At 38.1% G+C, this 118,988-nt stretch overlaps 3 protein-coding genes across 3 annotated transcripts; all 3 read right to left on the bottom strand.

Moving 5' to 3' along the window:
* Positions 1–18,824: 18,824 nt before the first annotated feature.
* Positions 18,825–31,818, bottom strand: LOC139722075 (uncharacterized). The gene is made up of 10 exons (XM_071633397.1): positions 31,683–31,818; positions 29,863–30,724; positions 29,205–29,296; positions 27,085–27,294; positions 25,422–25,750; positions 24,550–24,863; positions 23,820–23,938; positions 22,939–23,058; positions 21,606–21,714; positions 18,825–19,323 (listed from the first exon to the last, which is right to left on the bottom strand). Exons 2-10 carry the CDS (start codon positions 30,686–30,688, stop codon positions 19,100–19,102), a joined length of 2,343 nt encoding a protein of 780 aa, XP_071489498.1. The 5' UTR covers positions 30,689–30,724; positions 31,683–31,818; the 3' UTR covers positions 18,825–19,099.
* Positions 31,819–38,256: 6,438 nt separating this feature from the next.
* Positions 38,257–76,440, bottom strand: LOC139722074 (equilibrative nucleobase transporter 1-like). Its single transcript, XM_071633396.1, has 10 exons — positions 76,258–76,440; positions 58,810–58,997; positions 51,762–51,885; positions 50,749–50,841; positions 48,743–49,163; positions 47,648–47,899; positions 43,152–43,265; positions 41,967–42,162; positions 40,699–40,822; positions 38,257–38,367 (listed from the first exon to the last, which is right to left on the bottom strand). Exons 1-10 carry the CDS (start codon positions 76,438–76,440, stop codon positions 38,257–38,259), a joined length of 1,806 nt encoding a protein of 601 aa, XP_071489497.1.
* Positions 76,441–98,171: 21,731 nt separating this feature from the next.
* On the bottom strand, positions 98,172–113,792 carry LOC139722073 (equilibrative nucleobase transporter 1-like). Its single transcript, XM_071633395.1, has 10 exons — positions 113,610–113,792; positions 108,973–109,160; positions 106,443–106,566; positions 103,972–104,064; positions 102,385–102,808; positions 101,653–101,907; positions 100,743–100,856; positions 99,495–99,690; positions 99,134–99,257; positions 98,172–98,282 (listed from the first exon to the last, which is right to left on the bottom strand). The coding sequence occupies exons 1-10, from the start codon at positions 113,790–113,792 to the stop codon at positions 98,172–98,174; spliced, it is 1,812 nt and encodes a 603-aa protein (XP_071489496.1).
* Between the last annotated feature and the right edge of the window lie 5,196 nt (positions 113,793–118,988).

Below are 118,988 nucleotides of genomic sequence, written 5' to 3'. Positions count from 1 at the left end.
TCAACTGTGAATTGTTTTCGTTTTCAGTGAAATGATAAAAAGAAAACACTATAAGGGCACTATTTTACCCGATATGTGGGACAATGCTTATATAGATCTACCCACTTTTGATTTAGTAAATTTAGTTTCTATTGATGCTCAAATCTTGCGATAGCGCCGTTCTAGCTCTCAGCTGACGATATTAAAGCTGTTGTTGGTTATGATGATACTGTCTCAACATTCATTATGGATTATTCACTGCAACCCACTTTAGCTACTCACTTACTACTCACTTCAAGAAAATCAAATTTTCATACTATAAGTGCTTCGTTTGTAAATACTGCATCCTATAAAGGATAGCCACCTGTCATTCATAATCATCTCATTTTGCCGGCGAAAGTTCCCAATGTAAATGGGGCTGGTGTGTGAGAGAAAAGCAGGAAGTTGTTGCTTGTTCACTAGCGAAAAAGAAATACACATAATAATTATAATATCGTAAAATGGCAAACATTGTAAATGCTGTGTATCATGACTGTCGTACCCAGCGCAATCATGCTAGGAGGTAGCCTACAGGCAAAGTTAGTGCCACTTATAAACGATAATAAAAGATCTGAGCATAAGGAAATGAAGCCGTGATGGTCACTCAAAGGGAAAAGACGAAAAATACGAAATGTCAGATGTGATGAGTGAGTAAGGATTAATAAAAAATGATTCCAGTACTTTTTGGGGACTGTTTTTATTCAAAAAGGGCATGGTGCAAAACCTCGACGTAGTTTACATAATCAGGTAGAACGATATTTTTGTTTTCAATTTCAATTCTAAATCATTTTTTTCAACTTCTACAATACAAAATTATTAAGGAAAATACAGCAAAAACAAGAAAATCAGGTTAAACAATCCATAAGATTCAATCATTTTTATCTAATCTTGACATTTCAAGAATTAAGTTTTACATTATTTCAGCAAAGTCAATTCATTTTGCTGTGATAGTGTGCACCTCATTACAGCGAAACAACCACAGGGAAATTTGTTGAATTTTACTTGTAAAATTATTATTTTTCAATTCAAGATTCAGTTAAGATTATACACATTCATAAAATGTTCATAAAATTTGATTCTTTAAGATAAGAAGAACTCAAATTTACTTAATTAATCTATAGTTGTATTTCCGTTAGAACATTGTATTCTTAAAAGAAAATGTTGCAGAAATGAACTAAAAAAAACAGGAAATTGTATGATGAAGATTTTAATTGAGAATAGTTTGTAAGCAAGTTAATCCGCTTTATGTTGGGCGATATTTTTATTCACTTAGTGTAGTATACGCTGTAAGTTGTGCCTTATGATAAGTAACTCAACACACTCACATTTGACAAACAAACACACACAGAGAGACACAAACAAACATAATTTACACTAAGAAGTGTTCAGACATACACAGAGACTAAACTATGGTCGTCGTTTTTTTACTTACGCTTTCTTGACAATGTCATCTAGCTCGTCATTGACTCCAAAGAGGACACAAGTTGAATGAAATAAAATTACTTTTCAACTCACAGAAATTAGCGCAAGCCAGAATAAATAACGGAAAGAGACTTCGGGAATACACGATACTTGTAACACACAGAGGACTGGCAAAATAAAGACCTAAAACGTATTCAACGAGGGAGACAATAGAATGTTCTCCTCTCTGTAAATGTAAGCTATTTCGAACCTGAATAATGTGCCGCCAGTATATAGCCAACTCATCGTAGTGACATTGTGTTACGTTATCAGCCTGGCGACGTGGCGCAGTTATAGCCTATCAGGAGGACAACAGGATTTCATCTGGCGTCCCGATCGTATTTGCTGAAGCGACCGCTGCAGCAAGAATATTTCATAACCTATACGGCTAATGGATGCAGCTCCTGGTAGTCACTGTGGTAAGGACCTAATGGCGGATAAAAGCCATGCGCGCTGCAGTGATGGACAGCGAATACGTTCCAGGGGGAATTAGTGATGACAATATCTTTGCTGTGATTTTTTTTTTCTCATAAAATTTATGAAGTGAAGGAAGAAAATGCTGTTCTTTCAATAGCATATACACGCACGCGCGCACACACGCATGCAAAAACCCAAGGATGGGAGTCACTTTATCAGCTTTAGGGATTACAAGTTGGCGGATTAACTCTTTTATTACCACGAGAAACTTTACTCCTGAGGAGTTCAGTTGTATTTGTAACCATTGGCGGAACCAGGCGGGGGGGGGGGGGGGGGGGGGGGGGGGGGAGGGGGCACCTTTTTTTCATCTTTTCTTTGTTTGTTTGTTTGTTTGTTTGTTTGTTTGTTTGTTTTTGCTTGTCGAGAAAAACGAGAAAATTTGAACTTAAGCATTTTTTTTTGTCAGCCGATTAAACTTAGAAGTGGTACGAAATTCCGATTAAGCACCCCCCCCCCCTGCTTTGCGCCCCATCCCCCCCCCCCCCCCCCCCCCCTTACGGAATTCCTGGATCCGTCCCTGATGGTAGCGATGCAGTCTTTAGAGAGTCAGGAAAGCATTTGCGCGCTCTCCGCCTCTTTCACCCCTCTGGTTTTCTCAACGCCCATCGAATTTTAGACTATCTGTGATGAGTGCATACTGCTTGATCGCATTATGCTGATGTTCTGTTGAAAACTTGCGTAGGAAGATGTTTCTTGTATCATGAAAAGTCGATCTAGATGTCATACAAATCTCCTTTGATGAGGAAAAACTCTACTCCATTCCTAAACTGAATAGTGAAAGTTTCTATGAAAAAAAAATTATCATTCAAGCAATTAAAAGTGTTATGCAGTTCTTAGAATTTCTGATGATTTCTCAAAACAGCGATTCATCAATCATAATATTGGCATAGTTTTATTCACATATTAAATTGCATTGTGATAGGCCTCTATGCTAATAAGATTGGGCGATGATGTGCATTGTGTCCTTAAAAGCAAACCTTTTTATCAATGATGCATAAACTGTTATACCGTTCCCTTTACCTTATTGCTGAATTAAAAAGAATGTATTTTTACGAAATTCCATAACGTGTAGCTGTGTTAGTCGAGCATAATAGCAATCTCCCTCTTTTATGATTTCAAATTTTCTGTTTGTTTGTTTGTTTGTTTTTTGGGTTGGCCTTTTTGTTTCGTGTAATTCAATGCGATCAACTCGAACATGGAGTAAAATTTGATTTCAGCCTCGATGTTCTTTGAGTGCTGATTGACACAGAAAGCTCCATAGCATTGTACACTGATGTCCAAAGTCCCTGACACGGAAAAGGTCAAGTGATTATAGCTCAGATTCCTTCATTTCATGCATCTATACCAGCCATCAACTTGATTACAAATCACAAATCCCCCACTTTACCATTCAGCCTTTGAAATGCCACTTTCTACAGGACAGGGCATCTCATTTATAGGATTTGATTGTTTGCTGATCGCTCTGTGATAGCTAATCGATTTTGTCTTTTAATCGCTCTCAGGATATGATTTTTTTTCTCGATCACAACCAATTATACCGAGAGAGAACTGGAGCACAGCGATGAAATATCGACTGTAAAATATTATCTTACATTATTCATACAATCTCCCTGAACAGAAAAGGCCATGGTAATAATGGTTTCAGGATTTTTGTCCGCAAAATACTGGAGTGCTGCTTATTCTTTATTCAGTCTTTTAAAATGGCTTTCGTTGAAATAGTCAAGCTCTTTTCAGATTTTTTTTTTTATTCGTCCATTTTATTTATTTATAATACTACATCATTTAGATTTCTGGTGTTTTTTTTTCATTTAGACCGTGCAATAATACCAGGTATACAAATCATCGATTAAATTCAAATTGAAAGCAAACGCATATAAGCTACAGACTAATCAAATAGAAATCAACGATCGTATGAATTGAAAGTGTAATGAGTGGTAATAAATGACGTTCTTTCTTGTTTGCAAATACACTGTACCTTTTTTTTTTTCTTAAAAAGCAGAAATACCTTTGAAATTGTGCAAATGTACTCGACATCTGAGAAGCCTGTAGTAAACATTCTCGGGCACTGATAAAAGGCATAGTCATTGCACGTCATAACAATAATACATAACACAAAATAGATCATATCACTGCAATCGTCCACTTAAAAACATACGATAAAGAAAATTTCTTCTTAAGTTTTAGGGGTTCACAAGCAATGGCAAGGATAAAGCTGTTATCTTTGAAATTGGCACAGCCTTTACTGTCATTACTTGTAGTAGGTTATATTGCTTATTTCATACACTTATTTAATTGGATTTTATGTTTTGTTTGTTTTAATCGGTTCCCTCAGTTGTAGTTGGTCTTTAAAAAAAAAAAAAATCTGCATTTTAAACTTCCCCTAATCTGATTTACCACGGGACCTGCGGCTGTACAAGCTAATGCTTTCACGCAGGCCCCGTCATATTTTTCGCATCATGACCACAGTTCAATTCGCATGTATACAGACCTTGTGTTTATACCAAATCAAACTTTCATTCATTCCGATGAAGTCTCACCTAAATTATGTTTTGTATAATTTTCCTATTTATATACTTTATTGTGATATATGTGAGAAATATGAAAATAAATTGAAATTGAAATTGAAAATTGAAATTAATTGGGGAACTTTAGTTTGATATAAAATGAATAATGGTTTATAGAGATGATTGCCTTGCTCTGACTGCAGAAGCTTAACTATTTCACTTCACGTAGCATTTAACAAGTTTCAGGATTTATAGCAAAATGCACGTAAATGATATTGATAATAATTATAATTTCATCCAATGTCTTAATGATTGTAGTCTTTCTTTAGAGTCTGTATACTGCCATAATTACACACAGGAGAACGGAACAGAAATCCAAATTGCGCTAGGTATAGGCAAATAGAATGTACCATATATATTACAATACACATTTACAATAAATTTGTTTCCTTCCATCAACTAGCTACTTTAATGAACAGCTGATGAAAGAAACCCGTGAATGGCATGAATGATTATCATGATTATTGCAACGTCACAATGGCATTATAGGATTGTTGTATGGCTTATAAATATTGATTATAATTCATATATAACAATTATCATTATGATGAAGTGTTATAGTTCTCGAACATAAAATAGTCATTGCTGATTTTGTTGTAAATGTAAATGCATTCCTCGGTCAACTCTATAATTATACGCCTACAACACCGTCTTCTTGAATTAGATTGGATTAAAAGTTGAACTGGCTTTCTTTTCAAATTGTAGAGATTTTGTCAGTGGGATAGTTTTTATGGCTTTCTTTCAGTTTACACAAATTTGTCCTCCCTTATCCTTTCATCAATAGTTTCTATTTTTCATCATCGAATGGAGAAGCTGAGCAATAAAATTAATGAATATACCTTAACAGACCAGGAAAGAGAGAGAGAGAGAGAGAGAGAGAGAGAACAGAACAATTAAGTCTGAAATGAAACAGAGCTATCATTCAAGAACACTAATTTAGTATAGTGCGGCCCATAGTCTTGTTTCTACAATTTCATTTGAAAAAGAAAATTAAAGATCTCGGGAGATTTAAAACATGGCAACGTCGGATCAGGTGAAAATTTAATTCATTATACCGCTGTCAGTCGCAAAATTACTAGTAGAGTGTAAGCAAACAACAAGTATTGATGCATTATCGAGAATAGTTCGAGTGAGTAAGCCCATATCGGTGGTTAGAATTAATGCATTGGCATTAAGTTTTAGATCACATCTTTGCTCGAATAAGCATAATGATGTTTCCCCGTGGAAATTGTCATTGTACTGAGCAATCTAGTATATGAAATTTTTGTAGATCTTATGAAATCATAAAAACAAAGCATAACGCACACACACGCTGTCCCCTGGGATACATCGAATCGTTTCAAAAGGATGTCATTGTCAGGATATTGATTAAGGTAGGATAGTTCCCAAGAACTTTGAAAGTGCAGAGCCTCTTGTTTTTGCCTTTTCGCTGTACCGATATGAATGTAAGATAGAAATTAATCACTTGTATATAGTATGCAAAATTTAAGTTACACCTTTTCCCCTGAGTAAGAAAAGTCTGTGGTCTAGTTTCCGCAAATTTCAAAGTCCTCTAAACATGGTTACGTGCGTGCTTTACATACATATGACCTTATCAACCTATCTTCATCTGGACGATAAATGCAATCGTGTGAATGCAACATGGCAATTATTAATAGTTTCATGTCATTCCGTTTATTCCAGTATTACAGAATGACGGCACTAGTGTTTGGAGTTTGACCTACGTGCATACATTTTGCAATGACATTCAAATCCATAAGCCTATAGAAATAATTCACTTCAAACGCTCAGTTAAATAAAATAACAACAACAATTAGATATCACTTCATATTTTCAATGTATTATAATAATATGCGACAAACCTGAGTAATAAGAAGCATTTCAATCATGTTAATACATTTAAGTGTTTCAACAAAACCCTTGAAATTAAGAAACGTCAATCATATTGAAAGCGTTGCTCTATAATAACTTGTATACGGAATCTTTAAATAAATCCAAGGACATGAGTCGGAAGACAAGAAAGCGAAATCAGAGAAGGAAACGTTGATGAAGGCGAGTACAGCAGAGAGAGGGAGAGCATATTACGAAGATATAGCAATAAGTTTGGGAGAGATGGAAAATCAGAATGAAAATGAAATGCGGCGGGTGAAATGATTAATGTTCATCTCGCTGCTACCGGTGCCTACCGGTGCATCTAGTTGGAGAAAACCTGCAATTCTATGAAACGCTCATTATGTCAAAATGACATGAATATAAAATAATACACCATGATTATGACAATGGAACTATTGGCTTGACATAGATTTCCATGATCAGCAAAATGTAATTTCGCAATCCATACATCATTACGGCATTTTACAGGTTTTAGGAGGTTTTTTCCCCCTTTTGAAATAGGGTATACCTGTCTGTTAATACTTCGCACAGCAAATAAACGTGAGGTTGGAGTAGAGGTAAAAAATAATGTTTGCTGTCGAATTTTAAGTGCAATTTGTTAACACGCATCTTTCTGCCTTGACAATCCTCCGAACTGAAGGACGATGCAGTTTTTGTTTTTATTACAATTTTGCTTATGGACCTATCTTGTTTGCCTAGACAGGGGCATGAAAAAGGAAAAGGAAATACATGAAAGACAGGTAACATACTGACTAATGCGAAGTGATTCAATTGTACAACGAACCATTCACATTGTCCTTCGCATTAATATTTCAAAGTTTCCGCCAGAAATAGAATGCAAACCTCTCGTCGCCAACAGTGTCGTCTTGTTCAACATACATAAAGAAAAGAACAAAACAAAACCGACGGCACAAACATTGCAATATATATATATATATATATATATATATATATATATATATAACATATATATGTATATATGGGAGAAAAGTTATAACTTTGATTTTAGTTAATCATAAAACGAGAGTTTTTAGAGGACATGGATACCTTACCAACTTCATAACCCGATAAGTTTTTTCACAGCCATCTCACTATTCCAACATGGTTAGTCTTTTTCTTCACATTGAAATCCAGAACGATTCCCTTTCATAATCAATACATGCAGTCATTACATAAATGCAAGTTTGCGCGGTGAAATGGCGGTAAAATCGCGCCACTGATTATGCCAACGTGAGCGGGCGTGGTCCCTCAGAGTTCAAGCAAACAACCAACAGCCATGACAGCTAGATGACCATGACGATAACGTCATACTCCCGACTTATGCCGATTTATGCCGAATCCAGCCAGCACTCACGGGGATCAGAAATCAGTTCATGAAAGAGGCTGCATAATACTTACATTTTGTTGCATAATGCCCAAAGCAATAAGGGTACACATGTCATCAATCATTTTTCTTTTGTTCTGTTGTTGTTGTTATTGTTGTTTTCATGTTACCATGCATTTCGTTCAAACAGACAACTGCCAAAACTTGCACCGCTCAAGAGCAGGCAGACGGATCGAAGCTTTCCGATACCAATCATGTTAAAATTCCTTCATCGCACTACCGCCCATCGAGGAAACTGACTCAGATGAAAAAAAAAAAAAGTCAATTACATGAAATGAAAATCACCTTGGTTTTTGCGACGTGTCGTTGGTCGACAAAAGGTGGGTGAAATGTATTTTTGATTATGGAGTTTTCCTTTAGGTGATCTGAGTAAATTTTTAATTCCTTCCCTTTGTAAGTTATGGTGAATCTTGTCATTAATTCTGAGTCAGATCAAATTAGCATCAGAGTTGAATGGAAGGTGGGACAACTATGGACAAACTGAGAAGTGAATGAAATATGAATTACTATAGGCTTTATTGTTGCAGGTATAAACCTTTTGTTCTCATATTGTGCATGTAGGCGTAATATGAACACATCTTGGAAGTGCATTGTATGGGACAAACTAGAACTGTCACTATGGCGACTGGTATGCCTCCTCCATAATGCATGGTTCTCCAATACGTCTAGAAGTACTTCCTGACAATATTGTGAGACGACGGTTTCACATGTTTGACAAAGAATTAAAATGGCATGTTTGTCAATATCTAAATGTGTTGAGTGTTTTTCTTCATTTTCATGACAATACTTTTAGCTATAAATTTTCAAAATGTGGGAAAATTTGTAACATTTGAACATTTTCCTTGACCTGTGATCCCATGGCTAAAATTCTTCCCTACAGAATCATTGTGCAGTAATGCATGTATATCTACCCAGATTGATCAAGCTTATGCTTAAAGAAATCTCTTAGGTATGGAGAAAAAGTGTAAGCATTACATTACAGAACTTTAGCTTTCAACCTGACTTACGACCTTTGACCCAAAAATTCCGAAGAAAATTATTGTCAGGCAGTACATGCATTTATAGCTATATGTACTTAAGCTTATGATGATTATACCTTGAGCCATTTCTGAGATATAGAGAAAAAGAAATGAAGTTTTAGCAGTTTCACTTGACGTTTGACGTTTGACCCCATGACCCCAAACTTTCCCTATAGACTCTTTATCCTGTAAAACATGTATACACTAAGTTTCAAGAAAATACTCCCAAGCATTGCATAGGTATGGGGGAAATAGTGAAACCTTGAGAATTTGAGCTTTTTCTTTGACTTTTACCTCCACCCAAAACTCATAAATACATAATATGCCAAGTTTCGTTAAGATACGCTGTCATACGCTGTCCACAAAATTGATTACGGACGTAAGGAAGGCGGACAACCCGTAAACATAATGTCTCCGGCAACATTTCGTTGTGGAGGCATTAGAAATAATCAGTACAATGTGTTATGAACCATTAGCTTCGAAATATTACCTCTCCTTTACAAAAGTGTCGTTGAAATGATAATTCTTTAAAAAAAAAAACACACATCTTTGCAATGACAATGTTGTTTAGTGAAGCAAATTTGATATAGGTTTTCCACTACAACTTCGCACTTTAGTGTACGCAAAGGTATAGATAGGTCATTGAATATTGCACGTAGTAAGAACTAAAATACAGGCCCTTCATTATCGTACAGGGCAGCCAAAATCGCCAATCGTCATTCAAATTCATCATAGGGCAACTGTAAACTCGTCAAGTGAATCTGCACCACACAAATCACAGGATGTATACAATATCATGATTTTCTGGTTATAGGCCCTGTGTATTTTTACACACACACATCATTATAGCCAAGAAAACAGAAAAACAAAATAGCTATTTTAAGAAGGTCCAACGTTCATAGAGAAAGGTTTCAAGCAGTAACATACTACTACATTCATGTGCATAATAGTCAATTGTGTCCTGCAATAAATGCACTTATGGCGAATGTAAATGACGTTTTTGCACAAACTCTTTGCTTTTTCACGCAGTGCTCTATGGTGAATTATACGAATGCCCATTGTGTATGATATTGGCTGCCCAACAGCGATTATGAATTACTATTTTGTAATTTTGGCTGCGTATCCTAAAATTGATTGATCTATTTTAAATCTTGCATATAGGCCTAATTGGAAAACCGACACTCGTGTGTGTATGTGTGTTCTTATTTCCTGATTTGTGGTTTACCAGCGATAGGAGAATACGCTCTCGAAATCCTTTTTTTTTATTCGTCGTGCACGCGGTACTAAATTTGAGCCCTGTCCTCCGCTGGTACAATAACGCCTCTTTACCACATTCATTTCATACACCTTCTCTTTTCAGAGGGTGTCAACATAATTACAATAATTACATCCCGTATAAAAGGAGATATTGAAGGGCGTGTATACAAAGTACCTTTATAACGTCGCTGCTGTTGAGTCAAGCAAAATATCGAGGCGAAAACGTGGAAGCAAATAATACAAAACAAGACAATGAAAATAACAATAGCTAGCTTGAATAGTCCTTCATGCTGCAAAGGCCTCTTATGAAGGCCCTAAGGACTGACATCAATTGGCCTCATATGTTGTTGAAACCTAGCAACATTAGGCGCACGCATGATTATACATACATGACATATAGGCCTATATATTTTTATATCATATATATATATATACATATAACACATAGGTATTGATACAAAGACAGGGAAAACTGACCAGAAACAAATGATAAATAGTGAAAACTTTGCTTTTCACTATATATAAACCCTTCAAAAAAGTTTGGAAATCTGACTTCAGTTGTAAATTCCTCCAGTTTGTAAGCACTATACAATATATGCTTGATATCAATGGAAAGAGTATTCAATTCTCTTTAAAATGATACCCTACTCATTATGATTATGCTATCAAGTAAAGAACTGTACTCAAAAGTGTCTGATAAGGTCTGCATTGAAAAGTTGCAAATCGAACAAGAACTGTCCTTATGAATGAGAATGGTCGTGAAGAGTACATAAAGAACATGTTCTTTTGTGTTATGTCTTTTGTTCTCAACTGGTCAGCCACTAAGGCAAATTTCAATAGACATCTTAACTTCACATTCAAGTTTTCAGTGGTGGCATGCCAGGCAATTTTGATAGCTCATAAAGTTGTATGGTTGTACATCATACCACTTATAAGCAATGTTCAAAAACCCCGCGCGATAGGGCAAATTTAAGCTGAAATGCTTCAAAAAGATGACAACACAAAACCACATAGAGCGAGACATGTGGGCAACTTTCTCGAGAGAGAGAGAGAGGGCATCATCAGAAATGGACTGGCCCGCATGCAGCCCCGACCTCAACCCCTTAGAACATTTTTGGGATCAACTTGGTCGAGCTGTGGGGAAGAGGGTCACAAATGCAACGACAGTAGGCAGGACTCCGTCAGATACTGGGTGACGCCAATCAACAGCATGAGGATACGGTGCCAGGCGGTGGTGCAAGCACTTGGCTCGTCCACCAGATGCTAAGACCCGATCCTGTTCATTGACAATTTAAAGGCAAAGTAAACATAAAGTAAACTCAAAATAACGACAAAATGAAGACAAAAAAGATGAAATTCCGATAAAATCAAGACCATGCCATTTCACCTTTTTATGTCTTTGTCGTGGCGAGGTTCTGTGAGATGAAAATTAATGGTTTGAGTCATGTGTTTGTGTGTGTGTGTATGTGTGTGTAATGCTGTGTATGTGTGTGTGTGTGTGTGTGTGTGTGTGTGTGTTTACCTGTTTCGTTGAACGCATACATGTTTCACTCCATAAAAATGCTGATGTTACAGTAAATGAACAATGAAGAAACAATGGGGAACTCACTCATCACTAGGAAACTGCATTACGGACGTCAAAAATTGGGCCATTTTGCAACTTTTCAATTCTGACTTTACCTAATATTTGTAAGCACTGCACCTCCATGTAAACGATAATCATAACAAGTCCATGGTATCATTTTAAACAGAATTAAACAATCTTTCTGTGGTACCTAGCACAAATGAATCATTTCTAAGGAAAGATGGGAAATGATTGATCAAATTCAGATTTCCAAACTTTTTTTGAAGGGTTTATATACAAGTGTATGAGTAAGGGCATAAGGTCATGTCATTTTCAGAAAATCGACCTCCCTCGAATTTCGGATCCTTTTGTTTTAGCAGGTCAAAAATACACACGTGTGTGTGTGTGTGTGTGTGTGTGTGTGTGTGTGTGTGTGTGTGTGTGTACAATACATTTCATGTAGGTCGGAATAGACGAAATCAGTCGACTTTCATGCATTTGATACACGTCCATACATTCAGCGCCATAGCATCTTCAGTAATCTTCAGACGCACACAATAATTATGAATTATATAGGAACGCCAGTTCAGCAACCATACGGTAAATATTCACAGGCTGAATATTATTTTATGACTACAGTGTAGCCATGCTAGGTGCCTGTATCCTCGCTTAATATCTTGATCACACCAACTGCGTCTCCGTTTTAACGTGAAAACCGGAGAAACTGAGAAGACATTATTCGGGGAACGTAATATGTATGATCCAAGTACAAGTGTAATATGAACTGGATCGGAAATGACATCCTCGGTATATCGTGCGCTGCGCACTGTCCCGTGCGTTCCCGGAAAACAGATTGAAGAGGCAAAGAAAGTCCCCAGGAAATGATGGAACGTCCAAAATTTTGAGATTCTTACTACGCTTCCACTTCTTTACTTGGCGTTTAACCTTCATCGATTAAATAATTGATTACCGGAAGATAAGTTGATTTGGCAACCAGGGTTATCATATCGAGACGGCCTTGCTATACATGTACTGTATTGGATGCATTGTGTATTCAAGAGACACCGAAATCGACACACATGTATACGGCATTCCAAGAAAAGCACTGTCGGGTAGAAACGTAAAGAAAACGCATACCCTTCATTTCATATCGAGAAAGGAACCGACAGAAAAATGAAGTTTTGGCGCGACTCGGGTATAACATTTCGAATAACTTCTAACATAAAATCTCTTCTGGTCATTAATCACTGAAATCGTAACTGATCATCATCATCGTCGTCATCACCGCTGCTAATACAATAGAGACGAAGTCAGCCAACAGCTGAGGATGCGGGGCATGTCAAAACACACACACACACATACACACACACACACACACACACACACACACACACACACACACACACACACACTTTTTAGAATGATATTTTCAATGGAATTCCGTTTGATGTCGCCATAGTTTTCACAATGAAACGAAAACACACTCACGCATTTGACACGACAAAGGGCACATGCGGTCAACACCGCAAAAAATTGATCATTTCAGTAGTGGTTTTATTCCAATCATGGTTGAACAGAGGGGAATTTTGGTGACACGCATCACCAGACAGATCATATATCTACACATTAATTTCTCGCATTGTTTAACACGTTTTTATGTACTGCATTACCCGAAATCTGCGTATGTTGCTGTTGCTACATGCGTTTCCTTGTGGACAAACACATACATAAATCACTTTCAGGTCCTTGCAAATAAAATGTGATGACCAAATTACCATCTTGAAACACAAAGCAAATAGAATTCAAAAGTACATGTATTCCTTGGCCATTACAAAATTTGCTCATAGTACATTGTATCGGGTATTTTTCTACCCCTCATCCAAAAATAAAGAAACTAACGGTTACAGGTGTATTTTTACAAGTGGTACCAAAAGAAAGTTTTTTTTTTTTTTTTTTTTTTTTGTTTGATTAATATCAAATACAAATATCATGTTCCTGCACTACACCAAAAGACTTCCATGTACAAATATCTGGTAATCGTATGCATTATGCATATAACCGTTGAATCGAAGCTTGCTTTAGTGTAAATTGTAAGTCAAATATGTTGATGCTTGATGAAACAATAATTTGCCAGAACAGTATAGCCTTAACTTAATATAAAAACAATAATAATGACAATAATAATAATAATAATAATAATAATAATAATAATAATACAAGAAAAAAGATATCCCTGATACAAGGAAGGACCTCATGGATGATATGATTTGGATGCATCAAGGTAATAAATGGGTCTTGGGTCACAAGACTAACCGTTGATTTTTTTTCTTTAAACACGTCTACCTTCTACATTGATTCATGGTGTAATCCTATTCCTGTCTAATTAAGTGAAAAGCCATTTCCTATACAGCGTCAAATCCACTAGCAACACAATTCATGTGATCTATACAATATAAAATGCATGTTATTTGCTCATGTATCACATGCAGTCTGACAATACATAAGAGTAGGAATTGTAAACATGGCATTTTGTGATACAGTATGACAAATAAAACCTTTTAATTTCAGTGAACTACTTTTACCAATGCAGTAAGTATGCACAGCTCAGGCAGACGAAACAAGAAAACTGAATTTATTTCCTTTTTTAACCTAAATCAAATTCATTGCAAAAGAAAAAATGGCCAAAAAAAGGAGAAGTATGAAATGGAAATTTACAAAGAACAAATCATATTTATTTATGAATTTCTGAGCCTCAATGATTGACAATGGGTAAACCAAATATGCAGTGAAGTCTTAGAAGGTAAAGAGGTTGAGTGCAAACATAGATAAATGCCATGTTCAGATTTTTTTTTTTTTTAAAGTAAAGGTCATCATAAAATAAGAAAAAAAATAATCTTTTTGATATTACACTCTCTTTGCATACAAAATGTTTAATGAATTGATTAAAATCATCCAACATTTCATATTCTTCGTTTTTCATCAGCTTCAATGTCAAATATCTTAAGCTGATGAAACTGGATACAGTATATCCATTGTGCATTTAGAGGGAAAGTAAAGTTTTGGTTAAGATCTGGCTTCAGATTTCTATTGGGTTTTTTTTTTGGGGGGGGGGGGTTTTGAGATATCAAAAGAAAAAAGAAGCAATCATTTCTCCATTAATAAGTTATATTCTTTCTGGTCAGTTTATTCTGTCTTCATTTTTTTTTTTTTTAATGACATAATGCAAAACCTCTCATGAAATACCAAAGAGCATGTGATTCCAAGAGCTATTCAATGTTTGTTTGATGAAAATTGGTTGTGAAATGGCTGAGATATCAAAAAAGAAGAAAAAAAGAAGCAATCCTTGTAAAGGTGGAGGTAATTATTGGGATATCTTTGTTTTATTTTGTTTTAGATATCTCAGCCATTTCAAAACTAATTTTCATCAAATACACTTCCTCTCAGTATGGTATGCTCTATAACATTTCATGAACAGTTTTCTTATTATCTCAACAAAAAAAAAAGTGGAAAGCTCAATCCTTATCTCCATCAATACTATACCATTTCTTTAAACTCTTAATACAATTATTATCAGAGTTTTTTCCATCTTCATACACAGGAGGAAATATGCTTGTTTTTGTCAGTGTATGAGCTTAATCACGAGGGATTGTACATCCTAATTGAGCTGATTGAATGGCTGCTCACCTTGCATTGGTAGACAGCTCCTACAGTTTCTCATACATTTTCCAGAGCCCAACCATTGTCACGGACTTAACTAATTAATGATACCCAGGCAATCACAGGGCTGGCAATAGAATCATGTAAGGCAATGACTCCTGCGCACCAAGGACAAATGAGCCGCACGTAGCACTGCACATAAACAGATTAAATATTACATGAATTTGCTGGATAACTCAAAACCGCAGTCATCAAATCAATGCTGTTTCGGCTACATGTGATGGCACGGCAGTTTTTTTTTTTTTTTTTTTTAATTCTAAGTTACAACTAAAAGGAAGCTGTTATTGACTGAAGAATGGCACAGTAATGAAATGAAGTATACCGTAAATAATTGATCTCCCCTGCAGACTTTGTATGAGCTACGTACATGAAATAACATGATAAATCGATAAACTTCGCACAGAATTGAAGTCCATGTGACATTATAAGTGAAGGATCACATAATAATGTGGGATGGTGTAAAGGTACAGTATGTTAAAGTTTTATCCATGTACACTGTACGCTAGAGTTTTATCCATGCTGCCATGCTATCATGTACTACGAATAAATCAGAAATGTTGCGAATTTCGCAAGAGCCAAGATTCACAAAATTAAAATGCACATGTCTATGCTATAATGAATTGGAAGCCAATGGTAATTCGCGAAATTTTCATGTCGCAAAAAAAAGGCAGATGGCTCCAATTTGCAAATATTTCATGCCGCGAATACTTCTTGCTTTACAGTAGTTTGCATGAATGTTATGAAGAAAGAGATTTAATCAATGACTCGTGCAAATTTGACTGAAGCCCAGTCAAGTGGGATGACTCTCCCTTCTCACACAACATAGTATTCCACCACAGAGAGCTATTACGAGATAGATGAAACATATTAACCTTCGGATCACAGACCTTGAAAATTTAAAATTTATCATGTATTCTTTATGCAAAATGGGCTAATTAGCTCTTTTTGCCTAAAGAATACATTAATACTACATGTAATTTACATGTAATTTACTGTACCCAATATGCCACATTTTCATTTCAAATGGAAGTTTATAGCTCAAGTTACATTATGTATGACTGCACAAGCTGAGCTGAAATTATGACTAAAAGATTACATCAAAAGAGTACAGTAATCTTTTATCCCTGTACCAATCACCACATTGAAGTTGACGCAAGTAAAGTGTCTACGTATTGAGTTTTATTCTATTCACAGATCTGTCAACCTCTTCAGATCTCTACAATCATATCGGTCCAGAGTAGACTAAATATCCTGTAGGCAAACATCACATCTTGATTAAAAATGGAAAAGTTGCAAGAACAAATGTCAAGCATTTCAAAAGAAAATCTAGAACAAAGAAACACAAAATTCATACCAGTACATAAAAATATTTCATTTTACATACGAAAATGAAATGTATTCAAAATGGCCAAAAAGGTGAGAAGGCAGGTTCGCATTCATCCTCTTCTTTGCATCTATGCATTGCCCAATTCCCTTCTTATCCAACCTACTCAAAACAAACAAACAAACAAACAACAACAACAACACACACACATCACACACAAACACAATTATTATAGGAAAGGACTACTCATGTGTTTTGACAAGGGAACACCTACAAAGTATGTACATAGCAATAAACTTAAAATAGCTTGAACTGACCAAGAACAGGTCACAATAAAACTGGTATCAATTACACTTTCAATGCTTAATGCTTGCAATACAGTCAGTCTAATTTGTATCTTGCTTTAAAAAAATCAAAAAACAGAAGAAGAAAATGCTGAATATTTTGTCATAACTTATACAAGATATTACAGTGTAGGCCTCTCCTACACCTTCACCGCAGAGTAGGTTATGACATGATATGAATAAATGATGCTCTCGTTTCTCGTGCATCATGATATGAATAAAACTGATGCACTTGTTTCTCATGCACCAGATTATTGTGCGTGGTTCCCCCCCCCCCCCCATTTCATATATTTCAGTACACCAAATGTTTACATTTGGGGGAACACCGCATCTCTGGCCCTACACATTTTGTATAATCGTAATGTACCTTAAATACCGCTTATCTGAGTAATTCAGTAATAGGGATGGCACCATCTCTGCCCCTTCATGAGATTATCATTATCACATATCTTCTAATAGCTACTGCTAAATACAATAATTCATCCTCTAACTCAAGCAAGTAGAGAACTCACAAAAACTCAAGTACTTTGGAATCTAGTGTATATACAGTTTAGGACTATGCATGAGACCATGAATCACCTTAAAAATTTTAGTCATCTTTTCTCCATATTCTAGTTTGGACCTTCTCTCTTCAAAGCTCAACTTTCTCTCAACTCACTGGGGATGCAACAATGCATTGTTCATCACATTTCACCAAGACCTACATTGTACTACAATGTAGGTTTCTCATTAGCACTGTCACTGGCAACGCAAATTTTGTGACAGTTTATAAAGTTCTAGCCCAGCACCCACATCAAATTGCGGCTGGAAGCATTTGCTCCCGGAAGCATGTGCTCATCCTATACCCTCACAGTGTCTCATGTCCATCTAATTTCATCCCAAATGGCTTGAAACACGACTGCCGTGGCTGACAGAAAAACAATGTAAACACGCATTAGCAAAACTAAGTTGGCATCATATCTTTTGGTAAGTACAAAACCTCAAATAAATTGACACATAAGGAACAAGAGAATATCTGTCAATTCATGCGAAAGTCGACTTACATGGAAGTTAACAGCATCATAAAAAGAAAGAATGAAAAAAAAAATTAACATTCTCATTGTGCTGATTAACAAAATTTGTTGACTTATGAGAGGTCAACCGATTCTGACTTTATAGTACTCGGCAAACAAAAAGGGAGACATGTTCTATTATAGTGAATTGGAGATTGCTTCTATGCTATTTTCTAGAGTCAGTGACAAATTAAGTAAAGTCACATGACAAAATCAATTTACTTCTTAAAATTTGCTCACATTTCAGTTACATTCTCAGCTATGAAGACTGCTTTTACAAAAAACAAAACACAAACACAAACACAAAAAAACAAGCCAGACCTCAAGTATATGATTGATACACAGATGGAAGAATCTGCTGTAAGACTTTTACATTAATACCAGAAAACATAGTTCATCACACAACATAGAAACTTTTCACAACTTTTGGTTTGTTTTTTTTTTAACTTGAAAAAATGAAAGATAAACATGAATGTGCAACACAAAAGCTTCACAAGAGAATGCTTTGCTGAAAAAAAATACATGAAATGTCAATGCAAGATGTTGTAAAGCATGTGAGATTTTCATTGGTCTGTAGTTTCCAGAGGATATTACACATCTGTCCTGCCACAAAAACGAACACGTCCCAGACGATAATTCATCCATGAAGTATGAAGAAAACACTATGAAGCAGGTAATATACACAGCTTGTCATTGCAGGTGCTTCTTGGTGTATCAATGGAACTGATATCTCTTTATCTGTAAATTTTGAACCACGGTTTAATTGAAGCCACGGGTAATGTTGGTAACACAGAATCACACTGAAATACTCGCTACCCCTTTGCAACTTTACAATCAATAAAGACTGGATATTGTCGACTATGTGGTTTTAATACCACTCTCAATTCACTGAAAGATTCATGTCAAGGCATACCTTAAATATACATTTTACAAATGTAAACTAATGCTTTCACGGCAATCATTGGGGAGACAGAGAGAGTACAATAAATGAAGCGGAAAGAGAGGTACTGGCCCCATTGCAGTCATCATTCCGTTTTGGCTGGAGTTTGAGTTGGGGCGTTGGGCTTGGTTGGCGACGTCACAGCGGGGGCAGGGGCCGTGGCGGTGGCAGCAGCCATTGCGTAGGAAGAGCCAAAGCCCAGTCCAAAGCTGCGCTGGGTGTGGGTCTTGATGCGGGCCGTCTGGTAGTCCTGGTCGAGCTGCTGGATGAACTTTTCCTGAGTGGCCTTCTGCTCCTCATTCTCTTCGGCTGTGAGATTCGAGACAGATTCATGTCAGACAAGTCAAAATAAAAATGGCTTAAAAATATTTTAAGTTCATTGTTGTGTCTCTCTTTCACCATTTTTGTTACAATTTATTGCTGTTCTTGTTGCTTGTTATATGTAATATTATTTTACATCTTTGATTTCATGGAAGGTCTATTGTAGGAGTATAACTGGTATGTTATTTTTTTCATCATGTTTACTAGTCCTGCAGCATGTGCGAACTTGCTGCTGCAACAGAGACCAGTTACCCTTTACAATAGTATGTGCTGGAAAAGCCCTAGCTACTGTGAGCTATTTGAAATGCTAGTTGAACTGTCATTGACATGACCATCCACAAAATTCTAAACATGCAAATTGCAAAAAGTAATTGTGCAAAATGTCCACTTTTACAGAGTACAGCACCTCTCTTTCAAGCATGTTGAGAAACATTTCTTAAATTGAAGCCAGATCAAAACAACTTTGAAAGAACAGATGAATCTTTCGCACTAGTAATGTTGCTGTTTTGAGAAAAAGAGAGTACAGGGGAAACTCGGTATAACAAACACTGCTATAACGAGATATCGGTTATTACGAGGAAATTTTCCCGGTCCCAAATTTCCTTCCACACAAGTCTATGTAAAATGTTACTCTTATAGCGAGATCGGCTATAACGAAATAACTGCTGTAACGAGATAAATTTTGTGATTTCCAAACAAAGAAAAACATAGCCAATCAAACCTGTTATAGCGAGGTAAAGCAAAATGTCTTCGGGTAAAGCTTTACTTCGCCTGTGCTATCACGTTCCGAGATAGCCCCGGAGACCCGCCGCTCTGTGGCGGGGTCCTGGCGGCTACCTCGCAGTTTCGTTCAAGTGAGAATCACGAACAACTCCCTATTGCCACATATACGGCAACTTCACAAATAAACCATGGCTAAATTTCTATCATAAACACAGTGACAATAAAAAATGAAATATACACTACCCCATTGCCTTGTTTCTTCTCGCCAATTAATCTGGAAACTGCAAAATTTTCCACATTTTTTAGGAGTAAGCGGCCTGCCCTAGTGGAGAGCTTTGCTGCTATTTTGAACGTGTATATCCATTTGTACGCATCTACGCATGCGTGAACAATGACGTCAACGTTACGGATGCTCAAGGATATGAATAATGCATCATCGCACGGTGCATATAAGGTGAAATGAATATGCATCATGTAGCGAGCGATACAGCTGTCAATGGACCGACTGAATGCATGCTGTGCGCATGTGCAAGTGATTGTGAGTTTTAGTGAGCATCGGTGAGCTGAAGATATTTGCCTTGTAAGACAGCATTTTCTGCATCATAAGCAATGAAATGCATCAAACAGTCGCCGATGTGAATCATTTAGGTTTAATCGACCCATGTAAGTATTCCTAGTAGTTTTTGTTGAAAAATAAAGGAAATACAGCACCGGAACGGCACCCGTTTGGTACAACATTAAAATCTCAATGCCAAAACGGCGTAGCCCCAACACTGTACGTTGTACGTTGGGGCTGCTGGTCGCAGTTAGTTCCGAGATTGTAAAGCTCGATGCGCCAAAAACTGTCTTGTACACACATATTTTCTTCAGTTCACTCTACAGCTAGCACTGCATGTTGTACGTGTATGTGTGTGTGTGCGCGCACTGATACATGCAGAAAATGTGGTGGGACGGCCGTATACATTACATCTTCATGACGTTTAGCAAGTGTGAGGCAATCTGATGCTGTGATTGGTTTTCTACGTAGGGAATTCCCCATCTTCACATACACACGCAGTCATAACGTACATCATGCAGAATGTGTCACACACACACACACAGCATTGTGCAGACCATATTCAAGCTTTCCACACACAACACACACCCATACCATAACCACATACCAATCCACAGACGATCTTCACACAATCGCAAGCTATATAGATTTACAAATTCAAACATCTACAATTAATAAGAAAAACAATCTTGATATCGGATTTCATTGGCGAAAAAACATCTTCTTACCCATAAAGGTGAGTAATTACCTCACACACATTACTAAGTTATCAGTATTGATTGAAAGATGATGGGTAGTCCCACGTGTGCAAATGAATGTCTGTATGTTATGCTTTCTTTTATGCCTACTGATATAACGAGATATCGGCTATAACGAGGAAAACGACTCGGTCCCAACCATCTCGTTATATCGAGTTTCCACTGTACTCTTGATAGTTTGGAAGCAGATAACTGTTTAAAAACAAAGCAGGAGTGCCTTGAGGTCCTCTTACCTCCTGCAGATTCCCCTTTGATTCCCATCAGTCGGCGGAACTTCTCCCTCGTGGCGCTGTCACCGAATGCGGTCTTCTCCCAATTATTGCTGGAGGGCTTGGCACTTTGCTGGAAGAGAAATTTAGAGATTTCAGGTTTTATGTGAGACGCTGGTTGGAGATACAACTGTATCCAATGGAAGCTGCAAGCACCATATTTTGGGTTTGCTCACATCTGAAACCCAACAGACTTGGTCCTAAATGTATAGTTTTAAATACGCAGCGTGGGAAAGATGGGTGACCCGACTGAACAGATCCTCGTACGCTGTCCACTGGGGTACATTCTAAAACTACAACAAGCGCAAGTTTACTACCACAGAATTGCCAGCGAATATGTGCATGACAGCATTCATTCATTGGCAACTGTTCTACTGCAGTTGAGATTCTTCAGCTGAGTGTGTAATCAGATAGAGATCAGTGATAAAAATGTACAAAATTCAATAGTGTGATTCTCAAATATATCTAAGTTGGCCAGCCTTCCTACTACATGGTATCCCCATGCTACCGGGACTTGCTGAAAGCAATCCTCGGATGTCCTTGAGTCACTGACAACTATTGAATGACACAATGATTTTGCCTCTCTTTTGTAAAGAATTATTTATAACTCTGCATAATGAAGTGCCATTCAATCTATTCTGATGCAAGAAGCAGTCTTCAGATGAAGTCTTGTCAAAATATAGAGGTACTGGAGAAAATGACATTAGCCCTTACTACTGTAACATTGCCTTGTAATACAGGGAAGGTTATAAAATAAGGAGAAAGGGCACATACCCAGTGTCTGTGCCTAAGGTGGAATAAAAGTATGCCTCTATGCATATTGGTGTCCATGCGTGTGTGCGTTTGTAAAACATGCACCCTTGAGATATAATTTAAAAAAATATATATATGTATAAACATATATATATATATATATATATATAAATATTTTTTTTTTTTTTTTGTAAATAATAATTATTATTATTGTTATTTTTATTTATTTATTATTTTTTTTTTTTTGGGGGGGGGGGGATACCTCTCTACTAATCGGGATGTACATCAGGGGCGGATCCAGGAATTCCGTAAAGGGGTGGCACAAACAATATTTCTGGTGCTACTTCTCAGTTTCATCTCACATTTAATAACAAATATAGAGCACCGGGCGCACCGGGCACATGCCCCCCTCTGGATCTGCCACTGTACATGTAACAAGCATCTCTTTCGTCTCTTTCTCTCCTCTCCTCTCACTCTCATCTCCCTTTCTCTCAAGGCAGGGAGGAAGAGAGAATCAAAGGCGAAGATAGACACACAGACATACATCGTCAGTCTTCTTTGACCACAGTTGTTTCCTCTTCATCTCCTGCTCGGCGTAGTGGACGGGGTTGACGGCCATGGGGTTGTAGTAGCTGGGAACCACCACGCCCGTCTGCGCCAGCACCTGTCACAGAAAGAAGCATTCCAGATCATCTTGATAAGGAAAGATGGCTTTCCAAAACTCGTCACATCTCAGAAAATGCACTTCTATAACCTGATGTTCAATTTTGTGATTACAACTTTCTTCATCCACTGCTGGTTTTTATAAAGTAGAGTAGAAATTCTTCTTTCATTTGAACCCTATTTTGATTACATACCATCGTTTCTATACTCAGTCGCAGAATTATCTGAAGTGTAGTATAAAATGGTAAATTTGTATCTGATCCTTAAATTGGCCACAAATGAGCAAACACTGCAAAACTACTACTTCTGCCTAAAATTACTGATTTTTTTTTTTTGGTCTGCTTTTTTTTTTTTCTTACTTAGTGTAGATTTAATGAAATGCAGCATTTTGCCTCTTACGAAGTTTCTGTTAGGACTGAAAGTTCAGGGACCTTTTAACTCCAGATTGAATGAATATTACTTCCTTTCAATCTTAAAAAAAAAGAGGAAAAATTATATGCTGTCAAATTCTGAGGTGCCTTTTCAACGTTGACAAGGAGACTTCCACAGTAAGACTCTTGCAGAACTGAGTCGATAATGATGCAAAATTAAACAAACGGAATGAAAAGGTCATCATAATTATTGGACCCAAGATTAGAAAGTGACAAAATTTATCAAATACATTTCACAAATTCATAAAACTACGATCATATCAGAGCAAACTGCAAGACATGACTCCATATTTGCAGTAAAGAATGTGATTCTTCAAGACCTCTACATTACCTGAGCCTGAATAGCAGCTGCTGCCGCTTGAAGGGCTACTTGGGGGTTGACGGTGGATGCTGTGGCTAGGGCCACTGGGTTGGCCGCTGCATTCAAGGCAGCTGCAATCGCTGCGGCTTCTGCGAGACAACAAACAGAAGACGAACACCGACGTTCAAATCTAGGCAGTTGTTTCAACTTATCATAGTAGAAGGAGCAATGTAAGCGGTAATAAAATCATGAATTAGACAATCTTGAAAAAGACGAGATCTTGGAAGAAAAGAGTTACACAATAGACGAACAGAAGAAAATTTAATGAAGAGCTACTGATGAAATACACAACAGGTGATTTAACATGATGCAATACCCCATACGTGTACAAGATAACTTTCTTTTTTTAATTTATTCCTTTCAAAGGGCACTGAGAAAAAAAAAGTAGTCCAGACTAACACCTAGTCATGCACATGTGTCAGGAAGCAGAAGGAAAAGAACATTACAAAATTGTATAAACTGCAGAGTTTCAGAAAATGACACTTGAGGAAGATTTACCACAAGTAGGGGGGGGGGGGACAGATGTGATGGAAGCAACAAGTATAGACTCCAAAGAATTCTTAGGCTAGGGATCATTTGGATACAGTATGGACAACTTGAGGACTAAAATTGAGCCTTAGGAGCTGTTGAAGCCATAATATGTGCGAGCCTTACTTGTACCATCTGTATAGTAGAAATCCTCTATGCAAGGTGTACCCACCTTTCTGTGCTGCTGCTTTCTTTTCCTCTTCCTTCTTCTCGTCTTCATCGATCTTCTTCTTCATCGCCTCCATCTCCTTCTTCTCACGCTCATCTTGCAGCTTCTTGGCGCGCTCCAGACGCCTGGCAAGTTGCTCCTGGGCATTCATCGCAGAGTCGCTGTCCTCTGACGAGTACGACTTCGCACGGGGGTGGCGGGGTGGTGTGAGGGAGTGCGATCGCGACCTCTTTCGGTTGCTCTTCCCCGACCGCTTGTGCCGTGGTGACCGTGATCGGGAGCGACTCCTACGATGACGGCGTGGTGGCGTCCGAGACCTATAGTCCAAGGAAGTATGTGATCTTTATATTCAAATGATGAAGTTTCTGTCCACTCACGACAGGATTTGCTTCATTTGATCAGTCTCTGGTATCTCATGTCAATCATTAATATAACATGATTTCTTCACACGACTTCACAATTTTTACTTGAACATGTCTACATAGTGACACTATGTTGAGAAACATCCTACTAGATTTACCAAGAGGTACCTTATCTATGCTATGGTATTTCTTTTTCTTGTACTGAATTATGCTACAAATGAAATAATCAACTGATTTCTTGAAGTTCACCTTCAAAATGGTATTTGACCTCATCTCCAAAATAACATTTAACTAATATACAACTGTAGTCTCATTACGCAGTGGATCAAACTCAAATTCCAAATTTAAATTCCCAAAAATTATCAGTAACTGACTCTGACTGCAACATAGTTATATTCTTCCAATCACATATGTGTAATAAGTCTTTACAACTGCATCACGGCAAGCTATAAGCCTGCTTCCACAACTGTATTCCTCTGACACTAGCAGTAAAAATATTTCGTAGTAGAGTACCTTGATCTACGTCGTGACCGGGGTGATCTCCTTCTGGTGCGGGAACGAGAGCGCGAGCTTCTTGACCTGTGGGGAGAAAGCCCACGAGACCATTTCCTCACCCTGGACCTTGACCTGCTGCGTCTCCTGCGCTTGTCTCTGGACCGCGAGCGCGACCTCGACTGCGATCTGGAGCGCGACCTGGAACGGGACCTTTTGCGGAACTTCCTCTTCGACCTGTCACTTGACCGCTTGCTGTCCTTGGCGGGTGGTGCCGACCCCCTTTCATCTCTGTTGCTTCCCTCTTCGTCGGATGATGAGCTGGAGCTGGCAGATGCAGGCGATCGGTCCTGTTAGGGAAAGAGGGCGCTTTTTCAGGGGATAAGCCAACAAAGAGTGTTAGCATTGTGGAAAGTGAGGAGTGTCACTCTGTATGATACAGCTACAAACTGATCACAGTTGACCTTCTCGAAGAGGAAACATATACATACTGAGTATACATTTGATAAGAGCAGCTACAGAGGAAGATGAATGATAAAAGCACTTTTTTGTATCTCATAAGAAAATAACACCTCTTCAGAAACTCAGTTACCAACTTTTATTAGGAATTATGTTACTTTGGACCCTCAAGATACTTACTTTGATCCTTTCAAACAATTTGAAATTAAAGCTATTCAAGAATATTAAAATGAATTTGCCAAGTGATTCTGTGTAGCTGCTTTCACAAACTAAACATTATGTTCACTTGTGCAATTTTATGAAAGTTATATTTATGCATCAAGGTAACTGCCATTTAGAATCTCCAACCAATGTCATCTTTATAGAAGGTTTTCACAAATTGTACTTGCAATGAAACTGCATTTTAAGATTTTACAAGCAATTTACTAGGATGGACAGTACGGTACTGCATGTCAAATGTAAAATTTGATGTTGATTCACCTGTTGTCTGTTTAAATTGGTTTGATTTTAGTCCACAGTATGTACAACAGTGTGCAGTATGCCCTTAAAAATACACATAAAACACACATTCACACATGCACACACCAATAAACCAGCCTCCTACACAGTTGTATGCATACATGGAATTTTTGGTAATACAATTTTGTAAATGGCCAAAAAAAACAAACAATATCAACATCTCGGGCACTTTATGCTTTTGTAACATTGTATAGATGCAAAAAAACAACAACAATACTCTGGGATGTGTCTGCACACATCTGATTAGTTGCTCCGTCCTGAACAATGTTCATAATTCAAAGTATCACACAAACTTTGCACAAAGAAAACTGACTGCTTTTCCAGTGTATCATCATTTTCCCTTCCCACTGGACCAATGTTCACACTTAGTCTGAAGAAGTAATACACCGAAATTTCTTACACTCTTTAAAGAAGAGGTATGTAAATACAATCAATTACACCACCAGCACATCACCTCTTACCCGGGCTTCAATAATCAGTCAGGTTTTATAGTTTTGAATGCATACATAGCATATGAATCAGATGGTCATACACGGGTATATCACAGGCAATGCGTTAACATTTCTCATATCATACATATCAATACATGGATAAATCTAATCAGATTGAGGAATAGACAGAGACAAAATATGTCATACCAGACACTGAATTGTACAATGCACTGAAACTCACTCTGTCCTACATCCAGAGTTTAGCAATAATCAACCAGTGGGTTACAGAGACCACACCACAGTTTCCGAAAGGTCATGATATTCACCTTTTGCGCACCAACCTCAAGTTTGACAGAACCGACAGACGGTTCTGCCTCTGTAGTTGTTGGAAGAGGAGGAGTTGTGGATGGTTCGACTTTGCCGTCCGTTTCGCTAGGGGCCAAGGTGATCAGCTCGGCGGCAATGCTCCGACGCTTTTGATCAGGCTGAATGCATAATTGGTTTTGGGTACGGCAAAGCAGGTTACTCACCACTTTCTTGTACTTGCGATTTACACTACAGTTATGTTCTGTTTGGTTGACCCTGAAGTTGTGCTCCTAGGGCTTTTGCAAGCTCATTCTAATAGCTATTAAAGCTGTGGCCTATACAACATGCACATAAACTTAATTTGTCCACCAAAAGTACTTCTCTTGACTGGGCAAGTGGGACAAGAAGATTGTTGCAAATTTTCAAAGATGGAGGCAAAGTATCAACATTATTTGCAACCTCACACTGTCATTTGATATTTTGATGGCCGAATATGTGTTGCTTTTCTTTTTCTTTTTCTTCTTCTTTTTTTTTTTTTGGGGGGGGGGGGGGCAATGATTAAAGTGCAATTCCATACCATGTACATGTTGAGTCAAGTGAATAAGATTAAAATCACAGAAATTCAAAGTTTGTATGTGTATAATGTAAACCTAAAGTGTACTATCAATAGCTGAAAAAGAATAATTGAGCTAAGGTGTCACACATAATATAACAAAAAAAATCAAAATTTAAATGTTTAATCAAATACAAGAAAATTTGGAGGAGCAATGAGGTCATTATCGAAGATCTCTCCCACTGTTTGTACACATTAAAAAAAAAATGTAATTATCATGATCTGGCAAATAATTCAGTAACTACAATGTATGTGTACAATGTCATTGCCCATAAAAGTTATTGTTTGTGTGCTATTACACGACTGCAATAATTCTACTACAAGGATACAACTGTATTTCATTTTATCAATGTGTTTGGTTGATTTTACTGTATTTATTGAGGCCAACTCAAACATGGCATGAAGTTGCACTTAAAATCATCTTGGTGCATGCAATGTACAGCACAGCTTGGAGACTGTATGCAGCTCTGCTGTTGGGAATATCTCGCAATGCATGAAAATGTTTGCAGTCATACTGTGATCTGCATTTTCAAACGTTCATTCTCTCTCCATCGAAAAAGAGTTTAAAAAACTGTAGCTGAGAATGGTCAAAGGGGAGCTTTAACTGTATTAACTTCTGCCCCAGAACAATACATCATGACTTGATTCTGCCCTACTCTGTTCCAGTCAGGAACACCAGCATCTACATCTAAAGTATTATGAAGCATTCCACGTGCGACCTTCCATGTTTTATTATGTAATAAACATAATACCTAAAGTCTGGTACAGTGTGCTTCTTAATGTTGTCAATTTCATGCTTCTGTTTGTTTTTCAGTACCACACTGTTCCAAGTGTTCCGAAAAGTATGCACCCAGGCCAGAATTCACAAAGGCAGTTAAATTACTTTGATCCATGGATTGATGCAAGGTTTGATTGCATAAATATGACACACCATGAACATGCACGCAAACATCAAAGAAAAAAATGAGCATGAGCATGCATACAATGTATGTGAAAATTGTACTTTTCTGCATGCTTTTTGTTTCAGTTTTAATACAATAAAATGTCAGTTAAGCCCGATATTTAAACCATGAAATTTATTTTTTCCCCCTAAAACTGCCTTGTGAATTCAGTCCAAAGTAAATGTGCATGTTCTACCATTCCTACCGAGTCGTCACCTGGAGCAAGCCCCTGCAACATACACTGTACATGGTCACTTACAACAGAAAAACTAAAAACAAGTTATAAACAATGCTGAAAACTCAGTAATGGGTTCATCTACAAGCAGTCAAGAAGCCTCAACCAATACTCTTGATCTCACTGAAATGCCCACACATTCTGTAGACACTGCAATACCTCACATTCCGCAAAGATCTCTTCATCTCCGTTTCTCCGAATCATCCTCTCAATTTCTCTCTACATCGTTGTCACTGGAGACAACAGTGGCAGTGTGTGATAACAAAGCAATGGCCCTGTACCTACTCTGGCTAGCCATACCTGAGAGGGGCTCCTGCTGCGGCTGCTGGAATGGCTTCTGCTTCGCCTCTGTCGCTTCTCGCGGCTCCTCTTCCTCCTGTGCCGCGACCGATCTACACATATATTGTACAATATTGTAAACAATAGGAGGATAAGAACATGAAGTACTGTACTGCAGGAAATGAGATAAGATTCTTTAATAGCTGGCAACCCTCTACATATTCATTGCTGGGATCAATTATTTGGAGAGTATGCACTGTCAATGACCATTAGTTCAATGGTACTTCACAGGATACAACATGGTGTGGTAAAGACTGGACTTTATTGTACAGAGAAAAGAAATACACATAAACACACAGAATGCAGCTTCGACCCATCAAGTGCAAGAGGAATTTGCCGCACAACTTGTTATTGAATTTAAGTCTGCATTCTCTGTATTGTATCATTCATAGGGAAAAGATTGCGAAAAAGCAGACAAAATCATTAATTCCCCATAAAACCGTGAAAGATTTTTATTATAGATTGTGCTAATTAGATACAGACTGGGGAGTTTTAAATCTTCCGGCTGTCTCAAGATGAAATTGTACTTACAGCACCTAATTACAGAAATGTGGTCTGAGGGTCTGGAGGATTTTAGATAAAAGGAGTTCCTAGATCGGATTTTCAGTCATCATCGTACCCTTGCTTTTGCTCCTGGCCTTCCTCCTTTCTTCTCTGGACCTAGACCTGGACCGGGAGGGAGAGTGCTTCCTTTTAGGAGAACGAGATCGTTTCCTCCTCCTCCTTGCTGGCGAAGAACTGCGTGATCTCCTCCTTACAGGGGAGTGGGATTTCCTCCGTGACTTTGTCGGGCTGCGAGACCTGGACCGCCTCTTCTTTCGTGGTGACCTAGATCGTGACCTCTGCTTCCTCCTTGAATGGGGAGACCTGGAACGTGAGCGACGCCGAGGAGACCTGGACCGCGAACGGCGCTTAGGCGATCTCGATCTTGATCTCCGCTTGGGGGACCGTGATGACTTCCGTTTTGGCGACCGCGATTTTGACCTCCGCCTTGGCGACCGCGATCGAGAATGTCTCCCTCGCTTTGGTGAAGGGGAACGAGTACGTTTCCTCTGTTTTGGCGAACGAGACCTTGACTTCTTCCTCTTAGATGGTGAGGGTGTTCGTGATCTGCTGCGTGAATCACGGCTCTTGCTTTTTCTCTCAGTGCAAGCGACCGATCTTCGCCTTTCCTTCTTATTTGGTGAGGGAGATGGTGAGCGAGACTCACTTCTTGATGACGCATGCGGCGATCTTGACGGAGATCGTGATTGCGCATGAGAGTCACTGTGATGCAAGCCATCATGGTCCACATCTGCGTTGTGTCCATTGGGGGAATGAGAGATCGACATGCATTGCTCTTGCTGTTTGACTTTGATTTCCTCATCAGATTCCTGGGCCATCTTGTTTTCTTTCTGGCTTACTGGCAAAGATGCCTCATCAGCAAGCTCTCCTCCATCCATCATACATGTAGATGATGCACAGTAGTTTTCTGCACAACCCTGTGAAAGCAAAGTGCAATATGATAGCATACACTAAAAGTTTAAAATGTACCATATTCACACATGTGGATACAATGCACAAAGGTATAGATTCTCCATAACCCTTATTAGAACGTTCAACTACTAGGTCTATTGACCTGTATCGTAATGTTAGGATCGCCTCTCCGACTACCTACGTTGTAGCGTTGTAGTATACGAGAGTGAATGCCATTCAAATAACACGCAGATGAGGAGTGAAGCAATAAGGACGTTTACAGACCTGATTTCAGCCACAGATTTCGGTGAGTTTTTGACGTAATTAAACAAAAAATCGCATACCGATTATTGAATGATTATCATAGATTATGATAATTCCTTGTATTTTAGTTTTCCACGATTAATAAAGATATTCATGAAGGAGTCGCACAACCACACTGAAAAATGACAACGTCTGCGAAGGAATGGAGGTGCAGCCGCTGTCCCTACAGCGGCTGCGTGTAGCTAGGATCAAGTTTACTGAGACGGAGTGCATGATTAAAAAAGAAAAAAGTGTTATCTCACAACTGACATACAAGGTTCAAGCCACTAAGCACTTGCTAAGGGAAGCCAGTGGCAGTGCAGAAAATTGCTAAACCGCATGCAGCAGCAAAAAAAAAAAACATAAAGTACAAATTTACCTCAAATTTTAGTAATAATTGCTACAATTTTGATGCTCGTTATTCTGCACTAAAAAACATTGACTGAAAATACAATGCATAAATTTCCCCATAGAGATCAGAGGGCGCACGTTCGTTAAAACAATACAATTTGCGTCGGTATCTGTACAGAAGGCGTCTGGTCAAGCTACACTGTGCCTGGCTGTTTATAATATCATGACTAACATGTTAGTGATTTGTAACATGCAACTTGCAAGACAGCAAAGAACAGTTACATTGCATACTAAAACTAAACGAAAATTGAAAGTATCAGAATTCCTTACCGACAGATTTCAAAGGTTTCACACAGTCAGTGAGCTAATCTTCAAGCGGATGATCAGTTTTACGCGGGGTCGGCTAACTAAATATAATAATTACACTTCAAAGATGACCCTTACGCCATTATTGGCACTGCACTACTGTACGCCATCTTTAGAGATCAGGGTATAAGGCGCGCGCACGCGCTACACAGGCTAGCTAGGTACTAGTACGCTCTTTGGATGCGAACGTATTACGGACGATAGCGACACACAGCTACTACTCTATCACTGCACATGTACGCGACGTACGCAGGCACGCACATGTCGTCATGCCTGTATGAAACGCCATTATGGGAAACAATACAAAATTCATTTCACTGTTAACAATACATTTCACTCACCAACATTCATTTTACTTTTTACAAAAATACATTTCACTTTTAAATACAAATTCATTTAACTTTTCACAAAAATGGGGGAAAAAACCTATGATGAGATCGTATTTACGTGTGGAAAAGGCGAGAACCTCTTTGGGAAGAGGTGAAAACCCAGTGCTGCACTACACATGTTATTATTCAGACTGTCTCACCTGTAACTGGCTGTAATTATTCAAAAAGTTATCAGATTTCTATTGATGTACAAAATAATTTCACATGTGCATTTGTGCCGTTGATGATCGATGTTCGACGCCGCCGTCTTGCTTAGTGCTCAATCTGAAGATTCATTTTGAACGTTGACATAGGCCTAATGTTGGCCATATTTTGCTTATTTCATTTAATGAGATGAATTTTCACTTATAATGATAAAGCATGCAAAACAAAAGTCAATCCCGGCCAAGAAATTAGGGAAAAAGTGTACATCAGACCTGTATCATGTGAAAATGTTTAAAACTGTACCATCCTGGAAAGCCGGTTTTATCACTTTTCCACTTAATTTCCACGAATAAAACTAATATGGAATAATTTTAATCTTCAAGTATAATGCTTTATTGATAGATAGATATAAGATTAGTGCCCGCATGCCCAGTCGAGTAATTTTCATCTTTATTTCAGCATTTTTTTGCGCAATTTCTGTTCTCGCATCCTCGTGTCTTGACCACCTACCTTTTATAAGAAGGGATAGGAAAAAGTCTGGTGATTATGCAATGAGATGCAAGTCAGTTGTCTTCCTATCTGCGTGGCAGATCCTGTTTGGCACATGCTTCAATTACTTTTGAGCGGCGGTATCGAACATCTATAGCGCCTATATACGACGGTTGTGACTCGATCCAAGGCTTGAAACTCCTCGGTCTCACTATAATAGGAAACAGGGGCAGGAAGAGAAATCCTAACAGAACCGCTGACGGGTAAACACATACTTCTATTATGTATACGCTATACATTTCGCGAGTCTAAATTTTCGCGAATCGGGAATTCCCGACGATTTCGCGAGTGGTTAAATTCACGATCGTGGTAGCGGTATAGGCCTACACTTGTACATGTATGATGTACCTCGTGTAGATGGAAACTGTTATTACTCGAGCACCTGTCGATTTCTTGTCAAATATCATTCATCCATTCAATCATGCACGTACTTCATTTTTTTTTTTTATAGTCGGCCAGTAATTTTCCTTTCTTGCACAAATCGTCATCATAGACCGATTATTATTTTGCACTATTACAGTTTGTATCATTTGGATACGTACAAATTGAAGGCACTGTTTACCATTGGCAGCTTTGATTTAAGAAATGTTAGAGTTTTCACATTTTGATGCATATGCCTATGTGTAGGTGAGTTGTATCAAACACCCTGCCATTTATATATTTCAAAAAATCCGATGAAGCAATTTTTCTCAATAAACCATGTATACACATGCAGTTAATTCTGGAAACAATTTTGATATACAAGCCTAACTATTCTTCACATTTTGTATAAATTATTAACAATACTTTAACTTTACATGGGTTGTTTCTATCCCTAACTCACATTTTAAAACTATTTCGAAGCAATAATTCTGTGTTGTTTCATCTACAAAATGGTAGATAAAGCCTTTAAATGAACTGAACATGAAATAAAGTGTTTTTGGACATAAATCTGGACCTAAATGCAGAAAGAATGCATACAATTCTGCAATTGCAACGTTTACGGACTGATTAAATCTTGTTCAGGCCTATTACTATAAAGGATATATATATATATATATATATATATATATATATATATATATTAACAAGAAAGGGCAAAACTGACCAGAAACAAATAATAAATAGTGAAAACTTTGAGCAAAGAAAATGGGGTTTCATCGTGATTCGAACCCGAGACCTCCGGCCTACTAGACCGGTGCTCTACCGACTGAGCTATTGAGAATATATCGGTGCTCGTCCCAAACCCTTTGGGTTTATGTCAGGTCAAGGAGGTTAAAGAGATAATATTGTATAAAACCTCCTTGGTCAGGTTAATGTGTGTGTGTGTGTGTGTGTGGTACACATACACACACTATACATTATACTCTATACACTATACACGACCAAGGGGAGTGAAGGGTTTGGGCTTTCAGTAGCTCAGTCGGTATGAGAGCACCGGTCTAGTAATTCGGAGGTCTCGGGTTAGAATCCCGGTGAAAACCCATTTTTTTTTTTTTTTTTTTGCTCAAAGTTTTCAATATATATATAATATATACATATAATGTGAGAGATAGTTCCCTGGGTCCCGAACGTGCGCGGTGCCGCATTGTTGGTGGAAAAACTCGGCCATGACCAGACAGGACAAAATACAGCCCAACATACAGAAGATGAGCACACGGTGCTGGGATGCACGATAACGATACGAGTCCCACGCAGGTCCTGACGAAGGCCCAATGACGGGCCGAAAGCTTGACAAATAAAAGGGAGACTAAGATCGAGAGCAACGTCCCGCCTCAGTCCAATTTCTTTTAATATATATATATATATATATATATATATATATATATATATATGTATATATATATATATATATATATGTATATTCACAACAGTAGGTCAATATAAACTCCGTTAGAGACGTAAATTCGACGAATTTTCGCCCATAGGGCTTTGTCAAGTCAATCAAAATCTCTGCAGAATCTCTTTGCGATATCATTAACAAATCCCTGCCTACGGAAATTGTTCCACGTGAATTGAAAAAGGCTCGGAGATATATATTATATATATATATATATATATATATATATATATATATCATATAACGTATGTAAGATCCCAGATGAATTAGATGCTAAATGCAATAATACACGTAGGCCTACTTTTTGGCATGATTCAGTATAAGACTAACAACTAAAATGAAAAAAAAAAGGAAAGAAAGATAACGCGAAAACAATATATATTATAAAACACATACACAGACACAGTCGTGCACATCGAACCTCTGTTGTATGTAGTGGTAAGTTTAACAGTAAAAAAATAAAAAGGAGAGACTGTAAGAGGACTGCCAGAAAAAGGGGTGAGTGAAGGGTTAAAATAAAATGTCAGTATGCCAACACATGCTGGGCACAAGATGCCGCTTGCGATGCTCTCACCATTGGGAGGAGATTATGTTTCAATTGAGACGAAAACAATTTTGATGAGAAGAAAGAAAGGATTTAAAATTAAGGTTTACAATAATAAGTATTTATAACTGTTCCTCTAAATGATATTTTTTTTAAAGAGAATTGTTTAGTTTGAACTTTAAAATTGTAAGGTTCTTTCATACATTGATGAAGAGAATTCTAAACTTTGGGACCATGTAGAAGAATAGATTCGGAAAAAAAATCAAATGGTCGTAGTAATTCAATGCATGTATGGCAAATGGAATTCATTGGATTGCCGGGTAGCGGGATTCATTAGGACTAATAAATGAATACTTGTTTTTCACAACATGGAGTTGAACACATTATAGGCCCGCGGCGGAGAGAATGGTTGGTAATTTTGTATACATAGATTGTCCTAAGTGTGTAAAATGAACAAATCATTGATCTTCCACATTATATTGTCATAACATAAATCATCAGTATTATGCATGGATATGAGTGTTTCTCCAGATGATCGTGCCATTCAGTTTTTGTAAGGCTGTATGAAGTTGATGAATATAGGATACATTAAAAGAGTGTTTAAATTAAGATGTCATTTGGGTTGACTGACTCAAACATTAATTGTAATGTTTCTCTTGCCTGAGGTGAGAGGGGCATCTTTTTTAAAACCTAAAACTGTCTAACTTATAGCGGCTTAAAAAACAAAACTTAAACCGAGAATTCGACAGTTTTTCTGTATGTATACCATGCTTTGGGGGAGCTGGAGATGTTAATACGCTTCATTTTTTCACCCTTTTTCTGTGAAATCTACTCATAAAAATACCTCTCTTTTACAATTATCAACCACTTATTTGATTGGGTCGAAATGGTAATTTCAACAAATTTATATTAGATATGAATTTAAAGCTTCTAATAGAGCTTTAAATTACACTTTTAAACTATAAAGTGGAAATTCGTTTTCGATACCCTACTTTTGTTGGTTTTGAACTGGGCGGCAACATTGCTTAACGGGAATTCTTCTATGCCCAGTGGCGCATCGTGCGCGCGCTCCCTCTGTATCTTTTGTTAAAACAAAAGAAATATAAAGAAACAACGGGCGCGTCCTCCCTCTTTATTTTTTTTTTTAAACAAAGGAAATATAAAGAACAAATGGGGGCGTCCGCCCCCTTTAATTTTGTAAATGCGCCTCCCCTTTACGGAATTCCTGGATCCGCCCCTGTTCTATACGCCTCATCGTCCAGGAAAATTTTCTTGGGTATACATTTTCCAGGGAGTTACTAAAAAGATAATTATTTGCTTTTCGAAGATTTATTGAAATTTATTAGGTCTTATCCAGTGAAATGATTTGTTAATTCAGAATTCCATACTGGAAAGATCACAGTGTCTCATTATAGTGTGTATAATAGACAATGTGTTAAATCATTTAGTCGGATATAGTGTGTGAAACATGTGAAAACAAATTTGATAATGTGAATATGATTTCACACTGGGGTGTGTGTGTGTGTGTGTGTGCGTGCGCGCGCGTGTGTGTGTGTGTTTACAGTGTTCACATAGTAATATTCTATTTGACATCGTGCATTGGTGATCCACAATGTGTTCACAATTTTAAAACGCTCGAACCTATAAATTTTAACAAATTGTACGAGATTACACTGTGTTCACAACGTTGCGGTCCATCAGAAGTTCACCCAGGGGACCAACAAATACGACCATAAATAATGAAAGTTGCACAATCTTGAAGATATCTTGAAGAGTGATATACACCTCAGACCGTTTAACAATTATTTTTCACAGTTTCTGCATAATTTGCGAAATTCAAATAAACGTAAACAAACATGAAAACGTACTGATAAAAGAAGCCAATCATTACAAAACAATGAATGTTTTACACTGTGATTGTGCTAAATATCATAAGAATTGAATACAGTGCTGATAAGTTCGATGCTGATAAAGTGTACGAAATCTTCAAGCACAAACTTCAGTTTTATTATGATAAAAATGTGTCTCTCGTAAAATTATAACAGTTAGGAAATACTTTCATAAAATGCAGCAATGGATCTCCGAACAAGGAATTTTGCGATCTACATGCATCCGAGATAGATTATTCAAGCAAACAATCAAAGCTCAATGTCACAACAAAATAGCTAAATACAAGAAACTTGACCAACTTACAACCATTATTAGCTTATCTCACAAATCATATTCCATTTATTACCCAACAGTACAAAAGCACACACATCAGTCTGTTCTGGATAACTATATAGAATGCTCTCCTATCCGAAAGTGCAGAATAGACAGCACTAAGACGATACGGATAAATGAATCAATAACCAGAATGAAATAGTTTATATTCTTCGTGATTATATCATAAATGTATCTTCAATATAACTAGAAACTAATACTGATCCAAATTCCACACACTTTACAGAATTTACATTAACACCTAGTGAAAAGTTAGCATTTCTCAACCCAACTAATAACTTCTGTCAAGTCCATCCACTGGCTACGAAAATATCAGTGTATATAATGGTAAAGACAAGGGGATGCGCGAATAGAAATTGCGCAAGAATGATAAAATGAAAATGAAAATTATTCGACTGACCATGCCCGGACATTAATCTGATATATCTATTTATAAAGAATTATACTTGAAGATTATTCCATATCAGTTTTTATGTGTCGTAATTAAGTGGAAAAGCGATAAAACCAGCTTTCCAGGAGGGTACATTTTTAAACACCTTTACATGATACAGCTCTGATTTACACTTTTGCATATATTTCTGTTTTTGTTTAATTTGTTTAATGTGCTTTACCATTAAGTGAGATTTCGTTTCATTCTATAGATAAACAAGCAAAATATAGCCAACATTAAGTTAACGTTCAAAATGAATCTTCAGATTGCTCAGCAAGACGGCAGCATCAAACCCCGTCATCAAAGGCACAGATGCACCTGTGGAATATATGTACATCAATAAAAAAAGTGACAACTGTTTGAATAATTATAGCCAGTTGGTAATCCATCTCTTAAACCTCCTTGATGATAATTGACAATGATTAACAGCTTGCACCCGACTAGGTCGTTGCCATACTTCTGGCTTGCGCGCGTCTTCTGCGTGCGATGATGTAGAGTGTTATTGGTAGAACCAGGGTCACGGCGTCCGCTGCGATGAATCCGATAGTTATCTGAGAACAAGATTGTAATAGTACGGATTAGTAACAAATATAGTAACAATTCAATTCAATTCATTCAATTTATTTTCATTCTTCTTTTTCCATACAACAAAACATAACACAGAATAAATCAGGAATTACATAGGCATAAACATTCGACTTTGCAAAAGATAAATGATACAGATAAACATAATAATGCATACCGGTAAAAAATACAAAGTTATGCTTCAGTTTGGGAAAAAAAATCAGAGGTCCACTAAAAAGCAAGCTTGCATATTGTGAACGACTAAAAAAAAACAAAACTTATGAACTACTTATTTACAAATACTTATCACAAATATAATTTTCGACAGGACGGAACAAAACAGGAGAATACAAAGATGGGAACTTTTATTTCACAGCATAATTGAATTCCAAAATCTAGGACGGTGTATGTAAATGTATTCTTAGTCAATAAAGTTCTCAGGAGGGGTAAATGAAACTCATTGGATTGCCTAGTGGGATAAGTATGAAAAAAAAAAATGATTCCGTGGGAACATTGAATTGATAATACTGGGAAATGCATTTGCGTTGTAATTAAACATAACTGACCAAGCTGAAAAAAGTACAAATTTTTGATTTTCAAAATCTTATATTTAGTAAATGATGACTCTGCACGGGAACAGGGCGGGACACCACAGATAATACGAAGTGCCCTTTTTTTTGAGTAACAATAGTTTATCTAGTAAAGTTTGATGGGCACTACCCCATGCTAGGACTCCGTAATTCAGATAAGGTTAAATTAGAGAAAAATGGAATACGAAACTTGAGTCTATTAATGATACCAATACTACGTGAAATTACTGTACAACCCATTGTCAATAATATGCGGCCTCCACGAAAGTTTATCGTCCACTGAGATACCGAGGAATTTTATGTGAGATACGCGTTCTAGCAGAGTGTCATCAAAAATGATATCTCTGCGTAAAGCTTCTATAGAATTGCTAAACAGCATGTACTTAGTTTTCTGGAGGTTATTTGATAATTTATTAGCTCTTATCCACTGAGTTACTTTTTTCAATTCGGAATTAACGGTGCATAAGAGAGTATCTGGATTTGGATGAGAAAAGAAAACATTTGAATCATCAGCAAAAAGTATAAATGAGTGTGTATCAGATGATCTGCAAAAGTCATTAACATACATAATAAAAAGTAAAGGTCCTAATAAGCTACCCTGTGATGGAACGCCTCATTAAATGAATTCTAGACTTGAGTTGTTCTCGTTCAGAGATACGTATTGTCTTCGATTTTGTATAGGTAACTCCTGAACCATTCCAAGGCCTTCCCCCGCATTCCATAATGAGACAATTTGTAAGTAAAATTGCATGATTAATTGTATCGAAGGCCTTGGAGAAGTCAAGGAAGATACTAATAAGATGAGAATGAATATCAATATTATGCGCGGCGTTGTCAAGAAACTTCAAAATAACAATGGAAAATTATATTCATTACCATCATCATCATCATCATCATTACTATAATAGTCACCATGTCAAAGGGTATGCATGGACCATAAAAGGTTAGAGGATTCCATAAACACAATCCTGCAGTCGTGCGGGCTGGCCTGTTTATTTGACCACGTTCATTGACAGATCTCATCCATTTCAGTAAGACGTTGAATGTTCCTTCATAAAAAACATTCAAACTTGGAGAAAAGTGCAACTTGCCATTGTTGTCTTTAAAGTTAATGTGCTCAGTCATGCACGACATTTATCAACATAATTAGGTACCAGTGGAAAGAAGAAGAGTACTCCTTTCCTTACAGTCAATATTGCTCTCTCCATAGTTGACAATAATGATTATGAAAAAAAACCCTCTATTGGATTATTTTTATACACACTGTATACCTCTCCTCGTATATTTCCACATTGCTACTCTGCTGGAAAGAGTACAGTGTCCTACAGTGTGTTCACAGTGTGTTTACATACTAGTAGTCGACTATGTGAAAAGGTTATGTGAAGATGATTTCACACTGTGGTGTGGTTTTTAGAGAATGTTCACATAGTAACGTTTTGTTTCACACTGTGAATTAATGACTCACATTGTGTTCACATTGTTAAAACGCTCGAATTCAACAGTGTGAAGAGATTTCACACTGTGTTCACTCTGTGGTCACACTGTGGGACACTGTGTTCTTTCCAGCAGGGTTCCCTCATCTCTCCCCCTCATTCCTTCTCTCATTCTCTCGGTAACTTTCTAATCTACGTATAATTCAATAATTAATTATATAATTTTGATACCTATATCTGATTGACAGTCGATTTCAGGAACACTAAAAACAGCATTATTCTACTAATAACTCACGTAAAAGGGGTTATCGTCCAGGAATCTTTGTTGAATGATAAAGATTGGGTACTGGAGTAAGGAAAAAAGGCCGCCAAGAGTTCTGATGGCGCCATAAACACTGACGAAATGTTCCGCCGGGAAGCTGTGGGATAACAAAGCATGGTTTTTAAAGCTGAATATGGTTATATTCATGATCGTATACACTGTTACCGTATCCATGAGGGTCAGACTTGTAGATAGAAAATATGCATATACGCTATAGCCATTCGTCGGGTGGATAGAGTTCTATATGGCTTCGGTTCACTTGAAACCAGGCACGAAAACCACGATTGATCCTTGCGCTATTTAATAATCATTAAGCATAATCATACGTCTTTGCATGAACAATTCAATTCAATTCATTTATTTTTCTTCTTCTCTTTTTTTCAAACAGAACATAACACAGTATAAATTAGGAATCATATCACAAACGTATACACACAACTTGCAAATGATGTAATACAATAATAAAGTTACATGTAAAATATATGCATGTATACTTGCAAAAATAATACAAGGTTATGTTTCAGTTGAGAAAAAAAAAGAAGAATTGAGAGGTCCACTAAAAAGCAAGCTTGTAGATTGTGAACCACTCAAAGAAAAATCTAATGAAATACTTATTTGCAATATGCTTAGCACAAGAATAATTTAAGACGAGACGGAACAAAACAGGAGACACACAGCAACATGACACGACTAGACATAATAGATGTAAAATGGAAGGAAGGAAGGAAGGAAGGAAGGATGGAAAAAAGAGAATGCCTACACGCTGATCAAGGAAACGAAAGAGGGAATTGAAGAGGGAATTGAAGAGGTGCTTCAAACAGCTGGTGGCTGCACACAGCCGTGCAGAGATTATGATGGCTATTTCATTATAACGAATTCAGAGATTAATTGATTGATGGTTGGATGATGAACCCTGTGATTGGTGGGACTTGGCTAATGAAAACGAGACATCAGAGAGGGTTTAACAGAAAGGATTTCAACTTTCGCTTAAAAGAATACAAAGATGGAAAAAAAAAATATTTCGCAACTTAATGAATTCCAGAATCTTGGGCCAGTGTATATAAATGAATTCTAAGCCAATAAAGTTCTCAGAAGGGGTAAATGAAACTCATTAGATTGCCTAGTGCGATAATTATGGAAAAACTGATTCCGTGTAAACATTGAATTGAATTGAATTGAATTGAATTGAATTGAATTGAATTGAATTGAATTGAACTGAATTGAATCCCCTCAGTACGTACATTATTGCAACCACGGCTGACCCGACACCGAAGAGAAGCGAACGCATGATCAGGAAGAAGACGAATGTGAGATACTGAAGTTCGAGGCTCGGGATGAGGAGACAAATCGAGTAGCCGAGTGAAGCCAGGCTGGTCAGGGCCAGGGGCAGGCAGCTGTCTTGGAGGTCAGCAAAAGTTTTTCTCTCGGGTGATCCATCTGTGTGAGCAGGGGTTGTGTCAGCATTTTTTATTGAATTGTATTTCCATCTTATCATTATTTTCTGCGAATATTGTAATAGAATACTCAGGTTCCTATAAAATGATATTTACTCACCTATTTATCATGCTTATTGTAAGCTGAGATATCTTGTATATCGAGTAACGAAACAACTACAACATTCATGCGGGAACGGTTATCATAACGAGGCACTTTCAGTAGAATGGTATAGTAACGAAAGGAGCGAAAAAAAAAAAAACATTTCTATGAGCCCATATTAAAGGTGGGTGTTTTATATTGTATAATTATTCTTTGCAAATTGACTGCAGAAAGCTCATAAAAAGGCATTATAACGGCACAGCAGTGGCACCAAAATCCTGTTCAACAGGAGTTACAAAAAGCTCCGACAGTCATACTATTATTGAACATGACCACAAAAGAAGGCACAACACTGCATGATTTCATTGGGACATCAAACATATGCGTACAGTTAATACGAATAATAATCATAATATGATCATATACCCATGCTATGCTAAAATGAGATGAGATGAATCTTAATAGGGAACTTCGTGAGTGATTGTACATTTGCATGAAGTAACTTTGCTAAAGAATTTGGGGAAAAGCGCATACTGATAAACAATCACCGACAGACCTGTCTGTCTGAGGGTCTTGAAATGGTTCAGACGAGGAGAGAGTATTTTAACAATAGTGAGATAATAAACTTGGTGCAGAATTACGAACGCACATGCCCATTTACGTCATTGCCTTATAGCGTTCTATAGACTGTCAACAACACAAATAATGCATTCAAATATGTATATTATCCGGATTAAGAGTTGAATCTAATTCAGAACAACTATTCTCTCCATTTGCTATTATCATTTCCAAATGTTGTCAGTTCCAACGGATTTCCGTGACAATGACTACTTTGTCCTCCTGGTCAATATACAGTGAGGAAGGGTGATTTATAATGATATGGGACTCACCCTTGTTGTAACAGGGTCGCCAGAATTTGTTGCGGTCCATCAGAAGTCCACCCAGGGGACCAACGATTAGGACCATGAACTGGATGATGGAGAACACGTTGAGGTACCAGCTCACTGTCAATGCCGTGGCGACAAGAAAGGAAGGAAAAAGCAGAAATGGAATACTTATCTTAACGGTAGAGGATGCAGGCAAAGGTATCTAGTATTCCTCTATCAAAATCACAAAGAAAATAAGCGACAAAAGACTGCGTTAGGTAGAAGTGCTGGTTGTTGTTGTTGTTTTTGTTGTTGTTCTAAAGAAAGAAAGAAGAGAGAAAAATGGAGCCCTATACAAATAAATTGCCCCAGACAGCACTTAACATAAAACATGTATTATAAATCTTAGAGATATTATACAAGAATATTAAATATACCAAGTCTCCATGCACGAGGGAGCTCTATATTGTCTCCACAAAGGAGCTCATCAAGTCTCCACGAGAGATCTCATTATGATATTGATGAATACATAATTATATTCTTCAAGCAAACTCAAATAACTATACAATACACGCGCGCGTGTACCGCACACTAACTCACCCACGTGCACACACTCAAACACATACACATCTCCAACCACGCACACACATACTAACATCAGGGGTCAACTCAATGTAATAATCCGTATACAGTATTTAAATAAAGCACACTCACAATGATATGATTTACAGAATAGAGAACATTACAGGGGCGTCACCAGCTTTTTTTCAAGGGGGGTGCGTTTTGACACTAAATGTTTACGAGATTTTTTGGACAGACATTTGGAATATAGGAAGCTCTCAATTCCTAGACTTTCACTGTTTTTTTAGGGAAACCAAGCGGGGAAAGGGCACCGGCGCGGCGGTAGGTAGGATTTCATCTTTTTTTTTTTCTTCTTTTTTTTTTTTTTTTTTTTTGGGGGGGGGGGGGGGGGGTTAGTATGCGAGGGAGCGAGCAAGGGTGGGGGGGGGGGGGGAGGGTGTGGAAGCGCCGGAGAGGGTTGTACCCATTATAAATGGCTTATGGAATGACGGTGTGAAACGACAAATTACTGGCAGCGATATCAGGGGAATGGCATCACGACTATATGCGAGCGAGCGGAGCGAGCGAGCTTGAAAATTTTGACATTTTACAGTCCAAAAACTGCCGTTTGTAGCCATATTTTTTTGCTTTGTAAATTAAGGGGGCGCACCGGGCGCAACTACTGGCAATTACTGGCAGCAACATCGGGTGAATGGCATAATAATTAAATGCGAGCGAGCAAAGAGAGCGAGCTTGGAAATTTTGACATTTCACAGTCCAAAAACTGCCATTTGGAGCCATCATTTTTCGCTTTGGAGATAAAGGAGGGGTGGGGGCGCAACGGCCGGAACTGCCGGTAATTACTGGCAGCAACATCAGAAGAATTGCATAACAATTAAATGCGAGCGAGCGAGCGAGCGAACTTGAAAATTTTGACATTTTACAGTCCAAAAACTGCCGTTTGTAGCCATATTTTTTTGCTTTGGAAATTAGGGGGAGGGGGCGCACCGGGCGCAACTGCTGGCAATTACTGGCAGCAACATCAGGTGAATGGCATAACAATTAAATGCGAGCGAGCGAAGAGAGCGAGCTTGAAAACTTTGACATTTTACAGTCCAAAAACTGCCTTTTGTAGCCGTATTTTTTTGCTTTGGAAATTAAGGGGGGCGCACCGGGCGCATCTTACTGCTGGCAATTACTGGCAGCAACATCAGGTGAATGGCATAACAATTAAATGCGAGCGAGCGAAGAGAGTGAGCTTGAAAATTTTGACATTTTACAGTCCCAAAACTGCCATTTGGAGCCATATTTTTTCGCTTTGGAAATAAAGGAGGTGGGGGGGGGGGCGCACCGGGCGCAACTGCCGGCAATTACAGGTAGCAACATCAGGAGAATTGCGTATAACAATTAAATGCGAGCGAGCTTGAAAATTTTGACATTTTACAGTAAAAAACAAACAAACTGCCGTTTGTAGCTATATTTCTTCGCTTTAGAATTTAAGGGGGCGCATCGGGCGCAACTGCTGGCAAATACTGGCAGCAATATCAGGAGAGCATAATGATTACATTCGAGCGAGCGGAACGAGCGAGCTTGAAAATATTACATTTTACAGTCCAAAAACTGCCGTTCTTTTCTTAGCCATATTTTTTCGCTTTGGAAATTAAGGGAAGAGGGGCACCGGGCGGATCTGCTGGCAATTACTGGCAGCAACATCAGGTGAATTGCGTAACGATTAAATGCGAGCGAGCGAAGAGAGCGAGCTTGGAAATTTTACATTGTACAGTCCAAAAACTGCCGTTCGTAGCCATATTTTTTCGCTTTGGAAATTAAGGGGGGGGGGCACCGGGCCCAACTGCAGGCAATTACTGGTAGCAACATCAGAAGATTGGCATAAAAATTAAATGCGAGCGAATGGAGCGAGCGAGCTTGAAAATTTTGACATTTTACAGTCCCCAAATTGCCGTTTATAGCTATATTTTTTGCTTTGGAAATTAAGGGGAGGCGCACCAGGCGCAACTGCCGGCAATCACTGGCAGCAGCTTCAGGAGAATGGCATATACGACTAAATGCGAGCGAGATGAGCGAGCGAGCTTGAAAATTTTGACATTTTACTGTCCAAAAACTGCCGTTTGAAGCTATATTATTTTTTTTTTTCGCTTTGGAAATTCAAGGGGGAGGGGGGAGGGGGAGGGGGGGGGGGACGCACGGTGCGCCCGGTGCGCCCGGTGCGCCCCTCTCCCTGGATCCGCCACTGGTAGTCAAGGGTGTGGGTTTATGTTCATGACTGGGGGAGGTATGACCAGCGAGGTGGCGTCGAAGTGACCAAGCGGGGAAAGGATGTCCAAAATCTGCACTTTAGAGCATCCCCTAAACTAATTGTGCGTGTCTGTTTTTGTGTGTGTCTTATGTACATGGAAAAGTTAGGAATTAGCCCAGGTAAAGTCTTTTTATTGGCAATGCAAGACATTTTTACATAGACTAGTATGTAGAGCAACACTGCAAAATCAATGATCTAGCTTTGATATAACGAAGCGTATAAGGTACAAAGGTGTACATTCTACATCACATTGCGCAACATTGTAGCGACTCTTCGTTCGGATGTACTGAGTACACTGCGCACATCCTGCTTATATGCAGAATGCCAACCAGGAATCACGCTGAATCACAATCTTTTGTCGGGTCCGGTCTTTTTGAACAATGTTTCACACTATATACCTATCTAATTATGGTTAAAAGAAATCATAGAAAAATATCTTATTTCTTGATCACCCTTTCATTCAAAAGCAGTTTACTAACACTTGAATTACTGCTTTTGGGTGAAATAATTGGACAGATTTCTTGAATTCTAACAAAAAAGCAAGAAAATCTTTTCATCGCGGGAATTATGATTATGTGGGATGGGGCTAACGTGTATAAGTGCTCCGTTTCGTACGGATGTACAGTACGGTCGATAAATAGTAAACACTGTAGAATACTAATAGATATGTACAAAATCAGTGCTGCCAGAACCAGGGGTGCGAATAAATTTGTGTGTGTGTGTGTGTGTGTGTGTGTGTGTCCCTGGTGCAGAATATTTTAAAAAAAATAGAAAAGAGTAATTATTTAGCGTCCGGCGTTGAGATCGCTCGCAGACTGCTTTTTTTTTTTTTTTTTTTTTTTTTTTTTAAGGATCTGAAGGGGGGTGCGTTCGCACCCAACGCACCCCCCCTGGTGACGCCCATGCATTACTATAGCTGTACCATTGTTTCTACAGAAAGAAGAGCAAAAGAAGTGCTGGTTAAAAGAGTTTTATCATATAGTTATATTCATGGGAGACTATGATTGTAGTATCAGGTTAGTCATTAATTTTCACCAACGTTGCCACCAACGCCATTACTTTTTATCCTAATGCATGCTTATCCTTGTCCTTTTCTTCGTCAACAGTTGACGTCAACAAAAACCTCGTACTTACACCTGTCACCGTTAACTTTTAATGTCAGAAGACTACAGCATAAGAGCAACCCTCACTCCAACAAAGCTCCTAATCATCTTCATCTAAATCATTCTATATAATCGTTATATCTTTAAACCGTGAGCATGTTCATAAACCAACAAGTGATATAATGATTCAATGCGTTTCAGCTTTATATTTGGGAGTCTATTATGTATGTATTTTCTGTATGTTTGTGTGTCTCGTCTGTGTGTGTGTGTGTGTTTATCAGTGCCAAACTGGAAGTACCTTGACGGGCGCAACTTTGTCCGTTCAGACCAGAAAGGTGCAAAGTTGCACCTTTAAAGGTGCTCCTAATTTTGAAACTGATCTGAAAGGTGCAAATTTGCACCCACAAAGGTGCTCTCAGTGTGACACTGGTAAAGGTGCAAATTTGAACCTATTCTCATACAGTGAGGGACGATACGATAGACCCTCGGAGCTCCTTTACTAATCAACATTGATTATATAAAGCCTCAATTAAACATACCCGCGTCATCATCGCCTTCGGCCAGTTCTTCTATGACGTAGTTGATTGTGCCGAACGTGTAGAACATGTCGAGCTGAAGAACCATTTGCCAGCAGAGAACCAGCCAGAACGGCATGGAGAAGACGCACGACAAAAAGGAACCATATCCCAGGTCTTCCTTCTCCTCTCTTTCATGTCTCTCTTCACCATTAGGCTGTGGTTCACTGTCCATTTTCTGTACCAGAATTGCATTGTGGTTGACTTCTTCAGTTTCTGTAATGAAAATTACAGTGTTGGACATGACACGGTTGAATTTGCTTTCATTCTAGCCAAATAAAAAAAAAGTATGAATTTACAGCTGTTGGGCCATAATGCAAATACTGAAATTGTAATACCCATTGTCGCTTACCATCTTTGAAAGTTGGAGTTGGCTAGTTTTATTATGTCAACGTAACTGCTGAAATGTATGGCGATTGATGTTATTTTCAAGCTTACCGTGGACATGATACGACATTGCAACAGGTAGATCCTTCAATTGAGATAATATGGGTAGAATTTAAATACATTTGTTTCTTTCGTCTTTGTTGACGTATACTGTATAGTGCTACACAAATGTGCATGTGTAGGCCTATGTGTGTGAGTGCGCGTGTGTATGTGCGTTTACGTATGTAAGGTTGTAGGAATAGGAGAAGAGAAGGGTTGCGAGGCTAAATCCACCACGGAAACTTTTAATTCCTGATAAACTGTATCAAGTATAATGAGGAGTGTATTAAGCCCACGCCCCAACACCCTCCTCCTTCCCTGCTCTACGCTACGCTCTCCTGTTTATTTTGCATGATTAGTCTATCATGTGATATGCAAAATGAACCAACTGAAAGACAAAAAGGAAAAAAGGAATAAACAAGCAAACAACCATCCTTTGTGCAATGTAGGCCTATGAGCGAAGTTCGCATATGTCGTATATGGAAATCTGGAACATTTACATTAATGCATTGGCGATGTAAGTTTATTATGGATATGACAATAATCCAAATGACAAAGGGATACGACGTATTGGCACAAATCAGGATTGGGAGAAAACACTGAGAACGGGTAGGACCAGTGCTGAAAACGTACTGTTTTTCGCTGGCATCGTTGCCCCATCTTGATCAGTTGCTTCCACCGTTTTCATGTCATTAATGTCGCCATTTTCTCCAGAGCCTGTCTCTTGAATGCTGATTTCATCTTTGCTCGTTTGGCCAGTGTTTGCTGCTTCCTTTTCTCCAAGCTCTTTAGCGTCTTCATTCCCTCCCTCGTCATCTTCGTAGGCCTCGTTAATAAATACGTTCTTCTCTTCCGCAGTCACCGCGTCTGCCTGTTGATCGCCCGACGAATGCTCTCTCAGCCCCCTGCATCCAGGAAGACGGTAGTTGCTTGGCAACGGCCGAGGGATGAACGTGCGCGGGAGACAGAGCGCGGTGTTAATGCCCATGAGAACGACGGATGCCGCCATAAGGAAAAAGAATACGACGAAAGGAAAACCAACCTCATATGCGGTCTGAAAACAACAATAACAACAACAATCCAATCCAAACAAATATGAAGCAGATGTGTAGGTCTAATGTCTAAAAACAAGAAAACAATAATAAATCATTTTCCCCTAATATCATAGGTTTTCCCATCCATTTTCGCATTTTTGTCATTCAATTTCAAAGATTTATTATTCAATTTCGTCCCGAGAAGCACGTGGAACGCAAATCCTAACTTCAATTTCGCCAGTTGTTGTTGTAATTCGTTTTTCGTCAAACATTTTCGAAGACATAGCATTCAAAATCGTCAATTGTCATTCAAATTCATCCCTCCCGCTGACGGATCGCAGAATGTGAAGATCAAATTCGTTTTTGTTCACACAATTTCATGAATTTTTCATTCAAATTAGCCAGATGTTGTATGCGAGACGGTACGTCTGTTTGTATCAGTGTGTACTTGGATTGCTTGTGTCTGTGTCTGTATCTGTGGTTCTGTGTGTGTGTGGGGGGGGGGACACTTGTGTGTATGTTAACTCCTGAATGTAAAATGTGAACGGTTACTGAAAAAAAATACATGAATGACTAGGAAATCACACCGGATAGAGATATGAGACGAATATGAATGAAAATTTAACGAAAATGATTGACAAAAGACGAAATCGATCCTGCTATTTTGAGTGCTGCGAGTGAGACTAACGAATTTGAACTGTAAATGACGAAAATGTATGCCAAATGACTAAATTGAATAGACTTTATTTGAAAATATACGACGAAAGACGAATTTGAAAGTAAGCGCCTATTCCCCACATCCCGCGACGAAATAGAAGTAAAAATTTGTGAAATTGAATGAAAAAAGTTTGAAACTGAATGGGAAAACCTATATTACTGAATGCCCCGAATTTACGCAAGGACTCAAAGTAGCTTTTAACTAGTTAATCTTAATTTGTGTGTGTGTGTGTGTGTTTGTGTGTGTGTGTTATAAATCTGAAAGATCAATATGCTTTAACTATATTATTCTGCAGCTTCGGATCGTAAAACGACAGGACATTGTCTTTTTTGCATTTTTTTCTTGGACACTTTTTTTTCAGAAGAGTGTTATTAGATAGATCTTAGATATTCTTTTTAATTAAAACAAAAAAACTTTACACAGTCTTCACTTTCAACTCTAAATTTTTGAAAGGGTACATACTACTGCTCTGAAAGTTGGTAGAAGTCACAGGTACAACGTGCTAATATGGCACGCGCAATTTCAGCTTAATCTCATGAAAATTCATTGTAGTTGGCACTGGTTGGTACGAAACTTTACATCCTGTTTTTATGTTCCATTCCTTACACAGAGCGCAGCTTGGCAAGTTTAAGCACTTGAATAGACCGTAAACTTCACAGTCTCTTTTCTCAGTAAACACTTTTCCAAAGTGGATGTTTTCTTTCCATTAATTAGATTAATCAGAAAAGTCCCTTATTATATGTATTGAGAATAAAAAGTCCATGTATGGCGACTCTTTGGTTGTTTTGTGATGTAGGGGCGTATATATATATATATATATATATATAATATATCGTTATCTCTCTCTCTCTCTCTAAACAAAGAAATTGATAAATCATAATTCTTACCCTTTGGATGAGAAAAATGATCACAGACCCGCTATACATTCCGTTCATGACGGAGATTACTGTAGAGCGCTGAGATGGAAACAAATTGCCAACCTGAAAGACAATAAAGTAGACAACAAAATTCTTGGATGATGGCATCATGTCATGCGAATGTGTGAGTGTGTGTGTGTGTGCGCGCGCGCGCGTGTGTGCGTTTGCGTGAATTTCTATTCTTGAAATGACATCTTATTCAAAGAATTGCATGAATTTGACATGTATGTGTTATTATATTGCATGCAGATAGTGAAAGATTTTCTTTTTGTTTTATTTTTTTCTGGCTTATATGACTCTACATGGAAAAGAGGAATTCACGAGAAAAGAATATCTTGTAAAATTTGTGAATTACTCTAGAAGGTGAGGGCATCTCAAGATCCGTCGAGGACTTCATGTATGAAATTTTGATATCCTTGATATCCTTTGATATCAGGCAAAATAATCAGAAAAAAAAAAACTATGGCAAGGACAAGAACAAAAGCAGGGACGGAACAAACAGAAAATAAAAGTAAAGATAGGCATGACAAAGACAGGGAGTGAAACAAAACAAGACAATGTCTATATTCAGTTAACCCTGGAAAGGTCACCAAGGCATGAGGAAGAACTTAAAGTTTGTGTTTTTCTCATGTTTTTCTCATATCATGCTTGAATAAATCAAGTTGATTTGTATAATATTTCCTTTTTTGTATTCGAAGAACATTTGTAAGAATATTCTTATAATTCTTCATATTTCAATCTATGTTGCTCAGTAAGGTTGTGCTTACACCTATAAAAAAAAATGATGCACAGGCCTATTTCGTGGATCAGTGAGATTTGGACACTCTCGTTTAACATCTGAACAGTCTAAAACCCATTCGCTGCGCTCGTGGGTCAACAGTTCAAAATTTAAACTCGCGCATCCAATTCATTATTCTCACCGATCCACTCTGTCCTGTGCATCATTTGTATATCAATATCTTGCAAATCGGCGTGCACCTTACCTGCAAACTGGATAGAAGCAAAAGGGCGCCACCAGCTGTGAATAGGATGGTTGCGGGAAATAGGAGAGCGGAGTATTCAGCCGAACTAAACGCCATCAACAGGTACCCACTCACAATGAGCAGACTGCAAGATAGGGAAAAGGTTTATAATCATCACTTGAATATGCTCAGTTAACTTGAAATATCGGCCGATTCTTGAGTTTGCTTGATAAAACCATGCTATTATTGGGGTAAAGTCCAATGAAGATTGTAATCCTTATATGTCAATAGATGGTGATATCATAATTCTCCTACTTTCAGATTAACTGTCAGATATGTAGTTCAAGTTGAACCTTCCATAAGGTTTGCAAAACAGCCTGATAAAAGCTTGCAGCACAATTGTTCTATATATTTTGCATATCGTAAAGGACATGCTTTCAGATCTTTCAAATCTTTCAAATCTCATATGTTTTTGTTTTGTTTTGTTTTGTTTTTTTGGAGAGGTGTGCACCACCTCCTGGTTGCCCTCTCTTTCTGCTCTTCATTTTGTTTTCGCTCTTGCTGTATTTCATCTTGCCTGTCTTCATTTGACTCTGCCACTATCAGTATACATGTCATAGATCCTGCTGTACAATTTTTGGAATAAGAATTCACTTCCAACCTTCAGATTTTGTGGAAAAATGTTGTGCCCTTGCTACACTGCAAGGCATTGGCACTGTACTCCATGTTTTCTCAGCATTAGAGCCTGCTCACTCAACCTTCCCTGGGATACAAAAGGCCTTGGTCAATAACATTCCTGTCAACAATGGATCTAGTCAAGTTCACTCTCTTTGTCTTCTTTGTACTGCAGTGCAAAGTGACTTGCCTGAAAGAGCACCACAGCAAGTGCACTGGCTATACCAGGTCAGCCTATATATGTGAAGAAATGCTATGGAACACGTGTTGTATAGTATGCTAACTCACCAGCTACCTTTGAGCTCTTACTTCTTAAATCTGGAGATGTCAGCACCAACCCTGGTCCATCAGACCCTCGTGATGGATCTGATGATAGTGTTTATCCCCTTGCTCCCGAGCAGAACCAGCGTATTATTTTATATGCTGGTGCCACTCTACATGATTGACAGCCTCTTCGACGTGTGCTCTGCACCAGACTGCCTGATGAACTGTTCAGCAGAATCAAAGCCTTGGGTATCCTACGCAGAAGGAAGACTCATCGTGGGAGCAAAGGCTTCAGAAGGAGAAGAAGACAGCAGCAGCATGTACATCAACAATTCAAAGAGAGATCTATTAATCTCTCTAAAGAAACCTCTTCTGTGGAAGCAAGGCACGATAAGCTGAATTTTTGTGTGCTTAATGCTCGCTCACTCAGGAATAAATCTTCAGAATTTCAAGATTTTGTCACAGATAAGCACCTTGACATTGTATGCGTCTGTGAGACTTGGCTTACTCCATGCGATGATGCGGTGATCGCTGTTTTCTGTCCATATGGCTTTATCTTTATGCACCGACCCAGAGCTGGTAGACTCGGTGGAGGCATTGGATTCCTTTACTGCAATGAACTGAATGTGAGTGTTAAACCACCCTCTGTCTAGGACAGCTTTAAAGTGATGTCAGGAACTGTTACATCAAACTGCATCAGCACCGATACTGTCGTTATCTACAGGCTACTGGGACATGGTCTTCTTTCATTAAGTTCTTAGATGAGTTCTCATCCATGCTCGATGATAGCATTTTTCGTCCGACGCCTCTCTTGATATGTGGTGACTTGAATGTTCATCTGGACAATTTGGCTTCTTCGAACACTAAGAAATTCAATGAATTGCTCTCTAGCCATGGTCTCATCCAGGCTATTGATGTCCCGACCCATGAGAAGGGACATATTCTCGATGTATTACTATTTCGCTCGTCCGAGTGTGAATTTCATTCCCAATGTTCAAGTCATACCTAACATATCTGACCATTCTGCCATTACTTGCAACCTCCATCTTTATTAACCTCGCCAGATTAGGAGATACAAGGTTGTTCGAAATATCAGATCGATAGACAAGATTGCATTTGCTGCTAATGTTTGCAACGCCTTTAAGTTGTCTTCATCCGACTTGGATGTGTGCAGTGCTGTCGACAATATTATAACTCACATCTAGGCACCATTCTCGACACTGTCGCACCTGCTAAAATGTGCATCAGGAGGGATCAGTTAACAAGTCCATGATATAATTGTGAGATCATCCTAGCTAAGCGTAGCTGTCAAAAAGCTGAATGGAAATGGCGTACCAAAGGCAAACTGGAGATAGATCGGCAGCTGTACTCCCATCAGAGACAGGTTGTTCATTCCCTTGTTCGCAAGGCCAAGCGTACCTACTATGTTAGTCTCATTGAAGACTGCGGATCGGATTCAAACGTCTATTCAGTGTGGCTATTCGTCTCCTGAATCGTTTACAAGAAGTCATCATCCCTTCCAGCCCATGTGAATGCCCAATCCTTGGCACAGCTCTTCATCCAGTTCTTCAAGTCAAAGATTAGTAATATATGTAGTAATTTTCATATAAATGTCACCCCTCAACCACCCTTGCAAACCAGTGCATCCTTGTTATCATTTGAATCTACTACTCCAGCTCAGATTGAGAAACGTCTTCGCAACATATCACCAAAGTCCTGCGAGTTAGATCCGATTCCTACCATCTTTCGAAAAGTAAAAGAGGGTGCTACAGTTTTTGCACCAATACTAGCCAGCATTGTTAATTTGAGTCTTCAGCAGGCATCAGTCCCAGTCTCATTGAAGTTAGCTTACATTTACCCTTTGTTAAAGAAGCCATCCTTTGATCCTGAGGCTCTGCAGAATTACCAGCCTGTATCGAACCTTCCATTTTTGTCGAAGATATCCTTGAGCGTGTTGTTTTTCTCACATATTATTATCAGACTATCTGATAGAGAATAAACTCTTAGATAACCGTCAATCAGCATATCGGCCGCATCATGGTGTCGAGACCTTACTATGTAGTTAATTATCCAATGATATTTTGAGAGATATGGAGGATGGAAAGATTACTATTCTGTTACTGCTTGATTTATCATCAGCATTTGATACTGTTACGATTCTGGTGAATACTTCGAAGTCAATAGGTGTTGATGGTAAAGCTCTTGAGTGGTTCGAGTCATACTTATCTGACAGGTTTCAGGTTGTTTGTGTTAATAATGCAAAATCTGATCCTGCTCCATTAGACTGTGGTGTCCCACAAGGATCTGTCGGGGGCCCAACCCTTTTCTCGATTTATCTGACTGGTTTGAAAGAGATTTTACATTGTCACTCTTTTAACTATCATTGTTATGCTGATGATATCCAGATATATACATCATTTATACCTACCCAAACCGATGTGGTTGACATCATTCAGAAACTTGAGGCTTGTATCCATGATGTCAAAAAGTGGATGAGCTCTCATTCATTGAAGTTAAAAATCAGGAAAAGTAAGAGTTGTTATTTAGTGGCTCCAAAGTTCTACTTGACAAGGTCAGTCTTCCTTCTTTAACGATTGAAAATGATGTGGTTATTGCTCCATCTAAATCGTGTAGAAATCTTGGAGTATTATTTGATTCTACAATGTCCATGTCTGTTCAGATCTCTGCTGTCTGTAAATCCATGAGGTATCGGTTACGCAATTTGGGCATTATTCGCAAGTATTTAACTCGTTCAGCCACAGAAAAAAAATAGTCCATGCTCTTATATCGTCCCGACTTGACTTTGGTAATGCACTCCTATTTCAGCTATCTCAATCTCAACTTTTACGGTTACAAAAATTGCAAAATTCACCAGCTCGTATTGTTACCCTTACCAAACGAAATACTCACATTACCCCTGTTTTGTCCTCATTGCATTGGTTACCCGTTGAATCTCGCATTGTATTTGAATTATTACTGTTTGTTTTTCATTGCATACACGGATCTGCCCTAAAGTACAATGTTAATTTGCTGACCTTTTATAATCCTCCCAAATGTTTAAGGTCATCCGATTGTAGATTGCTTGTTGTTCAAAAAAAAAAAAAAAAACATGGGGGGATCGGTCATTTGCACATGCTGGACCTTACCTGTGGAATCAGTTGCCTCAAGCTATCCGTTACATTTCGAATGTTGACTCCTTTAAAGTTGCTCTCAAGACTCATTTGTTTGTAACCGTTTTCCAGTAGAATTGTATATTATGATTTTTTTTTTCATCATCATTATTGTGCTATTCATTTTCATGTGCATGTTTGTGTAATGATATTTGTACTTCATAACCCACTTTTTCTACTTCGCCCTGAGCACGTAAGTTATGTGGATTTGGCGCATTTAAGTACCCTGAATTATTATCTTATTGAGAAATGTCTCTTATGTACATACACATGTAATTCGCTGAAACACTTTCTAGTCATGTTCCCCTGTCTGATATTTTTTTTTCTTCATCTTGCTTGTTTTTTCTTCATTTGTTTTGTTGAGAATACATATTAAGTACATCAATGTAAAGTGAAGTATGAAAATATAATGTGCAGGAACTGTCTACTGAGTCACAAATTTAAGACCGATGAAGTTTCATCAATTTAAAACCAAAATTTCTTTCGGTTACAAACAACAACAGCAACAAAACAAAACAAAACAAAAAGCGAAATTGGTTATGCGTCAGAGGGTATGCATTTCAAAAGATATCTAAAAACAGGGCCCCGTCTTATAAAGCCTTAAAATCAATCACAAGTCCCCAAATCAATCGCAACTTGCATTGAAGCTCACATGAAACTTGTGATTGATTTCTATCACAAGTCTTTATAAGACAGGCCCCAGGAGCCTCCTTTCTATTCCGGCGCAAGAGAGTTTATTTAGTATGTAGAGAAGCTGCGCCACAGAAATGTACCTTATTATTATTACTACTATCGTAGTACCCTATCAAAAAGCACTCTAGTTGTTATTGTCTCTAAACGCATGTCTGAATGTCGTATAACTAGAATGATTAAAGAGCTCGGAATTCAAGTCCAGTTGCAAGTTGGTCTGATAATAAAGAGTAAAATGTCATGAGTGTAACAGTGAAAATTTGATCAAAATCGTATAAAATTGAGGGGAGTTTTAAAATTGTAAAGTTTCGCTACTTTCTGCAGAATAGTACTCTTACAGGTGATATGAACATTTAAATAACCTCAGATTTATTCATTGATCGATTATAAAAAAATGATGAAAATTCAGTGTTTGTGTATTTCAGTTGTTTAATATGGTGTTATTCCTGGTCAAATCACTTCAGAATATCAATCAGTTGTATATTTGAGACTGGACGTAATTGCGTTAAAATTATAATCTGGAAATGTCAGAATTTTATGTACAAACTGTATGGCAAGCTGTGAGGAAATGTTATATTCACTTCATTATTTGCATATTCATACTGACTGTTCAAGAACCGTATTCTGAAAAACTTCAAACCGTCATGCTGGATAACTTCATTACTTTTCGTCCGATTGTGATGAAATATGCATTAACACTGAGAAAATTGTACTCCTTCTAGACTTAAACTGGACTGGGGTACACGTGTATCCTCGCCATCACCCTTATAGATGCAGATATCTGACAGACAGATGGCAACTATCTTGGCCTTGATTCTGATTTTAGCACTATTTGGGTCATTTATTCATTCTCTTGTCAAAGTCAACGAGGAAGTCCATGCAAATATTGCTGATGTGGCAAGGTTATCGGCATGCCTGTGTCTGAATGTGTGAAAAAAAATGTGTGTATGCGTGCGTGCGTGCGTTCGTGCGTGTGTGTGTTTAGATTCCATGACATTGTGCTCCTACGACAGTTCAGACAGGGAGGTGTTCAGAGTTGCTCCCGAGGAATATCTCCACGTTAAGGCAAAATATAAGTTGTACCCACAGACATAACCCTCTAACCCTAACCCTAATAATTCCCACATCAAACTAAACATATAACTCTATCACAACCCTAACCCTAATCCTATAAGTCCATAGAGAAAATAAGGCAGGAGCAATTATTGTCGCAGGAGCAAAATGGAATTCTTTGCCCACTATGCACACAGCACACGCACACGCACGCACACACACACACACACACACACAAATATTCTATACAGGGTGGCCCAAAAATAACGGAACACCTAAGATCTTTGATTACTGCAATATCATTGCAAATATGTCATTACTTTGCATACTATTAGAAAGGCCATTCTTTTTCCAATAGAATGACACCAAATTCTCTAATTTTGGTTACTGCGTTATGATTTTAGGACCATTTTTGTGAACCCTTGCAATTTTTAAAATGTGATCATTTTGCACTCTCAGAGATACCAAAATCAGCTATAATTCGGCTTGCCATACATCCAGCAGCGTTCACAATGTGTAGAATGTTAGAATGTGGTTGTCATTGTCCGTTACCATTGTGAATGAGACGACCTGACGACAATAACACCGTCCGCCTAACATTCCGCACATTGTGAACGCTACTGGTAGTATGACAAGCCGAATTCTCGCTGGTTTCGGTGTCTCTGAGAGTGCAAAATCATCACATTTTGAAAATTGCAAGGGTTGACAAAAATGGTTCTAAGATCATAACGCACTAACCAAAATTAAAGAACTTGGTGCCATTATATGGGAAAAGGTATGGCCTTTCCAATAGTATGCAAAATAGTGACATATTAGCAACAATATAGCTAAAATTAAAGATCTTAGGCGTTCCGTTCTTTTTGGGCCATCCTGTATAAGAAAACCGGTCACTCCGGTTTGCGATATTTCTTAGGCTCAATCATGCAAGGGTGTTTCTAGGCAATTTTCATCCGAACCTCTCGAAGTTATCGACGTAGATCTTCAAAACGCGCTGTTATTTCGCGAAGTTTATAGAAAAAAAAAAACAACAACCCAACAAGTTTCTTCGTCAGGGGAGTAAATGGGCCTATAGTTTATAAAAGTGTGAAATGCTTTGTTTGATGCTACGTACTTTCTTGGTGTTTTTGATTATGTTTTGTTTTTTGTCTTGTCTTTATACAAAGCTTGCAGAACATTCGATGCGATAGTCAAATGAATATTAGCTATCACACTCTCACCTCACGACCAAACGGGAAAGAAGAGTTCCAAACCGGTCAAAGAAGAATCCTAGGGGAAACATACAGACAGTTTGCGCAGCTGTTGCCAGAGAGTATACCAACTGAAGCCGAGCGTCTTGCTCAGGGCACGAGGCTGTTAAGGTTTCTCCCGTCTGGATGTTTGTTGCCATGGTGATCGCATCCCTAACCTGAATATAGAAAAAGATAGTAAAAAAATGGAGAAGGAAGAGTCTGCTGTTAACTAAACAATACACTGTAAAAAATCGGTGTTAGATTTAACACCACGGGTGTTAAATCTTACACCGATCAAACTTCAATAAAGGACCACACCCACAGGTGTTAAAAATGCACTGTGATGGTGTTGAAAAGTGTTCACCTGACACTTCATGGTGTTAATTTGACACTGTACCTGGTGTTATTTTGACACTGTACTGGTGTTAATTCAAAAATGACACCACATGGTGTTGATTTGATATTTGCTGGTGTTAATATCAATGGTTTAACACCCGTACAGCTTCAATAAGGGACCACACCAGCTGGTGTTACTTTGGTGTAAATTTATTTTCACATTTTTTCAAAAATCTAGTATTTTAAAGTAAAATTCTTGATCGTCTTGTTTAAATTAAAAATCAACAAGAAGTGCAGTTACTAAGAAACTCTTCAAAAAAACAGTTTAAAATTTGGAAATGACACCCGTAGGTGTTAATTTAACACCATAAATGAGCACCGAAAATTTAACACCAGCTCGGTGTTCACTTTTTAACACCGGACTTTTTGCAGTGTAACTTTGTACGTCTCTTTCATAACCGGACGTTTACAATGAACTAGAGGCCTAATTACCATTCTTACGATGGACTATGTACAGGACGAAAGGTTCACTGAAAATCTAGAACATAGAATCTGATTTAGGTCAAAGAATCCTGGTCCCCGTTCTCTTTTTTTTTTCAGTAAAGACAGATATCTTTACGATATATTGAACGGCTCTCAGATTGTCGAAGGCTATGGCTAATGTCTTTCGTCCGTCGTCCGTGGCCCGTAGTCTTTCTTTATACATTACTGTCTTATTCTTCAAGTCCAAAAACTTTGATTAACCCTGCGGCCTTTTCAGATGGGCAGTTTGAGAGGCACAACTGTGCAAGGTTCTCACATCTTCTCCATTTTGGAGTGTATTGCAACACTGGGCCGGATGCAAACGCTAGCAATTGCTTGTGCTATAGCCTTTTACTCCAATCCGTATGCATAAAAACAAGCAATTGCTTGCGAGCAAAAGCTTTTACTAGCAAGCACAAGCAATTGCTTAGAAAACAAGCATTTGCTTATTGAAACGTATATGCATAAAACATACGTTTTGCTTGTTCTTGCAAGCAATTGCTTACGATTTTCCAAGCTCTGTAAAATGAGCTTGAGCTTTTGCTTAACTGGGACGTTCCCTTTTAAGTATCATTTTTATATTCATAAATGAAAGACCACGTCACTTGTGCAGGAGTGGTATAAATCTACAAGAAATTACTCCTAAGTAGTGTAAGAAACTTTTTCGTTTCAACAACGGGAATGTCCAGTGGTTAGCACGCAAAATGTGATGAAAAACAGGTAGGATGTCTGACTTCGGTGGAGAGCAAGAAGACCTCTCTCCACGTGCGATCTAGCAGATCAGGCTACTATAAGCAGTGATGGGAATCAGTCAGTACGTGTGCCTGTATAGATGTGTGTGTGCGTCTGTGTGTGCATTTGTGAGTGTTATATCATAGCTCTTCTGCTATGCCAGGTAATGTTTCCGCACGCACATGCCCTTTCAAATAACATGCTCTCACACTCGCTTTTGTTCATGTGTTTGCACAGGCGTGACTTCCCTTTTGTTGAAAACGCAAGCAATTGCGCGGGACTAGCAAAAGGTATAAGCACAAGCAAAACGTTATGCATATGGATTTAAGCAATTGTTTGAGCTAGACCTTTTGCTAGGCGAGCTTGTGCTTTTGTTTGAAGCAATTGCTTACAAGCAATTGCTTGTTTTTGTGCATTCGGCCTAATAAGGTAACAACCTGTAACGATTGTTCATGAACGACTCGTGATGACGGTGGCGGCCATTGATCGACAAAATGTCTAAACACTGGTATATAGTTATAACCCTGCATCACGGGAAAAAAAAAAAACCCTCGCGCGATCCGATTTTTACCCGTGTTCTTTTTTTATTATTATTTCTTCATTCTCGAATTAACGAACCTTATTTCATTTCGGGGTAAAGGAACCTCTGGAATGAAGAAATTAGGAACATTGCCACAATTTTTGTTTGGAACAACTAACCCTGTTTTATTTTCGGATTAACAAATATCTCAGTATGTTTTTGGAATAAGAATAAACCTTCGGAACAATAAACCTTATTTTATTTTCGGATTTGATAACGAACCTTCAGATCAACGAACTTCAATCGCAGATCTACAAACATGGTGGGTCAAGTGTCAGTATCAAAAAGAAGATTACTTTACAAAGTTGACCCAATGTCTCATATATTATTTTTCTTTTCTTTTTTTCTTACAAACCAAAAAGACAACCAGTCGCAAATGAAAAAAAAAAATGTTGATTGTCTTAACCTCACCCATTATTTGAAGTCCTGGGAAAGACTTTGTTGTTGTTGTTGTTGTTATTGTGTTTTTATTATAATACATCACGTCTTTGAATCTTTTTTTAAACCCAATTAACATGTCCTTCTAGACCCAACTTAGGTGTATAACTGGTTACCAGGTAACGCTATTGTAATAACAAAAGCAGGGCCCTACAGACCGAAAATGTAAAACTATGGCGTGCAAGGCATTTACACTCTTTCATAGAAACGGTTCAAAGACTATCAAGAAAATGAAATAAAGCCATATCTATTTCATCACTCACCTGAACCCACTGAACAAAACAGAGGATCGATTGCTGTTATGCTTTCATATAAGAATTATCTCGTATATTAATCTCCGTTCTTCCATTCTATTTCATCACAACCTATGCAGCAATCAGATGACTCGATCGTGTTCTTTTCTCATATCTCGTCTCTTCTACATATATCCTTTTATACAACAGTAATCAATTTAGAATAACTTTGTGTTACAAATGATTTAACGGTATAATTGCATATCTGTTGCTACATATTAGCGGAACAACAGGTAATTTGTAAAAATATCTAAAAGACCGTGCATCAAAAAACCCACAGAAAGTCGCACCCCTTGATTTCACGTGAGGACTCAAAAAGGGTGAAATGGCTCAACCAAGTCAATCTTAAATGTTTTCTGAAAGAACTATTATTCCTCTACATTATTACTAAGTTTGAGATCATAAAATGAATGGGAGAGTGTGAATTCGGCAATTTTTCTACAACCCTTTTATTGTACAGTAGTTTGATCAGGTATGTTTTTAGAGGCCCCTTTTCATTTCTTAACAATCCTTTGCACGCTCTTCACTTTCAACTCTAATAACTTTGGACAGTATAATGCTACTGCTTTGAAAGTTGGTATTAATTATGGACAGAATGTGTTTATAAAGCGTGCCTAATTTCAGTTCAATCTGATAATCCTTTAAATGTTGTTGCTCCAGTGAATTACATCCTGTTTTTGTCCCCTTCATCGCTCACCTAGCACGGCTTAATGAAGATTAACATTAAAGGGAAGATAAACCCCAAGAGCATTGTAGATTGAGTGAAGGCAGCAACATTAGTAGAACACATCAGTGAAAGTTTGAAGAAAATCGGACAATCGATGCAAAAGTTATGAATTTTTAAAGTTTTGGTGTTGGAACCGCTGGATGAGGAGACTACTAGAGGTTATGACGTATGAGTGGACAACAATACCAAGAAAATATAAAGAAAATTCTACAAAAATCCATTTTTCATGAAAATTACAAATTCCATCGACTTGATATTGACATATGTTAAGGGTAGCAATTATTCCCCCTACTTTCTGAAAGTGGTTGCTCCATTGCTCTTTCATAATTCTAGAAAAGTGAAATTTTGTTGAATTTCCTTTATATTTTCTTTGTATTGTTGTCCACTCATACGTCATATCCACAAGTAGTCTCCTCATCCAGCGGTTCCAACACCAAAACTTTAAAAATTCATAACTTTTGCATCGATTGTCCAATTTTCCTCAAACTTTCACTGATGTGTTCTACTAATGTTGCTGCTTTCACTCAATCCACATTGCTCTTTGGGTTTATCTTCCCTTTAAGCTCTCAAATAAATACCATACTTCAGAGTCTCTTTTCTCAGTTCACACTTTTCCAGTGTGTGTGTGTGTGTTATTTCCAATATTTACACAGGTTAGGAGAGTTCATTTGACTTGAGTTATACACCATTTAAAACTTAGAGTCTGCCCTAAACTGAAAATTCATGTCTGGCTACTTTTTGTATATTTTTATCATAAATAATAGTCGTGAAGAAGGAAGAGGGCGGCTGCTAGCGGACGTTGCAGTAGTTCACTTATTGCCTTTTACTGCTGCCAAGCTTTCGTACATGTCAACATCGGTGTAGTGAATGTCACGTTATGTCATGTTGCTGTTTACCTTTCTTTTGGCTTTCGTTTCTTTTGCCATGTTTTTGTCTTATTCTATTCAAGTGTTTGCACAAATTGGTTGCCTTTTGTCATGTTCATGTCTCAAACCCTGACGAAGACCTGTAAAAGGGTCGAAAGCTTAGCAGAAATAAAAGGCAGTATAACTCGTGCAACGTCCGCCACAGCCCTCTTCCTTCGTATATACTGACAACAATGCAGTACCCATCACGTACGTGGCCGAGCCAACTTCACGTTTTATACATACATACATAATTATGTATAATTACATATATACATATATATAATTATATATATATATATATATATATAATTATATATATATATATATAATTATATATATATATATAATTATATAATTATATATATATAATTATATATATATATATATATATATACATATTTATATAATTATATATATATATATATATATGTGACCCGCTACAACAAAAAGGTCCTAAAGTCGCGCACGGTCGAAGCCGTGAAAATCGAGTTTGAAGTCAGAGCATTAAAATTGGTCAGAACTTACGATTTTCTGATTTTAACATATTATTAGAGTCTAACTTGTCTTCTATCATCTGTCGAAATTTTGAAGCAAAATGATGAAAGGAAAGACCAAAAAATGGCGTTTTTCTGAGCCATGTTTTTTTTTTTTTCTGGCGTTTCAACGAAGCAGAAACTGGTTCGAAAATTTGGATTGAGCGCCACAGATAGGTTCCGCCCCTAACAACGACCAGAGTGATCTCATTGGTCAGTTTGCTGCTTGCTGTTAACCGAAGCGTGAAGCTCACACACTGCCCAGTCGACTGGTGCGTGCGGGGGGAGGGGGTGCGCTATGCTCAGCCGCTTCTCACATCCTGGTCACTGATTAGTTGGTGAGGAGACCGCCGACGCTGATGTTCTTGAATGAACTCTTCGGGGGTTGCTAGGGCTTACCTTCTATTGTCCAGAGGTGAAAACTGACTTGTGTGTCCCTTGATCGCGATTGCGTCGAAAGGAAGACTTTTAGGGCGCTTTTCTCGAAACAGTGATTTTCCAGACGTCTCGACATGCTCTCTTTTAAACATCGATATCTCCGCAGCCGATTATTTTTATAAAATGTGTTATATATCAATTTAAAGCAGAAAGATTAGGGGATTATATCATGCAATTTTCAAATAATCGACCTCGCCCGACTTTAGGATCATTTGTTGTAGCGGGTCACATATATATATATATATATATATATATATATATATACATATAATGATAATGACCCTGCACCACAAAACACACACAAAAAATGCCAGACATGGATTTTTAGTTAAGGACAGATTCTGAAAGAACAGACTCTAAGTTTTAAAATGATGTATAACTCAATTCAAATGGATTCTCCTAACCTATACAAATATTGGAAAGAAAGTGCACGCTCTGGAAAAGTTTGAACTGAGAAAAGAGGCTGTGAAGTACAAGGTCTATTCAAGTGCCTAATCTTTACTAAGCCGTGCTGCCCGTGCCATGAATGGGACGAAAAACTTTATGTAAACCATTGTAGCAACAACAATGAAGGGATTATCAAATTAAGCTGAAATTGAGCATGCTTGATTAACACATTCTGTTCACAATAAACCTCAACTTTCAAAGCAGTAGCATCATCTTTTCAAAAGTTATAGAGTTGAAAATGAAGAGTGTGCAAAGGATTTTCAAGAAATTAAAAGGGGCCTCTAAGAAAAACCTGATCACACTATTTTACCATAAAAGGGGTTGTAGAAAAACTGCTGAAAACCCACTTTTACATTCAATTTATGATCCCAAACTTAGGGATAATGTAGAAGAAGAATGGCTCTTTCAGAAAATATATGAAAAACTCAAAACTGACTCGGTTGACCTGTTTCATCTTTCTTAAGTCCTCACATAAAATCAAGGGGTGCGACTTTTTGTCTGTTTTGTGATGCATGGTCACACACACACACACACACACACACACACATATATATATATATATATATATATATATATATATATACATATGTATATTAATTGTAGGTTTGGCATTTAGAAGGGTGATTTTTCCGAAAAGCTCAAACCCCTACAACTAGATGTCCGTTAATCCGAATATATAAAAAACAACTAGAAATGTCGCTACGGCGACTGGTGTATGCCTCCGCCATAATGCATGGTTCTCCTAATAGGTCTATAGTACGTGTAATGTCTTGACAATGTGTGATGACAGTTTCACACAATTGGCAAAATATCAAAATGACAGGTTTGCCACAAATGTGCTCAATGTTCACTTTCCTAGAACTAGGTTCAATTGGATGAATGATTAAAACGTCAGAGTGCGGGTATTTGTGGAAACTGATGATTTTTACTTGACTTTTGACCCTTTTATAAGTTTATGCATTGAGTAATTTTCAAGGTATTGAGAAAAAGTATAATTTCAGTATCAAATGGTAAAATAGTATTATCTAAACCTGGCCTTTGACCTTTGACCTCACAGTTCCAAAGAGAGTCACTGTTAGGTAGAACATGCATAAATATGTAAGTTTCATGATAATACCTTGAGTTACTTTTGAGATATGGAGAAAGAAGTGCACTTTAGCACTTTCAATTGACCTTTAACCTTTTGACCTTTGACCTTTTGGCAAGAAACTTCCCACAGAATATATATTGGGTTATACATGCATACATCAAGTTTTAAAAAAATCCTTCAGGCATTGCATAGATATAAGGAAAATAGTGATATATTCAGGAGTTGACCTTGACCTTTGACCCCCTGACCTTTGACCCATGACCCCCAACTTCCCTAGATAATCACTGCCCATCGGTACATACATATATACTAAGTTCCATGAAGATACCTTGAACCATTTGCGAGATGTGGAGAAAAACATGAAATTTCAACCTTTTTTTTCACAAAATAACCTGTGACCTTTGACCTTTGACCCCGTGACCCTAAAATCCAAACAAAGTATCATCCCCCCAGGATATACCCTCATTCCAAGTTTGATGCAAAACTACCTCACGGATCTTGAGATATCGACAAAAACAAAACGGGACGGACGGACGGACGGACGGACGGACGGACGGACGGACGGACGGACGACCCGAAAACATAATGCCTCCGGCCACTTCGTTGGCGGAGGCATAAAAAAGTGTTTACTAACGAACTCCAAATTCGGAATTTTCATCCTTATTTTGTTTTCAGATTACAGACCCTTTGGAATAACCAACAGTTCTCGAGCGGTTGATATGAGTGTAGAACTGAGTGAATAATCACCTCTGAATCTTTAATCAGTCAACACCACGCTACCTGATGACAGGAACGACTGCATGAGTGTGTATGGCCGATGCATGTATCCGACACCATTATTGACCATTTTAAGACGTGATTTTTTGCAGCTATTAGGAGTATGTACTAGGACCAAAGAGCGTAGAAACCTGTTGCCACAGTCACACAGTGCTTTACGATGGATTACGTCCGCCGCGGATAGAAACGAATGAGTGGACGCAGGGGGACGCAGCGTGGACGCAGGCATCCGCAGGGACGTATGTAGACGTAACTGCCCGTAACTCATCCGTAAAGAAACGCAAAATGACGTCGCCGAACCTGCGAAATTTTGAAATGTTCAAAATTAGGCAGAGGGACGCCACGGACGCAAACTTACGCAAGTAACCGTAACCAAACGTAACTATCCGTAACTGAACGTAACTACCCGTGGCTTGGACGCAGACCATCCGCAAAAAAAAAAAAAAAAAATTACCTCCCGTCCGTTTGCGTTCGCTTACGTCCACCGTAAGTATCCGAAATTAACCGCAAGTTAGCGTATCACAACAGTTTCGTCCGCTAACGGATATTTACGGGCAGCTACGGATGTTGCGGACAATTACGTCCTTCGACGTTTTCTGTTTTCCACTTGCATGGGAACACAGAGACTCGTGGGAAGGCACACAACTCCTGTTGCCAAGCTGCAGCGCCTTTACCTGAAGGAATGCTACAACACAGTCGGAGCGGTGGAGAGGCAGAACGGCATGGTCAAATTATGAAATTTCTCCCACAATTTATGGTCATTTTAAGTGGCACCCATATACCATGTATTCTCATGACATCGATTGACTCTTGGTGCTGAACTTTTTTTCTTGTACTCTTCGAATGTATATTTTTCGGAAAAAGCAATATTTTGGGTAGGGGATGGGGTGACAGCATTTTATTAACTTTTCTGGCCGGGGAAGGTGTGGGACAAGGGGCAACTATATAAAATGAGAACGAATTTAGTATTTCGCTATAGTCTTACCCATGCACTTTACGCTCCATCGAATATGTATTACATTTTTTTATGATGATGATGATGATAATAATAATAATAATAATAATAATAATAATAATAATAATAAAGGACATTTATATTGCGCAGCTACTATAATAATATACTCTACTGCGCATATACAAAATGACATGCATATAAGAAATTCAAACAGAAAATACATATACTTCAAGAGATGACTTGATATTGTACTTGGGTGTGGGAGGGGTGTTTGAAGGTTTTGATGTCTTTTTTTCTGTAAATTTAATAAGCATTGCTTTATCATAAATATCTCCTTAACACAACCCAGTAAGTCATGAATATCGCTGAACAACGACAGCGTAACCACAGTTTGTCTATTCCATGACTGCAAGTAATATTTTCTTACTTATATGTGACCCTGCACCACTGTAAAAACACACAAACAGTCGCCACACATGAAATTTTAGTTGGGAGCATGTTCTGAAAGAGCAGACTTTAAGCTTTAAAATGATGTATTTCTCAAATCAAATGGACTCTTGTAACCTATCTAAATATTGGAAAGAATGAACACACTCAGAAAAAGTGTAAACTGAGAAAAGAGGCTCTGAACTGCAGTGTCTATTCAAGCGCTTAATAATTATCAAGCCGTGCTGGTTGTGCGATGAATGGGACAAAAAACAGGATGGAAACCTCCGAAGTAACAACAATGAGGGGATTATCAGATTAAACTGAAATTAATAATAATAATAATTACAATAATAATAATAATAATAACAATATTATTATTATCATTATTACTATTATTATCATTAATGCTAATAATAATAATAATAATGATAATAATAATAATAATAATAATAACAATAATAATAATAATAATGATAAGGCCTTATTTACCCAGGGTAACCAAGTCAAGATCGGCTCGGTTGACCAATTTCACCTATTTTCAGTCCTCACACAAAATCAGTGTGTGCGACTTTTTGTTTGTTTTGTGATGCACGGTCACATACATTTTTTACATTTATGACGTTTATTCATATTTGAGTTGCACAAACAAAATTCAAACTTCAAGTTCAAAATTTCATATATCTTTTATTATTGTAAAGTAAATTAAAGGATTACGATTTTTTTCACAACTTGTACGTAATTCAATTTCAGTTTTCCCCAGTGTACAATGTAAGACAGTCCAAAATGTGATAACCTTGCTGTCATAATACACTGACTTAGCAGGGATCGTAAGAGAAAACCAAATTGTCCATAATTATTCATAACAATCTGTAACTATCCGTAACTATCCGAAAAAATGCGCAACTCTCCGCAAGTGTTCAGAACGATTATGTGCCAATTCGTAAGAATATCCGCAAGTGGACGCAAGTATTCGCATCTGGTCATATCTGTCCGTATCGCCCGCATTTCTTGCCCGCATGTTTTGTACAAATTTCTGGTGACGGCAAAGGATCCGCGGGGTTCCGCGGAAAAAATGACTTTTTTGGACGTAACGCCGGACGCAAAGCATTATGTGACTGGGGCTTTAGAGAGTTTACTCTCTTTTGTACGCTCACGAGCAGGTGCAAGCGCCATTTTAGGAAGCAAAGCGATCGATAGCGGACAGATTTTTACGTGACCCTCAATGGAGAGGTATCTGCCTCCCTTTCATTTCCTCCTTTGTAGGGAGGCATACAGGGTAAAAGAAGAACTTCGGACCTCATTACGGCATTTGTAAGTATCATTCCTGCCTAAGAACGAAATATAAATGAAGAAATGCTCTTTAATATCCAATCTGTAGTCCCTCAAAATTCGAGCTAACTCGTAATTATAGGGAGTATACCTAAACCATGTGTGATATGCATGAGGGTGCTCACAGCTTCACAGCGCCCCCCCCCCCTCCCCCCTCTCTCTCCCTCCCTCTCAAGTCTTCTCTTGGTCAACGATGTAGGCTAATATACCATGATTTTCCAGAGAACAAGCAACAGAAATCATTGTAGGCAGTCAATACAATTTTCCTTTCTATATATACAGTCATTTCCAGAAAAGCTCCAGAACACTTTATTCTATTTCTTTTCTTTTCTTTTCTTTTCTTTTTTTTTCAGGGGGGGGGGGGTATCTTTCTTTCGTTCTTTTTATGCCTCCGCCACGAAGTGGTGCCGGAGGCATTATGTTTTCGGGTTGTCCGTCCGTCCGTACGTACGTCCGTACGTCTGTACGTCCGTATGTCCGTACGTCCGTACGTCCGTCCGCATTCGTTTACGCGATAACTTGAGAAATATTGACTAGAATTTTACCAAACTTGGTTCAAGTATAAGGTATGATGGGGCAATTACTTGATTAGATTTTTGGTGAAATTGACCGAAGTTCAAAGGTCAAAGGTCAAGGCCAAATCATGAAATTGTATCCGTTTACGCTATAACTCAAGACTGGATCGAGCAAATTTCACCAAACTTTGTCCGAGGATGATGTATGATGGGACAATTACATGATTCGTTTTTTAGTGAAATTGGACAGAGGTCAAAGGTCAAAGATCAAGGTCAAATCTTAAAATTTATCTGTTTACGTGATAACTCAAAACTGGATGAAGCAGCTTACACCAAACTTGGTCAAAGGATGATGTATGATGGGGCAATTAGTTGAGGAGATTTTAGTGACATTGGCAAGAGGTCAAAGGTCAAAAGGTCAAGGTCAAATGCTAAATCAAACTTAGTGTAGACATGTACTACTGCGTAAATATTCTCCAGAGAGAGTTCCATGCATTTGTCATAAGATCAAAGGTCAAAAGGTCAAAGGTTATTTAAAAATGTGGCAATTTCACTTTTCTCGAAAATTGTTCAATGTATCTTCGTGGAACTTGGTACATATGCATGTACTGAATGGCAGGGATTATCTAGGGAATTTAGGGGTCATTGGTCAATAGTCAGGGGTCAAAGGTCAAGATCAACTCCTCAAAATTTTACTGTTTCCCTCATATACTACTAAATGCAATGTTTGCATTACTAGTTTTAAAACTTAGTATATACATGTATTACCTAATGGAGATTCTCTGGGAAATTTCCAGCCAGAAGGTCAAAGGTCAAAGGTTAATGGTCAAAGGTCAGGTTTAAATGAAAAAAAAAATCTATTTTGTACTGTAATTACACTCTTTCTTCCTACCTTGAAAATTACCCAATGCATAAACTTATAACAGGGTCGGTCAGAAGTCAAGTAAAAATCCTCAATTCCCCAAATATATGTACCTGCACTCTTAGACAGTTATAGCAAACCTAGTTTGAGGAAAGTGAACATTCAAGACATTTCTGACAAACCTGTCATATCAATATTTTGCCAGTTATGTGAAACTGTCATCACACATTGTGAAGACATTGTGCTATACAACTATTGGGAGAATCATGCATTATGGCGGAGGCATCAGTCGCCATAGCGACATTTCTAGTTTGTTGATGGGGGGATACTGTGGATGGGGTAATGTAGACATCTTGAGACATGTGAGCTTTTTTTGCTCTGTTGCACTTTTTAAATTTGTGAATTGTACATGTCTCTTTTTTTGTACTGATCATAATTACAGACATGAACATGTTATTATCCCTGCATGACCAAAAATGACCGGGTCACTTTGTATATTTTCAACGGCACGCATGTCAAACTTCACATATTTTCTTCGTACATTTTGTTGAAAGAGTGAAAATAAAATCTGAATTTAAGTTTGAATTGGAATTGCTGTGGTATTATTTGTATTTTTGTTTTATTGTTATGATGCACTGACATGAGGAACAGCCCTTTTGGCTGAATCATGTGCCGTCCTGGAGTAAATAAAATTATGAAATGAAATAAAAGTTTAAATTTATCAACCATGGCACTCTTCTTCTTAGTATAGATTATCTTATTCATCATAATTGTGATCTTTGTCGCCATCACCTTACATTTTCACATTAATGATCCCTACAAACAACGTATCTTGTAATTATAACAAATGTCGATTAGTCTTGCCCTAATATAAAGATATTCATGGGTAAAGAGGCCATGTATTAAAGTATAATGATGTGTGTGTGTGTGGGTGGGGGGAGGTTGAACGGACATTAATCGCCTTTCTTGGCCGTAATACATTGAGATCGTCTCTCTTGGCCGCAAATCATACCACCAGGTCTGATTTGAGGACTTGTCTACGCCACTGCCCCCTCCATATCGTCGGAGCTTTTTGGATTTTTCAAGAAGAATTCAGCAATCTTTGCGGTGCCCACTTTGGTGGAATGATACTTAAAATGTTTTTAATCAAATAGATTATGGGACAGAGATTGACTGAACCATGGTATTTGTCACCTCTTGATCTACGTTGTCGGTCTTCACGGTGCACTGTGTCATGTGTGTTGGAAGTCGACAGTGGGGCGGGGGGGGGGGGGGGGGTTTAGAGGATGTCTCCCTCCAATACGAGGGAGCTTTTGTATTCGCAGAATTGATATGATTTGGTGAACATTTTGGTGGAATATTTGCAATTTTTAATTAAAGAAAAAAAAGAGGAGATGTAGGGAAAATGTGGCTAAATTCGTTATCATTCGCGACCTCTATATCCAGGATCGACATAATGTGCGCGTCTTCATTGTGTAAGAGGTGGACCGAAGGGGCCGGGGAGGGAGCGTATGCATTTTCAGAATCAAAATTCAACAATGTGATGCACACCTTCGGTGGAATATTTGAGAATTTTCAATCAAATAGTGTAATCTTCAACATGTTCGCATTGCAGATCATCGTGACAAGGTCTATCAAGAGTACTAAAAAAAGAAAAATAAGAATACTAAGTTTTGAAATACAGGGGGATGATCCACAGAAGAAAAAAGATATCCAGGGGACACCCCCCCCCCCCCTCCCAAAGATATTATATAAGGCCAAAAGGGCAGGGGTAAAAGAGAGATAGAGAGGGAGAGAAAGATAGAGAGAAAGGCGCTTCAGTAGTGCCTATATAGCTCGAACTTTGAGGGACTACAGATTCGAAAATAATGGACATTTCTTCATTTTTTCATCTTTAGGCATGATGATGCTTCTAAATTTGAGGTCTTAAACAAAGTCATACCACTGTTTACCCTCTTAAAGAGGGAGAAAATAAAGGGGAGGCAGAATTCACTCCTATAGGTCACGTATTATACGCTCGCGATAATCCATCAGTTTGCTTCCTAAAATGGCCGCCGTTGGGCTTGTTTACGTGTAGAATCGCGCGAGTGCACCCTCTGAGGTTTGTACGCTCTTTGTATAGGACGGATCAGGTCGCAATATTATGGATTATTATCTTCAGCACACCTCTTTCAGGCCCGTAGCCAGGGGGGGGGGGGGGGGGGGAGGGGGGTGCGTCGGGTGCGTACGCACCCCCCCCCCCCCCCCTCCAAATTCTGAAAGGTCCACTTTTTCATAATAACGGTTTTTAGCAATTCTCAAGATAACAATCCAAATAAATATAAAGACACATTATATGCTACGTAAATGTGGAAGAGTACGTTTAACAACGTTAAAAATAATTGTACGAAACCCTTTTGTTGTATGAACCATCGGATCGTCCCCATGCACACAAACACAAATGTTATGTATCAATTTGTGCGAGCTATTGCATATTGAAAACTTTCGGTCATCTGCGAAGCCGCGCTTCCGCGCGAACGCTACAGCACGTAAAACGGGTCAAAAATCGACGCATTTTTCCACAAAATCTGCCATAACTTTTAAACTGTTTAAGAAGCAAACTTGGGGCGCCCGGATTCTAAAAGTGGACACTTTAGGGATTATTTATGTGTATATATCTTTATTGTAACATTTGTAGCAGTGACGCAAATTAGATCAGAAAAGTACCTTATGAGTAGAATTGTCTATGGCGAACAGTCCAAATTTGACGAATTTGAGCATATTTTGCCGTCTTGCAATTCTTCCAGACGGGATATCTCGAGAACGGAAGATCGCACAAACTTGGGGCGCACGGTTTCAGAAAGTAGAGGTTCTACCCATTTTTGTGACATAAGAATCCTGTCCATTGGTTGAGCAGTCCTGACGCAAATTTGCAGTAAAGCTAGACTACCCATTCACAATTGCTGTCATAGGGAACGTGTACAATCCATACAGAACTATCACGTGACGAGACTACCAACGAAAATTTGAGCCGTTGACCTTCACTGTCTGCCGTTGTCAGCAGTGTGAATTCTTGTGATTTCAAGCTTTTGTTTCTCGCCAAATATCATTTTCAACGCAATATCCAGATACAGTTGTATGTGAGACATTATCTAGATATGTAGCAGCCTTATTGACAACATAACTGTTAAGTTTGGGAGCAAAAACGACCAAATACATTCCACATTCCATCTCATTTTTCGATGATGGCTGTAGTCGGACTGGTGCATTTCCTTCGGAGGTGGTAATAATGTAAGTAGTTGCAACGGTCACCTTGCCACCTGCTGTCTGCAATCGGGCGCTTATATACTTCTTCCAATGGCTAACGGATGTTTAATTTTTGAATTTCACTGACCTCCAAATTTCACAAAGAAAACCTTCTTAGCATGATGGTTAATATGACATTTGACTGATATTGGAGATGTTTGCGAATCGGATCTACTGCCTTTAATATTATTAAATCTAAAATGATTATTTGAAAGTTCGGAAATGCTGGAAATATCCTACCACAAGGAGGCAAAATATAAATGGTTCACATTTACAATTCATTTTGTTTTTAAAATTTTCTTATTTATTTTCGTTTTTGACAAACTCGCATACCAACGGCTGATATACTGTATAGTAAAGTGAATGTTTCATCTTCCAAACAGCATCCAATGGGATGGAAAACTCCAACTGAAAGGTGGACACCGTGACCATACTCGCTAAAGAAAACGCGTAATAGGGGTCGTTTTTTCTCACGGATTAGATGGAAAGTGTGATGTACGAGCGTATATAATCAAAGGGTATCAAAAAGGCCGAAATTTGGGAAAATGGTATCGTTGTTCAATCATGACGAAGTACTTCTTTAGGGTGTAGGAAACATTTAAGGAATACTTGTTTTTAAGACCCGAAAAAATCATATGATCATTACTCGTTTAGGGTCCATTTTGAAAGTCCATGTATGAGCTGCATGGTGTCCACCTTTTAATTGTCGCCACCCCTCCCGGGACAGTATCAAAGGACCGTTTTGTTAATTAACGCAATCCCCCCTTCCTTTAGAAATCCTGGCTTCAGGCCTGCTAACGCGGGTATACAATAGAAAAAATAAAAGTTAAAACAACACCAGGAAAATCACTATTCTCAATTTTGCGGCGCGCTACGCGCGCAGAGTCTCGAACACAATTAAACTTTGCAACTTCCTGGCAAAATGAGTTTTTACTATTTCCTAGATGAAATACCGTAACGCGATTGCATGCAACAGACAAAAATACAAATTTCCTCGAGACTTTAAAACGTCATTAAAACAGTCAAAATTCACAATTTGCTGCGCACTTCGCGCGCAAATTCTTATACAACTTTTGTAGTTCGGTCGTCCAAAGAATATATATATAAATATATATATATATATATATATATATAATTGTGTGTGTGTGTGTGTGTGTGTGTGTGTGTGTGTCATCATTGGTATTGGTACCGAAGGTCCGTTTTTTTAGTGACCGCACCCCCCCCCCCTTGAAAAATCCTGGCTACGGGCCTGTCTTTAGAGAGGGACGACTAAAAGTTGTGTGAGATTTGATTCATCATGCGAGTTGATCCGAGGAAGGCATGATCCCCTCCCCTTTCTCTCTCTCTCTCTCTCTCTCTCTCTCTCTCTCTCTCTCTTGTATTTGTTACACAGGTTACCATTGCAAGCCGTGTTATGTAAAGTCGGTGTCATTATTATGAATGGCACGAGTGTCCAGACAGTACTATTTCACGGTTCAGTTCGAGAAATTTCTCGAGATTACTCTCGCATCCCTTTTAATTTTTTAAACGTCATTACTATAGATGTCAAGTTTGTATGACGTACTTTAACTATTTGAATATTGTTCCTTAATATGGCAATTTCTGTATCATAATATAATGATATTATCGACAAAAAAACTGAGGAGTTTTATCGCTGAATAAGCTATATCCAGTCTTGTTAAGTTGAGATAATTGCAATTCGAGGTGTTAAAGACAATCAAAAGGATTTGAAAATACCGGATTTTATTAACATAATTTCAAGAATATTCCTTACTGTTACAGGAGAGGTGTCACTGGAAAGGTTGTATTTCGCTGTATCTCATGATGGAATTGCTTGTACATGTTTGAAAATATTACATGGCAGTGACGAGGATACAGAAAAATTATTTCTCAAGTGCCGAAATAAAGTTGCGATGGTGTTTAGCAGGCAGTCTTTAATAGCTGCCTATTAATTCAACAGACCTGAGAGCCTTCTACCGAGGAAACAGGAAAAAAAAAGAATTGTACTCTTGCAATACAAGTCGCGTTTGTATTGAATACTTGATAATATCTGGTGACTGGCTGATGAGAATATGACCTATAAAGGTTATTGGATCCTCCTTCTTTTCCGTTTTCGAGCGATGTAATGCGGGCAAATATAGAATGACAATCGACACATTAAAATAACCAACAAATATGATGGCCAAATATCAAAAATATCTATTAAATGAATATTACGATTCTTTTTTTTTTATACTTACGCCACCAGCTTCAGTTGTGTTTGCAATGTCGCTGCTCTCCGGACATTCGTCACCAAAATATCCCATATCCTTTAGCACGATAATGAGCGAAGGCCAGCCGAAAATGATGCCGCCGTGCACCAGAATTTCCAGACAAGTCACAGTCAAGGCGATTAAACGCTCCGCTAAAACCACTCCTTCCATTTTTTTTTTCAATGTCGGGACAGGTCAGTGCATAGTGCCACGTTCTTCACAAGTTATCTGCGGCTATCTTACCGGCTTCTAGACTTTCAGTTGAACTATCAAAATAATGGGTAAAGGGTAGATTTCTCCTTAATCACTGCATATATCTCTCGTTTGGGAGAACTATTTTTAGCTGTATGTACTCTGTTTATTTTGGGCTATTGTACCCCCACGCCCCATTTCTTCTCCTTTGAAAGAATTAAAAACCTCTTTTAAAGTGGATCTCTTTAAGAAAAATTTGCCCGCTCAGCCACTTTCTTGAAGGCCTATTAAACTCCAGGTTTTGGTTTTAATCGAATATACCGTATGTCTCTTCCCCCCCCCCCAAAAAAAAAAAAAAAAAAAGAAGAAAGACAACGGAACCCTCCCCAATGATAACTTTAAAAATAGAGAATCATTCCAAAATACAATTTCAGGGTATGAAACTATAACTTATTACTCACATCTTACAGAAAACTCCATCCGATTTTCTGCAGTGACCAAAGAGAAATGAGGAGTTTTGTAGAGTATGTCAGGAGTCCCTTCCCTCCAAGTTCTGTCCCCCACCAAACCTCAGTCCATGCAATGGGCCCACTGGAGACATACAACGATCGTAATCAATAATGAACAGTATGGAGTGCGCACCCGTCAGCCCAATTCAACGATCAACGAGAATATGCACATTATTATGGGCTGAAACCACCATTGCATAGAAATATATGGACTTCGAACTGCATGAACGAATCATATTTCTACATACTGTACCTTTTGTTGTGCAGGTTCACGGGTCTCTGCTTTGACTGACCTTGGGTCATGCTTTAAATCGCTATGTTCGATTTGTCGTATTCTTATGCCATGTCGCCGATTCGTTTAAAACTAGGTGCAAAATCATCGTCTGGGCTCAGTATGTATAGGATAACTCTCAAAAGAGGTGATTGTCTTCATCTTGTCTGTTTTATACCAAAATGTTAGAAACCTGAAGTTAGGTCTCAACCAAAACCATACTGATCTATTTAATCAGCAAAAGTTTTTTTTTGTTTTTTTTTTATTCAAATATTAACAAAGATATTCGAAAAGATCAGTCGGCCTGATGAAGCGTCCCGGAGACGACGTGAAACGTCGCTACTCCAAATTACAAGTAAGTCCAGTTGACTAGTGTTACTGATATAGTTCATAAAAAGACATGGTTCCTTTTGCTTTACGGGCACTGTTGCCTTTATTTCATGCACCCTCCCCACTACCAATATTGCCCCAGTATCGTGTCACTAAGTGTTTCATGTGACTGCAAGGAGTAGTGAACATGAGGCTATCAATGTGGGACAGATATTTCGTTATTGAAACACGATATAGATATTTATGGGTCATAAAGAGTTTGCAAAATCTTTCTAAATCTTTCTAATTTCTAATTTTCTAAATCTTCTCGCTCTACCTATCATTAATCAGTAGGTATGCATGGAAGGCATGGTAGGCCCTATGTGTGTGTCTTTTTTTTTCTTGCAATATTATTCATTTTCATATTTTTCTTGCAAAGCATTTTTACCCATCTATATTTTTTAAACTTTTAAACAAAAAACAATCATAAATACACAGAGTGACGATTGGAATGAAAAATGTTTTTGTGATTGTATGATAAAGATAAAAACATTAAAAACTTTGTCCCATGGACATAATTAACTTTGTAGAAAAGGAAAAAATAAGACTTTGTGATTTTTATCTCGGTAAACAACAAAAGCAAATCTAAGCAACTATATTGCTGCTCTTAAAAGATGCGGTTAAGATATATAACATTTCGGGTGGATATTACATCTAGGGTTAAGATGAATTATTACATCTAGGGTGGATATTACACCTATAGGGTATTAAAAATTATTACATATAGGGTCGAGGGTTGACGTGCATTATATTTAGGGTTGTTATAATGTATTACATTTAGGGTTGACGTGTATACATAACGCGGCGTGACCGTGTCTTTGCAACATCATTTGGAATTTGGAAGTTGGAATCTGCCCATGAATTGCTTAGCTAATATGCACAAAATTTATTTATTTCAACATATTCTACAAAGGCCCTTTTGTTTGTTTGTTTGTTTGTTTGTTTGTTTGTTTGTTTGTTTTTACGTAGTACTGCTCTTACGACTCATTATACGTCACCGGGTGGGAGTGGGAGGGGGTTGAGCTGCCACTGAACCCAGTGTTCGGAGCGGCTCGGCGCCCTTCTTGTTCTCTGCCGGCGACATGTACTTGTGCATATTAATAATATACGGTGGCGTGATCTTGATTTTTCAGGTCTGTGCGACCAAGTCACGCTTGTAAACTCTGTAGCAAGGTAAACTGATTGCAATGACAGTGGTCGTTCGGATTCCTTTACATTACTCCTTTTGTTCTCTTTCTTTCTTTTTCTTTTTCTCTCCTTTCTTTCACATTGCATAGCCACGTACGGCCCTTGTCAACATGCTTGTGCAACAGTATGGGGCGGGCGGCGGTCGCGTGGTGTGGTTTGCGTGGGGATGTCCTCATAGTGCCTCGCAATTGGTGTGTGGAGCTGGGACGTCCTCGTGTGGACCGCGCTGCGTGACCTTTTTTGTTTTGTTTGTCTGCTTTTCTGTTTGCTTGTCTTTCCCGAAGGGGGTATAGCAACTATGTTTTGCCCCAGTTATCATGGAATCAAGGTTAAGCGCAGTAATACGAATCTCATTTCATGATACTATCTTCAATTTTTTTTTGTTCCCCTGTTGCAATTTTCTGATTACCCAATTTCGACGTTTTATGTAACTCCTATACTTCCAAGGCACACGTACGTCGCAGAAACACTGGCTGCTTTTGTTTTGTTTTTATACTTGGTGGTTTGAGTCGATAGCAATGAGTTGCAATAACGGCAATCCCAGTATGCAGCAGTATTGCTGCTTTGTCTTGTACTTTATTGTTTCTTTTTATTTGTATAGATCCTGCGGCTGCACCTCTTTTTATGTTCTCTTCTGTCATTACAAAGTTAGACCTGATACCTGTTCTCCACTCATGCCATATACTGTTTTATCAAACCTTCATATTTTGCTCGGTTCTGAACATTGTCCAAAATGGAAATACCATACCACTGATTCCTTCACTTTAATTGATAATATATTTTCTAGTTGTTTATCACCTTGCGAAACTGGTATTATACTATGTGATATCAGTGATCATTTTCCCATTTATTTAGAATGTTCTGACTCTTTTGGGCGATTTTCAAATAAGAAGTGCTTAAATAAGAATAATCTAAAAGTTTAGATATTGTTTTGTTTAAAGCCAAACTAGCGTCTGCAGATTGGAGTAACGTTTTTAATGAAGATGAAGTGAATGATTCTTTTAATGATTTTATAGATTTGTTCAATATTTTATATGATGATTCAGTTGTTTTGAAGAAAAAGAATGATTATCAAAAAGTCCCTAGGAAGCCATGGTTAAAAAAGTCTTTGTTGAAATGTGTGAATAAGAAAAAATAAGTTATTCTATAAGTATAAAAAGAATCCTAGTGTTTCTAGCAAGAGTTCTTATGTTAAATATAAGAATATTTTGTTAAGTGTTTTACGGTTTAAAAAGAGAATATTTTATTGCAAAATTTGATAAATGTTATAAGAATATTAAAGCAACATGGAGAGTAATTAATAATGTTTATAATACGGAGAATTCCCAGATTGTTAGGAAAATGAAAATAGGTGATGAAATTGGAAAAGATAATGAAATTATAGTAGAGGAATTTAACAATTATTTTGTAAAGATAAGTTCTGATTTGGCGAAAGAAATTGCTCCCCCTTCAAAGCCATTTCATACCTTTCTCCATAATTTTATCTCTGAATCATTATTTTTGACCCCAACAAATGAACAGGAAGTTTTGAATATAATAAAACAATTACAAACTAAAAGTAGTTTTGGCTTTGATAATATTTCGAATAATATATTAAAAGATGTTGCTTTGGAAATAATTCATTCTTTAGTATATATTTTCAATTTGTCAATTGATAGTGGTATTGTACCCTCAAAAAAGAAAAGAGCCAAGGTTATACCGATTTTTAAAAAGGGGGATCCTTTACTTTTTCTAAATTATAGGCCAATATCTTTACTTACATCTTTTTCCAAAATACTTGAAAAAATCATTTATAAAAGAACAGTTGATTTTTTCAAAAAAACAATATATTTATCAAAACGCAATTTGGTTTTCGTGAAAAACACTAAACTCCACATGCAATGTTATATTATATTGAAAAATTGCTTCCGCAATGTATAATCATGAACATACTGTGGGTGTGCTTCTGGACTTCTCCAAGGCCTTCGACACGATTGACCACGAAATTCGTCTGTACAAATTGAATCATTATGGTATACGTGGGAAGGCCTTGGAGTGGTTCAGAAGTTACCTGTCTGGTAGGCATGATATGATTATTTAATACTGAGTCATCCTTAAAAAATATTTCATGCGGTGTTCCTCAAAGATCTTTATTAGGGCCCCTTCTTTTCCTTTGTTAAAACAATGACATAACATTTTATGTTATTTAGTAACTCTTCAGAATTTTTTTCTAGACAAATCGTTTTCGATAAAACGCTTATACGTCGTGTACATTCAACAAAATTTGGGGGGCTTTTTATTGACGATCATTTGAATTGGAACACTCACCTCGTTTATTTGAATGAATTGATTTTAAGAAATGCAGGTGTTATCTATAAATTAAAGCAGTTTTTCCGATTAAAATATTACTGATGTTGTATTCAACTGTGATTTTACCATATCTAGATTATGGAATATTAGCGTGGGGAAGCTCAACTATACCGAGGACGAATATTGACACTAGTAAGTTATTGGTTGTTCAAAAAAAAAAACCACAGAATTTTAAAATGTACAATGTATATATGGATGTAATTTATACACACATACTGATCCACTTTTCTTAGATAGTAAAATTTTAAAAATAGATGATTTGTATTTGATGAATTTAAGAGTTTTGATGTATAATTTGAATTAATTGTGTTTTGCCTGAAGTTTTGGAGTTCTTATCTAAGAAAAATAAAGAAATATATAGATATCCCACACGACAGAGGGATATGTTTCAAATTCCGAAAACTAGGTTACGAGTATTACAGAATACTTTTATTTACAATGCCCCCAAATTATGGAACTCTTTAGATAGAGAATTACGACGAAGTCCCAGTTGGTATACATTCTAACGTTCAAACGTAAGCTTAAAAATAAACTTCTTTCGCAATATTCTAGTGATAATATGAATTAATTTGACTTAGCAGATAATTTGAAATAATGGATACTGATATAGATTATTCGGCATGAGTGTAGAACAGGCCTAAACATGGTTTTATTTTTTTTTCTTTTATTCTTCCCTCTTGCAGCTGCAGGTACCGTCATTTACGTCTGTATGACGGTCTAGTTGGTGATTTTTCCTCTTCCTCTTTCTCATTCTCTTCTCTTGTTGCGTGTGTATGTGTGTGAGTGAACGCACGCTTGTCCAGGTGTACTTGCGTGCGTGCAGAGAGTGTGTGTGAGTGCTGTGTCAATTTTCTTTCGGGGAACCTACTCCTACAAGCACCTGCTTCTATGTAGGTTCCCTCCACACACAATTTTATTCATCCGTCATGAATGTGCCCTTGAGAATAATTTCAATTGATTTTGCATAATGTAAATTCTTTTGTATATACTGAAATAACAACTTATAATATATGTGTCATTTTACATTGTCATTGACTGTTGACGGATGTTGTAACCACAACACTGTATGATTTGTGTGGAAGCCGTAGTAATAAATGAAATGAAAATTAAAATTTAGGGTTGTCATGCAAGTAAGTCCAGTTGTCTAGATTTATCGTAATTACATTAAGCGTTAAAATGTATTACATTTAGGGTTTATGTGTATCACATCTAGGGTTGTTATTACATTTAGCGTTAAAATGTATTACATTTGGGTGGATATTACATTTAGGGTTGACATGTATTACATTTAGGGTTGTTATTACATTTAGGGGTGACATGTATTACATCAAAGGGTTGTCTCCTGTTATTACATTTAGGGTTGACTCGATTATTACATTTAGCGTTAAAATGTATTACATTTAGGGTTGTTATTACATTTACGGTTAAGGTGTATTACATTTAGGGTCGATATTACATTTAGCGTTGATATTACATGTAGGGGGGATACAAATTTGAACTGAAGGTAGCATTTTTGTATACTTGAACGTTTTGTTGTACGGTTTCACGAACCTCTGCTGGGGACTGACCTTAGACCATGCTTAAAGGTATGGTATATAGTATAGGTGGAGACGCTGATTCATGGGCTTTTATAGGGGCATTCCAGACGACTTTCATAATTTCACATTATGCTGTACATAAATTGACAGCTGCTTGTATATAGTTTGTGGAATTTATTGTGGTCCTTGAGCAGAGAAACAATACTCTGAAAAATCTTAACCAAATTATTCTGAACAGTGTTGATGCATAGGAGCCTCAAATATTTCACAAATAATTATAGCAGTCACTATACGCAATCACTATAAATTCTGAAACTCTGTGCTTGGTATAACTAATCTATAATTGTTCAAATGTAAAAATCTGAAAATCATCTGGAGGTCTCCTTTGAACTTTTTGAGAGATACCAATAATCCATTTATGAAATAACACAGAGTATGCCTTTCTAAAGAGGAATTCAAGGTTTATTAGATGAATTAAACAAAAAATTGGTTTTGGAATGGCTGCGACATCCAAAAACAAAGAAAACAAAGCGATCCTAATAAAAGGTGCGTCCCACCTTGCAGTAGAATCTTGACCATTTTAAAACCAATTTTCATCAAACAAACATTGCATCCCTTTTGGAATTACATGCTTTCATATTTCATAAGAATTTCTTATTCTCTCTCTCTCTCTCTCTCTCTCTCTCTCACACACACCTGAAGTTAGGTATCAGCCCAAACTATACGATCCCTTTTAATACCTGTGGTGTTCGATTTGTCGCATTCTTCTTGTATCATGTTACTGATTCGTTTAAAGTGGAAATTAAAAGAAATTTGCAACTTGTCACGAACCATTATGCTATGTTTATGCTAGAATCCTGGAAATGACAAAAATTAATACTTTTCCTCATTCAGCAACGGGGAATGCAACAAGAGCAAAGAGAATATTAATAGGAAGTCTGCGGTAATGCAAGCACTTTGGATGAATTCAGGAAACTTCGGGGAAGTTTTTCCTGACCTGATAAAATGGGACAATCTAACAGCAGCTGACGACATGTCCCAGCTAAAACAATATCAGAAGTGCAGGTTAGAGAGGTTAAATTGCTTTGAATTTAAGGCTAATTGTGATATTTTTCGAAGGAAATGGTGGCACAGAATGCTACTATACCAGTGCCAAGCTTAGAAACCATCACTGGAAAGTCATTTTTAGGTTCTTAAAAGGCAAGGCCCATCGCATTTTCGACTTCAAAAAGCCCGCCTAACAAAACCCTACAACTTCGAAGCCACTTTTGTGAAGCCTTTAAGAATTCAAATGAACATGCAGTACAAAGCCTTCATCAGCATTGGCGAAATAATGAGGTTTGAAAGTTTTCAAGTCTAGTCGTTGGACAAAAACAATTTAATGTCCTGTTCTTTTTCTGTCTGAGAGCTACATGAATTTCTGTGTAATTGAAGTGTTCCAGCGTAGAATAGTGTGCTTGTCTGCGGCAAAATGCGTTTGTAAACGTACGTAGCAATCGAGGCTGAACTCTCTAGAATGTTTGATCTTTTGCTGACCCCTTTGGGTGCCCTTACAGTGTATAAAAATGCAAGCCTAACGCATGCTCTATTCACTAGAATGCTTCTTAATAATTTATGCTGATTACCGAGTTGTCCTTTCTTAATTTACATGTTTTATTGATTTCAACTATTGGCATGAAAACATAAATCATCTTTAATTATGTCCTTTCTTTGGAGACCGGCAAAAAGAATTTCATTTGAGACATTGAATGTTCTCGCAAAATTGCGGAAGGAAAGGGGTATCAAAAAATAATTGAAACATTGTAATACTCCTTAGACAGCTTAAAGTTCACTCCCAGTCACACACTAAAAGTTCTAAATGTTTTCTTTTCTGTTTCCACTGGTTTTCAAATTGTAGATCGTCAGTCATGAATATTCGTAATTGGTATAACAATAGAAATCAACAGAATCATCCATGGCTTCCCATTAACTTACCATAGGGACATCATTTCAGTCTCTGGGAACTGTTTCTTTGTTTTTGTTTGTTTGTATGTTTGTTTGTTTGTTTGTTTGTTTGTTTGAAGGACTGAAGCTTTTTGCAAATACATTGTACGTGACTGTTTCTTCCACACCGAATTTTAATTTCCGCACCAAATACTTTTCATTTTACTAATATAAAATGTTTTGATAATTCCTATGACGTAATCCCTAGTTACATATTTTTGTAAAATGTATCTTATTCATTTAAAAAGATGCGAGAGACGGGTTTTAAACATACTTGCATCGATTATTTACAAATTGATTGGATAACACGTGACAAGCATCGGTAACGAACAAGTATGTCATACAGATCATACTATTGGAAAACCTTACACCCTTTTGACTCACACAACAGAATGTCATTCACACTTCACCACTTACCATTCATCACACAGCGTCAGTTGATTGCGATTAGACTCCATCCAATAAATGGGCCATTCTCAGATTAAGTGTTCAATTTCATGTGAGTAAAACCGAAAAATCAACCACAAAGTAATACATTCAAAGATGTGTTTTCGGAAACTTCAAAACCGGTCAAATACGAAACAAAAAGTGGAACATTCTAAATGATGGCCATTCATTGAGTAAAAATGAATTGAAATAGAGCATCATATATGATTTTTGATCACCAATCAGATACGTTACCGTAAATTTACATGTTGTAATGGACTCCTAACTCTGAATTAAATTTATTGTTTTGATCCAATTTCTGTTCAGGAAAAGACATCTGTACCCCCTAAAGATATTGGGGTTTTTCAAGAGGTAAAGATGTTGTCATCCCTTGCTAATTGGTAGAAATTATTTCTGTGTGGTAGGTTGAAATATGGTTTTTGCTGAAATGAAATATAACCTTAAGATTCACTTTGTATTTTTAGCAAATTTCGCTTACAAATAAAGTTTCGAATCCCACAAATCATGCAAAGGGAACGATCCGATCTGGAATTTCCACAGGAAACAAATATGAATTGCTTTCCTGGGGAAATAACTATTGAAAAACATCGAATCACCTTTGGTAACGTATCTGGTAAAATATAAGTAATAATTTTAGTTGTGTATGAATTAATAAATATCACCTGTTTAATTATTTACCTCATGAATTGATGTAAAAATGAATGATGTAAGCCCAAATTAACCATTTTAAACATTGTACGTAATATTCAAACTATGAAATGTAGTGGAAAAGAGCCCTAAATGTGAAAGCTGAGTTCTTCATTCACGGAATATTCTCATCTTACGTCTGAATGTATTTATCCATCTGACTATAAATATTCATTAAGTTTTGATGGATAATGCAAACAAGGTTTAAAAAATATATTTTTGCAGGCACTTAGAAGGAAGTAGGTACAGTCTCTATGAACTCGATATGCTAAACAGTTGTTTGACCTATGGTAACGTATTTGGTTCATCCCTTTTAATGAAAATGAATAAATAATTGTTCAATTTATCAATGAATCTTGAGTAGTTCTTCATATGTTGAAAAAAGCTAGAATAAATATGCAACAGAACACTGAAACTTTTCTCGGAAGCGTTTCATAACCTACTTTTTACTCTTTCAAAGTTTGGTAACGTATCTGGCGTACCGTAAATGAATCTGTCGGTGAAGTTACAGAGCAATTTCTACTGAATATTCTTCATTTGAACATAACTTTGATTTTTTATGGAAGCGTCATTCTATGCAGAATTGTTTTATGAACACTTTGTTTTACATAACATTATTTGTCACCGTGGGTGCCCTGAATTATACGTAACGTATCTGCTAAATCTGAAAAGCAAAAAACTGATATGCTGAATCTCAGCTTCGTCTTGTAAAATAAACGTTCAAAGTTGTTGCATAGAATATGAAAGTGGCTGGGTTTTTTTTAATAGAACTTTGGAGTTTATGAGCACACAACGATTTGTTTGTAAAAACATTTACAATTTCTTTTCAGCATTTTGATTATGTGGTAACGTATCTGTCGGAAAACTTGGCATTAAGTTGTGAGACACTGACGCAGAAAGAAAAATCATGTGGAAGTGTTGCTCTTTTTCACCTCTCTGTCCTTTTGGTGTAAGAATATAATCCTGAGGTCCAATAAAACGAAGCATGTAATGTGTAGGGATGAATTTTGACCAGATTTGATCCCCAGAAAAACACAAGACCAATGAGCAGAATTCGGTCACGTATCTGGGGTAACGTATCTGTGGTAACGTATATGGTCGATCATATTATTATGAGAGCGATATCTGCCAAATATTTCTCACTTGTACTAAACTTTAATGTTGAATCGATGCGTCATTCCGAGGAGAAATGTATAATATACAATTTGTCTGACATTGCAATATCTGTCGCAGTGAGTGGCGTGAAAAGTGTGTAACGTATCTGTCCAAATAAAAGTGTAGAAAACCGATATTTCAAACATTGTACCGTATTCTCAATAAAGAGCTGTTGCACAAAAAATCTAAGTACTTGCAATGTATGAAGTATATTCTCAGGGTTTCATATACACAGGGTCATTGCATAGTCTTGTTATTTTCGCAATGCTGTAACACTAAAGAAACTGGTAACGTATCTGGCAGTGAACTTGGCGACAGGTTTCAAAAGGCTATAAAAAAGAAGTCAATAAAAATTTTGGAACTTTTTGAGTATTGTGATTAGCACATATGATATGCTCATCGTCCATGAAAATGATATTTGGAAAGTGTGTTTGTGGAAGGAGAGGAGCAATGAAACATAATTCTGAAATAGCCGGCGACACTGCGTTTTGGGGGTCTTAACGAAGTTTAACAGCAAAATTTTATACAAAAAGGCGGACAACCGCATTTGATTGTGTTTATTTTTAACAAATAAAGTCCTCGTGATATATCATAAACATTTAAATAGTATCTAATAGGTTTCAGGAAACCGCAAACTGTCATGGAATGTCGGCGACACCAAAATTCCGTATTTGAACGCTTTTACTGAGAATGGGCCAAATACCACTGAACCTTTACCACTGGAATATCCTGTACCATTAAAACACTGTCTAGCACTACACTCGGTCAAGAAAATGCCATTAATTAATTTACCTCTACCGTAGAAATGATTATCTAAACACCATGCTTTTATCCTAAAGACTCTACCAAAATATTTCTTTCACACATGTCACATGCCATTCACCACTGGCGTGACTGGAGTGCCACTGAAACATTGTTTACAAGTTGAGTCCATGGTATAAATCATCAAGGTTCAAGGTTTAGGTTTATTTCAAATTTATTTCAAAGTTCTTTAAAAAGTACAAAAATACAACATAACAAACCAATCATTTGTCAATATTCGAGTATGAATGGAAACCAAATATCTTATAACTGATATCATCATGGTAAAACCATATAACTAGCATAGAATTTAGAATAATAGACTGCAGACACAAGGTCATATGACACCATAAAATTATCATCGGACTCAAGAAAGCACAGGAGATTTGGGGGAGTAGCAAACGCCATTGACCTATCAAGGCTAATCCTTTCGTATCGCCCTTCTTACAATATTGCTACAAACACAAACATAGCGAAGTACACTATTTGTGATCCTGCACCACAAAGCCAACAAAAAGCGGCCAGACATGGATTTTTAGTTAAGGGCAGATTCTGAAAGGGCAGACTTTAAGCTCTTGAATGTTGTATAGACTCTCCTAACCTATCTAAATATTGAAAAGAAAACACATACTCTGGAAAAGTGTTTACTGACAAAGGAAGCTCTAAAGTATAAAGGGCCTTTTCAAACATTTAATCTTATCAAGCCGTCCTAGCTGTACAATGAAAGGGACAGAAAAAAAAAAACAGGATGTGAATCTCTGATGCATAAACAATGAAGGGATTATCAGATTACGCTGAAATGGATCATGCTCTATTAACACATTCTCTCCATGACTGATACATTAACTATTCTTCAAATAAAGTGCAACAAACGCATGTTCCATTCGTTTTATAATCCAAAACTTTACCATGATGTAGAGAAAGTCTTGCTCCTTCAGAAAATGTGAAAAACAACAACCTAAGATTGACTAGGTTGACCCATTTCACCCATTTTGATTCCTGACACCAAATCACTGTGTGCGACTTTACGGTTGGTATTGTAATATGCACAGTCACATTTGAAGCTACATCAGAAATAATACACGCATGAACGAAGAGCAAGCAGTCAATTAAAGTTACATGTTAAGCAATACAGTATATTTCATATAACATGGAATTACTATTGCTGTAAGTGATAACATTTACACTTCGTTTTGAAATTGCTAGGAATGAGACACTATTTGAAGTTATCTGACAGGCTATTCCAAATTTAAATGCAGGACTTTTGTAAGAAATTACGCTTCTTGAGAAATCGTACCATTAAAAGGGAACTTACATATTTAATATGCAGGGAATCTTTTAGTCCCATACGTGCTCACATCAGAATTATGAATAAAATATATTGTTTAAAAACATCAGATAATAGTTATTTTAAAAGAATATATGAATGTTACAATTTGAAATATGTTTATACTGTAGATGTTTGATACGTTCGGCATAAAGCGTATACTCTCTAAAAAAATCGAGTGAAAATATTCACTCTTAAAAGAGTGAATACAAAAAAGAGTGAATTTAGAGTGAAAATGGGTGAAATTTGAGTGAAAATGTTCATTTTCACTCGTTTTAGAGTGACCTCAGGGATCACTCCAAAATCTTCGAGTGATCCCTGAGGTCACTCCAAGATGAGTGAAAATGAACATTTTCACTCAAAATTCACTCCATTTTCACTCTAAATTCTCTAAAAACTTTGTATTCACTCTTTTAAGAGTGAATATTTTCACTCGATTTTTCTTAGAGAGCATCTCGTATATAAAGTATTTAGAATGGACAAAGCGTTTGTTTCTGTTAGGCGTACGTGATGCATCCGCTCTGCATCCGCTCTTTCCGCTATGCGTCCGTTTCGCAATTATCTCCGGTTACCCCTTCGGAGCTGTCATCCCCTTCCATCCGCTTTCATCCGCTTTCATCCGCTAGGCTTCCGATGAACATCCGTTTAACATCCCCGCTACATACTAACCACGTCCGTTCTTTTTCCGTTCTGTTTTCGCCAATTTTCGCCAATTCTGTCAATTTCTGGAGCGGATGAAAGCGGATGGAGCCATCCCCGAAATTTTGCTCGTCCGCTGAGTCCTTTCTGCACACGTTTTGTGTCCATCGGCCAGTGGGACCGGGCCTTGATGTATCAATAATCGTCTCATTATTTTAGCAACTAAAATCCTATTAACTCCTAATCAATTTGGGCAGGACAAAATTAATATTGAAAACTAGAGAAGCACTCTGAGAGAGCAGACCTCCGCCAAACAGCTAATTTCCACTAATAATCCTGTTCTTCCAGAGATCAGTGATTTCTACCCATACGCATTGCATGTTAAAGATCATCCAAATTCACAATTATCGAAGGCTTTTGTTACGTCATCAACCCTCAGCTGCGCGGCGCGCTTCGAAGTAGAGCACGCGCTTTAGTGCGCGTATGAAAACCTCAAAAAATATGCAGCTTGAACTCCCAGAGGTAGGGTCAAGTTCATTGACCCTTTACCTGCCAAAATATCGAAAATCCTTCATAAAATCCATACAAGTTTTCAGACTACTGCCAAAATTTAATCATCTGTTTCTTGTGCCATTCTCAACCTTTTCTGCACGTTTCAGTCAAATTAATTTGCACACGGACAAACAAACAAACGGTAACGAAATCATAACCTTAAGAACTAGAAAAAGCACTCCGAGAGCGCAGACCTCCGCCAAGCAGTTACTTTCCACCGATAATAGCCATGTCTACACCTATCCAAAAACTTGTAGTTATACTAACTACGAGCGCAAAAATGCGTTCCCCTAACCACGACAAAACTTCGATGCCGTTCACACCTACATGCAGTTAGCAAAACCTCGAGGTAAAGATAACTACGATAGAAAATAAAGGGCGCCTAGTTTGCACATAGGGTTGCGCACTATTGTGGAAAAAACTGAGCGTCGTGGTTAACAAAACTCCGTTCACATCTGTCATAGTTTAAGCGCGCTGCCACAGCGCGCTTAAACTACGCGCTTAAACCACGACAACACCCTAAGAAATCTTGTGGTGTTGTCGTGAGCCGGGTTCACACGTACAAATTAGCGGGATGACGATCGCGATGCTCATCCCGAGTTTTTTGGCGAGCGTCCACACGTACCAAATTAGCGGGATAGCGATCGCGATCGGTATCCCGCTAATTTGGCGAGCGTCCACACGTACCGAATTATCTCGCTAATTGCCGATAGAGACAACAACAAAGCCTGCAAACTGGGTCACACAGCGCCCTTCTCTATCACTGCTTGCGCGCACTTACCTTTGTCTATTGTCTTTTACGCGTCAGTGGTATGGTTCGCGCGCTGTTGTTGTTGTGCTCCAAAGAGGTGAAGGACCTCTTCGCAGAGGCCTCGCTGTTGTGATGTGCGCATTGCATGATGGGATGTAAAAACTCGAGATTGTAATCCCGACCGTTCACACGTACCAGCGTGGGGCCAATTATCCCGCTAATTGGCGAACCAGCGCAAGATTTCTTGGGATTAGCATCGCGATGCTTATCCCGCTAATTTTCGGGTTTTTTCTGTCCACACGTGCAAAAAACTCGGGATGACGATCGCGATGCAAATCTCGAGATTTGTATCCCGCTAATTGGTGTACGTGTGAACCCGGCTATGGTGTCTTCGCCTTCTTCTTCTTCTTCTTCTTCTGATTAAGTCTGCCTCCTTCAATAGACTGAAGATTCTTGCAGACTGGTGCTATTTACATTATAATACAATTTATTTACAGATATTTACAAGCACATAGAAAATTTGACGAAAATACTAGCCACTGTGATCAACCGTTAGACGGTTTCGAAATGATCCCACAGATGGCGCTGAAACAATTTCTGACGACAGGGAATTCCAGTTCCTTACAGTTCTTGGGAAGAACGAATGGCGATGCGATTCAGTTCTCGAATATGGTACCTGGTAGGAGTGTGGTTGCGAGGCTCTCGTTAACTGAGTAGCCTGTTTGATGATATAGCCCTGTGCTGAAAGAGGAGTGAGATTATTGTGTATTTTGTACATCATAATTAGCCTGTCATTTTCTCTGCGCTGTTCCAGAGTGGTCCAATTAAGTTCTTGTAGCATTTTGGTGACACTCGAGGTGTTATGGTAGCGATTTAAAGTGAATCGCGCAGCTCTTCTCTGGACCATTTCCACTTGGTGGATTAGGTTCTTGGTAGATGGGTCCCAAACTGTGGAAGCATACTCAACAATTGGTCGAACCAACGTTTTGTAAGCTGTGGCTTTAACATCAGATTTTATGCGAAGATTGCGTTTTAGAAATGCAAGCACGTTATTGGCTTTATTGACAGTATTGTTAATGTGTTGGGTCCACTTCAAATCAGAAGTGATGGTTACACCCAAGTACTTCACGGATTCAACAGATTCAAGAGGGGCGTTATTTAGATGATACACGTGTTGCACCTTACTTCTTTTCCTGGATATTGTCAAAACCTTACACTTATCTGTGTTCAAACCCATCATCCATTTTTTCGCCCAGTCACCAATTTTGTTTAGGTCCTCTTGAAGATTTTGCGTATGATGTTGATTGTCGATGGTCATGTAAGAAATTGCATCATCGGCAAAAAGGCGAACCTTTGACGCGAGACCATCAGGCAAGTCATTGATGTAAAGTAGAAAGAGGCAAGGCCCAAGAACCGACCCCTGAGGCACTCCAGATCCTACCGCTACTGAAGAAGATTTAATACCATCCAAAACAACCCTCTGACTTCTTCCATTGAGAAAACTTTGAATCCATTTCAGATTTTCCCCCTGATACCATAGTAGTCCAGTTTACGTAAAAGCCGCTCATGCCCAACCTTGTCAAAAGCTTTTGAAAAATCCATGACTATAACATCCGTTTGACGTCCTGCATCCAAGTTCCTATGTAAATCGCTTGTGAAACCAAGTAATTGTTGTTCACATGACATGTTCTTACGGAAGCCATATTGCAGGGGAAAATGATGTTATTTTCGTCCCCGTGCTTCATAATTTTGCTGGCTAAAACGTGCTCCATTAGTTTACAGCAAATACATGTCAGCGAAATGAGGCGGTAGTTTACAGGAGTAGATCGATTACCTTTCTTGTAGACTGGTACAACATTTGCTTTACGCCAATCATTTGGTATTTCACTTAATTCATATGACAACCGGAATATATTGCAAAGAATTGGAGCCAGAATTTTTGCCAGCTGCTTCAAGACTCGTGGAGTTATACCATCCGGTCCAGGGGCCTTATATGTCTTCAAACCACAAAGCAACTTCTCTACACCCTTTGATGTAAACAAAATATCCTCCATTTCTTCAAAGTCTGGAGTTTCCGGTAGTAAGTCATTCGGTATGGGAGTTTCCTTGGTGAAAACACTTTTGAACTGTTGGTTCAATGCTTCAGCTTTTGCAATTGGATCAGTGATCGTAATACCATCACTTTTCAGTTCTCTTATTCCTGTATTATCAGTTCTGTTGTGTTTGATGAAGCCCCAAAATCTCTTCATACTCTCAAATTCTGTGGTATCTTCATCGATAGAAAAAAGAGATTCCACATAATTCCAGTAAGCCCTCCTTAGCTCCTGTTGCAGTGATTTCTTAACTGCTTTCAACTCTTCCTCCAATTGAAAAGGGACTACCCCGTTTCTCAATTTCATGTTCCGACTTTTTTTGTTCAACCTATCTCTCCTTTTGATCAACCTTTTAATCTTGTTTGAAATCCAAGGTATGTCATTCTTTTTGGATGTCATCTTATGTGGAACAAACTCTGTCATTCCCTTCTCTATTCCATTCTTGAACATAACCCAAGCCTCATTCACTGAGCAAAAGTCAAGCTTATCTTCAATTTCCTTGCCTACACCTTGCATGAAATCAGCAAATTTCTCCCAATCCGCTTTGCTGTAGATGTTAATTTTCCTTCTTACTAGCTTCTGGCGAGTTGGACAACCAGCAATCGTGAGAATTGGGCAATCATGATCTGAAATGCCTGGTACAACTGAGACATCAGTGACTAACGTTGGATTATTTACTAGGAATAGATCAAGGACGTTTTCTTTCCTGGTTGTTTCCATAACTACCTGCGTTAACCCATGGTCATCAAGCATAGAACCAAAAGCATGATGAAGCGCTGGGTGATGACATGCTTTCACCTGTCTTGTTTCCCAATCCCATCCAGGTAGGTTAAAATCACCTCCTATGACTACCATATGATCGCGATTCAATTTACAAAGGGATCGTTGAAGCTCTGCAAGACTCTCTTCGTCATTTTCATGAGGCCTGTAGTACGCAGCTATATGTAGAGTCTTAGATCCCGCCATATTTAATTTACACCAGAGAATTTCACAATCTGTTTCAAGTTCAATTTCTCTTGTAGCTAGAAGTTCTCTCTTAGTAGCAATAAATACTCCACCATGAGGGTCATTAGGTCTATCTCTTCTCTCAATATGATACTGATCAGTTGGGAATACCTCATTATTATTGACTGATGACGATAACCATGATTCAGTACCAATGACAACTTCTGGATCATGTATTTGCGTCAGGAGATGGAAAGACTGTTTTTTTGCGCGAATACTTTGGCAGTTGACATTGAGGATCTTAATGGATCGGAAGTTAGATTTCCTAGGTCTTACAACTTTTCTACTGGGTGAAGACATATGAAGTGGTGAACCAATATCACTCTGTGTGAATGACGTATTATTGACATCATCTGCATTTTCTTCTTCCTCTTCTGAGCCCGGGTCGAGAGCATCAAAAGTGTTATCGTCAGACGAAAATCCCAAGATATCGCTACCAATCCCTGACGTCATACTCATTCCAATGTTATGCATTCCGCACTTATTGCAAATCCATATAACGGAGCTATTCCCTAAATCTATATATTCATGGTAGTTTAGATTAATGCAATGCGGATGAAACCATAACTGGCAATTTCCCTCACACTGGATACCTCCTGTTTTCCTTGTAACTCCTTTTCCACATACGCCACATACATCTTTAACTTTCCCCATAACTGCTAGTCTAGATATGAATAGGCCTATAGATGAAGAGAATATGGAAAGATCTTACTTGATGCATCCTGGCTTGACATGTGATGCAATGTTGATATGAATCTACAAACCACAAATCCCTCGATCTAGTAAATACAACCGATGAAATCCAATCGTTGTTTCCTTCCTTTAACTCTGGTGACGTCACAATTCAGGATCGCGTTGACATCCACAACTCCAATGATGTCACAATGAGCGTGCGTCACTGGTAAAGTGCGTAGTTGTAAAAATGCGCGAAAAGTTGGATGCGTTTCCTGGGAGTCAGAGAGCGCACACGCCTGTTACCAAGACTTCTGTGGAAAACAACGCTGTGATGACTTGAAAACCTGTCAAAAATTCTAAACTTAAATAGAGCAGGGAAAAGTTGAAAAACGATGATAAAACGGCAAAATGATGATCCGAAACAAAAAATTATCAATCCCAGAAGATTCCTTGCACAAAACCCTTGAAGATGGTGTGTTTTGATAATCAGAAGCGTCCAGGAAAGTATGTGAAAGTTCCGATTTCCAGGAGCTCCACCAATACACGTCCGAACTCAACGACTTCTGACTTTGGCCTTAAGGTTTTGTCGTGGTTTTCTAAACTACATGCGTCTACATCTACGCTAACTTGGAGTTTAGTGCCTCGTAGTTTACAAAACCTCGAGGTTTAGAAAACCTTAAGGTAAAGGGGCCTAGGTGTGAACCTCACTAGCCTTGTTCTTCCATATTATAGAGATCAGTGATTTCAACCCACTGAAAAATCGCCTGATTTCCCAATATAGAAGCCTTTGTTACGTCATAAACGCTCAGATCTGCGGCGCGCCTCTCCCTAGCAGAAACTAGAGTACGCACTTTAGTGCGCGCATGCAAACCTCAAATACGCGCAGCCTGAACTCCCAAGTTCATTAGCCGGGTTCACACGTACACCAATTAGCGGGATACAAATCTCGAAATTTGCATCGCGATCGTCATCCCGAGTTTTTTGCACGTGTGGATAGAAAAAACCCGAAAATTAGCGGGATAAGCATCGCGATGCTAATCCCAAGAAATCTTGCGCTGGTTCGTCAATTTGCGGGATAATTGGCCCCGCGCTGGTACGTGTGAACGGTCGGGATTAGAATCTCGAGTTTTTACATCCCATCATGCAATGCGCACATCACAACAGCGAGGCCTCTGCGAAGAGGTCCTTCACCTCTTTGGAGCACAACAACAACAGCGCGCGAACCACACCACTGACGCGTAAAAGACAATGGACAAAGGTAAGTGCGCGCAGGCAGTGATAGAGAAGGGCGCAGTGTGACCCAGTTTGCAGGCTTTGCTGTTATCTCTATCGGCAATTAGCGGGATAATTCGGTACGTGTGGACGCTCGCCAAATTAGCGGGATACCGATCGCGATCGCTATCCCGCTAATTTGGTACGTGTGGACGCTCGCAAAAAAACTCGGGATGTGCATCGCGATCGTCATCCCGCTATTTTGTACGTGTGAACCCGGCTATTGACCCTACCTGCCAAAGTATCAAAAATCCGTCATAAATTCCCCCAAAATTCTCGGATCACTACCAAAAGTTAATCGTTTGTTACTTGGGTCATTCTCAACCTTTCCTGCAAGTTTCATCCCAATCCGTTGACTACTTTTTTAGTTATTTTGCACACGGACAAACGAACTAACGAACTAACGAACAAACCAACGGTAACGAAAACATAACCTCCTCCCTTGGCGGAGGTAATTAGCGGGATAAGCATCGCGATGGTAATCCCAAGAAATCTTGCGCTGGTTCGTCAATTAGCGGGATAATTGGCCCCGCGCTGGTACGTGTGAACGGTCGGGATTAGAATCTCGAGTTTTTATATCCCATCATGCAATGCGCACATCACAACAGCGAGGCCTCTGCGAAGAGGTCCTTCACCTCTTTGGAGCTCAACAACAACAGCGCGCGAACCACACCACTGACGCGTAAAAGACAATTGCCAGGTTCACACGTACACCAATTAGCGGGATACAAATCTCGAGATTTGCATCACGATCGTCATCCCGAGTTTTTTGCACGTGTGGATAGAAAAAAACCCGAAAATTAGCGGGATAAACATCGCGATGCTAATCCCAAGAAATCTTGCGCTGGTTCATCAATTAGCGGGATAATTGGCTCCGCGCTGGTACGTGTGAACGGTGGGGATTAGAATCTCGAGTTTTTATATCCCATCATGCAATGCGCACATCACTACAGCGAGGCCTCTGCGAAGAGGTTCTTCACCTCAATGGCGCACCAAAACAACAGCGCGCGAACCACACCACTGACGCGTAAAAGACAATGGGCAAAGGAAGGTGCGCACAGGCAGTTTTAGAGAAAGGCGCTGCGTGACCCAGTTTGCAGGCTTTGCTGTTATCTCTATCGGCAATTAGCGGGATAATTCGGTACGTGTGGACGCTCGCCAAATTAGCGGGATACCGATCGCGATCGCTATCCCGCTAATTTGGTACGTGTGGACGCTCGCAAAAAAAAAAAAAAAAAAAAAATCGGTATATGGATCGCGATCGTCATCCCGCTATTTTGTACGTGTGAACCCGACTAATGGACAAAGGTAAGTGCGCGCAGGCAGTGATAGAGAAGGGCGCTGCGCGACCCAGTTCGCAGGCTTTGCTGTTATGTCTATCGGCAATTAGCGGGATAATTCGGTACGTGTGGACGTTCGCCAGGTAATAGCGGGATACCGATCGCGATCGCTATCCCGCTAATTTGGTACGTGTGGACGTTCGCAAAAAAAAAAACTCGGGATGTGCATCACGATCGTCATCCCGCTATTTTGTACGTGTGAACCGGGCTATTAGCCGGGTTCACACGTACACCAATTAGCGGGATACAAATCTCGAGATTTGCATCGCGATCGTCATCCCGAGGTTTTGCACGTGTGGACAGAAAAAACCCGAAAATTAGCGGGATAAGCATCGCGATGCTAATCCCAAGAAATCTTGCGCTGGTTCGTCAATTAGCGGGATAATTGGCCCCGCGCTGGTACGTGTGAACGGTCGGGATTAGAATCTCGAGTTTTTATATCCCATCATGCGAAGCGCACATCACAACAGCGAGGCCTCTGCTAAAAGACTATGGACAAAGGTAAGTGCGCGCAGGCAGTGATAGAGAAGGGCGCTGCGTGACCCAATTTGCAGGCTTTGCTGTTATCTCTACCGGCAATTAGCGGGATAATTCGGTACGTGTGGACGCTCGCCAAATTAGCGGGATACCGATCGCGATCGCTATCCTGCTAATGTGGTAGGTGCGGACGCTCGCAAAAAACTCGGGATGTGCATCGCGATCGTCATCCAGCTATTTTGTACGTGTGAACCCGGCTATTGATTCACAGCTTGCAACCGACTAGTTCGTTGCCATATTCCTGGCGTGCGCGCGTCTTCTGCGTGCGATGATGTAGAGTGCTATGGGTAGAACAAGGGTCACGGCGTCCGCTGCGATGAATCCGTTGGTTATCTGAGAAAAATATTGTAATAGTACGGATGAAGTGAAAAAAAATAATAACAATTCAATTCAACTCATTTGTTTTCAATATTCTTTTTTCCTACAAAACATAACACAGAATAAATCAGGCATTACATCATAAACATAAACATTCGACTTTGCAAGAGATAAATGATACAGATAAACATAAAAATGCATACTGGCAAAAGAGACAAAGTTATGCTTCAGTGGGGGGGGGGGGAGGAGAAAGGAACTGAGAGGTCCACTGTAAAGCAAGCTTGTATATTGTGAACCAGTAAAAAAGCCGTATGAATTACTTGTTTACAAATACTTATCACAATACAGGACGGAACAAAAGAGGAGAAACACATCAAAATGACACGACATGACAGAATAGATGGAACGAATGGAAGGAAAGAAAGAACACTGTGCCCTACAGTGTGTTCACAGTGTGTTTACATAGTCGACGTGTGAAAAACTCTATGTGAAAAAAACGCATGTGAAAACGCTATGTGAAGATGATTTCACACTGTGGTGTGATTTTTGCAGAGTGTTCATATAGTAACGGTTTTTTTTCACACTGTGAATTGATGACTCACATTGTGTTCACACTGTTAAAACGCTCGAATTTAATAGTGTGAAGGAATTTCACATTGTGTTCACTCTGTGTTCACACTGTGGGACACTGTGTTCTTTCCAGCAGGGTTCCCTTATCTCTCCCCCTCATTCCTTCTCTCCCTCTCTCGCTAACTTTCTAATTTATGTTATAATTCAATGATTAATAATATGATTTTAATACCTATATTCGATCGACAGTCGACTCCATGAACATTAAAACCAGCATTATTCTAGTAATAACTCACGTAAAAGGGGTTATCGTCCAAGAATCTTTGTTGAATGATAAAGATTGGGTACTGGAGTAGGGAAAAAAGGCCGCCAAGAGCTCTGAGGGCGCCATAAACACTGACGAAATGCTCCGCCGGAAATCTGTAGAATCAAAGTATGTGGGACGGCTGATTATGGTTATATTCACGATCGTATACACTGTCACGTATTCGTAAGGGTCAGACTTATAGATAGAAATATAGATGCATTATACGCTGTAGCTGTTCGTGTAGAGTATATGGCTCCGTTTTACTTAAAACCAGGAAAGAAAATTATGATTGATCCTTGTGCATAATCATAATCATACGTCTTTCCATGAAAGATCCTCCTAGTACGTACATGACTGCGACCACGGCTGACCCGACGCCAAAGAGAAGCGAACGCATGATGAGGAAGAAGACGAACGTGAGGTACTGAAGCTCGAGGCTTGGGATGAGGAGACATATCGAGTAGCCGAGTGAAGCCAGGCTGGTCAGGGCCAGGGGCAGGCAGCTGTCTTGGAGGTCAGCAAACGCTTTTCTCTCGGATGTTCCATCTGTGTGAGCAAGGGCTGCCTCAATATCATCATTTTTTTTTATTAAATTGTATAATATTCCATCTTGTCATTATTTTTTTGTGAATATAAAATTTATTGATAAAATACTGATGTACCTGTATAAAATGATATTTACTCGCCTATTCATCATACTTATTGTAACATGATAATTTTGTACTTTTATGCCGAGTGACGAAAATAACCACAATGATTATATGCAATCATGCGGGAACGTTTGTCATAACGAGCTGCTTTCAGTAGGTTTGACAGATAAACATGATAATGGTATTATATAAAAATGAAAGGAGCGGAAAAGGCATTTCTATGAGCCCATATTAAAGTTGGGTGTTTTGTATTGTGTATTCTTTGCAAATTGAAAGCAGAACCTTCATAAAAAAGCATTACAACGACACAACAGTGGCACTAAAAGTCTTTCTCAACAGGAGTTACAAAAAGCTCCAACAGTCATATTGCACATGACAAAAAAGGCACAACACTGCATAAATTCATTATACGTATACTATATATTATACGTAAATTCGTATACGTGTACAGTTAACATCATACCCATGTTATGCCGATGTCATTGAAAGAGATGAGATGAATCTAAGGGAACTTCGCGAGTGATCGTAACTGTCGTACATTTGCATGACGTAAGTTTGCCAAGGGAACTCTTGTTGGGGACAAGCGCATAGTGATGAACAATCACCGATAGACCTGTCTGTCTGAGGGTCTTGAAATGGTTCGGACTAGGAGAGAGTATTGTAAAAAAGAGGGGCGTAAATAGAGGATAAAAATGAGACAACAAATTTGGTGCAAAAATACGAATGCACTTGCCCATTTAAGTCATTGCTTTATAGTGTTATTACATAAGCCCTCATCAATACAAATAATGCATTCAAATGTCCGGATTAAGAGTTGAATCTAATCAAAACAACTATTCTCCCCACTTGCACTTATCATTTCCAAATGCCGTCAGCTCCAATGACTATTGTTTTTATACTGGCCAATATACAATCAGGAAGGGTCATTTATGATAATATGGGACTCACCCTTGTTGCAACAGGGTCGCCAGAACTTGTTGCGGTCCATCAGAAGTCCACCCAGGGGACCAACAATCACTACCAAGAACTGGGTGATGGAGAACACGTTGAGGTACCAGCTCACTGCCAATACAGTGCCGACAGGGAAGGAAGGAAAAAGCAGAAGTGGAATACTTATTTCAACGGTAGAGGATGCAGGCAAAGGTATTTTCTATCAAAATCACAAAGAATATAAGCGACAAAAAGACTGCATTAGGTAGAAGTGTTGGTTAAAAGAGTTGTATACATTAAGGGGAAACTATGATTGGGAATCAGGCTAGTCATTCATTTTCACCAACATTGCCACCGACACCATTACTTTTTTTTTTAAATCTTGATGCATAATTACCCCTGTTCTTTTCTTCATCAACAGTTGTCATCAACAAAAGCCCCGTGCTTACACCCGTTATCATCAACTTTTAATGTGCACCACAGTATAAGAACGACCCTCACTCCAACAAAACTTCTCATCCTCTTCATCTTCATCAAAATTATCATAAATGATCGTCAGCTTGAAACAGTGAGTATGTTCATAAACCCACAAGTGAACTAGTTTCAGCTTTAAGTTTGGGTGCTATTATGAATGTATTTTCTATATTCTTGTGTGTGTGCATGTTTATCAATGCAAAACTGGAAGTACCTTGAAGGATGCAACTTTGCACCTTTAAAGGTGTTCCTGATTTTGACACTGATCTGATAGGTACAAAGTTGCACCTTTAAAGGTGTTCCTAATTTTGACACTGATCGAAAGGTGCAAAGTTGCACCCGTAAAGGTGCAAAGTTGAACCTATTTTTCTTTAGAGTGAAGGACGATACGATAGGCCCTCGGAGCTCCTTTACTAATCAACATTGATGATATGAAGCAGCAATTAAAATTTACCCGCGTCATCATCGCCTTCGGCCAGTTCTTCTATGACGTAGTTGATTGTGCCGAACGTGTAGAACATGTCGAGCTGAAGAACCATTTGCCAGAAGAGAACCAACCAGAACGGTATTGAGAAGACGCACGACATAAAGGAGCCATATCCCAGGTCTGTCTGCTCCTCTGTTTGATTTCTCTCTTCATCATTAGGCTCTAGTTCGCTGTCCATTTTCTCTAATACTAGAATTGCATTGTGGTTGACTTCTTCACTTCCTGCAATGAAAATTACACTGTTGGACATGACACGGTTGAATGTAATTTCATTCTAGTTAAAAGAATATGAATTTATAGCTGTTAGGCCATGCAACTATGCAAATACTGAGATTGTAATTTCCAAGATTATTTCGCATAATTAGGCTTTCATGTGATATGCAAAATTTATGTAGTTTGGAACATTTTCAGGATTTTGCCGAACTCAAATACAAAACGAAAGAAGGAAAAACAAGCGAACAACCGTCGTTTGTGCAATGTAGGCCTACTATATTCAAAGTTCACATAATGTATTATGGCGAATATGGAAATCTGAAACATTCACATTAATGCATTGGCGATGTAACTTTATTATGGATATTATGACAATAATTACAATGGCAGAATTATTGCAAAGGGATACGAGATATTAGCACAAATCAGGATTGAGAGAAAACACTGAGAAATGGGGCAGGACCAGTTCTGAAAACGTAGACATACTATTTTTTGCGGGCATCATCGTTGTCCCATCTTGATCAGCTGCCTCCATCGTCTTCGTGTCATTAATGCCGCCATTTTCTTCAGAGTCTGTCTCTTGAATGCTGATTTCATCTTTGCTCGTTTGGCCAGTGTTTGCTGCTTCCTTTTCTCCAAGCTCTTTAGCGTCTTCATTCCCTCCCTCGTCAGCTTCGTAGACCTCGTTGACGAATACGTTCTTCTCTTTCGCAGTTACCATCTCTGCCTGTTGATCGCCCTTCGAATGCTCTCCCAACCCCCTGCATCCGGAAAGTCGGTAGTTGCTTGGCAACGGCCGAGGGATGAACGTGCGCGGAAGATAGAGCGCGGTGTTAATGCCCATGAGAACGACGGATGCCGCCATAATGAAGAAGAATACGTCGAAAGCAAAACCAGCCTCATAAGCGGTCTGAAAACAACAATAACAAAATCAATCAAATGCAAACAATAAAAGCAGTTGTAAAATTCTAATCTCTATAAACAAGAAAACAAAAATGAATCATTTTCCCTCTTATTTTATTACTGAATGTCCCGAAATTACGAAAAGTTCTCAAAGTAGCTTTAAACTAGTTAATCTTATTTTTGTATGTATGTGTGTGTGTGTGTGTGTGTGTTATAATTTCTGAAAGATCAATATTCTTCAACTACATTATTCTCAAGCAGGTCAAGCTTCGAATCACAAAACGAACAGGTCAATACCTTTTTTTTGCAGATTTTCTAACACTTTTTTTTTTGCAGAAGATTATAATCAGGTATATCTTAGATACCCTTTTTAATTTCTTTAAAAAACTTTACACAGTCTTCGCTTTTAACTCTAAAAACTTCTGGAAGGGTAATGCTACTGCTTTGAAAGTTGGTAGTAGTCATAGGTACAACGTGCTGATATGGCATGCACAATGTCAACTTAATCTCATGATCAATTCATTGTAATTGGCTCTGGTTGGTACGAAAGTTTATATCCTGTTTGTTTGTTTGTTTTTTTCTGTTTCATTCCTTGTACACAAGGCAGCTTGGCAAGTTTAAGCGCTTGAATAGAACGTAAATTTCGCAGCCCTTTTTCGTAGTAAACACTTTCCCAAAGTGGGTGCTTTCTTTCCATTGATTAGATAGGTTAGGAAAGTCCATTTGTATTGAGAATCTGCTCTCAATAAAAAATCCATGTATGGCGACTGGGCGGACTCTGGTTGTTTTGTGATGTAGGGGCGTACATGTACATGTATATACAGAGAGAGAGAGAGAGAGAGAGAGAGAGAGAGAGAGAGAGCGTGCGAGAAGGGGTCTCGACCATTTACAGCACCAATGTAGCTCCATTATTTATATTCAGTGCGAGAAGAAGAGCATTCGTGGACGCAGCTAGTGATCAACGCGTGTTTTACGAGTGTAGCCATGGAAATGAGTCATTTTTGTATCATTACAGCCCTGATGAATTTCCAAAGGAGACCGATAGCTCGGCAATAAACACGCACGTTCATCACTAGCTATACGTCTACGAATGCTCTTCTTCTCGCACTGTATATATATGTATACATGGTATATATCTAAACAAAGAAATTGATAAATCAAAATCCTTACTTTTTGAATGAGGAAAACGATCACAGATCCGATATACATGCCGTTCATGACGGATATAACTGTAGATCGCTGTGATGGAAACAAATTTCCAACCTGAAAGACAATAGAGTAGACAACAAGAACAAAATAAATTCTTGGATGAGGGCACTATGTCGTACGAATGTGTGCATGTGTGTGTGTGTGCGTGTGTGCGCGCGCGCGCGCGCGTATGTGTGTGTGAATTTCTTTTATATGACAATTCATTCAAGAATTGCATGAATTTAACTTGAATGTGTCATTGTTTTGCATGCAGATAGCGAAAATTTTTCTTTTTGTTTAAATTTTTTGGCAAAATTGATCTTGTTTTTGTGCGGTTATTGTAATCAAATTTCTGAACATTATAGCACGTCTTCAATGAAGCATGCTTCCTTCTCTACTGCATTGCATTGATATTGTGTTACTGTGTGTGTGTAAATCGTTTGTACAGTTGAAAATGAAATAAGATGAAATGAATGAATCTCTGATTGTCATTGAGGTGGCAGACGACGCCCCTGTAAATTTAGACTGACACTATACTTTAAACACATGTTCAAAGCACACTCGCTGCAAGTAGTGCATGAACATAAAACAAAATCGTAATGCATTTGTACGATATCTACGAAATTCCACTGGTTAAAGAACGATTACATCACCAGATCATTAATTTAGGTAAATACCCCGTCATGAAAAGGCAAAACATAGAATAACAGTACTTTGTCTAATTCCGAGTTTCTTTATAAAACTATGGACCTCGGTGCCTCATAAAAGTACTATTTACTTCAGGGCAGCGTCTATCATTAAATAGTGATATTTTGAATTCACATCTGCCGATAGTTTTAACTAGAAACTCTCTCAAGCAAAGGACATTCGCATACCTACACCATATCAGTACTACACAAAGGAGACACAGAGAGAGAGAGAGAAAGTAAGACGCTCTTAGATTTACACTGAATACGGTTTTCTTTTGTTTTTTGTTTTTTTGGTGAAAACATGTGAATTCAAGTTCCATATCATTCTTATTCCATATCATTCATACTTTGATGATACTTCTATACAGCATTCTGCCATCTTGCTTATTAAGTGAAAGTGCAATTAGCCAATTTACAGGCACAATCTGAGCATGTGCAGATAAAGGATATTGCAGACCTTTTCTTGAAATTGACTTGCAAGTGATATGAATTAACATTAATGGTGATATAAAAGAGCTAGAAAGGTCTTTACGAAACTTTAATACATGTATACTGTATACTCATGTATGAACCAGGTGCACATCAAAATGTATCGGTGAACGTGTAACCGTTCAACAAAATTGATTAAATGCATTCACACAGTACATACCTACAAAGTGAGTGAATAACCACTTTTTGCCTGTTTTTTTTTTCAATTGTACCTCTTCAAAGGTATTAAAAACATTTTTTTAACCATTGGGAGCTTTAATATGAAAAATGTTCGGGTTATCACAAAAATATGGATGGCTATGTCATGTATGTGTAGGTCAGTTGTATCACAAAACATCCTGCCATATAAAAGAATTCGCAATAAAACCTAGAATATCTGGAGGTATCACTATTTTGCTCAATAAACCATAACTGCAGACGGTTCAGTCTGGAAACAATAATTTTGTTCACATTTTGTATATTTACCAATGCTTAATACTGATCATACTGATTAACATTCTTAAATGGTTGTTTCTATCCCCACCTCGCATTTTAGAACTGTTTTGAAGCACTAAAGCTGGGTTTTTATTACATCTGCACATGGTAAATAATGCCTTAAAGTAGGCCTATATGTTAAGATAATTTCTTGTTTTGAAAGTCTGTGGTTCTAGAGGTCATTCCAGACTGTCAGTGCTAACTGTGAACTGGCTAATATGACAAACTTGTATATGTCATATGTTTCTATTTGTTTCTAGATGATGAAATGATAAATTGACTGCTAAGCAGGATTAGCCATAACAATAACTAAAAAGCCGCATAATTATTCTGACAGAAAATTTATCATACTTAAAAATCTTTTGTGGTAATTCACTTTTGGTACACTCTTAAGTAAGTGTATGCGTTTCGATAAGTTCATTTCTTTCTGATTTATAATAATTTTGTCCCAAAGATGGTAGTCCCTACAGTCGGGGGAGTGAAAATCTTGATGAAAAAAAAAATGAATGTGTCGAGTAGAGCATATAGGCATGATATCATAAAGTCCTATGCATAGTGTACAGACCAAAATAATAACACATCATGCAATATCTATCTGTTCATCTCTCCTCTCCCCTTTCTGCATGCGCGCGTGTGTGTGTGCTTGTTGTATAAGTGAGTGTATTTTGTGTGTTACATTTGCAAGTTTCATGAACTATTTCATGCATTCCTTCCATTTGAACACTTCTCGCATTCATTGCGATTCTGTTGGCGTACATCTAGAGCATTAATACACGTGTATCTGGCAAGCCGGCACCTAACCTGCAAACTGGATAGAAGCAAAAGGGCGCCACCAACTGTGAAGAGGATGGTTGCGGGAAATAGAAGAGCGGAGTATTCAGCCGAACTAAACGCCATCAACAGGTACCCACTCACAATGAACAGACTGCAAGATGGAAAAAAAAAGTTAATCATCACTTAAACATGCTAAGGTCACTTGAAATATCGGTCAATTCTTGAGTTTGCCAGATAAAACCGTGCTATTATTGGGGTAAAGTCCAATGGAGATTGGTATCTTTGTATGTCAATAGATGATGATACCATGATTCTCCTGCTTTCAGATCAACTGTCATAATCAATAGTTTTCATTGTTATCCAGTTCAAGTTAAAGTTTAAGTTGAACCTTCCATAAAGTTTGTAATACAGCCTGATAAAAGCTTGCTGCACACCAAGACATTGTTTTATAACATGGCTTGCATATCATAAAGCACGTGCTGAACATGCACATTAGAATATACCTTTCACACAAATAATAATAGAACAATTATAATAGGAGAGGAGTTAGTGTAGGGACTTTTGTTGCCACAGATAATTTGAAATTTTAAGCATTGATGAATAAATGTTATGTGTAATAGCTTGCAAAGTTGCAAAGCCTGACATATTTAATCATATGTTACGAAAAGCTATATACAGTCCAAGCATATATCCCACAAGAAAAAGATGTTCATTTCACCTTTCACGTAGGCCTACCCATACACTCTTAGCTTACAAAAAAAAAAAAAAACAAAACCAAGAGGCATATCAATTTTTTTTCTCAACGGACCCAAATTCTGTAATGATCTTCCCCGAGATTTAATCAAATGTTTTTCTCTGTTCATATTCAAGCAGAAACTCTCGCCAATGAAACTCAACTAATGATTTTAACTCGCCTAAATAGAACCCTTTAACTTGTTATTTTACATTATAGACGGATCAATTTGAAATAGTGTACACTTGTTTTACCTCTGCTTTCAATGTTTGCATGGTCAGTGATGGTTTATGTTCCCATAAACTCACCGCAGAAGTTCTGACACTTTGAGCTCGTTGTAAAATTGATGGTTGATATGCTCGTATGCTTGTGTATGTATATGCCATGTTTTCCTTTTTTTTTACTTTTTTATATTTCTTCTTCTTTATCTTTCTCTCATTTCCTTCACTTGTTGTGCCCTTTATACCTTGCTCTTTTAGCTTTGATATAGGTCCAGTAATGTCAACAGTACTTTGTATCCTATCTCAATTGCGAAACGCATTCACACTGTTTCTGGAATCCGCAGTTACAAGCTCTGCTTTTGCGGTTCTTTCAAATTTCACATCTTATTTACAATAGTTTTTTTTATGTAAATATAACTCGCTGATACAGTTCCTAGTCATGATCCCCTGTCTATGATATTTTGTATCTTGCTTGTTTGTTTGTTTGTTTGTTTGTTTGTTTGTTTGTTTGTTTGTCTTGTTTGGTTTAGAATGGTATGTATAAAGTACAATAAAGTGAAATATGAAAATATAATGTGCAGGAACTGTCTACCGAGTCTTCGTGTATATAAGACCAGCTGAAGACCGGTGCAGTTTCAGAAATTTAAAAGCAAACTCTCTTTCCGCAAAACACACACACACGCACACAACAGCAACAAAACAAAACAAAAACAAAATGGCTATACGTCAGATGGTATATGCGTAATTTCGAAAGATATCACACAAGCAGGAGCCTGCTGCGCTACAGAAATGTACCTTATTTCTAATAATATTATCATAGTACCCTATCAGAATCACTCTATTTCTTGTTTCTAAACGCATGTCTGAATGGCGTAGAATGATATTACGAGGAATTCAATCCAATCACAAGTTGTTCTGATAATAGTGAAATCTCATTAGTGTAACGGTAAAGATTTGATCAAAATCGAATAGAATTACAAAAGTTATGAAACTGTGAAGTTTCGCTACGTTCTGGAGAACAATATCCGTACAGATGATATGATTATGCAGTCACCTCAGCTTTATTCATTGATCGTGTATAAAAAGATAATGAAATTTATTTTTTTCAGTTTTTGAATTGTTTAACATGGTGTTATTCCTGGTCAAAATGAATGACCTCAGAATAATAATCAGTTATACGTTTATGGGGCCTATTTCAGACTGGGCGTACTTGCGTTTGAATTAAAATTGAAAATGTCACCATTTTATGTACAAACTGTATGGCAAGTTGTGAGTAGATAACATCATTACCTCACTAATATTAGCATATATTCATAACTGTTCAAGAACCGTTTTTTTAACCTTCAAAATGTCATGCATGTATAACTTTTCATCCAATTTTGATGAAATATTCTTAATAACTGAGAAAATTGTACTCTTTCTATTCAAACTTATTTTAAACTGGACTGGAACTCCGCTTTAAGGTAATACACAAGATCCTCGCCATCACCCTTTGATATAGATGCAGATATCTGACAGAAAAATGACAAGACCTCTCTTCAACCATGGACCTACAACGAAGGATGATAGTTAGTCAAATGAATATTAGCTTTACACACTATACCTCACAACCAAACGGGAAAGAAGAGTTCCAAACTGGTCAAAAAAGTATCCGAGGGGAAACATACATATAGTTTGGGCAGCGGTTGCCAGGGAGTAAACCAGCTGAAGCCGAGCGTCTTGCTCAGGGCACGAGGCTGTTACGGCTCCTCCCGTCTGGATGTTTGTTGCCATGGTGATCGTATAGCTAAACTGAATATAAAAAAGGTAGTAAAAATGGAGAACGAAATGTCTGCTGTTTATTAAACGGCAACTTTTTACGTCTCTTTCATAACTGTACCTTTACAATCAACTAATTACCATTCCTACGATGGACTATGTAAAAGGAAAAGGTTCACTGAAAATCGAGAACATAGAATCCAAGCTTCTCACATCTCCTCCCGTGTAGTGGGAGGAGTGCAACAATGAGGTAACAACCTTTAACGAAGGTTCCGAGATACTACGTGTACCAGGCTGCCTCTTGTTCAGCAAAGAAGGAGCATGAACAACTCATGATGACGGTGGCGGCCATCATTCAACAAAAATATCTAAACACTGCTATAGATATGACCCTGCATCACAAAACCAATCAAAACTCGTGCGACCCGATTTTACCCGGTTTTTTTCTTCATTCTCGATTTAACGAACCTTATTTCATTTCAGGGTAAAGGAACCTCTCGAGTAAAGAAATTAGGAGCAATGCCACAATTTTTGTTTGGACCAAGTCACCTTATTTTATTTTCGGATTTAATAATGAACCTTCAGATCAACGAACATCATTCGCAAATCTACAAACATGATGGGTCAACTGTCAGTATCAAAAAGAAGATACTTTACAAAGCTGACCCACTGTCTCATATATTATTTTCTATGTACTTGTATGTCTTTAAAAAAACCTGTCGCAAATGAAAAAAAAAATGTCAAATTTCTTAACTTCACGCATCATCAAAAGTCCTGGAATGCATCGTACACAAAAGAATTTATGGCTGTTGTTGTTTCTTATTTCTATTTCATAATTATATGGACAAGATGTTTTTACCGATCATAGTCTGATAGTAGGTGTATAACTGGGTATCGTACAACTCACGCTAGGGTTATAATAATGGCAGGGCCCTCTGGTAGAGCAGTGGCAACACCCTTTATTAAGAAAACCTTACTGACATTTACTACTACTATTGATTCTACTACATTCTATCTTACTACTGCTACTATCACAGTCGTTAATCAGTTTGGCGTCAGGCAAGGACACTCAACTGGCTATGCTGTCTTTCAGTTACACACCCCAAGAAATGATAGATTTAACTTTGCATCATTCAAACAGGTACGCACCTTTTTAAGATGCAAAATTGCTCCCGTAGAGATGCTCCCATTGTGACACAGGTGAAGGTGCAAAGCTGATTCTTTTTTTTCGTATAGAATGTGTCAGCACCGCCGTAGCCTTGATTTGATCGGGGGGGGGGGGGGGGGGTGGCGGTTAGTATGCGAGGGAGCGAAGCGACCGATCCTTCGCGATCGGAGCTAACGGGGCATGCAGGGGAAGGGTGCGGGAGGGGTTGTCCCCCGTCCCGCGGTGAGAACTTTTTGCATTTTGATGTTGTAAATGGTGCAATTTTAATGCGTGTTTTTGCGTTTTTTGTAGACTTGAAACAGTTCCATTTGTTCAAGTAAGGTATAGCAATATCTTGATGTAGAATATTACTGAACAATTTGCCAAGAAAATGGTATCATTTGAATAAACTTCTTGTACTATTTCTTACAATGAATATCATGAACGCTGTCTGTTAGGCAATCAAACAGAAAAAAGCATGAAGACAAGGGTCTTAGTGTAGGAGAGGGGTACTTCTCCTCCGTCACGAGGTTGATTTGGCATTTTCAGACCTCAAATTCAAACTTTAGTGAAATACATGTACTTAGAATTTTTTTTAGCAAAATAAAAAAGTAATGAAAATGAATAACACTTTTTTCAGAGAAGTGTTGATCGCTAAATCACAGAATTTAGCTTTTATTCCGTGTATGTATCATCACTGTGTATGTACAAGGTCTAATGAGGTAGAGGGAGAGGATGTGTGAGGAGGATGCCCCCTCCCCCTCGACGGAGCTTTTGAGTTTTTAGAATTGAAATAGAACGATCTAAAGCACACTTTTTGTGGAAAATTCGGCAATTGTCATTTCCCAAAGTGTACTAACTCTATAGAGGAGATTAAGCAATGTCAGGGTGGCAAGATACCTCTCCCATATGCGACGGAGCTTTTTCGTTATTAGAACTGAAATTCAACGATCTGGGGCACACTTTTGTTGGAATATCTGGAAATTTGTCGATCAGAGAAGTGTAGCAAGTCTATGGAAGGAGACAAAGCACGAGGATATTGGATAAGCCCTATTCCCCCTCCTACACAAGGGAGATTCTGTATTTCATGATGGCAGACTAACGTTTTGGTGCACACATTTTTTTTGGCAAATTTGGAAAACTCCTATGTTCAAAATGTAGCCATAGTCTTGTATGCATGCGGGGGGGGGGGCAGGGAGAAGGCGTGGGAGAGTGCTATCCTCATCCTTCCTGTACGAGGAAGTTTTTGCTTTTCAAAGCTGAAATTGAGATATCTCGTTTACGCATATTTGATGGAATATTTTGGAAATTGTCAAAAAATGTACTAAATGTGGTATAGGGAAATGAGTGAGGAAAAGGTCGATTTAAAAGGGATATTCCCTTGTAAAACTGTAATATACTGTTGCTATACATATTAAAAGAACAATGCCAATCAAGTACCCCCTTCTGTGGCCCCTCATTCTTCGTTGCTGTCCGGCTACATTTATGTTGTCCTCCTCAATGCTACATGCTATTGAAAGTACTCGAGGTTCCAGTATTCATATAATTTGTTTGGCTTATTTCTTCTCTTTCTTTAAGAGAGAAAGGGGAGAGAGCATAAAATATAACCCGGAGACACTGTGTTATTCCAGTCAACCAAATAATTAATTGGTTATTGATGACAGTTTCCTCATACGCAACCTGTATTTTACGCGGACGATGTTGATTAACATTCCCAAGGTCCGTTAATCCGGAATGAAAAGATTCAGTATTCAGAAGGTTGATAATTCCGAAACTCATGGCCACGTTTATGATAATCTGGTCACGCGTCGACAAAGACCATTCCACACAATCCATTGTTTTATCTGTTCATAACGAAAACATGGTACATCGCTGCGAGCTCTATACGTGTTGAATATGAACAGATGAAATGGATTGTGTGGGTTGGCCTTGTGGGAGTGACCAGGTTATCCAACAAGTGACCATGTTAAGGTTACTGACAATGAAATGTGAGAAAAACCCTGAACACAAATTTTCAGTCGTAGCGGCTGGCCTGTTTATTTGACCGATCTCATTTATTTCAGTGAGACACTCAATGTTCCTTCATGATAACGCTCAAACTTGGGAAATTGCAATTATTGGTCATTGTTGTCTTTGAAAAGAATGTGCTCAGTCATGCATGACGCTTGGCAACACAGTTGGGTTTTAATGGAAAAAGGAAGAGTTCCCCTTTCCTCACAACTATAACATTGCGCTCCCACAGTTGACATTTATGAAACAGTAGCCCTCTAAAGTTGGATTACCTTTTTATAATTATACACAGTATATCATTATTCATTGTATCTGTGTTCGTATAAAGTGTGAAACCTTTACTTCTCCCACAGAGTATGTCAATAAATATCTTTTTAGTTTTAAAGTTTCATCCGAAGAGGCATGTATAATAAGGATATTTTGCTGTACATTAACATTGCAGCGGCCATTTTCGATAACAAGTTGTCTGATTTGACAGATTCGTTCAACTATCCATATAACCCATGCCCTTCGAGAATGCAAGAGTTGCAGCATCCCTGAAATAGAGTAGAACCATTGCAAAACATTAACCAGACGTCAAACAAGAATAACCCTAAAATGTGGATTCAGCACCCAGACTACTTCGGAATAAGGAACAGTTATCGAACAGTTGGTATATGAGTGTGGAAATGAATGAGTAATCACCTCCTCACTTGTCATTCATCATGTACAACAATGAACCAACGAAAAATCAATTCTCTGCCTTGAGAGCGTGAAGAACAATGTTATTCCTGGCTTAATAACTTAAAAACAATAATCAGTCTGAAATAAGAGAATTTGAGGAGGGGGCATTATCACGTTTGAACAAATTAAACAAAAAATCAATATTTTGCTTACACACTTAGCGGCATGTTGCTAAGCACCATCAACCCACTTATTTCCATAAATGACTATACTATAACTGTCCAAGAACTATTTCATGAAAATAAGCGAAATTTCAAATCGTAGAACATCAATGATAGTTGCTCTGATTTCAATCAAATTTTCACCGCTGCGCTTATAGCATTTTACTCTTTCTTTTCAGTTAAGTTTTTAACTGGTCTAGATTTACCCTTCGAGCACTCTTCGAGTACCCCTTTTTACGTCATGGTGAGAATATTATTGATAAGTCAAATTGCTGTCATTTGTAAAAATGGAGAAAGATATCAACTTGAATCTTAAACTGAAACGCAATGATAAAAAATAACGAACTGTTATTTATGTCAGTAAGATAACCAAAACAATATGATCTGTCTATTATAAAAAATACCTTTTAGATGAATAATCCGATTCTTTTTTATACTTACGCCACCAGCTTCAGTTGTGTTTTTAATGTCGCTGCTCTCCGGACATTCGTCACCAAAATATCCCATATCCTTGAGCACGATGATGAACGAAGGCCAGCCGAAAATGATGCCGCCGTGCACCAGAATTTCCAGACAAGTCACAGTCAAGGCGATTAAACGCTCCGCTAAAACGACTCCTTCCATTTTTTTTTTCAATGTTCAGTGCATGGTGTCACGTTCTTCACAAGTTATCTGCGGCTATATTAGCGGCTTCTAGACTTTCCGTTAAACTGTCAAAATAATGGCTGTTGGGTTGTAGCTTTCTCCTTAATCACTTCAAAAATTTCCCGTTTGGGAGAACTACTTTTAGATGTACATTCATATTTTGGGCCGTACCTCAACCCCCTTCCTTTCTCCTCCTTGGATGAATTAAGAATCTTTTAATGGATCTGCCGTTTAAGAAGCCTCATTTCGAAACAAGAAAATCGACGTCGAAACTAAGGGCCGTTTCCATTGAGCAGGCGAATGATTTGCAGAGGACGCGAATGTCGAAGTCCAACGTTCTCGCAATGGAGCCGAAAACTATTCTTGCGCATACAGTTTGTCCGTAGTTCTCATGTCGTATATATATATATATATATGTAAATATCGTGTGTACCTTTACTGAACTACAGCCAGTCACATACACGAAGAACACGTACGCGACTTCAATGCAAACAATTGAAAATTTCTAGTAATCATGGGCAATTATGATTCCAACTGGAAGAGTTGATAGATGTCTTGAGTTGAGGTCAGTTATGTATGTTCTTTTTTTTTTTGTCTCTCTCCTTTCTATCCCGCTCATTTTCTTTTTGTTGGCGTGTGCACGTATGCTTGTTATTTGTGTGTGTGTGTCTGTGTGTGTGTATGCGTGCGCATTTACCGACTTCTTTTCTGAGGACATACCCCACAAGCATCAGGTAATCTGGAGTTATCTTGCGTGTATTCTGACTTTATTCAAACATTTCAACCACCTATACGTTGTTGTTTTTTTTTCTAATCCTTGTTGGAAATTATTGTTTGGTGTGTAAATGCGATGTTCGCAAAATCTTTGAGAAACCCCGAGCATGTGTGTGTGTATGTGTATGCGTGCGCATCTACCGACTTCTTTGAGAAACCCCGAGCAGTTCCCCACACAGTATGGAGAATGTCTCGCGTTTATTTCGCAAAATCCGTGAAGGTCTTTCAATCTACTTTTCTCAACATATCAATTCACTTTTTTATCTAATTTCAAATTTTATTTCATTTTTCTACAACATCACTTTTCGGGTAACAAAGAATAATGTATAATGAAAAGAATATACAATGATTGCAGCTTACGATAATAATCATAAAACTCAAGTGATTAAAAGTAAGTAAACGATATGCAAAATTCAAAAAATGGAGGGACCCGCTAAAAAGACAAAGCTTGTAGGATGTGGGCCCCTCACAAGAAAAACATCAGTTGAAAGCAAGGAAAAGGTTTGAAAGCCCATTAGAAAGACAGATCAACAAAAACAGACACATATACACACGAGCAAACACGTGACGGGACTAAAATAGGGGTAACAGTTGAACGGACAGGTGACTATGAGACGAGACAAAATGAGACAAAATCAATATAACAGTAAGAGAACAGAACAGACAAAAATGTTCGGCAGAGACAGCGATCTCGTCAGAATTATGTCGAAAATATGCGACGCGAGAAGGAAGAAAGGTAATGGAGATATAATCGTGGAAATATCCTAACCTTATAGGAGCTAAAGAATATACGTAGCAATCAATAGGTAATAACGTGGATCTTTGATAAGGGGTTAAACCAACTGATTAATTCATTTCAGTAGTATAGATAAGAATGCAATAGAAAAATTTAAGTTTCCTTTTGAATGCGTGTATAGAGGGGGCATTTTTGATATCGGAATTTAATGAATTCCAATAATGATATCCCCAATCCGTGCACTTTTTGATCCCTGTTTGCAAGCAAATCCGCACCACATGGCAGTTGGCCTCTGTATACTAGTATAAAGCGCATGGCCGAGGTGTCTGGCTTCATAATGTACTCATTTCACTTCTCTTCAATTCAGTTATTACGTTATCTACAAATTGAAGTCGTATTAAACTTACATCTATTCATCAAACAATTATGTAGTAACAAAAAAAAAAACAAGTCTAGAAAAAGAAAAATTTTGTCAGTCACATAACAGAATTTAGAAAAAAAACTATTAAAGTACACTGAAATCGTATTTGAAATAAAGATAACACATGGGGAAATTAACCTACAGATCTAATGCTTGCGGGGTGGGTATAATCAGAAAAGAAGACGGCGTACACACGCGCACATACACACAACAAGCGTACGTTCATAAACCAACAAGCAACAGAGAGAAATTTAATGGAGAGAAGAGAAAGAGAGAAACATTTGCCCATGATTATTGAAAAATTTGCTTAGTTTGCATTTAAGTTGAATGTCCTTCGTGTACAATGGTGTACTAGTATGTGACTGACCATATTTCACCAATGGTACACGCGACATTCGCTAGTGAGAACTGTATGGCCTATGCACAAACTGCGCAATACTGGTTTATATACAGCGCCATTATCGGAACACATGCGGGGAAAAAAAAAAACAATCCGAACGTTGGACTTGGCCATTTTTTTTTTTTTTTTTTTTTTACATTTGGTCCTATGAGTGATTCCGGAGTACGAATAAAACGTAATAATAGATACAAAGATGGCAAGATACAAACTTTTCACCTGTTCTAACAAAATACGAGAGCCCCCTCCACACATCAGTCTATGTCCCCAATGGACACGTGCAACAATGGTGCAGCATGAAAAGAGTGCACCCCCACCCGCCCAATTTAATATTGATAAGAACACAACTATTCTAATACAAATGTTGACTTTGAACTGAAGGTACCATTTTTGTACACTTGAACAATTTGTTGTACGGTTTCACGAGCCTCTAATGGGGACTGACCATTGCCATGCTTAACGGGGTGGTGCTATATACTGTAGTATTGGTGGAGACGATGATTCATGGGAACCATTGCCATGCTTAACGGGGTGGTATATAGTATTGGTGGAGACGATGATTCATGGGATTTTAAAGGGGCATTCTAGACGATTTTCATAATTCTACATCATGTAGTACATAAATTGAAAGCTGCATGTATAGATTTGTGGAATTTATTGTGGTCCTTGAGCAGAGAAACAACCCTCTGAAAAATCTTTCGAAATTACACTGAACAGTGTTGATGATATAGGAGCATCACATATTTCAGAAATAAAGAAGTGTAATTCCATTACAGTATCATTTGCTTAACAAGTTTCCCTGTGTAGAATGTATGCATGCCATCTTCTTTTGTTCTGTTTCTTCGAGCCCCAACTCATGCATTTTTATGGTGACGCTACGTACATGTCATCATCCTTGTTCATTGCAATTTGTTGTAAATTTTGAAATCATTCTTATTCCTCAACCCAATCACAAGAAATTCTGAAACTGTGTACTTGGTATAACAAACTTATAGTTGTTCAAATGTAAAAGTCTGAAAATCATCCGGAGATACCAATACACTGTTCAGGAAATAATACAGAGTATATCATTCTAAGAGGAATTTAAGGTTTGATAGATGAATTAGATGAAAATCGGCTTTGCATGGTTGCGACATCCAAAATCAAAGTAAAACAAAGCGATCCTAGTAGAAAGTGGGTCCCATCTTTTAGTAAAAATTGCTCTGTTGTGGACATCTCGACCACTTTAAAACCAATTTTCATCAAAGAATCATTGAATCCCTTTTGCGATTACATGATTTCCTATTTAATAAGAAGTTTCTCATTATCTCACCAAAAAATGTTAAAAACCTGATGGTATAGGTATCACCCTAAACTATACGATCCCATTAAATCCCTGTGGTGTTCGTTTTGCTGCATTCTTCTTGTCTCATGATGCTGATTCGTTCAAAGTGGAAATTAAAAGAAATTTGTAACTTCATAATGCTGTGTTTATACTAGAATCTTGGAAATGAAAAAGTATAAGTTTTTTTTTTCTCATTCAGCAACGGGGAATGCAACAGGAGCAAAGAGAAAATTCATCACATTTCTGCGGTAATGCAAGCACTTCGGATGAATTTGGGAAACTTCGGGGAAGTTTTTCCTGACCTAATAAATGGAACAATCTAACAGCAGCAGACGGCATGTCCCAGCTAAAACAATATCAGAAGTGCATTCATTGCTACTGAAGAAGAGGTTATATTGATTGGAATTAAAGGCTAATTGTGATATTTTTCGAAAGAAAGGGTGGTACAGAATGCTACTATACCAGTGCCAAGCTTAGAAATCATCATTTGAAAGGCATTCTTAGGTTCTTAGAAGGCAAGGGCCATCGCATTTTCGAGTTCAAAAAGCCCGCCTAACAATGGTGAATGTGAATGAACAGCAAATCATCCTTCGCCGCAGTGCGGCTGAATGCATAACTTAAACAGTAGCAAGGCCAAGCGAATGCTGACAATACTTTGGCCTAGTTAGTGTTCGGGACGGGCATGTGGGCGAGAGACGTGAAATTTTACCTTTATTTGGTAGATTTGTCGTTACTATAGATGATTGTAAAACAGATTATTCAAATGGTACAAGAAAACGTTAGTTTCATTTTGCAGTGGTATGGCATTTATTCCGGCTAAATATCAATTGCAACGCTCACCTACAGGAAGGCAGTTACACCTTTGAATCTGTACCGTCTACTTTTGCTTGCTGGGTCCATTCAGTGACGTCACAAATATCAGATGCGTTCGGCGAGTTTCGATAGGTTTCTGATATAGAAAAGAGAATGGTATTCTTCTCGCTTTATGTTGCACAAATCGGTTAAATGCGGTCGGGAATCTTAATAACTGGGCCTGGTTTAAACTCTATTCATAATATCATTACATATTTTTCATGTTTAATATCTTGAAAAAAATATTCAAAATCAGTGCCTGCAGTATGGGCTCAATGTGTAGAGGAAATTTTTTCCCTAACTTTTAAAAGAGGTGATTGTCTTCATCTTGGCTAGACACAGTGGTTATTTTGGTAGGTCGGGCATAATAATAATAATAATAATACATACAATTTCTATAGCGCCGTTCTCCACTTTGATTAAATGCTCAAGGCGCTTTACAATTGTACATCAAAGCAAACAGATTGAAAATACAAGTACATCACAGTAATAGAAGAAGGATGAAGAAGCAGAAAAAAAAAGACATGAAAGTCTGTCTTCAAAAGACACTGGTCTTCAAAATGCACTGCTAAACAGATAGGATTTTAAATTACTCCTGAAAGATGTTATAGAGCTCGAGTCTTTCAGCTCACGAGGAAGTGAATTCCACAGTGTTGGTCCAGCGTGAGCGA

The sequence above is a fragment of the Diadema antillarum genome, unplaced genomic scaffold, assembly GCF_040938485.1.
Source record: "Diadema antillarum isolate AM-2024a unplaced genomic scaffold, OU_Dant_1.0 scf00000156, whole genome shotgun sequence".
Lineage (NCBI taxonomy): Eukaryota > Metazoa > Echinodermata > Echinoidea > Diadematoida > Diadematidae > Diadema > Diadema antillarum.
The sequence above is the reverse complement of the archived record's forward strand: the minus strand, read 5'-3'. Positions and strand labels throughout refer to the sequence as shown.

Excerpts from the sequence above, each read along its gene's own strand:
- LOC139722074 (XM_071633396.1), bottom strand. The coding sequence starts at position 76,440 with ATGGAAGGAGTGGTTTTAGCGGAGCGTTTAATCGCCTTGACTGTGACT. Across the intron at positions 49,164-50,748 it reads TCATTTTTCTCATCCAAAGG|ACCGCATATGAGGTTGGTTT; the intron begins GTAAGAATTATG and ends TGTTGTTTTCAG. Across the intron at positions 40,823-41,966 it reads TCAGCCGTGGTTGCAATAAT|CTTCCCGGCGGAACATTTCG; the intron begins GTACGTACTGAG and ends GTTATCCCACAG.
- LOC139722073 (XM_071633395.1), bottom strand. The coding sequence starts at position 113,792 with ATGGAAGGAGTCGTTTTAGCGGAGCGTTTAATCGCCTTGACTGTGACT. Across the intron at positions 104,065-106,442 it reads TGCTTCTATCCAGTTTGCAG|GTTGGAAATTTGTTTCCATC; the intron begins GTTAGGTGCCGG and ends ATTGTCTTTCAG. Across the intron at positions 101,908-102,384 it reads GATGATGCCCGCAAAAAATA|GAAGTGAAGAAGTCAACCAC; the intron begins GTATGTCTACGT and ends TTTTCATTGCAG.
- LOC139722075 (XM_071633397.1), bottom strand. The coding sequence starts at position 30,688 with ATGATGGATGGAGGAGAGCTTGCTGATGAGGCATCTTTGCCAGTAAGC. Across the intron at positions 29,297-29,862 it reads GGCCAGGAGCAAAAGCAAGG|ATCGGTCGCGGCACAGGAGG; the intron begins GTACGATGATGA and ends ATATATGTGTAG. Across the intron at positions 19,324-21,605 it reads CAAAGGGGAATCTGCAGGAG|CCGAAGAGAATGAGGAGCAG; the intron begins GTAAGAGGACCT and ends CGAATCTCACAG.